We start from the raw sequence: 140,792 nt of genomic DNA on the forward strand, positions 1-140,792 counted from the left end.
AGCATTCAGTTCGACAGCTGAACTCTATCTTAAATGATCATCCCCAAGTTTTTGAGTCAATTTCTGGCAGTTTAGAGGGTATTTGATGCAGGAGATTTGATAAAGATTTTAAAAATCATGAGAGGTCTGAGCAGAGTAGATAGGGAGGAACTGCTCCCATTGGTGGAAGGATCGAAAACCAGAGGACACAAACTTAAGGTGATTTGTAAAAGATGTAATGGTGACATGAGGAAAAACTTTTGTATGCAACGAGCAGTTAGGATCTGGAGTGCACTGCCTGAGAATGTGCTGGAGGCAGATTCAATCATGGCTTTCAAAAGAGAATTGGATCATTAGCTGAAGACAAAACATTTGCACAGCTACAAGGAAAAGGCAGGGGAGTGGCACTAGTTGCATTGCTTTTGCAGAGAGCTAGTATAGATACAATGGGCTGAATGGCCTCCTTCTGTGAAGTAAACATTAACTGATATGATTTCCCACATTAACCTTGCAACAGCCCTCAAGTAATTTACTGAGCCCTATTCTCACATTGCCAATAAAAAATAAGTAATTAACATGGTGTCCAGGCTATGACTCAGTCTTTCAACCACATGTGCTCCACACTTATACACCTAGACTGGCCAGTATACCCTCTTTCACCCAGCCAGAGACAAGAAAACTTGAGTACATTCCCCAAGATCCACCACTTTTTCTATGAGTGATCTTGTTTAGTGTAGATGGTAATACTATCCAAATAAGGGCTTGTTGAACTTGCAGGGAATGCCAGGATCCATCATATCGAATGTCTGACCTAATTCCTTCGTCTTCAGCAATACTCTTGCTGGACCTAGGACAGGAAAGAAATGTGAATTTTCATAACCCAAAATTACATTAGTATAGTTAAGGCAACAAAGCCCCCATAATAGTTGTGCACAATCACTTTGATATTTATCCATTCTTATTAATGTGAACACTTGCAACTTCGATGTGGCTCATAAAGGCTCATAAAGTAATCAGTACCCCAGTACCTGCTGGCACACAGAGTGATCACAGAGAATGTTTGTAAATGGAGCTCATCATAAACCAAAGATTACAAAAGCTAGGATGATGATGCTCTGATGAAACATCACAGACCTGAAATGTTAACTCTGTTTCATCTCCACTAATGCTGCCAGGCCTGCTGTGTATTCCTAGCATTTTCTGTCTTTATTGCAAAAGTTGGGAATTTGGTGAGAGTGGGAATTCAGTGAAGAAGGGGAAGGGGCCTTTGTTTTTGCCTCCTTTACTTGCAATGGTTCGTGTAAGCTTCAGGCAGTAAGTATTTATCATTCCTGTCCAGAATTATAGTGCTTAGTGAAAGTTAGTGTGCAGAAAAGGAGCTTTCAACAAACCAAATAGTAGATATAAATAATCTAGATTGAGAAACAACAGAGCAATTTGTGCTTCTGGATTGCAGTATATAGGAGTTTGTGTTCAGTGAGACTGTCTGGAGCAAAGACCTCCACAGTAGCTGTGTCTCTGGCTCAGGGTCATTGAGTTGGAGTGCAAGTTGGAGACACTCAGAAACACAATGGAGGGGGAGCAACATCTAGAAAGTTGCATCCAGACATCAGTCATAACTCACGAGGATGTGCAGATTCAGAATGGAGTTGGGAGTGACTGATCGTGTGCAGAGTATGGCGAACCCAGATGAGTTAGATAGCAAGAATCAACAGAAACTGATCCTGTGGCACCTGTTAAAGTTGTTATAGGAAAAACCCCTCTTCACGTGCCTCCTCTTTTCAGCATCATAGAGGGTAATTTGTTTGCATAGCACTGCTTCTAGCTGCACTACACAGATTGCATTGATCCTCAATGGGCAGATGACATATTGGACTACGAGCTGCATAGCCCACATGGGTTACCTCATTGCACAGGCCGTACAGGTAGCAGCCCACGGTGATGACTCTCCCTAGGTAAAAAATATAATCTGCTTACTACTTGAAGTGGCAGTAGGGGAACAAATCTCTCCCCAGAGATTTTTAAGGCATAGAAGGAGGCCAGTGTACTTTAGTGACTGGATGCCAGTGTCCAGTGGCATACCACAGGGATTGGTGCTGGGTCCCCTATTATTCATCATTTATATGAATGACATAGATGACTATGTGGGGGGTAGGATTAGTAAGTTTGCAGATGACACAAAGATTGGCCGGGTGGTTAACAGTGAGGTTGATTGTCTTGGGCTACAGGAAGATATAAGACGGGATGGTCAAATAGGCAGATAAGTGGCAGATGGAATTTAACCCTGAAAAGTGTGAGGTGATACACTCTGGAAGGAGTAATTTGACAAGGAAGTATTCAATGAATGGCATGGCACTAGGAAGTTCTGAGGAACAAAGGGACCTTGGCGTGTGTGTCCATAGATCTCTGAAGGCGGAGGGGCATGTTAGTGGGGTGGTGAAAAAGTTATATGGGACACTTGCCTTTATCAATTGAGGCATAGATTACAAAAGTAGGGAGGTCATGTTGGAGTTGTATAGAACCTTGGTGAGGCCACAGCTGGAGCACTGTGTGCAGTTCTGGTCGCCACATTATAGGAAGGATGTGATTGCACTAGAGGGGGTGCAGAGGAAATTCACCAGGATGTTGCCTGGCATGGAACATTTAAGTTATGAAGAGAGGTTGGATAGACTTGGGTTGTTTTCGGTGGAGCAGAGAAAACTGAAGGGCGACTTGATCGAGGTGTACAAGATTATGAGGGGCATGGACAGGGTGGATAGGGAGCAGCTGTTCCCCTTAGTTGAAGGGTCAGTCACGGACATAAGTTCAAAGTGAGGGGCAGGAGGTTTAGGGGGGATGTGAGGAAAAAATTTTTTACCCAGAGGGTAGTGACGGTCTGGAATGCGCTGCCTGGGAGGATGGTGGAGGCAGGTTTCCTCACATCCTTTAAAAGTACCTGGATGAGCACTTGGTATGTCATAACATTCAAGGCTATGGGCCAAGTGCTGGTAAATGGGATTAGGTAGGTAAGTCAGGTGTTTCTCACATGTCAGTACAGACTCGATGGGCCGAAGGGCCTCTTCTGCACTGTGTGATTCTGTGATTCTGTGATTTGGCCCATTGTGCCTGGGACAGCAGTTTGAAAAGCTATCCAATTAGTCCCAATCCCCTGCCCTTTCTCCACAGCCTCCATTCTTTTTTCAAGTACATATCCAATTCCTTTTTGGGAGTTACTGTTGAATCTGCTTCCAGCACACTTTCAGGCAGTCTTTTCCAGACCATAACAAGCTGCTATGTCAAAAAAAACCCTCTCCATTCCTTTCTGGTCCTTTTGCCAATTATCTTAAATTTTTGTCTTGCAATCTTTTCATCTGTTCCTGCCCTTCTGAAGTCCTGTAAATAAATCACTTGCCATCCTGTTCCACTGAGTTAGCAAATAATAGTGACATTTGTTTTTTGGAACCAATTTGTTGAAAAATGTAGAGCACAATTAGTAAATAAAACTTATTCCCCACAAAATTATTCCAAAAAATATTTTTAAAAGGAAAGTACTGAAACATTGAAAGAAACTGCACTAAAAGCAATAGTGCTAAAAATGGAAGGGTAAATTCATTGCTCCCAGTGGGGATACGTACTTCATGAGAACCTGAGTCAGAGATACAGCTACAAAACTCAACACTTGGCAATCACTTTAAGCGTGGTTCCTTGCTACAAGTGTGGAATTGCTCTAGTTATGCTGTAATAATTGGAACATAAATATATCCAAAACCTATTCCCCTGTAAGAACTACATTACAAATGAGACTTCTCTTAACCTCTTTCATAATGAGCTTTGAAAACAAACAATACAATTTTGTAGAAAAGCTGAGATAACCAACTGGGATGATCAGCTTTTCCACTGGATTATATTATTTGTCTCCAGAAATGAAACCAGGTATTCCTTTAAACATGCTTGCATGAACATTGTAATATTAAAAAGGCTACAGCATGAAATATGCAAAAGCCTTCCAGCACACAAAACGCAACCAGTTGGAAAATTGTTCACAAAAGGAATTGGACGAGAAATACGCCTAAAGGCCTGTTGTCCCAATTTTCTGATTTTTCTCGATTTGATCTCAGCCTGTGCAGCTCAACTAAGTGTAAAATTTAGCCTATAAAGAATTTTTAAAATGGATTAGCTGGCAAAGTTACCATTAAGACTGACTGTCAGTGAAAGCAACATTTCTCAGCAATAGAAAGTTTTGGACAGTAGCAGCATGGATATGAAATTGACTGAATGTCAGGAAACAAGGAGTAGTGGCTAATGGTTGTTTTTTGGACTGGAGGAAGGTTTGTGGTGGAGTTCCCCAGGAATCGGTGTTCGGACCCCTGTTCTTCCTGATATATATTAATGACCTAGATCTTGGTGTATGGGGCACAATTTCAAAGCATACAGATGATACAAAACTGGGAAGTATTATGAACCATGAAGAGGATAGTGTAGAACTTCAAAAGGCCATAGGCAGGTTGGTGGAATGGACGGGCAAGTGGCAGGTGAAATTTAATGCAGAGAAGTATGAAGTGATTCATTTTGATAGGAAGAACACAGAGAAACAATAAAATGAAAGGTATAGTTCTAAAGGGAGTGCAGGAACAGAGAGATCTGGGTGTGTATTTGCATAAATCATTGAAGGTGACAGGACAGGTTGAGAGAGCAGTTAATAAAGCAAACAGCATCCTGGGCTTTATCAATGGTAGCATAGTGTACAAAAGCAAGGAAGTTATGTTAAATCTGTATAAACACTGGTTTGGCTTCAGCTGGAGTATTGCATTCATTTCTGGGCACCACACTTTAGGAAGGATATGAAGGCTTTAGAGAGGATGCAGAAAAGATTCACGAGAATGGTTCCAGGGATGAGGAATTTCAGTTATGAAGAAAGATTGGCGAAATTGGGACTATTTTCCTCGCAGGAGAGGGTGTTGAGTGGAGATTGGATAGAGGTTTTCAAAATCATGAGGGAGCTGGGCAGGGTAGATAGGGAGAAATTGCTCCCATTGATGGAAGGATCAAGAACTAAGGGACACACATTTAAGGTAATTGGCAAAAGAAGAAATGGCAACATGAGGAAAAATGTTTTATGCAATGAGTGGTTAGGATCTGGAATACGTTGCCTGAGACAATGATTGGAGGCTGGTTCAACAAAAGTTTTTGAAAGGGAATTGCATCAATATTTGAAAAGGGAAAAATTGCAGGGTTACGGGGAAAGGCAGGGGAGTAGGTGAATTATTCCTTCAGAGGGCCAGCACTGATACAATGGACTGAACAGCTTCTTCCTGCACTGTAACCATTCTATGATTCTATGAAATCAATTCCCAAAGAGACAAGCTTTGGAAAGAATACAGGTTGGATAACGATGCTAGGCTCCTGCTTAGCAAATACAACTGGTTAAAAGGTGAAGGAATTTGCGAGGAACCTTATGAGGCTCTTAGCACAAATTCCATCATTTATGACTGGGCCCCTTGCGTCAGTTCTTTGAGAAGTTCAGTTGAAGATTTGAAACGGTATTGGAAACTTATGTGCTGAATGCACTGAAGGCTTTTAAGAATGTGGATGCTACATGCTATAGAAACACAGAAATATAGGGGACCATTCAGCCCATCATGTCCATGCCAGATGAAAAAGAACTATCCTGCCTCACCCCTTCATCCAGCTCTTGATTCATATCCCTATAGGTAATAGCACTTCAAGTGTATGTTCAAGGTTTTCTTTAAATGCAATGAGAGTTTCAGCCTCCATCACTCTTTCAGACATTGAGTTCCAGAACCACGCGACACTCTGGTGAAAAAGTTATTCTCAACTCTTCTCTTGTTGTGATATGATGACATATACATTTAAAGGGGCATATTTTAAACTATGGTCAATCAATACCACATCAACAGGGTGTGAAATATTAGTCCCATGACTTGCAGTCAGTCTGCAAGCAACAGAGTAGAGATCAGATGCGCTATACTTAGCCTCCTAGTAAATCTATCTGTATATTGCCTTGTCTTCAAATAAAGAACTTACATTATTTTTTCACCAATCTTTGTGTGTGATTGGTATGTTTACTTCAAAGAAAATAAGAAAGTAACATGATGGCAAGGTGACAGCATGATTTTTGAAGATTTGACTGCAAAATATACAAGCTTCAACCCCTCCACATCCAGCAGAAAAAAAACAACTGGTGTGAAAGTGAAACAACTATGAAAGCTCTCCATGTGTAAGTGGTTCTATGGCTTTGAGGGGAATCTAAACACACTATACCTTTGTTCTGGGATTGCACCTTGATCCAGCCAGCAGGCATCAGGTCCCAGTAAGATTGTTCAAATCTGGAAGAGCTTAAATAGTAAAAGCCTATCTGCTGCAAAGATTAAGCAGGAACAGAAATTAAACAGGAGACTGCAGATGGTCTCACTTTAAGTAGAACTCTACAGACAGGAGAATTAATTACTGCTGAAACTAAACACTGCAGACTGGGCAGGGAAGACGGATCTATTCAGTAACAGCTCCTAGCAGCTAGACGAAGTCTGTAAAAAAAAGGTTTTTCCACTGTTTGCTTTCACTTTGTAAGTCCTGCAACTATTTTCCCACCTAAAATCACTGTTTTGTGGGTGGAGCTTAGATTTAAACTGAGAAAAATCAGTGAGGTCTACAGCGCCACCATTGCAGTCAAGTAGAACCTAAGACCACTGGACCACTAAAGGTACTGCAACTCAGAGCTACATTAGTTAGGGGAGTTGGGAGAAACTTAAATAGCTGTCAAAAGTTCAAGATAGCATTAAAAATCTTGAAAAAAGCTTTAAGATGTTCACAAAGTTTCCAACGCTCAATTGGAAGGCAATGGATCTCTTATCTAAATTTACCTTGTTCCAACAATTTTTTTTCTGGACCTCAATATTTCTGAACCAGATATATAAGACATATAAATTAAAATTGCTACAGGCAATTAAGGCCTCCACAAACGGAACACATCAGGTCTGTCTGACAATCATCTAAAAAACCCATAAAAAGTATGGTCAACACTGGAAGATCAATTATGAGTGAAGCTCAGTTTCAGAATAGACCATCTGGAATTCATGTCTTTTAGGCCACAATCGACAGAGGCCATTGAGCAATTCCTAAGTAGATGCATGACAAGGGGCATGATTGCGAATCTATAGCAGCAGAGCTAGCCAACAGAATAATCGAGCTTGCAATAGAATCTACCCCAATGGAAGCATTCCAAAAATACCTCTTGGACCAAGCCAAAGGTCACACTGGGAAGCACTACTACAAAGTGTGTGCAAGCACAAAGCCATACTAATGGGTACACAGAGTATACAGGCTAAGCGTAATTCATTCAACATTGTCATGATAGCCAATGCAGGCAAGCCTAGTAAGCAATGTAGGTTTTTTTTGTTTTCTTTTATTCATTCATGGGATCTGGGCTTTGCTGACTGGGCCAGCATTTATTGCCCACCCGTAGTTGCTGTTGAGAAGGTGGTGGTGAGTTGCCTTCTTGAACCGCAGTGCAGTCTCATACATGCACCAAGAAAATGGCTACCTTTTAATGCTGTATGGCCTGCATGTGACTCTAGACCCACAGCAATGTGGTTGACTCTTAAATGCCCTCTGAACAAGAACAATTAGGGATGGGCAATAAATGCTGGCCTACCAGTGATACCCACATCCCATGAATGAATTAAAAAAAAACTATACTGACATCTACGAACTTGAGGCTGTGGTTCTGCGTGATCACTTCTGTTCCATGAACCTGCGAGATACTCCACCCTGAAGTTGTACTGACAATCAGGCCATTTGTAGATGCGCAGTGGTCAAAGACCTGATCCTGACATAGTGATAGGGGGTAATATAGGGGTACAGTAAGGACTTATTGAAAGGGAATGAATTACTTAAAATCTCCAAGCACACTGGCAGTTAAAGGTTACCAGATGAACCTTGCACAGCCTTAAGGGCCTGCAAACAACAGAAAGACCTTGGAGCCAGAATGTAGTCAGAGGATGGCAATAACAACTAAGATTAAGTGTGCTCTTCAACAGGTAGGGGAAGAACAGATGGTCCTAGTTTAGGTAGGAGGGAAGGTCTCTGCCTGGGTGAAAACAAATAGGGACAAATGGTGCATGTACTTGTTACCAGAGATGTCTGTTTAATGTAAACCTATATGTTGACAGGTTGCAGGGAGCTTGTAGCAGGTTTTGTGGTGCAGTGGGTAGTGGTCCCTGCCTCTGAGCCAGAAGGTCTGGGTTTGAATCCCACCTCAAGACTTCATGACCAAGGAAGGTGTGTTCATAATGTGGCCAAAACAAGTTGAGTATCAACCTGAAAATCCATCCAGTACACGCCAAAGGCAGGTGGTAGGAGCAGGAGAGATTCCTAGTCAGCCATGTGATAGAAAGAAAGGTGGAGCTTCTATCATCACTATCCATTGCTCCAGACTACAACATGCATTTAGAGTGCATGTTGCCACAAGCAACTCAGATTCCCTGAGTAAACTATAACACACCACCTCCACCATAGGGATTATATTGGGGCATTACACCTATTGCTAAAAGGCCAAACAGATTGTCAGTGGCCTAGTCCTGTTGTAACAAGAAGATTCTGAGAGCTATCAGGGCGATTAGTTACAGTGCAATTTCAATGAGTTATAATTAGTTACTGGTGGAGTCAAATTTCCCCCTGCTTCTGGATTCCTGTGTCTCCCTCCCCCACTATTGGTTTCTCTCTCTGGCTAGGATTTTACTTATGGTGAGCAGACTGTTCAGGAGTGGGTGCGGGCGGGCGCGGAGCCGATCACTGCCCATGATCGGCTCTGCGCCGCCATTTGACGTGGGTGGGCCATGAATTGTGGCTCCCAAGAGCAGCGGGAAGGGGCTGGCAGCAGTGGGAGTCCAATGACCGCCGGGCCCAGTGGCGACCCGGCAGCCTATTCAAAAGTGGTGCAGGCAGCCTTCCAAAGGCTGCCACCGATGTCGCACAGGAAGATGTCCGAGAGCGCTCTCGGAGAGCAGCCAGGCAGGAGGGAAGGTCAGCAGGGCAGTATGCCCCGAGATTTTCAGATGAGTGCCTCACTGCCCTCCTTAAGGAGGTGGCAGCATGCTGCAAAATCCTTGTGCCAAGGGTCGGGAGGAGGAGGCATGATGAAACGTGCCTGGGAGGAGGTGGCAGAAGGAGTCAGCTCCCACGATGCGGTGAGATGCACTTGGGTTCAGTGCCGCAAACAATTCAATGACCTCCTACGATCGGGAAGGGTGAGTACCGGGTTGGCATGGGTCACTTAGCACAGCAGTTAGGTTGGCCCCCCGGCACACCCCCAAACTCAGAATTTTGTTATTGCATTCAATCATTCACGGCATGTGGCCTTCGCTGGGTGGGCCAGCATTTATTGTCCATCCCTAGTTGCCCCTGAGAGGGTGGTGCTGAGCTGCCGTCTGTATCCGCTGCATATGGTGCAGGTACACTCACAGTACTGTTTTGGGGGCGAGCTCCAGGATCTGTACTAGGCACAGTGCTGGAACGCTGAAACATTTCAAAGTCAGGATGCTGAGTGACTGGGAGGGAAACTTGTAGGTGGCAGGGCAGCCACCCATCTGCAGCCCTTGTCCTTCTAGGTGGTAGTGCTCATGGGTTTGGAAAGTCATGCAGTGTGAGTGGCAAATGTGGTGGAGGCAGCATCTGGGCAAAGGGGTCAGCCCTGGCTGCTTGGAGTGTGTGTATGGCGGCTCCAGGGTTACGAATCGGATGAGCTCTGCAATGTTTCACTCAGGTGGGGGTGGCAGGGCTGCAATGGCAGTGCAGGTACAGGGTGGACTAATCAATGCTCCTCTCTCCTTTCAGGAGAAGACCACACACAATAATGCTGAACGGATGCGGACTGGCGGAGGGCAGGCACAATTGCTCATTCTCCCCAGAAACGAGCAGGAGGCCCTCGAGCTGGAGAGGTGCCATGCGCCCAGGTCTACCGGCTGTGGTGAGGTTGAGGTGCCAGTGGGAGGTAAGAGTGCCGTGCACAGAGGTCAATGTCTGTCAGGGCAAACATTCCACTGTTGATTGTATATTGATTTCAGCATTCAACATGGGATCCCCATTGATAACGGAAGGAGGAGTGCATCCTGATCTGGGTGCCAGGCATGCACATTAACAGTGCAATGACTTCAGCTAATCAAATGTCCTTATTCTTCCTATCAGGCTCTCAGGAGTACGCCCACACTCAGGAGGCAGAGGGACTGCCACTGACCCCTGAGGGCCCTGAAGAGATACAAGCACTATTGTCACACCCTCTCAGCCAGGCAGGCACCAGCATCACGGTGGGGATAAGATTGTTGGCAAGTGTCTCGGTGCACAGTGGTGACGGCATTTCACCTCCGCTTGAGGTGCAGGCGGAGACAGAGAGTGCCCAGGGCGCCGGCAGTCGGAGGACTGCTGGGGACCAGGAACATGCTCAGTTGGTGGCTGATGATGTGCCTCTGGAGTCGTCCCTGAGGCAGCAGATGCTGGAAGTGCAGCAGGGTGTGCGGGAGGATCTGGCAGAGGTACATGAGGGAATGCGTGCCATGGTCTCCGTGATGGGGAAGTCCATGTGGATCACGAGCAATGCAATGGCCCTCATGGCTGTGCACAATGTCTCCTCCATGGGGAGAGTGGCGACTCTTATGGAGAGGCTCCTCCAGGAGAACAATCAGGGCTTCCTGGGGATGTGCTCAGACCTGCAACCCCTCACGCCGGCATTGACTTCAGCTGGTCAGTGTCAGAGTGGGCACCCAGTATCCCAGCTAGGTGCCCATCCATCAAAGATGAGCAGGGAGGTCTGAAGCGACCTCATGTTGGTGCATGAGCTGCCTGTCGTCTCTGTGGGCTCCTCTCAGGGCGCTCCGGATTATGGCAGCAGCTCCTCCGCCCCTCTGCCAGTGACTGTGGCACCTAATGAGGCTGCGGCAACTGGGGAGATGCCAGCTGTGCCACTGGCTGCTCCCTCCCAGGTGGGTCAGCACAGGCTCCATGGGCCAAAGGACGCCCACCGAGGTCATCAAGGCCAACAGGACAGCAGAGTGAGCAGGCTGTCCCCAATGCCGGTGCCAGCGAGGGGGGAGCATCTAGATGTAGCACCTACAAGCGTAAATTTAAAGCACCTTAGGCACAACATGGGCTTATCATGAGTGGTTTTCTTTTGCCCCCGTTTCAGTTGTTTTTCATTCGATGTGCAGCTCAACACCTTTTAATGCACTTTCATTTCTGTTTTGCAGTATGCAATCATTAAATGTTTTAGTTCTCAACAAGCCTCAGGGTGCTTCATGACTTCTGCAGGTGTACGGGAACCCATGATGTCATGAGTGATTTGTTTGTCATTGTGCTTTACTGACAAGGCACATAGTTAATGTTCCTAACCATGCAAATGTTGCTCTCAGGTATCGAGTATGGAGCTTGAGCCCTGGCATATGTTGGAGGTTCATCTTCAGTAGGCTAGCTGAAGGATCAGTGGATCAAAGCCTCCTGGCTGTCCCTGCCTCCCTGGTGGTTGCCCAGGTCAGCAGCTATCCCCTCAGCATTCTCCTGAGTGTGCTCGTCTTCAGACTCACCACTGAACTCATCGCCTGCAGCCAGAGCATTTGCGTTTACGTCTTCTTCCTCCACTGCTTCCCCCTTTCTAGCACCAGGTTGTGGAGAGCGCAGCATGCAACCACTATCAGTGACACACGATCTAGGGGGTATTGCAGTCCAATTCCTGAATGGTCCAGGCATCAGAAGCGCATCTTGAGAAGACTGATGGTTCTCTACACCACAGCCCTTGTGGTGTTGTGGCTCCTATTGTAGCACTGCTCAGCCTCTGTTATTGGGTGGCGGAGAGGCGTCATGAGCCACCTTTTGAGGGGATAGCCCTTGTCACCCAGCAGCCATCCATCCAGCTGGGCTGGAGCACCGAAGAGCCCTGGCACCTGGGAGTGTCTGAGGATGTAGGCATCGTGGGAGCTGCCTGGGTACCTTGCACAGACTTGTAGAATCAGCATCCTGTGGTCACACACTATCTGCACGTTCATGGAGTGGAAGCCCTTCCTGTTGACGAAGGCACTGGGCTCACCTGCTGGTGCCTTGATGGCCACATGTGTGCAGCCTATTGCACCCTGGACACGGGGGAAGCCAGCAATGGCTGCGAAGCCTCTGGCTCACTTCGCCTGGCGGCCTCCAAGTGGTAGTAAATAAAAGTCAATCCACACCGGAACAGAGCGTCTGTCACCAGCTTTATGCAACTGTGGACAGCTGATTGGGAGACTTCACAAAGATCACCCACCGACCCCTGGAAAGAGCAGGAGGTAAAGAAGCTAAGGGCAACCATGACCTTCAGTGCCACTGGCATGGGCTGTCCACCCACATGGTTGGAGCTGATCTCAGGGCCTATCATCTGGCAGGTGGTGGTCACAGTATTCCTTGAGCATCAACGCCTCCTTCAGCACTGCAGCTCAGACATTTTGAGGTAGCTGCATCGCCTGTATACCCTGGCAGCAGGATAGTGGCGCCTCCTGCGGCCCCTTCCGCCTTAGACTTCCTGTTGGCCCTCCGCCCCTTGTGCCTGCGCCTGTCCTCCCACAGGTGGCTCCCTTGGAGGCTGAATATGGACTCTTGGCCTCCTCCCACTTCTGCTCCTCTCTTCTTCCTCAGAGGAGGAGCCTCAATTGGAGAGCGCAATCCCCATTCCCAGGGTAAGGGAAGGCTGCCTGAAACCTGAAAGGCCCCAAGAATTATGTTTCCTCCAGAGTCCTGACCTGAAGCCTGTTTTTCCCGTCAAAGCAGCCTTGAATAGATTTGAAGTTGCCCTGTTCACACAAGCAAGTAAGCTTACAAAGTAAATTAGTAACAACTCGCATTTGAGAGCCCACTCACCCCTCTTATCCCGCCCGTGGATGATGTTTTTAAAAATGTGGCCTGCCAATAGCGCCTGTGCGATGCCTTGAAAATCACACAGGCTGCTAGAAATCGCTGCGTATTACTGCCTCAAGGGCCTTAAGAGGCCCATTAATTAATGGCGGGTGCGCCTCGGAAGTCATAGCACCCGCCCTCCGAAATATCGTGATTGCGCGCGGTAATGTCGGGACGCACACCCAACGTCATCACACGTCATTTTACGCGTCGGGCCTGCTCCTGCATGCCGATGGCAAAATTCTGCCCCCTCCGTCCAGCTGCAGCTACTAGCTAACCACATTTCGTAGCTGGAGCTGTGGGTGGATTCACTGTGGAGCATCCGCGATGCTGAGATTTTCGTGGACAGCACATTCAGTGAGGTGGTCACACCGCAGATAAAGATTGAACAGGCAGAAAGGGGATGGGTGACCGTCCCCTCTCTAACAGATATATCGTTTTGTATACTGTTGGGGGAGACGACTTCTCAGGGGAAAGCAGCAGGAGCCAAGTCCATGGCACCAGAGGTGTCTCTGCTGCACAAAAGGGGAGGAAGAAGAGTGGCAGGGCTATAGTGGTAGGGGATTCAATAGTAAGGGGAACAGACAGGCGTTTCTGTGGCTGCAAAAGAGACTCCAGGTTGGTATGTTGCCTCCCTGGTGTCAGGCTCAAGGATGTCTCGGAGAGGCTGCAGGGAATTCTGAAGGGGGATGGTGAACAGCCAGTGGTCTTAGTACATATTGGTACCAGCGACATAGATGAAAAAGGGATGAGGTCCTACAAGCTGAATATAAGGACTTAGGACATAAATTAAAAAGTAGGACCTCAAAGGTAGTAATCTCAGGATTACTACCAGTGTCACATGCTAGCAAGAGTAGAAATAACAGAATATATTGAATGAATACGTGGCTGAAGAAATGGTGTACAGGGGAGGTATTCAGATTCCTGGGAAACTGGGACCTGTTGTGGGGAAGATGGGACCAGTACAAACAGGGTGGGTTGCATCTGGGCGGGTATTTGCTACTGCGTGTATTTGTTACTGCGGTCAGGGAGGGGTTAAACTGGAATGGCAGGGGCGTAGGTACATGAGCAGGGAGACACAGAAGGGGGAAACAAGGATAGAAGCACAAGGCGGAAAAATAAGAAGCAAAAGTAGAAGGCAGAATAAACAAGGGCGACAAACAAATGGGGTCAGAGTGCAAAATAAAGCTAAGATGACTAACAAGGTTAAAAAGACAAGTCTAAAGACCTTGTATCTTAATGTACAGAGCATTTGCAGTAAAGTAGATGAATTAACAGCGCAAATGGATATAAACGGTTATGATATAGTTGCAATTATGGAGACATGGCTACAGGGTGACCAAGGATGGGAACTGAACATCCAGGGGTATTCAATATTTAGGAAGGACAGGCAAATAGGGAAAGGAGGTGGGGCAGCACTGTTAGTAAAGGAGGAAATCAATACAATAGTGAGGAAGGATATTGGCTCGGAAAATCATGATGTGGAATCTGTTTGGGTGGAGATAAGAAACACCAAGGTGGAGAAAACATTGGTGGGGGTTGTCTCTAGGCTGCCAAACAGTAATGGGGATGTAAGGGGAGATAGTAAACAGGAAATTAGAGATGCATGCAATAAGGGTACAATTGTAATCATGGGTGACTTTAATCTATATATAGATTGGACAAACCAAACTAGCAATAATACTGTGGAGGAGGATTTCCTGGAGTGTGTACGTGATGATTTTTTTAGAGCAATACATTGAGGAACCAACTAGAGAGCAGGCTATCCTAGACTGGGTATTGTGCAACGAGAAAGGATTAATTAACAATCTTGTTGTGTGGGGTCCCTTGGGATAGAGCAACCATAAAATGAAAGAATTGTCCATTAAGATGGAGAGTGAAGAAGTTGAATCTGAAACTAGGGCCCTGAATCTAAATAAAGAGAATTAGAGGGTATGAGGCGCGAGCTGGTAATGATGGACTGGGGAACCTTACTAAAATGGTTGAAGGTAGATTGGCAATGGCTAATAATGGAAAGCTAAGGAACATGTGCATGAATTACAACAATTATTTATTCCTGTCTGGTGCAAAAATAAAACAGGAAAGGTGGCTCGACTATGGCTTACAAAAAAAATTAGGGATAGTATTAGATCCAAAAAGGAGACATATAAAATTGCCAGAAAAAGCAGCAAGCCTGAGGATTGGGAGCAGTTTAGAATTCAGCAAAAGTGGACAAAAAGATTGATCAAGAGGAGGAAAATGGAGTATGAGAGTAAACTTGCAAGGAACATGAAAAGTGACTGTAAAAGCTTCTATAAATATGTGAAGCGAAAAAGATTAGCGAAAACAAACATGGGTCCCCTTACAGTCAGAAACAGGGGAAATTATAATGGGGAACAAAGAAATGGCAGAAGAATTGAACACATATTTTGGATCTATCTTCACGAAAGAGGATACAAATAATTTCCCAGAAATGTTAGGGAACCAAGGGTCTAGAGAGAGGGAGGAATTGAAGAAAATCAGCATCAGTAAAAAAATGGTGCTAAAGAAATTAATGGGGTTAAATGCTGAAAAAATCCCCATGGCCTGATAATCCCATAGTGCTAAAGCAAGTGGCCTTGGAAATATTGGGTGCATTGGTGGTTATCTTCCAAAATTCTACAGAGCCTGGAGCAGTTACCACAGATTGGAGGGCGGCAAATGTAACCCCACTATTTAAAAAAGGACGGAGTGAAAAAACAGGGAATTACAAATCAGTTAGCCTAACATCAGTAGTGGGGAAAATGCTAGAGTCTATTATAAAAGACATGGCAACAGAATACTTGGAAAACATTAACGGGATTAGGCAAAGTCAGCAGGGATTTATGAAAGGGAAATCATGCTTAACTAATCTACTGGAGTTTTTTTTGAGGATGTAACTAGTAGAATAGATAAGGGAGAACCAGTAGATGTGGTGTATTTGGATTTCAAGAAGGCTTTTGATAAGGTCCCACCTAAGAGGTTAGTGGGCAAAAGTAAAGCATATGGGATCGGGGGTAATATACTGGCATGGACTGAGAATTGGTTGACAGACCGGAAACAGAGAGTGGGAATAAATGGGTCTTTTTCTGAATGGCAGGCAGTGACTAGTGGTGTACTGCAGGGATCAATGTTTAGGCCCCAGCTACCCACGATATATATAAATGACTTGGATGAGGGAACCAAATGCAATATTTCCAAGTTTGCTGATGACACAAAACTGGGCAGGGTTGTGAGTTGTGAGGAGGATGTAAGGAGGCTTCAGGATGATTTAGACAAGTTATGTGTGTGGGCAAACACATGGCAGATGCAGTATAACGTGGATAAATGTGACATTATATGCTTTGGTGTGAAAAACAGAAAGGCAGAGTATTACTTAAATGGTGATATATTGGGGAATATGGATGTGCAAAGGGATTTGGGTGTCCTTGTACATCAGTCAATTAAAGTAAATAGGTAGGTGCAGCAAGCAATTAGGAAGGCAAATGGTATGTTGGCCTTCATTGCAAGAGGATTTGCATTCAGAAGTAGGGATGTCTTACTGCAGTTATACAAGGCCTTGGTGAGACCACACCTGGGGTATTGCATGCAGTTTTGGTCTCCCTACCAAAGAAAGGATATACTTGCCATAGAGGGAGTGCAGTGAAGGTTCACCAGGCTGAAACCAGGGATGGCAGGACTGTCGTATGACAGGAGATTGGTTCGACTGGGCCTGTATTCACTAGAGTTTAGAAGAATGAGAGGGGATCTCATTGAAATGTATAAAATTCTAACAGGGCTAGGCAGACTGGAGGCAGGGAGGATGTTTCCCCTGGTTGGGGAGTCTAGAACCAGGGGCTATAGACTCAGGATATGGGACAGGCCAATTAGGACTGAGATGTGGAAAAACTTCTTCATTCAGAGGGTGGTCAATCTGTGGAATTCTCTACCACAGAGGGCTGTGGAGGCTGGATCACTGACTATATTCAAGAAAGAAATTGATAAATCTTTGAATATTAGGGGCATCAAGGGGTATGGGGAGAAAGCGGGAATATGACATTGAGATAGAGGATCAGCCATGATCATATTGAATGGCGGAGCAGGCTCGAAGGGCCGAATGGCCTACTCTTGCTCATAGTTTTTATGTTTCTTTGCTCTGCCATTGGTTTCTTCTTCTTCTGTGATCCTGGTTTTCAAGGCATCTTGCCCAACAGCTGTTGGCATGTAATGACATGCCAAGATACTCAACTATAGCCAATCTGACCTTCATAAAGTGAAAAGAATAATATTTATGACCATCGAATTACACCCTGTCACCCAGGCTGTCTTGTTTAGTTTCAACATGATGGGAGGTCAGGTGAGTAGAGCAATGATAGAGGCCATCACTTTTCTCATAGCTGCTCCCACGCAGATTAGTGGATGTGTTGAGGGAGTGCCCAACTGCATAACTGGAGTAAGCAGAAATGAGGCTGGCTGTCACCCAACATTGCAAATTCACAACTGGGTTATCCAGGACCCCTTTCTGAAGTGGCAAAAAGTGTACAGGACCAGCCAGCTAACTTGACATTGGGTATGGAGGCACCAAATACAGCACCATTGATTCATTGACTCAGCACAAGAAGATACAGGGTCACTTCAATCCCACTGATCCCCAGCAACCAAACCCCATCATTCATTCTGGCCACTGGACAATTTCCTCGAAGGATCACAAGTTTAGGATATAAGGCACATGCTATCATCCAGGGGAGGCACCAAGGTAAAAAAATAATATACATATGTACTGATCAACTTATGGCAATTAAATTTGATGGAACTTTATTTCATTCGTGTCTTAGAGAGATTCCTTCTGACAATGTGGAATAAAATATTCACTGACTCTGTGGTTCACACCGATATTTTGAGACAATGTACATGTAGAGAGGACCACTAGTAAATTGGGTGGACAATTCATCAGTAAATATGAAGATCTTGTCAACATGTTTAATCATGTATTAAACAGAAGATAAAAGGCATTCAGCTGGATTGAATCTAGCACGTCATGGTGTGAAACATGGTGGCCAGGCTCACGTAATCATGGGACAGGTCAGATGTCAGTCTCCCAGCTGTTGGAAAACCTCCGCGATTAAGATGGAGGTGGGAATGGTCCAATGTGGGAATCTCGCCCAATCGCGGAGGGATTGACATGAATTATCCCAGAGTCCATCGGGGTTTAATGGGATCTGAGGGATTAAATGTGAGTGGCACTGCTTTCCTGTACCTGTCAGGTTTGCCTGTGGTCTTATAGAGGCGGTCCCTCTTCCATCAGCTCTTAAGTGCCTGACTGAGGGACCCGGCACTGGAATTAAGGGGGGGGTGGTCATTGAAAGTTACCGCCCTGCCTTTGCCTCTGACTCCCCCGCCCTCCTCAGGCAATTCCCTCCCTGCGAGCACATCCCGCCCTCAGTCACCTGAGTCCAGGATCCACTGATGGTCCCTGGTGAAGTCCCTGTAGCACTACTGGCAGCCACTGCTCCTCTGCTGCTGGCATTGGAGAACTGCTGGCCTCTGATTGGCTGGCAGCTCTCGGCAGCCGCTATTTATGCCCTGAAGTCCTAGATCCTGGGGAAGGCCCGATGCTGGCCTGTTACATGATATTTGGTTGGGCCTTCCCCACAGAAGCGATGTGGATATCCCAAGTTCTCCAGGTAGGGCTTATGTCAATGCCATTAAATTCTGCCTGTTGTCTATAAACTAAAACAAGATATCCGAAAGGGGTAAAATTCTGTGGATTAACACAGTCCTCTGGTGTAATTTTTGAGGACGAATTGTGGAAACCTGGGAAAATGTTGTCAGAACTGTGTAAATTTTCTGGATTTTCTAAGAATTTTCCACAAAAAAAAGCAGATAGGCAGGAGAGCTCCTTCAAAAATTCAACCACTGTCAAATGGGCAAAGTTATGGATTACTTTTAGTACTCTACCCAAAAGGATATTGATGATATTGGAAAGGGTTCAGAGGAGAACCATAAAGGTTCAGGGGCCTAAGTTTGTGGACAGTTTTGTAGTGGCATGTCTTTAATGAAATTATCCCTTCTGTTAAGGTATTCAAAATTCTTAAGTAGATCGATGAGTGGAACCCTGAGAAACTGTTTACTCTGACTCTGAGAATAACAACGGGACCCCTGGGAGGAAAGATGAATGGACAGATTGACTCAAGTTATTTCACACAGAGTGTAGTAATTATTTGCAATAGACTGACCAGGAGGTAACTGAGGTTGATAACATAAGTAATTTCATTTGGCTGTTGGACAGGCATTTCATGAGAAATTTAGTTGAGGGGTATGGGGAGGAAACTGTGCACTCTGTGTTTGAACACTGAGATAAAACAGATGCAGCAAAATGATCTTCTTTATGTACATTCTTGTGTTCCTAATACACGAACAGCAACTTCCAAACCCACAACCTCCACCACCTAGAAAGACAAGGGCAGCAGACGCATGGGAACAACAACATCTGTCAGTTCCCCTCCAAGTTACACACCATCCTGACTTGGAAATATATTATTGTTCCTTCACTGTCGCTGGGTCAAAATCCTGGAACTCCCTTCCTAGCAGCACTGTGGTTGAAAGGTGAATAAAGAATGACCAATTTTCAGGAAAACTGTGTATAATCTCAGCTTTCTGTAGACCACATAGATATGAAAACCAGTCAGGAAGGGGAATTAAGGGACACAGTTGATAAGCAGGTGTACTTTCATCTCTGCAATCTGTTTTGGAACCCAGCATAATCTTCTCAACATCCTTAGCTGTAATGATTCCATGTGAAACAAGCTTGGAATATGTAACCAATTTCTAGTAGTATTTGGCTGTAACATATAACTGCATGGCCGCATTATTCCTTCAGTTCCCTGCAACTGAACAGGCACTTGCTCAGAGAATCAGGCAGAAAGTCAGCCTTTCTAAAAGTACAGTCGCTGCTCAGGGCTCATAAGGGCAATTGTCAAAATCGAATTGCTTCAACCAGTTCTGATTCTCAAAAGGTGTTTCAATGCAACATCCAAATATTAATCTCAAAGTTCCCCACCATTGGTACCTAATTAGAAAATCTGTCAATTTGTTTCGGAAAGTCACCTCTAGTGCTGGAGGGGTCTAATTGTCATGCAGCCAGGAAGCACAAGACCAATGTGCTTATTTAATTTCTATTTGTGAATTTGTTGTTTTCTGTTGCATGAAAGCCTGGTTTCTTTTCTGTATTGAAAAATAGACATTAGCATAGGGATGAATAGGAGAGTGGGAAATGGTACAGATTCTGTAAGTACCTTGTCACTTAAAAACAAATACCTCCCTCTTCACAGCTTGTTTTACTCATCAACTGAATATGCATTTATTGGCTCTTTTTCCAGAAAATACCACAGTACTTGAGTAAAAAAAAATTTAAAAATTGCAGCTTACATGTAATAGCAAACTGCTACCGGTTTTTTAGGTCTAACAAGTATGCTGATTGTTCCTTTGTCTGTTTCACAACCACTTTGTGCTTGGTAAATTACATTTAATCCCTTAGCTTCGATAGGCAATTATTACATTCACTTATCTAATTAAAATACTATTGGGGACAACATTTGAAACTTGATTACAGTCTGTATGATGTTAGTTTCAAAGTCTGCAGGATGGGCCATTAACCCAGAGCTAATAGAACCTTATGATTTGTGCCAAGGGGGCCCCAGGCATTGTCTGTGCCCGAATGTATCATCAATACAATTGGGTAGGTTGGGGCAAGTATGAAGCAAAACATGATTGGATGAATCCTGTTGCATGGTCCTGTTTGTGGGGTATGACCACTGGACATGGATTCACTCTCAGTGTAGAAAATGCATTGGGGAGCATCAAGGGAGGACTGCACAGAAGGAATATGGAACAGGGTGTCACGGCTTCTACCCAAAGAACACCAGGGTAATATAATTTTACTCTGCCTTGAAAACAGCTGCTCAAATACTGTAATATATTGTGTCTTACTTAAAACAAATGAAAACCATCACTGTTATCAATATGGTGTCAGCCTCAAGCAAATTTGGAAATGTCTAAAAAGGGTTTTAAAAGGTGGTGAACCAAACAGGAGCTGACTAACAGATTTTTGGTATATATGGTGTAAATGAGGTCCTGTGGATGACATGGCTGATTGCCTAGTTTGTTCAGAATGGGAACCTTTCAGGGGAGAGGACAACGCAATCTGCTAGTAATATATTAGTGACAGTTCATTAATAACATGGGGGAGGTGGTCGCATAGTGGTATTGTTACTAGGCTAACATTCTAGAAACCCAGTGAATGAGCTGGCGAGCTGGGTTTAAATCCCACCATGGCAGTTGGTGAATGTGGCTAACTGTTAAATGTCCTCTGAATGAGGGCAATTAGTGATGAACAATATAAGCTGGCCTTGCCAGTGCTGCCCACATTGAATGTTTGTGTGTCATTCGAGAAGTGCAGTAAATTGTAAATATCTCTCCATCCTTGATGTTACTCTTGGCTTTTGGAGCATCCCAAGCTGTGGGAAGATCAATCTCAGTTTAATTTCGAGGCTACATATGGACCTCTTGCTTCCAGAATTTCACAACATTTCTATTTTTTCTACAAAAGAATGGTTGCAGTCACTAAAGATTTTTTCCAACCTGAATGATTGCTGCAATAAGCTTATGACTTACTACTGGCAATTCAGATGACACAGGAAATACCTTCAGTTACTTAATGAAAGGGATGGGACTGTAACTAAATCCTTGCAAGGCTCAGCCTTGCTAGAACTTGCTAGTTCTAAGAGCGGGTGACATTTTTTGGATGTTTGCATCTCTGCCCCAGGGCAAGAACTAGATAAAATTAAAGTACAGATCATTCTGAAACTATCTTTATCAGTTTTGAAAATGACTCCATGGTTGTTTCCGCAACTTGGATATCAAAGAGTGCTCATACCCATGTTAACCAAGTTTACAAACTCTTGGATAAATTATTTAAAGGGGAAAATGTTGAAGTCAAGGCCCAGTGGATGCCTATACAAACAGAAACAATGAGAATTTTAATCGAGCCACGATACAAGCAACATACATTTTGGACAGAATCATCCCGTCCCGTTGGTGATGGGCATCACGGTGGGCGTAAGCGGACAATGTGGTGAGAAGGCCAAAAAGCAGATTTACACCGTTGTGAAACCACTTTGCAATTGTCCCCTCCACCTCTCGATGGTGGACCATGTTTCCCGCTGCCACACGTTAGGAACCTAACTTCAATACTTCAGCATCTTATTATAAGCTCTGCTCACCGGAATCATCCCCCCACGCTGGATCATTCGGGCACATCAGCGTGGTTGCACACCAACATGTTTCACAACTGTACATAAGTGATGTGCACCTCGAGAGCTGCACTTCACTCAGGATTTTGAGGTTTGTTTGCCTACCTTGCTTCAGGCAGTACTTGCCATCATCAATGCCAGGCTTCACAAGCAGCACCACATCACTTTTAGGGGGCTCACGGACAGGTGTCTACCTTCCAGACCAGCTATAAGGCGGGGGTGGTTTTTTAACAGACACAGGGCTACGGATTGCTTGAGGAAGGGGGAGAAGTGGCCTAAGGCAAGGGAAGAGGCTGCAAAGCTAGGGCTATACTGGGGAAGGGGGTATCCCACGGTGTGTGTGGGGGTACGCAAGTGGCCTCAAGATGGTGAGGGCTGAGGAGGCAGTCTCCAAAGGAGATGAGGCCAGGTGAACATGTGAGGGCTTGTGAGAGAGTGAGAGGTGATGTCTCTTGAGCTGGCAGTGAGTGAGATGCTAATGAATGTGTGATGGGCTTGTGAGTATGTGAGCTGAGAATAATGGGATGGTTGACTTACCCTGGCGGCACAGATGAGATCATTCACACTTTTTCTGCACTGGATGGTTGACCTCTTGTGTGCAGCATTGGCATTGAGCACGCCTGCCATTGCCTACCAAGCTGGAGTGGTGAGGTTGCTCGACCTCCTGTGGCTAGAACAGGGGTACAGGACATCACGGTGGCCTCCACAGCGTCCAAAAGGTGTCCCAGGAATACGTTACTGACTCGGGGGCTGCACTGTCCCTGGCTTTTGGGGCCATGTTTTCAGTGGAGCAGTTCTGGGCTGCAAGCACTGAGAAGTGTGTACGTGGCTGCAGTTTAAATATGGCACCCAGTATGAGGAAGTGGCAAGGTAAATGTGTGGTGGGCAAATCGGCTACCTGTCAGTGAGATAGCATGTATCCTGTGGCTGCATAATTAGTAAGGCAGGAAGGGGACGATACAGCACGAAAAACCGCCATTGTGGCCGGGGGGGTAAAATGTCTTTTTTCACTCCCACTGCTGCACTTAGTGCAAATCTGGATAATTCATCTCTAGCTAATTCCCCCCCAGTAAAGCTCTCACCATTTCCTATCCTAGCTGTTAGGCTGGATCAACCTGAGCTTCTCGATTGTGTTGACTTTGATGCAGCAGTGGGCCTGGGCCCAGAAGAATATTTACCTCAAAGAAGTTAAATCATCAAAAGGACCAATCTATTATTCAATGGAAGTCTTTGGTATCAACTTGGATGATTTTTTACAGCTGGCCCATGAAGATCCAACAAGAAAAATGCATTTCCATCATCCAGTATGTTTTAACGTCTAGCAGAAAAGCAATGGAACATTGATTGAAGCTCTTTGGAGCATGCTCCAGAGGAAGTATGGTGCATTGCTCTGCTAAGTCTTGAATTTCCAAATTGGAAATTGGACAGTCATTTAGAAGGCCTGAACATCAGATCGTTAATCAAGTGAGATTGACTCCATCCTGCCCTCCATAACTGTCTGGGGCTGAACCATACTGTCCAAAACATTGGCATCATAATTGACTCTAATATGAACTTCCAACTACATATCTGCACCATCACTAAGACTATTTATTTCCACCTCTGTAACATTATCCAGCTCTGCCCTGCCTCAGCTCATCTGTTGTTCAAACCCTCATCCTCGAGTCTTGACTATTCCAATGCACTCTTGGTCGGCATACAGCCTTCCATTTTCTGTAAACTTCAAGTTATCTGAAACTCTGCAGCCGATTTCTTAACCCCCACCATGTGCTGTCAATCCATCATCCCTGCACTGGCTGACCTATGCTGGTTCCTGGTTAGGCAATGCTTTGGTTTTAAAATTCTCTTTGTTGTTTTCAAATCCATCCATGGCCTCATTCCTCTCTATCTCTGGAATCTCCTCCAACCCCATAACCCTCTGAAATATCCACACTCCTCCAATTCTGGCCTCTTGAGCATCCCCAATTTTAATCACTCCACCACTGGTGGCCCTATCTTCAGCAGCTGAAGCACAATGTTGGGATTTCTTCTTGGAACCCCTCAGCCCCTCTCTCTCACTTCCCTCCTTTAAGCCACCCCTTAAAACCTACCTCCTTTAAGTAAGCTTTTGGAAATCTGCCCTAATGTAGCCTGATGTGGCTTGGTGTCTAATTTTGCTTTATAATGCTCCTTTAAAGCACCTGAGGACATTGTATATGTTAAAGGGGCTAAACCTGTTGTTTCTGCTGTTCTGGGGATGTGAATCCCTGAATGTTAAATCAGGTTCAGCAATGTTGAATAAGATGGGCAGAGGCTGTGAACTCTGAGGAATTTTATTGGAGAGAGGAGGAAGGCTAACTAGTTTAACCTCACAGCAGGAATGATAATCAGTTGGGTTGATGCTTCTCGGCCTTTTGGCTAAGAACAAGTGTCGTGAAGCGATGGCTACAACCAGTCGAGCCCCAAACCATGGGGTATGTAATACCATTAGGGTGGCGGTGAAGGACAGCGAAGGACGAATACCCAGGGATCGTGCCTTCTTCATTAAACGAATCCTTTTGGAGTCATGTGGATTTGAAGCTGCGGAAATCTACTGCCTGCAGGACTTCCCCAGCGCTGGATACTTCGACGTGACCTTCGTCAAGTTCCTGAAGGTGTTCTAGGAGAAGAGAGACCAGCCGCAGATGAGGATCCTGATGGTGGAGTTTCTATTTGCTCTGCCGTTGCAATGGGACTGTGTGGTGACTGTGCATCTCTACAACCCCCACGTCCCTGTCGCCGATGTGCTCACCTTCCTCGCCAGGTACGTTGACAAGGTTGGGAGCTGCACTGAGGTTAAAGACGTCTTCGGGATTTGGACAAAAAAAACGCCGGGTCAAGGTCACGCTCAAGGCAGATGGTAAGGGAATCATCCTCCACCCTCCTTCCAGCTTCGCTATCGGGAGAAGCCGTGGCTACCTTGTCTATGCTGGACAATCCAAACTTTGTCGGCCATGCGTAAAGTCTGGTCATGTGGTGGCCAACTGCAGCTCCGTCCTCTGCAAGAATTGTAAGCAGGAAGGGCACCAAACAAAGGACTGCAAACAGACTAATTGCTGCAACCTGTGTGGTGAGGCAGGCCACCTCTACAGGCCCTGCCCAAAATGCTGCCTCACTTACGCACAGGCAGCCAAAGCCAATGAGGGGGAAGCAGATGAAATGTTTTGTGTCACTACTACTAAGGACTCTTGCAACCTTCCAATCACCAAGGCCTCCAACGAGAAAAATGGGACAAAGGAGTACATGGAGAGAGACAAGGTGGAGGAAAAGTTTGAGGCAGCAGACGGCCAAACAACTGCGCTGCCCCCTGAACCTCCCACTCCACAGGAGAGCGAATCAATGGAGGAGGAAGCAGCAGAAAATCATCAGGGGGAGTGGCAGCTGGTGAAGAGGACCAAAAAGAAGAAGGGGCTAAGAAGGGGCCAAGCCACTTCCCAGACGAGTGGCAAGAGGCGTTTCCCATCCGACACGGATGACAAGGGCAACTGCTCTTCAGATGAAGAAGGGCAAGGGCGGCACCTACAGAAGAAGCGGCAAAGCTCTAGGGAGTTGGAGGACAAGACACCTGAGCTCCAGAATATTGGAGACAATGAGGAGAGCAGTGCACCCCAACTTTGCCCACAACTTGAAAAGGCCAGCTCACCCCAGCCCCAGGAATCTGGGAGCAGTGAAGCGCTCAGCGCACCCCAGCTCCGGGAAGGCGGGAGCAGCAATGCCCCAGAGTGGGAGAGGGTCAGAGAGACTTCTCCAGCAGAGAACAATTCAAAGCTCGTTCCTGCTCGAACGCCCAGATGCCACCTGAGCGGAGCATCTCCAATGGGGTGGTTCAGGGGAGTTTCCTCAGCCCATCCAAAGTGAGACAATTTGTGAACACTATGGGTATGCAGGAGCAGACCAAAGGTCTGGAACTCTCAAAGACAGCAGGTTTGGTAAGCGACAAAATGCTTTAAAAATGGGGGTAAAGATTGTATCCAAAAATGTGCGTAGCATTAAATCTACTACGCGATGTGTTGCGACCTTGGACTACCTTGCAGACGTAATGTACAAGAATGCTCCACTCTGGTTAATTAACGGCACAAAAGAGCAAGCGGCTGGCGGTCTTTCAGCAGCTCCCACTGCTTTCTGGCGACCTCCAGGCCAGTCATTCTGGGCGGTGACTTCAACTGCATCATCGATGCGGCTGGACGATCTGGCAGGGCCGACAGCAGATTGGACGCTAAGTCCAGATCCCTGATGGAAACAGTAAAGGATGCTAAGCTGCATGATGTCTTCAGCAACCCTGCAGACGGAGCGCAGCGCAGATACACCTGGTCGCAGCCAGACGGGTCCATCCATTCCAGGATAGACTTCCTTTTTGTGTCCTGTGCGTTCACAGTCAGATCCACCGATATCAAGCTGGTGTCCTTCTCTGACCACTGCCTCCTACTGGCTTACTCACTTACAGGACGACCAGAGGGTTGGCAAGGGCACATGGAAGCTGAATGTGCAACTGCTGACCCCAGAGAACATTGAGGAGCTCAAGAGGGATTACAAAGGTTGGAGAACCATGAAACCCCTCTTTGAGTCCCTGACACATTGGTGGGAAGCGATCAAGGAAAACATCAAGAGGTTTTTCATTCTCAAATGTGTCCAGAAAGCTAGAAAGGAACAGAGGGAAATGTCCCGACTCCAGAAAAACATGCAGAATCTGCTCCGGCTGCAGTCAATGGGGGTCGATCTCAAGGAGGAACTCCAACAGGTGAAGAGCCAGCAAGCCTCGCTCTTTGCCTCGGAGGCCTCCAAGATCATCTTCCGGTCCAGAGTCCGCTCCGTGGAGCAGGATGAGACGTGCTCACGTTTCTTCTTCCAAAAGGTGCACAGAGAGAGCTCTGTGATCAGCAGCCTGAAGGAAGGAGGCGGCTCAGTAAAGTCATCGCAGTCCAACATTTTGAGCATCAACAAATCCTTTTATGCCGGATTGTATGACATGAAGCCCACAGACAGCACGGCCTCCCAGTCCTTCCTGTCCTCTATCACGGAGGTCTTAGACGACAGTACACAGGAGAGCCTGGACAAACCGCTAGATCCTGATGAACTGATTAAGGCCCTTGAGTCCTTCGAGAAGAGTAACAATTCCGGAAACGACAGCTTGCCGGCTGAGGTGTATTCAGCTCTGTGGGACTGGGTCGGCCCAGGCCTGCTGGAAGTGTACGAGAGTATGCTTCTGGCCGGCAGCATGTCAGAATCCATGAGGCAAGGCATCATCACCCTCATCTACAAGCACAAGGGGGAAAGGGAGGAAATTAGAAATTGGCGACCCATTTCACTGTTGAATGTGGACTATAAGATTCTGTCCAAAGTCATCGCCAATCGGGTCAAGTCCACTCTGGAATTGGTGATCCACCCGGACCAGACCTGCGCTGTGCCCGGCAGGAAGATCTCTGACAGCCTTGCCCTACTCAGGGATACGATTGCCTATGTACAGGACAGGAGTGTGGACACCTGCCTCATCAGCCTGGATCAGGAGAAGGCCTTTGACAGAATATCGCACACCTACATGGAGGGTGTGCTCTCCAAAATGGGGTTTGGGGAGAGAATTCGCAATTGGATCCAACTGCTCTACACTAACATCAGTAGCACAGTCTCAGTCAATGGGTGGGAATCAGATAGCTTTCCTATTAAAGCTGGAATCAGGCAGGGCTGCACTCTCTCCCCTGGCCTTTTTGTGTGTTGCATAGAACCCTTTGCTGAGTCCATCAGGAAGGATCCGGGCATAGGAGGAGTGACGATCCCAGGCAGTGAAGGCACTCAGGTCAAAGCCTCCCTGTACATGGACGATGTTGCCGTCTTCTGCTCGGATCTGCTGTCGGTGCGCAGACTGATCTACATCAATGACCAGTTCGAACTGGCCTCGGGAGCCAAGGTAAATTGTGGGAAGAGCAAGGCCATGTTCTTTGGGAACTGGGCTAACCGATCCTTTGTCCCCATCATTGTCAGGGCTGACGGCCTGAAGGTGCTGGGGATATGGTTTGGAGGGACCGGGGCATGTGTTAGAAACTGGAAGGAGCGGGTATCTATGGTGCAAAGAAAACTGGGCATGTGGGAGTGACACTCCCTCTCCATTGTGGGTAAGAACCTGGTCATCAGGTGTGAGGCACTCTCGCTGTTGCTGTACGTGGCGCAGGTCTGGCCCATTCCACACTCCTGCGTGGTGGTGATCACCCGAGCCATCTTTCGCTTTATCTGGAGGTCGAAAATGGATCGTGTCCGCAGGGACGCGATGTACAAGCCTCTAGATAAAGGGGAAAAAAACGTGCCCAACATCACCCTCATACTGATAGCCACCTTTATGTGCGGCTGCATCAAGCTGTGCGTAGACCCTCGGTACGCAAACACCAAGTGTCACTACGTGCTGAGGTTCTACCTGTCCCCAGTGTTGCGAAGGATGGGTCTGGCCACGCTGCCGTGGAACGGTCGAAGCAGTTGGACTGTGCCGTACTCCCTGTCCCTCGTGGAAACATTTACGCAGAGAAACACCTTTGACTACAAGTCCATCAGGCAGTGGTCGGCGTGTAACATCTTAGAGGCCCTGTGGGAAAAGATGGATCCTGTGGAATGGTTCCCGAGCAGACTGTCAAAGTCATTTGGCAGAATGATTCATCGCCAGAACTTTCCAACAAGCATCAAGATGTAGCTTGGCTGGTGGTGAGAAAGGCCCTGCCCGTCAGATCCTTCAAACATGCCAGGAGTCTCACCCACTCTGCACATTGCCCTCGAGGTGGCTGTGGTGGGGACGAGGCCGTTGTTCACCTCCTTGTGGAATGTGCCTTTGCAAAGAAGGTCTGGAGAGAGATGCAGTGGTTTCTGTCAAGGTTCATCTGGAGCAGTTCTGTGACACAGGACTCTGTGCTCTATAGGCTGTTCCCAGGGACTCACACCAAGACAAACATCAGCTGCAGCTGGAGGATCATCAACTCGGTCAAAGACGCTTTTTGGTCTGCCCGAAACTTGTAGGCCTTCCAGTGCAAAGTGTTGTCCCCGACCGAGTGTTGCAGACTGGCACATTCTAAGATGCAGGACTACGTGCTGAGGGAAGCACTAAAGCTTGGGGCAGCTGCTGCAAAGGTGCGATGGGGAAAGGTCGCTGTCTGAGACCTTTCTGCCATAGTGCGCCAAGGGGCTGGGAATTGTATCGACCCCTCGGGCTGTAGGGCTCACAATGAATGTATGCATTAAATACTAATTGTATTATAATTGTATTGAAGCATCTCAGAATGCAACATGATGTATGTCGATAACTCCAATCCAATGCACAGTCTGATTGTCTGTAATGACCATATTGAAATGATTGTAATATTCATTGATTGTATTGATGCACCTCGTGATCCATGTGTAAAAGTTGAATCTGATTGCACTTTTTGCGATGGAGATTCAGAAATGATTTTGTATATTTTTCAAAAACGTTAGTTACGGAAATGAGGAGGAAAGGAATGATAAACCGGTCACGTAGTTCGTGCAAAGTGCCTGGGATAACTTGCACTGAAAAGGCATTGTGTAAATGCAAACCATTGTTGTTTCCTACAAGTAACCTTAACACCTCCATCCAGAAATACTCGGAAATCCGCCGAGTATTATATCCATATATATATATCCAACTGGATCTTAAATAATTCTAGAATTTTGTCAATATTATTCTATCTGGGAACCCGTTCCACCTGACCATCCTCCGTATGAAGAACTTATGTTAAATAGTCAAGTTCAAAACAATTTTTAAGGGATTGTTAACGCTGCGAGGCGGTTATGCAAATACATCTACAGCAACAAAAACAATAGTGTCAGAGTCAACGAACGATGTGTTGCTCCAGTTAGAGTTAGGGAGAAAGGGGGAAGCGCGTCAGAGGCACCACAATGTAAAACTGGTGTGGGTAGACCCAGGCGGATCAGAAGGGTGCGCGGCTGGGATTTAGCGAGGTCGCCGAGCTCCGCGTTTAACTCCAGCAGGTGATTCAATTTTGTAAAAGTTTAACCTGGATTGTACCCTTGTAATGTTGTTTTTGAAATGGTTTTGAATGTGATTGAAGATATTTTATGAATAAAGTATATTTTTACAAAAAAAAAAGGTGATTCAATGGAATAGAGATTCATTCGGGCTCCGGCTAACATGGATCAAAACTGGGCTCCTGCTCTACTGCTCGTTCTGATTGTGCATCAAGGTAAAGAGGCGATTGTTTCTTACTTTCGGAATTATTGAGCAATTTAATTTTTTTTAGTGAAAAGTTTCCCTACCCTTTGATTGTTTGAGACGGACGTGTTTTAGTTGGAGAGCAATGAAAGTAGCGGAGGTCCAGATAAACGAACCCCCACATGGCGACCATAGAAGTTAACAGGGGTTCTTGCCTTTGACATTTGAACAAGTTTGTTGCAGTTACTTTTAGGTAACACACTTTGGGTTAGCTTTTAACAGTGATTTGAGAATCGTCTGCAGATTGTGCTCTTTGAATCTAATGTCCCCGACCATCCCTGTCCATCTCGCATTGACTACCCCTAACTCTGACCATTTCCAATCCTGCCTCTGTCTGCATCATGTCATCGCAAGAGCTTTCCGGAGTTTATTGCAGGCTGTGCCGAAAGCTGGACATAGTTTTCGCTGAGAAGTTACTGCGGATCTTTTTTTATCAAACAGACGCACTCAGGGACTGGGGAGAATTGTGCTTTTGATGCATCTCTGATCATTCTGATGTTGCAGGGATATTTCGAAATAAAGCACTTGAAGTTGCTGAAGTAAAGTGGATAGAATACCCGGTGCAAAAAGAGAAAAAGAAAGCGGGACATTAGATACAGAATGAATCATGCGGAAAACAGAGGTGACAAACACATAGAGGAAGCTGTCGGCAGTGATTGAAGTTTGTTGCCTTTTGATAATCAAGGAAACAGGGGAGCCTTGCGGCAGTTGGGTGATGTTTAGGAAAGGAGTGCGTTTGCAGCTTGTTTGGTCGGTAAATTCCGGTGGGTTTAAGCTTGCAGGTGCTGCGTTTTGACATCTGAGCTGAGATGAGGAGCCTTGCGAGGGGAGCTCCCGCCGGCAGGCTGCACTGGACCTGTTTCGCCGGCATCACGAACAACCGCTTACACCAGTTTGATATTACAAATAGCAGTTACAGCAGAGATTCCCCTGGCTCTAGGCGTGTTAGTGAAAGCTCTACATTGAATGTACAGTTCATGCTGGTGTCTATGCTTCACAGTAGCCACCTCCAACCGCTCTTCATCTTATCATATCAGCATATCCTTCTACTTATTCCTTTCTCCCTCGCGTTTCTAAACGCATCTATTCTATGCTTCATAGTGAACTATTGATATATAACGTTACGTTGTAAGTTGCTGTTGTTTGGTTGCGTATATATATTATCTTACAATCTTTTTGGTGCTTTCTGCTGACTTGGTTTTTAAGGAATAATAAGCCATCTGCAGGCAGCATCTGTGGACATGGAAACAGAGTTTAGGTTTTCTCTTCGCCTGACCTGTTGAGTTTTTATTCAGCATTTTCTATCTTTATTTCATATTTCCACCAACTTGATTTTGGGTTCTATGCAAGTTAGTTGAGCATTGGGCACAGTGAGTGATGACACTATCCCTCCTAGGCGTCAGTCCAGCTCGTGTAGGTGGTTTCAAAGTCTGGTCGCTTTTTTGCTGCCTGTCAGGGTCCCATTTAATAGATCATAAAACCATAAGACATAGGAGCAGAAATTAGGCCATTCGGCCCATCGAGTCTGCTCCGCCATTCAATCACGGCTGATAAGTTTTTCAACCCCATTCTCCTGCCTTCTCCCCGTAACCTTTGATCCCCTTACCAATCAAGAACCTATCTATCTCGGTCTTAAATACACTCAATGACCTGGCCCCCACAGCCTTCTGTGGCAATGAATTCCATAGATTCACCACTCTCTGGCTAAAGAAGTTTCTCCTCATCTCTTTCTAAAAGGTCTTCCCTCTACTCTGAGGCTGTGCCCCCGGGCCCTAGTCTCTCCTACTAATGGAAACATCTTCCCCACATCCACTCTATCCAGGCCTTTCAGTATTCTGTAAGTTTCAATCAGATCCCCCCTCATCCTTCTAAACTCCATCGAGTATAGACCCAGAGTCCTCAAACATTCCTCATATGTTAAGCCTTTCATTCCTGGGATCATTCTCGTGAACCTCCTCTGGACCCTCTCCAGGGCCAGCACATCCTTCCTGAGATACGGAGCCCAAAATTGCTCACAATATTCTAAATGTGGTCTGACCAGAGCCTTATAAAGCCTCAGCAGCACATCCCTGCTTTTATATTCTAGTCCTCTCGAAATAAATGCCAACATTGCATTTGCCTTCCTAACTACCGACTCAACCTGCAAGTTAACCTTAAGAGAATCCTAGACTAGGACTCCCAATTCCCTTTGCACTCCAGATTTCTGAAGTCTCTCCCCATTTAGACAATAGTCTATGCCTCTATTCTTCCTACCAAAGTGCATGACCTCACACTTCCCTACGTTGTATTCCATCTGCCACTTCTTTGCCCATTCTCCTAACCTGTCCAAATCTTTCTGCAGCCTCCCCGCCTCCTCAATATTTCCTGTCCCTCCACCTATCTTTGTATCATCTGCAAACTTAGCCAGGATGCCCTCAGTTCCTTCATCTAGATCATTAATGTATAAAGTGAAAAGTTGTGGTCCCAACACTGACCCCTGCGGAACTCCACTAGTCATCAGCCGCCATCCTGAGAAGGACCCCCTTATCCCCACTCTCTGCCTCCTGCCAGACAGCCAATCTTCTATCCATGCTAGTACCTTGCCTCTAACACCATGGGCTCTTATCTTACTGAGCAGCCTCCTGTGCGGCACCGTGTCAAAGGCCTTCTGGAAGTCCAAGTAGATAACATCCATTGGCTCTCCTTTTTCTAACCTACTCATTACCTCCTCAAAGAATTCTAACAGACTTGTCAGGCATGACCTCCCCTTGATGAAACCATGCTGACTTTGCCCTATTTCATCATGCACTTCCAAGTATTCTGAAATCTCATCCTTAATAATGGACTCTAAAATCTTACCAGTGACCGAGGTCAGGCTAATCGGCCTGTAATTTCCTGTCTTTTGCCTCACTCCCTTCTTAAACAGGAGGGTTACATTAGCAATTTTCCAGTCCTCTGGGACCCTCCCTGACTCCAGTGATTCCTGAAAGATCACCACTAATGCCTCTTCAGCTATCTCCTTCAGAACTCTGGGGTGTAATCCATCTGGCCCAGGTGATTTATCCACCTTCAGACCTTTCAGTTTTCCTAGCACCTTCTCCTTGGTAATGGCCACCATACTCACCTCTGCCCCCCGACTCTCTTGAACTTTGGTGATGTTAATGTTTGGCCAAGGTGAATCTGTGTCTGAGTGGGCAAGACAACCAAATGTTGGCACATTTCCTTAAAGAGGCCAAAAGATGGCCTGGGCTGGGAACATTGCAAAAGTGTCCTTCAGAGCTTGGAATGAATTTTCATGATCAGGAAAGAGGGTAAGGAGATTTATTCTGCATTGACAAATTCATACTGCACCTCACCTAGGAGCAATTGTAATTGATAGTATGAAAGATAGAAACATGTTCCATTCACTAGGGCAGAGAAGGTTAAAGGGAGAACTTATGGAGGTCTACAATTATAAAAGGGTAAATGGTGAAAAATTATTTCCGCAGGCTGATTAATTGGCATCAAATTGGCGTAAATTCAGCATTTAGTACTGGAGATAAAACAGAGAAGGCAGGAAGATTCTCTTCAGAGGAGAAGCTATTATGGGGTGAAATACATTATCACGAGTGACAGATGAAGATAAATCAGTAACAACATTTACAAAGAAATTAGGTGAACACTTGAAGAAGGAAACTACTAATGAATATGAGGAAAGGGAAGGAAAAATGCAATGCAAGTAGATAGATCCTGCAGGAAAGCTAGCTCTGGCATGGACATGATCTGGGTGACTGACCCTTTACTGTTCTGAAATTTCTACCATTCCACAACATTAACATCTATCACTTTAATGAGCACAGGTTTTCCCTGTCCCCACCATAAAGCCCAGTCATCTGGTTTTCAGTATCACACGTACCCATCAGGACAGACCTGTTCCTTTACTTGCAGGGAACATGGCAAAGGCATCAAAGATAAAGTATAACTTTCCAATGATGGACATCGAAAATAAATAATTTTCTTGATTAGGCTTCTCAGACTTCAATCTTCCCTAGCTCAGTTTTCATATCCAATTTTACCTGGGCCACATTTAGTCCTCCATAAGCAGTTTCATTAACAACAATAAACTGCATTGATAGAGCACAGTTAATGGAGAAAACATCCTTGGCCTCTTCACAAGCATTGAGGGAGGGAATTTTAACCAACAAAAGGATGGGTTTGTGTCAGGTTTTGGTCTTTTAGTCTCAAAAATCAGAATTCTGACTCTAATCCAACTCCAACATGTTCACTCCTAGTTTTAATGATGGTGGGAAGATGGGTGAGTGACCCGTCCGCTCCAAGGATGCAGGTTGGCAATTGTCAATTAGCTTCTCAATTTTATTTGTTGTTGGTCAGGTTTCCTGAGCCTCAGAACATCCAGCAGCCACATCTAGACAAGAACTTGCTGGCTCCAGGAGGTGAGCACCTTTACACCTACCTTCTGGATCCAGCATGTTTACCTAAACAACCCATACAACCGGGCAGCCCCTGACCTAATCCTCCCCCTAAGGCCTCCAATCCCACCAGAGATACCAAGCTCTCCAGACCTCCAACCTTGCCCTTAGGCCTCTGATTTACTCCCCCATGCCCCATCTAGCCTCTGATCTTCTTTGCTAATCTACCCCTCAGGTCTCTGACCACCCCCCTCCCCCCATACCCCATTAAGATCTCTAATCCTCTTCCTTTGCACCCTCACCCCAAACAATGCTGATCTCCCACACTGAGGTCTCTCACCATCCCACCCTGGACTCTGGGATGGTCACTGTGATCAAACCCCAGGGTTTCCAGGGAACATTTCTTCTATCCAATCCTCAGTGAAGATCAGTGTGTTTGTGCTGTATCCGTTTCAGTAAAGAGGTGGTTGCTGAAGCTGCTCTGTTGTAGACAGACCTGGAGTCTCAGAGCAGGGCAAGAACAACATTACTAGTGGCTGTTGACTGTAGAAGCGATCTTAGCCTTTAACTTCTTTGTGCCAAGCTCCTTCCATGTTGGAGCAAATTACATCCCTAACATCTTGCAGCTTGCCATTCACTGTAAGGGAGATCACTGTGGCCCTGTATGCAAAGGAGGCAGAATACATTGTATTCCCTCTTTCAAGAGGGAAGCTGGCAGAGTGAGCAGACAGCATTCCCAGGAGAACAGGCTGCTTCACATTGCAGGATGCCATTGACTGTGCAAACTTCACTTTGCAGCTGCCGCATATAAACTCAGGGATGAAACTGCGTGGGGATTCATTCCTTCAAAGTCCAACTGGTGTGCCACCAATTTCAGTGCATCATATAGATGAATTCTGTCTTCATTTTGAACCAGTCCGCTGTATCATTTGCATTTGAACCAGCACACAAAACCAGACGATGACTACTGGGTGATGAAGGCTATCTGCTGACCACTCAGCCCATGACTCTGTTGCACAACCTGGAGCCATGGTGTCACTCACAATTTGATCGAGCAGACCATTGGGGTTCTTAACAATGCTCCTGCTGCCTGTACCACACTGATGGAGTCCTACAGTACTCTTCGGCGTGCATGTCATGATTTGTCATGGTCTCCTGAATCTCACATGACCTCAATATAATGGGCCCTTCCCACCAGGTACACACCAGCTGAGGAGGAAGAGGAAGAAGAGGAGAAGGAAGGAATTTAGCAACCAATACAGTCGCTTTCTGGCCAGACTGACTGTGATCAGTTCATCTGGCTGTGGTTCCACTGAGCACAACCCCAACTCTGCATTCACCAACTGTCTCACACCTTACCTTCCCTCTGTTACCGACCATCGCAACATCCTCTTGGTCACAATGTTAAATTAAAAACCACCACACAATGAACACCCCATATCAATTTTATCAGTCAAGCCATCTAATATTCCATATAAAATTCAACTAATCATCCTTGTGTATTCCCTTACTACCTGCCTTTCTGTGCCTTTCCCTGGCCTGATGCTCCTACACAGTGCTACCCCAGTGGCCGCAGCATAGCTGGTGAAGGCTGCTGACTTTTAGGTGGTAGTTTGCAGATGGCTTTGGAGGATAACATGAAGCAACTCTGGCCCTAGGCTTGGCCGGCAGCAGTCTAAGAACCAGCAGCAAGGGCACTCGCAGAGTGGCAGTGGCGGGAGGACGAATGCTGTCATCTTGAGAGAGGTCAGCAGATTCATGTTCCATGGGTCCAATGCCATTTTCTTGCAATCCTCGTAATCTGTTGGATTACAGATTGCTGGACTGCTGTGAGACCCTGAAAACCCCACTGACCACATCCACAGCCATGATGGCAGCAGTCTGAGCAATTCATGGCAGCAATTGAATTTGTATGGGGGAGGATAAGGCAAAGTGTTTTGTCACTAGATTAGTATTCCAGAGACTCTGGGTAATTCTCTGGGGACCTGGGTTTGAATCCTGCCACAGCAGACAGTGAAATTTAGCTTAATAAAAACCTGGAATTAAAGGTCTGATGATGACCATGAAACGATTGTGGTAAAAACCCATTTGGTTCACTAATGCCCTTTAGATTAGGAAATCTGCTGTCCTGGCCTAGATGTGACCCCAGACCCACAGCAATGTAATTGACTCATTTAAAAAAAGGATGGGCAATAAATGCTGGCCTAGCCAGCAACGCACACATCCCATGAATGAAGTTTTAACAAATTTCTCCTGTTGGAGCTTCCACAGCTGCACTCAGACATTGAGTGGTTTCTGGTTGTGCTGCAAAGGAAAGTGAGACATCAGCCATCAGACGCAGCATCATGGTTGGGTCTACAAGTGTTGTGATGGAGTTAGCCACTACATATAGGCTCCAAGCTCAGTGCAAAGCCACATTCCTCCATGTTCCTGGACCATGACAGCAAGCATTCTAGCAGCCCTGCCAATGCATCAAGCATTCCTGTTTTCATAACTATTCTTCCATCCATGTCCTCAACCGAGTTCTCAGCAGCAAAACCTGTGTGTGTTGTATAATGGAGTATGTTAGACAAAGTCACACAAAGGGTGAACTGTAACAGTTTGTGATGTTATAGAAGGAAGTGACATATACTCATGTGATCTGAGAGAGTCTAGCAGAAAGCAGCATGGAAAGAAGCTGGTGGAAGGGTTCTCATAACTAAATATGTTACAATAAAGTTAGAATATTTGCATTTGGCAGTCTTTGGGAGTGATTGAAACTACTCCCAACCCAACAACACAATGATAAAGTGTGAACCTTGTGGTCCTGCAAATTAACACCTCTGCCACCCATACTCTCCACCCTGGCTGCATGCCACCTTTCCCAGTGTCTCATCACGTGGATTCCAATCTACTGTCTAAAGTACATGCAGTGTCAGAATATGAGCTGGTGGCTGGAAGACTGAGTGACGGTGTTTCGTCATCACCAGTTTTTCCTTTCTCTTCCACATTTTGCTTCTGCACCAGTCCCTGGTCTGGTGACAATTCTTGAGTGTCTGAAAGGAGAAATGTACAAGCATAGGTTTGTGGTGAAGGGAGAGGGGATGGGAACCAAGCAGTGTATACTTTAATGTTTTCAGTTCCATCACTGGCTACAGCCTCAGTTGTGGCTGCTGCAATACTGGTGAAAACCATATCCTTCATTTGGGTGAGGGCTTGGAGCCATGTCTACCCCCACCAGCTACCTCTGGTTGTGTGCCACCTAGTCCTGTAAGAGAGAGGGAAGTGTGTCAGTGAGTGTGGTGCAATCTGTTTGGGTGATGTGGCTGTCATGGTTAAATAGCCGACAGTGTGTGCAAGCTCTGTGATGTGGGTGTGAGACTTGCAGCAGTGCTAGATGGTGTGAGGGTGAGGTGAAGCTATGAGTATGGGGTATGAGCCATGATTGGTAGAGATCGTTGGTAGGTAAGTGAAGGGGAGTGTGAGACTAATGGTTCAGTTGTAAGGACATTGCATTTGAAGGTGCATTGACCACTTGTGTGAGGACATTGAGCATCTTGCACCACTCCACCCAGGCCCTTGGGATTGACTGTGATGGCTTTCTGCTCCTACTGTCTTCACAGTGTCTGTCTGGAGGGTGTCTTGGATCTCTGTGGTTTGAGAACCTCTCTTTTCCTGAACACCCCCTTCACTAAGGCTTTCAGTGCTGCCTCAGAGAAATTTGGAGCCATTGTCAGCTATGCTGTGGCATCTTGTCTCTTTTTCAGGGGAACTCACCGAAAGAATGACTTCAAACACATGTTTTAGTGTACCTCCCCTTTAAGACGTGTAGACTGGCATTAAATAGTGCAGCGAAGCTTGTACTTGTGCTAGCCTCCCATGATTTTTTGCATGCAGCCACTCAACAGCTTGCTTAGTGCTGACTATATGCTGCGATCATTTACTTAAACAGGCAGCATGAAGTTTGCATACTGCCTTCATTGAAAGTGATGGGCACTGGTTAATTGCACATTGTAATCCCTGCGCTTGTTTGTAAGACTTATCAAATTTCAAAGTAATCCAGTAAATTTTAGGAGGGTTGAAGTGCTGCATTTCATTTCTTAAGGCTGCAGTCTTATCGAAGTTGGCCTGGGACGGGTTTTTCAATCCAATGTGAATGAGAACCACCTGATTGATGACATCCAACATTTCAAGCGGTTCAGTGACTGGGACTGATGGAGAATAGATCCATGCACAGTACGGTGTGTATAACGGCTGTGTAGACATTCTAAATCCTTGCATGTGTTCAGATATTTTGTATTTTTTTATTTGTTCTTGCCATGTGAGCAGTCCTAGCTAGGCCAGCATTTATTGCCCAAACCTAATTACCCTTGAGAACGGTAAGTGGTTATGAGTTTCCTACTTGAGCCGCTGCAGTCCATTTAGTGTAGGTATGCCCACAGTGCTATTGGGACGGACTTTTATAAAGCAAGAAAAGACACTGCCTTAAGATGGCTGACACAAATCATCTGATGTCTGATGTTGCAGTTTGGCCAGTGTTCTGGAAAGTCCCAATTCAGACATGTCATGGCGCCCTCATGGAATTTCACACCTGCTGATGTCAAGAACTCCTTCAAAAGGATTTACTCAAAACTGTACTGGGCCTCACATTAGCATTTCTATAAGGCTACATCTCAAGTGGAGACAGAGGGTGGGATGTTCCACTCCGGAGACTAAGTGCGGTGGCGGGTGGGAAAGGCGGGATGGCTCCCGCCGATTTGGCGGGTTGTCATGCCGGATCGTTCACTTTTTAGCTCATTATATGTGCATAAATGTGCAGCATGCCATGTCTTGTGGCGGGGCAGGCTGGGATTCGTCTGCACAGCCATTACCTTATCGGCTCATATTTCCAGGTGTCATATTTAAATGGCGCCTGCACACACATTCTCTCTGCAGCACAGAAAATGTAGTGGTGAGTAATGGGCCTGAGAAGAGACAAACGCTGTGCACCGAAGCTCAGCGACAAGGCACTGGCTGCAATCCTCCACTCAGTCGAGGGCTGGTGCGAGGTCGTTTACCCCCGTGGTGAGAGCCGGATGTCCACCAACTTCACTACCAAGGCTTGGGAGGAGGTTGCCAGTGCGGTTTGTGCCAGCGCAGTCCAGAAAAGGGCCGCTATCTACTGCAGAAAAAGGAAAAATTATCTCATCTTCTTGGCCAGGGTAAGTCAAACTTCTCCTCCATCTCTACTCAGACTCTCATAAGGTCATCAGGCATTCACAGTGTTACAGTCCACGGGGATCTCATACACTACCAGCACAAGGGACATCATCACTGATTCTCTCACACACACATTTACCTCTTCATCTTTTGTCACATCTTGCAGAAGTCATGTCTTCAGTCTTTACATAGGTCCACTCAGCACCTATAGCAGACAGGCATGCTTATCATCTGATTTTGCATCCCTCCTGATCACAATCTGTCCATCTGTCATTATACAGGAAAAGATCACTCACAACATGAGAAAGAGATCCCTGACCGGACAGGAGTTGCCGGAGCTCAGGCCACTCAGCCCCTTTGAAGAGCAGGCAGCAGAGCTGTCTGGTGAGGACCAGGACTGTGCTTGTGCCGAAGGCAGAATCTTCACCCCCCCAACAAGCTAATGAGGCCCCATCCACTCGTCTTCGTAACGTTCCAAAACCGAGTGCTCTTTAATGTAGGTGACTATCCAGCCAATCATTAATTACCTCTCCTCTCTATTGCAGCCACCAGCAAGAAAAGGAGGAGACACACCCCTGGCCAACTCATCAGCCCCAGCCCCCGGACCACCTCGGATGAGAATTCCGAGGATCCACTAGGTATAGAGTCATTCACCTGCACCCTCCACCATCGCAGAGACACACACCTCGGGTGGGACCTAATTTTAGAACAGGCTTGGGGTCACCATCTGGTTAGCACAGCATAGATTCTGGTCCACAGCAGTTGGAGTTAGTGACAGCCAAGTTCACTGACACTCGGGCCAGAATTCTGCTGAATCCGAGTCTGATGACTAGCCTCTGGACTTGGCCCTTAGAGAGATGGTGGAGCTGCAAAGACAGGCAGGGGCACATCAGGCAGTATTGTTAGGGGCCGATTGGAAAAAGGGTTGAGGAGCCTGTCCATGTTCAGTCTGCTGTCTTGGCACCAACATGCCAGTGCATTGAGGTCAACGTCGGAAGGGTGGCAACTGCCATGGAGGCCTTGGTCCAGCAGCTTCAGCCGGAAATGGGCGAGGACGAGCACATCATCGCTTCATCCATGAGAACATTCTAGCAGTGGCTAGGCGAGAGGAGGACGGGGCAGCGCGATCTCGCTCCAGGAGCCCCTTCTCCTCAAGGAGTCAGGGAGGGGCCCTCGGGCACCTACAGGGAGGAGGAGCATCAGCTGGACACCCTGGGGCCATCCACCCAGGACACTCCAGGGCTCTCCAGCCGCTCCAATTCTAGTCTGCCTGTGACCTAATCAACTCCAGCTCCTCAGGCCGAGGAGGGTGTACCTGGCTGACAGCAGGAGACCCTTAGCCGGCTGGGGCCATCCAGGACTCGGCCCCACAGAGGACACCCGTCAAGGTCAGCACAGACAACAGAGCCTAGCAATCAGCAGGCTGTCTCCACCTCTGCTGTGGATGTCAGGGATGCACCTAGACATAGCAGTAGGTAAGAGAAAATAAGAAATTTTGAGAGCACAAAGGTGGCACGGTGTTCACAAACTGTATATCCTTTGCCCATATGTAAATATATTTTGGTTCTGTGAACTTCCCATCTGGTGAATGGCTTTTCTATCTGATGTTCTGAGGTCATACAAGTGTAGCAGACGCTGACCCTCCTCACATATCTCCCATCGTTTGCTTCAGGTATATGGTGTCTCACACCAGCTCATTACAGTGCATCGCCTTTCTGTGCACATCAGGGACATGAGCAAGACCCCTGGCTCCAGCAAAATGGTGGTTGGGCAATGCCTATCTGAGACTTGAGTCAGAGGATCATATTTTGTGGCCTCATGAGTATAGATGTCGCAGTCTGGTTTATTCACCTGATGCTTCTGCACTGAAGAATGGTCAATGTAGATCTTATAGGTTTTACTGGCAAGCTGCATTGCAGTCAACCTCACTTGCTGCATTTTTCAATGGCCTCCATGTAATGACTGTCAGGTTTGAGTGTGGGTTACATACCTACCAATATTGGAGGATCTTATGCACTCCTGTGGCCTGCAGAATTATGTCATGTCCATGTTTACACCTAGACATCAGCCCTATAGTAGTTCCTATTGGTCCACCTGCATATTGCAGAGCTATTGACCTAGCTAACACTTGATGACTCCTCAAATGTTTGCTAGACGGCAACAACTACGCGAGATCAGGGATGTGTGTTAAGACCCCAGATGCTGGACTGTTACCTGGGACGATGCTGCTCTGGGCCTGAATGTTTGGCTAGTGTGGTTTGCCCAAATCTCTGAGCCAGCTCCCCGACGGGCAGTTGACAAGGTTAGCTGATTGCGAGAATGCCAGCTGTGTGCCTGGTTTCCATGTGGACATCTGAGATTTCTGGAATGAAAACGTGGAGGGCTGAAATGGAATCAGAGCGAAACTCTATTAACATTTGATGTGTGCTCTTTATTTTCAATAAATTAGCTAATTAATGGTTAGATACAGTGTCTGCATTCTCAGGCCCACGGACGCAAAGCCTAGGCTGCACGGGAAGTTGGGATACTCTAGATGAAGGCAGGGTCATGAGTGATTGTCACTGATCAGACGATGCTACTGCTGAAGCTCTCTCTGTGCACACAAAATCTGACTCAGAAGCTGCATCCATGACTGAGAGTGACAGATCTTAAAGAACGACCTCATGCTGTAGACTCAGTATGATGACAAGGCCTAAACATTAATCTTGCATGAGGGATAGCCTGTGGAGAGATGCTGCAGTCCGGAGTCAGGTTAGATCTCAGGCATCAAAGCAAGAACCAACAAGTGATGATTGTCCTCCTTGAAGTGCCTAGCAACACTTCAGGCATACTGCTACAAGTGCAGTGAGGATTGAAGTGCTGCTCCTGCCTTTTGAAGGCTGCCATAGGCAGTGGAATGTTTGTGAGATGCTAGAAGACACTGCACCATGCTCTGTCTACAATGCACGCTGGTGGAGTTATTATCCCATACAGGGCAGTGCCATGCTCCAGAGGCAGCCTAGCATTCCAAGGATGAAGCCATTGTCACGCAAGATTTTTTTTTTAATTTGTTCATGGGATGTGGGCATCACTGGCTGGACCAGCATTTATTGGCCATCCCTAATTGCCCTTCAGAACTGAGTGGCTTGTTGGGTCATTTCAGAGGGTATTTAAGAGTCAACCATACCTCAGAGAAGGTACCCAGCTATTGAGTTTGGACAGAAAGCTGCTGCTCAGTTAAAAATATATACAGGGAAACAATACACGTTTTTTAAATTCATTGAATGTGGGCATTGTTGGCTAGGCCAGCATTTATTGCCCATCCCAAATTGCCCTTGTATTTAGGAGTTAACCACATTGCTGTGGGTCTGGAGTCACATGTGGGTCAAGCCAGGTAGGGATGGCAGATTTCCTTCCCTAAAGGGCATTAGTGAACCAGGTGGGATTTTACGACAATTGACAATGGTTTCATGGTCATCATCAGAATTTTAATTCCAGATTTTTTATTGAACTCAAATTTCATCATCTGCTGTGGTGGGTTTCAAACCTGGATCCCCAGTGCATTACCCTGGGTATCTGGAGTGCAAGTCCAGTGAAAATACCACCAGGTAGGCCACCAACTCCCCACTCGTTCTACTCATTCGGAAATTGATGTCCTTGATTGAGGTGCTGAGGATAGCAACGAAGGTGTTACTGTCATGGCAGCATGGAGGGCACAGGTGAAAGAGGCTTGCGTGAGCTAGTCGTCTTCATCGTCCTGGAACCTTGTGGCTATAAGCATCTCACGGGCATGGCTGCCACTCTGGCCTGCGCTATGGCCTCCTACTCTGGAGCCCCAGCTTCCTCACCCTCATTGAGCTCAGCCCTCTTGACGTCCTCCTCATCGGAGAAGCGCAGCTCCTCCATCTCTTGATCTGGCAAGTCACCCCCCTTTGTAATGCCAGGTTGTGGAGCTCGCAGCAAGCCGCGATGATGTGGGATACCCTCTGGGGGGAGTTCTGGAGATTGCTGCTTGACTGGTCCGGACATCTGAAACACATCTGCAACATGCCAATGGTCTGCTCAATCAAGGAGCATGTCGAGGAATGAGACACATTGTACCTATTCTCTGAAGCACTTTGTGGCCGCCTAACGGGCCTCATTAGCGACATCTTTTGCGGGTAGCCTTTATCACTGAAGAACCAACTCTGGATGTGCCGAGGGCCCTCAGTGGTCTCTGGCACCTGCGAGTGGCTCAAGATGACAGAGTCATGGGATCTCCCAGGGCACAGACCTGCATAATCTGCTTTTGGTGATTACAGACTAGGGTACGTTGAGAGAATGGAAGCATTTTCTATTGATGTAGTGGCTGATGCCAGGGAGCTCTTAAAACCCACATGTGTAGCCGATGGCACCCTGCACCTGTGGGAAGTCAGAGATCATTGTTAACCCCGCTGTTCTGGCAGCCTGGCTGGTTTCGACAAGGGAAAACTGGATGTAATTGTGTGTCTTACTGAATAGGGCAAGAGTAATGTCTCGCATTTATGAGCAGCAGCTTGGGATGTGCTGCAGAGGTCCCCAGTGGAACCCTGGAATGAGCCACTCACCAAAAAGGTTCAGTGCAGTGGTCACTTTTAGAGCCACTGGTAATGGCTGGCCTCCCAGTCCCTGCAGAGTCAGATCGTCCCAAAGAATGTTGCAGATGTGAGCCACCACATCCCTTGACAAGTGAAGGCATCTACGCCACCATCTCTCACTCATCTGTAGGTATGAGAAGTCTCTTCAGTACACCCCTGGTTGAGCCAAATGCCTCAGTTGAATGGGTCTTCAGCCTTAGCTTCTGGGTCTTCATGGGGCCCACACTGACCCATGTTCCTCAGGGTGAGTTGCTTCCTTTTGCCCTGCCTGACAGCGACAGGCCCTTTCTTCTCCTCCATTTCCTGACTGCCAGGAAAAAGGCAACGTTTTTTGCTGCATTATTCTCTTATCCTGCTCGGCTCTGCGGAAACATTGAACAGATACATGACTTAACATAACCCTGCAATGATCACCTTCCAGTCTCAAGCTAGTTAGTCACTGTGAAGCCCACGGATAGCCCTCATTCCAGGTATTCCATCCCCAGATCGTCCCTTGCATCTATAGCATAGCCTTGAGCATCAATGGAAGGGCCTCCCCACCCGGCCATACTCGTCCCCCCACTCCGCCCCACCCCGCCCCGCCACACTGCCCCCCCACCACACTCCGCCCCCCCACCACCCCTCCCCCCCACCCCCAAAGGCCCAAGGCATGATAGCACTTTCAGAAAGGGGGTTGGATCTGAATGAATGCAGCCAGGCGCTGACAGTCGAAGTCAGACTGACTCTTTTGGATTAGACTAAAGTTCATACTTGAGCTAAAGTAAAGACTTTGCACGGATGTAATGAGATAGCGTGCGAAGCCTGGACCTGTCAGCTCTGAGGTGTGGACGTCTTTGGGATTAGGCATATGCAGTTTGACTGTTGTCCCTTTACAGTTGGATCCTTCTGAGGGTTATGCTTTCCTGTTGGAGGGACAAATGGTCATTGGAACACAATCAAAACCTGACCTCAGGGTGGAATGGAGTCTCGCTGGAATACGCACCATGAATTCTTCAATTGGCATTTGAGTCTTCCCAACATGTCTCAGCTGTGCAGTGATCTCCATTTGGTAAAGTGCTAATTAGTAGGGTGCCCCTTCACTCGGCCCAAAAGTGCAGTATTTGACTCCTCTCACAAGCCCTTAGATCCCTCCCCTGGTGATTTATTTCATAGCTTACTTTTGCACTGTTTCATTGGATCAGCTTGCAAAATGGTGGCACTCAGGTTTTATGATGAGACCAGCTACCAACCACCACCCCCCTATCAGCATTGAAGTTCCTCCCATCGTGCTGGAAGAGCATAATGTGCAGGTTTCCCTCCCTCTGATCACTCTCCTTCCTCCCCTTCTAATCCTGGATCCCATCCTGATTGTTGTTGATACCCCTGTCCCCCCTGAACTGTTTGATGTTGATGTCCCAAAGCCCCATGTCGACCTGACCCCTCCCCATCTTGAGGCCCTATGCAAGTGACATGCCGAGATCTCCCTAAGAGGCCATTGAGTGCTTCCCCCCCACCACACTGTATTACCTGTTCCCCATCGAAAGGCTGTAGATGCCTTCCCTGACTGTGACTGTGCCATCTCCATCCCAATACCAATCCAACAACCCCAAGGAGCGACCTGTGTGAGGGACAGACCACGCCCTGAACACCATGCTGGGCACAACTAACACAGAATGGACAGGCCCTTTCCCTCCCCATACTGGGCCCGGGACAGATTTGGCAAGCACAGCTCTCTAAATTGGTGCACAATTGCCCAGAACCGTCTATACTTTCTGGCTCTGACTAGCTATTGCACTAAACAGCAGTCCAGAAAAATCTGCCAGTGGGCAGCAATATTCTTCTCCCTCAGGTCAAGGCCCTATCTCTAATAAAGTTAAAAACCTAGCACAGAGATGGAGAATTTTTCATCGAAAGGAACCTCAGCTGCAAAGATCATCGACTTTTTGGAAAAGACAGATTATGTTTTAAAAAGAAATTGTCTCCGGGTTTCAACTCCACTCCTGGAACTTCAAGATCACTGTGAAAAATTTCTGCTGCAGCCACAGATACCAGCAAAGGACTCATAAAACGTGAACTCTCAAGTTTTTTACCTTTCAGCATTGAAGTTTAATTTGGCTACGAAAGTAACTACCAATAATATAACTTGTAAATTTTGCACGCTTTTGTGTGTGTGAATGTAGGTTGCGAAGGTCAAGATGCGAGTTTACCTTTTTAAACATGTTTTATATCTTTATTTGGGTGAGTTTTTAACTCAATAAAAACTAACCCATCTGTTTTAATCTCAAGAAAGTCTGCCAGACTTGTTTCTTTGCAATCAACATGTAAATGGTTAAGCATAAATATTGACTGAATACCGTCACACTAAATTCACAAAAACACCTTTTACGGTTAGTGGTAAACTAGGGTAGTCATTTTGACGCCTCCTCACGTAGCCATAACATCTATCTAATCTAATCTTGAAAGTTGACATGGTTCCTGCCTGAACCACTAATCTTGGAAGTGAATTCCACAGTCTTACAACTGTGTGCAATTAAGTTTCTCCTGCCCTTTGTTCTAAATCTCTTACATTTAATCTTGTCATTCTTGACCCTTCAACAACATGAATCAACCTGCTTCTGTCCAACCTGTTCCATTATTTCCTAATTTAAGCACTTTTGCCATATTGCCCTGTAATCTGGATATTTCTAACTGAAGAAAGAACAATTTTCAGCCTTTCTTCATATAATATTCCCTCAAAGCAGACAGAATCTTAATGAATCTGTGTTGTACTTGAACATTTTTCGAGGGTAGATTATATTACTAATCACATGTTGCCACTTTTGACCAGGAACATTAAAAGTAGTGGACATTTCCAACTGGAAGAAACTACTTGGACTGGAACTTCTGATGTTGACGTTCATGGCTGGAATCATGCCTACAGGCAATAAGCAGATAGACTGTTGCTGAGACACAGCTTTTAGATAAGAAAATTAAATGACGTATTTAACGTTGATGAGGCAAGAACTGGAACAGTGTACCAGAATGTCTGGTTCCATTCAGGAGCTTATCTGAGTTTGTAATCCAGTGATGTGAGAGATTGAATCTGTGGCCTGCGATTGAAAAAAAGTAAGACTTGCATTTATAAAGTGCTTTTCACGATCATGGAGCTCTCAAAGTGTTCTACACCTATGTCTAGTCTAATTATTGTAATGTACAAATGCAAAGTTTACTGTGTCTGTTTTTAGAGCTGTCGGTCAACTAATATACTGTTTATGTTGTCAGATGGAGATAGGATTGGGCACAATATTGGTAATAGGAGTTGGTCGATTATACATTTGAGATGGTGCTCGTTCCAATTGAACCAATCTCAATATTTTATTCTGGAATGATTTGGGTGCATGCCAGTAGAATCTGGAAGCAAACCAAACCAAACCAAACCAAACCTTCCCTCGTCCTGTTAGAGCAACATACTAACATAACCAAAAACAAAAATACCTGGAAAAACTCAGCAGGTCTGACAGCATCTGTGGAGAGGAAAAAAGTTAACATTTCGAGTCTGTATGACTCTTCATCAGAACTAAGAAATATAGAAATGAGGTGGAATATAAACTGGTTGAGGGCGTGTGGGACAGGTAGAGCTGGATAGAGGGCCAGTGATAGGTGGAGGCAAAGAAAATTTTGCCAAAGATGTCAAAGACAAAAGGACAAAGGGGTTTTGACGGTGGTGATATTAGCTGAGGAATGTGCTAATGATGACATTAAGGGTAGAAAGCAGGATGAGCAAGTGACAGATAGCCCTAGTGGGGGTGGGGTGGGGGGAAGGGATCAAAATAGGCCAAAAGTTAGAGATAAAACAATGGATGGAAATACATTTAAAAATAATGGAAATAGTTGGGAAAAGGAAAAATATATATAGAAAAAAATATATAGAAAAAATTATAAATTATTGGAAAAAGGGGGATCGGAAAGGTGGTGGGGATGGAGGAGAGAGTTCATGATCTAAAGTTGCTGAACTCAATATTAAGTCCGGAAGGCTGTAAAGTGCCTAGTCGGAAGATGAGATAACCATGTCTTTCCTTGTCCAAATTAGTTATTCAGTTGGAACAATCTGACTTGTGTTAGTTTAAAGTGCCTTATGTGTGTATGTGCTATGCATCTAAAAAAAATTACCACCATTTCGCTAACTTGATGAAAACCAACAATATAGATAAGTCAGTACCGAAGGCACATGGTGGGTCAAGGACCACAGACTGATATCAGATTGGGATCTGTGAACACAGTAGTCCCCAAAACTTTACATAGCTGTGTTGCAATGCTTAACAGAAACAGGAAAACACAACCTTCACCTAGTGCTAATAAAAGTAAAATCATATCTAATAGGTTGCCTCATAGCCAGAAATATTATAAATTTATCTAAATTCATCCAACTCCATCACAGTGTTAGCTGTGGCTCAGTTGGAAGCACTTTTGCCACTGAAGCACAAGGTTCTGAATTCAAGTCCCACTCCAGGGCTTAAAACCAAAATATCAAGGATGTCACTCCCGTGCTGCACTGTCAGAGGTCGTGTCTTTTGGAAACACGCTAAACCGAGGCCCTGTCTGTTCTCTCAGATGGATGTAAAAGATCTCAAGACACTATTTCAAAGCAGCACAGGGGAGTTATCCTGGCTAATATTTATCCCTCGATCAAGACCACAAAAACAGATTATTTGGTGTAATGATTGTAAGTTACTGTTATGGGGGTCATGTGACTGTATAGACCGATTGGCCCTAAGCGTGGGGAATCTGAGGTGCAGAACGTTTTAGCATTGGACTTGGAACAATCATATAGCCTCCCCTGAAGTCTGTTAATAAAGTTCACTGCTTCTTAGAAGAAACCTGCCCTGTACTCTCCAAGTTTATTACAACTGGCGATAAGGATAAAAATCGCTGACGCATCTTGCCTCATGATTCCAATTTTAAGGAAAGAAGTATACTCACCGGCAATGCCTCATTTTGGCAGAATTGACCTGTATGACTCTTCTGTCAAGGATTGCAGTCAATACATTGAGAGATTAGGGTTCTACTTTGTAGCTAATGAAACAACAGCAGAGTAGAAACGGAAGGCAATTCTCCTAAGTGTCAGTGGGAGCAAAACCTATAACCTAATCCGTAGTTTGACAGCTCCGAACATGCCAAATTCCAGATCCTTCAGCCCTTGGCGATCATGCAAAGATTCAAGTTTAATTCTCAAGTAAGGGCCCCCGGTGAGTCGATCACAACTTACGTCGTGGAGTTAAAACAGTTAACGGAGCACTGTGACTTTAGTAATACTTTAAATGACATGTTGCGAGGTCATTTGGTTTTCAGCATAAATGACGATGCCATTCAGCGCCGTTTGCTTGCAGAAGTTGAAATAGACCTGAAGTCACATTGGAGATAGCATTAGCAATGGAGAGTGTTGAGTGGGACCCGCAGGCTCTGCAGAGTGTGCAACATGGCGCCGTTTTGCAGCTAGGGTTGGAATCTGCCACCGGGCGTGCTGCGAAGATCAGGGATGTTACAGTGAAATGGGACACAATCCCTACCACTAGAAAAGCAAAAAGGAATGCTGGAAGCAGCTCATAGTAACCCAGAAGTTAAAGCATTACCATTGTAGGGGAATCATGCACCCGAAGTCTGTAGAGTTAAAGAAGCAGAATGCCACTACTGCCACAAAAAAGGGCACGTTGTTAAACAGGGCAGGACTAGATCAAGACATCCATTCAGACAGCAGGTCAAGTTAAATTAAATGCACAATATAGATGAGTCAGAAGCTAATGAGGCTGATGTTTACTCCCTACACAATCTGACGGCCAGGAAAACTGAACCAATCACTGTTACACTTCAAGTAAATGGAAAACCTCTGCTCATGGAGGTTGACACAGGAGTATCAACCACAGTGGTCGAAGAACACATCTTTAAATACCTCAGAGAAGGTACCCAGCCCTTGAGTTTGGAGAAAACTACTGCTCAGTTAAAAACATATACAGTGGAAACAATACAGGCTTTCTTTTTAATTCATTGGATGTGGACATCACTGACTAGGACCAGCATTTATTGCCCATCCCAAGTTGTCCTTGCATTTAGGAGTCAACCACATTGCTGTGGGTCTGGAGTCACATGTAAGCCAGCAGATTTCCTTCCCTAAAGGGCATGAGTGAATGAAATGGGTATTTACAACAATTGCTTCATTGTCATTATTAGACAATTAACTCAAGATTTTATTGAATTCAAATCTGTTGTGAGAGGATTTGAACCTAGGATCCCCAGGCCAATACACTAGATCTCTCAGATTACTAGTCCAGCAACAATACCACTACACCACTGCCTCCCCCAGGTGAAAGACATCACCTCTCTACTTGTATCATACAGACATCAGCCAGCTCAGCTACCAATAATTGTTGTACCTGGAGAAGGACCTAGCCTTCTGGGCCGTGATTGTTTTTAAAAATTTATTCTTGGAATGTGAGCTTTGTTCGCTGGGCCAGTAGTTATTGCCCATCCCTATCAGCCCTTGAGAAGGTGGTGGTGAGCTGCCTTCTTGAACCACTGCAGCCCGTGTGGTGTAGGTACAGCCACAATGCTGTTAGGAAGGGAGTTCTAGGATTTTGACCCAGCGACAGTAATATATTTCCAAGTCAGGATGGTGAGTAACTTGGAGGGGAACTTCTATGTGGTGGTGTTCCCACTTATCTGCTGCCCTTGTCCTTCTAGATGGTGGTGGTCGTAGGTTTGGAAGGTTCTGTCGAAGGAGCCTTGGTGAATTCCTGCCGTGTATCTAGTAGATGGTACTGTGCGCCAGTGGTGGAGGGAGTGAATGTTTGTGGATGGGGTGCCAATGAAGCGTGTTGCTTCGTCTTGGATGGTGTCGAGCTTCTTGGGTGTTGTGGGAGCTGAACTCATCCAGGCAAGTGGGGAGTATTCCATCACACTCCTGACTTGTGCCTTGTAGATGGTGGATAGGCTTTGGGGAGTCAGGAGGTGAGTTACTCGTCACACTATTCCTAGCCTCTGACCTGCTCTTGTAGCCACAGTATTTATATGGCTAGTCCAGTTCATTTTCTGCACTAGATTGGTTGAAAGAAATCAAACTAAATTGGTCAGAAAATTTTCAGGTCAGGACTGCAGGAATTCCAGAGTTGCTGAAAAAGTATGACAGAGTATTCTGAGATGAGTTGGGGAAAATCAAAGGTCTAGAAGCTAAAATATCTGTGGACCCTGAAGCAACACCCTGGTTTTTTAAGGCAAGACCTGTGCCTCAAATTCTGAGAGAAAAGGTTGATATGCAATTATGCCATTTGGAGAAATTAGGAATAACACCGCCAGTCCGGTTTTCAGAATGGGCAGCACCCATCGTCCTTTTACTAAAGCCGGACCAAACCATTTGCCTCTGTGGGGATTATAAATTAATGGTAAACAAGGCTGTGAAATTAGATAAATACCCAATCCCAAAGATTGAAGATTGGAATGCTAAACCTGCAGGAGGAAGATCCTATACTAAACTGGATATGAGCAACGCGTATCAACAGCTCGAGTTGGACCACACATCAAGAAGTTCTGTCATCATAAACACGCACAAGTGCCCATACCAAAATACATGCCTACCCTTCGGTGTGTCCCCGGCCTGTGCAATTTTCCACAGAACTATGAAAAGCCTACTACAAGGACTCCCTGAGTTATAGTGTACCTGGACGACGTCTTAATCACAGAAGCAGAGCATGTGGCAAACCTGGAAGAGATTTTGAAGAGGTTATTAGAGGCTGGTCTTATGGTCTTATAGGTTACGGGGAGAAGGCAGGAGAATGAGGTTGAGAAACTTATCAGCCATGATTGAATGACGGAGCAGGCTCGATGGGCCGAATGGCCTAATTTCTGCTCCTATGTCTTATGGTCTTATGGTGTTCATTTAAAAAAAGAAAAGAGCACCTTCCAAGCAAAGGAAGTTGCATATCTGGGTCATCGAGTGGATTCTCAAGGGTTGCATCCATTAGAGGAGAAAGTCAGGGAAATCAAGGAAGCACCCTCTCCTACCAATGTCACAGAGCTCAAGTCTTTTCTCAGCGTGGTAAATTATTACGATCGGTTTTTGCCTAATCTATCCACAGTGTTAGCCCCTTTGCATTTATTATTGAAGAAGAACCACAGATGGTCCTGGAAAGAACAGCAAGAGGAAGCCTTCAGTAGAATTAAGAAGCTTTCAAACTCATTGTGCCTGCTAGTGCACTATGTTCTTCTAAGAAATTTATACTCACTTGTGATGCATCTTCCTACGGAGTGTTATTGTCACACAAGATGGAGGATGGATTTGAAAGACCAATAGGATATGTATCCAGAACCCTTTCTGCAGCCGAGAAAGCTGCAAACTGTAAAAGAGGGCTTATCTTTTGTATTTGGAGTAAAGAAGTTCCATCAATATTAGATGGTTGACACTTTATCATAGTGTCAGATCACAAACGACTGTTAAGGTTGTTTAGTGAAGATAAAGCAATCCCACCGATAGCCTCTGCTAGAATTCAAAGATGGGTTTTCATTTTGTTGGCATACGAGTACACTTTAATGCACTGTCCGGGTGTACATATAGCAAACATAGATGCCCTCAGTCGTCTTCCTTTGCTTGACAGTATTACATACGTACCAGTACCTCAAGAGGTAGTACTTGCATTAAGTTTCCTGGCTTCCTCACCAGTCTGCGCGAGACAGATAAAATGTTGGACGAGTCGGAATCCAGTTTTAGCAAGAGTTCACGGATAAGTGTTACAAGGATGGTCAAATGCCCATGTTCCCGAAGAATTGAAACCATGCCTTGTACGTAGATCCGAATGGAGTTGTTAAGATGGTATCTTGTTATGGGGAGCAAGAGTCACTATCCCTGTGCAGGGAAGAGAACCATTATTAGAAGAACCTCATAGTGCGCATCCTGGTATTTTGAAAATGAAGATGCTCACACAAAGTTATATCTGATGGCCAGGTACAGACAGTAATATAGAAAAAATGGTGAAACACTGTCTCCGATGTCAACAACAGCAGAAGTTGCCCGTTTCAGCTTCATTGCATCTGTGGGAGTGGCCTGTTCGGCCCTGGGTTAGACTACATATAGACAGTGTAGGTCCATTTCTATGTACCATGTTTGTCATGATTATCGATGCACATCCCAAATGGATGGACGTGAAGTGAGATCATCGACATCATCTGCCAACCTTTGAAAAACTGCGCGAGAGTTTCAGTGTTCATAGTTTACCTGAAGTTATTGTGTCAGACACTACTTTCACTAGCACTGAATTCCAAAGATTCGCGAACCTCAATGGGATTAAACACGTCAGAACAGCATTGTGCCATCCCTCTTCTAATGGCTTGGTGGAAAGAGCAATACAAACCTTTAAAACAGGCATGAAGAAACTATTAGAAACAATAATTTCAAGATCCCTGTTCAGCTATCGCATGATTCATGCAACCACTAGTTTAACACCTTCAGAATTGTGAAAGAAGCACTGACTTGGTACAAGATTGAGTCTAGTATTCCCTAATTTAGAGGGGAAGGCGGAGGGAAACCAGGGGAGTCCAGGTAATTCTGTTTTTGTTTTGTTTTGGATTTCCAGCATCCGCAGTAGCTTTTAGCTTTTTGTTTTTATATAAGTAAATCATGATGTTCACAGTAAAGGTAAAGAGTTCACTGTGAGAGAGACAGTTTTTGTACGAAATTTTGCAGCTGGACCAAGATGGGCTCCTGGTACAATTGTCTTTGAAACAGGAACTTTATCTTATCAGGTAGAAGTGGAAAACAGGATTGTTAGAAAACATGTGGATCATCTCAGAAGTCAAGAAACCCTCCAACAACTAGTTAATCCAGCTGAAATCAAAGTCGAAACTTTGAAGCCTGAGGTGCCAGATTGACAAAGAATAGACATACCCGATGTCTCTGTTGAAGTAAATAATTTCGAACTGCCATTGCCCAAGGATGTCCCTGATGCTGCAGTTCCTGGTCAAGTCAATCCAATGGAAGAATTTCCAGTTGAAGAGTTGCATCGCTTTACCCGAATCCGAAAACCTCCTCAAAGACTGAATTTAGAATGGCATGAACTGTAAATAATTGTATCTGATATGGATTAAGATGTTTTGTAAATAAGAGGGTATAAACAAAAGTAAAGGGGGAAGAATGTAATGATTGTAAGTTAAACCATTTCTTACTGTTATGGGGATCATGTGACTGTATAGACCTAATCGCCCTAAGCGCGGGGAATCTGAGGGGTGGAACTTTTTAGCCTTGGACTTGGAACAAGTATGTAGCCTCCTCTGAAGTCTGTTAATAAAGTTCACTGCTTCCTTACAAGAAATCTGTCATGCACTCTCCAAGTTTATTACAATTGGCTGTTGTCACATTACTGTTTTTGGGAGTTTGCTGCCCACTAATTGGCTGCTGCATTTCCTATAGTACAAAAAATGACTACACTTCATGAAGTACTTCATTGGCTGTAAAACATGTTGGGACATCTGGTGGTCTCAAAAGTCATTAAACAAATGCAAATCTTTTTTTATTTAGTTATTCTTTTTTTTAATTATTTAAAACAGCCAGTGAGTGGCATGTGAGTGTCACATTTGGAGAGTTGAAAATATGTGGGATTAATAGAAATTAGCCAGATATGTTGAAGGCTGGTTTGGCAATGGAAATTAGAAGGTGATGATAGATGTTGAAGCCTTTGCCAAGAAGGCAGAGTCAAGTAGAGTTCCACTTTGGTTCCTCTGATACCTCTACTGGTGAGAAACATTATGGAGGGAGAAGGAATCTTATTTTGAAATTTGTGGTTGGCACAAAGTTATGTAGCCAGTTGAGCAGTGTTACAGAGATCAATACCAGTCAAATGACTGTGAAAAAATTAAATTGTTATGGTACAGATTTGGAAGTTGGTTTCTAAAGTGGGCAAATGCAAGTTAATTAGGCAGCATAAAATCGTATATAATGAATAAGTGTTCATCGACCAATTCCAAAAAAGAAAAAAGGATTTGGGTGGAATGCAAGTTTCTAATCTGTGGGAAGCTGTTTTTAATCAGCGCCATTTGGGATACAACTCGGGATATTTGAAAACAAGTCAAACCAACATATTTGTTACTTTAATCCATAACTATACATTACAGTCATGATGACACAAACAATCTGGCAGCTTTGACTGAGAATGAGCATCTGAAGATTTTCCCTATGTACAGTTTCAGCATTCAAAAGGACATAGATGCATTTCAGAATTTAAGGAGAAGTTCAAGGAGGATAATTTCAACCCCTAAAATTCAAAACTGCCCATCTATAGATTAGCAGTAAGTGCATCATTCACTCAAACAGTGCCAATCAGTAAGCAGCCGCTGTTCTGTTTGCCAGGTTTCATTTTGACATCAGTTCAATAGTCCAAATCTTTGGATTAGTTTTGGAACAATTCCCACTGTGCTAATCACAGGGATAAAATACACACATTCCTGCAAACATTGTTTAAGGCCAGACTTCCAGTGCAGGCCACTCCCTGAAGCCGCCATTATAGAAAACCAGGTGGACCTCAGCGCAGCGCAAGGCCAAGCCATGCCCCCTTTTTACACCACTAATCGCCGTATTCTGGGAAGTGAGAGTTTAAATATCCCAAACCTGGTGTTAATTTTGTTTATTTCCAGCTCTGTTTCACAGTCAAAAAATGTGATTTTTAGTTTCTACAATTATTAAATATCCCATGAGCGGCATTTTGTAAATCAAGTACTTGCCAATTCTTTGAATGAACATGATGGGACTGAGGGAAAAACACGTGGGTTTAAGATTGCCTGGAGCTGACAACCTCCAAAACTGCATCACCCTCACCCCCTGACAGTACAAATCCCCCCTCACCTCCCGACAGTGTTCTACCTCCTCCCTCACTCCCAACAATGTCCACTCCATCCTCACCTCCCGACAGTGTTCTCCCTCCTCCCTCACTCCCAACAATGTCCACTCCATCCTCACCTCCCGCCAGTGTTCTCCCTCCTCCCTCACTCCCAACAATGTCCACTCCATCCTCACCTCCCGACAGTGTTCTCCCTCCTCCGTCACTCCCAACAATGTCCACCCCATCCTCACCTCCCGACAGTGTTCTCCCTCCTCCCTCACTCCCAACAATGTCCACCCCATCCTCACCTCCCGACAGTGTTCTCCCTCCTCCCTCACTCCCAACAATGTCCACCCCATCCTCACCTCCCGACAGTGTTCTCCCTCCTCCCTCACTCCCAACAATGTCCACCCCATCCTCACCTCCCGACAGTGTTCTCCCTCCTCTGTCACTCCCAACAATGTCCACCCCATCCTCACCTCCTGACAGTGTTCTCCCTCTTCCCTCACCCCCTGACAGTACAAATCCCCCCTCTCTCCCGACAGTGTTCTCCTACCACCTTAAGGGGCTGAAAATGCTCAGCTCCCTTACCCCTTCCCCTGACAATGCTGACTCCTCTGATATTGGCTGGACAGGGGCCAAGGATTCCGGAAGGTATGTTAGGTGAAAGGGTGCGGGAGGGTGTGAGCACTTCCCAGGGGTTGGAGCGAGCACTGACCGGGGGTGGGGGTGGGGGTGGGGGAATGAGCACACTGTCTAGTTTGGGGTGGTCGGGCGGTGGTTAACACTGATGTAGGTTCTGGAGTGCATTGATATTCCAGCCGATTTATTTGAGTTTCGCTGATTTTATTTCGACTATGAAAAGATCTAAGTAAATCCGTGTAAAAACCAGGATAAGTATAGGGCAAATAGCCCAAGTTTCCGTGGGTTTAGCCAGTCACAGAGCAATCAGGGCAGGGTAAAATCGGCAACCTTAAGTTTAAACTTCCATGTAAGTACTGGGAATGCTCTTACATCAGGACTTACGAGGGGTTATGCATGTATTCTTCTGTTACCACTGCTCTCTTACAATCGGGAGACCAGAAGATCTAGGCCAACATTACTATAGAGATTTAGTTACAGATCTGGGGCACAGATTTACCACTCAGTCCTGATTTCTGCATCATAAGGCCACTTCAGACCACAAAGCATTGACTGGAGTCACATGTAGGCCAGACAGAGTAGCCTTACTTTCTTTCGATTGGGAGAGACCTGGGCTAGGGTTTCTACAGTAATCATAATGCAATAACTCCTGTTTAAAAGTGTATGCACATGGCCTGTACATAGGACAGGGTTAGTTTCAGCTGTAATGTCCTTCGTGGCATACTGGCTCAGTATGGACAGAAGATGAATTATGAAAGGTGCCTAGCTGTCTATTGAACAATATCTCAGCATGAAACGGGACCTTCAGGGAAAGAAGGATTAAAATTTGGAAAATGATGAAAGGCTTGTTTAGTTGGTCATACAGAGCAGTTATTTAACATTAAATGTGATTACAGAATTAGAAGACACAAGTAAAATGAGAATGGCTCAATGTTAACCAGACATGACATGAAACTCCAATCTCCTGGAGTTCCACCTGCAGCATAGAGCCTAGCTGGCCGTGAATGTGGGTCCTGACATTGTGCATCCAATTTACCTTGCATCCGATTTCCCAGCCAATGTGAATGGGCCTTATGTAATTTGTATATTTTAAAAATTAGTTCCACAATAAATCTCTTGATTCTAGTTAAGACTCCACCCACAAAATCTCTGTAGAGGTGGTTAACATTTTAAAAATAATTTGAACTTCCAGTTAATAGCTGAAAGGTTGACATGACAAGATTTCCCATTTTAAGACATTTATTGTAAAAAAAGTCTAAAAAAAATATTGACTAAGCAGTATCTTTGTAGACAAGTTATACTTTAGTCTACAGAACATAACTTTTAACACAACCCAAAAAAGCACAATCAGGTATATGTTACTCTGTCCTTTAAGTAGACATTCAATGCTCCCACAATCACTCCAAATTGATTCTTAGTTCATGAGGGTTTATTTCCAATCTTTCCCTTTCCAAGCCTGGAAACTTTCAATTTCAGAATTGTCTTCCAGGGTGTGGGTTATCCTGGAGACTTTTCCCTCTAGCTAAAGCTAGACAAACCTTCCAGCCTTGTTTTAATTCACCATGAATTTCATCTTTCCAATCTGTACGTGAGCTTTCATCTGCATTCCAGCGATGAACCATTGAAGCTTTTGGCTTCTAACTTCTCTCCCTCTTGCACTCTCGCTCTCGTGCTCTCTCTCTCTCTCTCCCCCCCAGACCCTGGCAGACTATTCAGAGATATTTTAGGAAAGCCTATAACCTGATATCACAACGGGTTCCTCTGTATGCGTCCTGTCTCGAAAGGCTTTCTCAGTTTTGCTCAGCACACTGCCATCTGGAGTATTGTGTACAGTACTGGTCTCTATATTTAAAGAAAAATGCAAATGCATTAGAAGCAGTTCAGAGAAGGTTTACTAGACTAATATCAGGAATGGGCAGGTTGTCTTATGAGGAAAGGCTGGACAGGTTAGGCTTGTATCCCCCGGAATTCAGAAGAGTAAGAGACGGCTTAATTGAAATCTTTAAGATCCTGAGGGGCCTTGTCAGGGTGGATGTGGAGAGGATGTTTCCTCTTGTGAGAGAATTTAGAACTCGGGATCACTTTAAAAATAAGGGGTCACTCATTTAAGACAGAGATGAGGAGAATTTTTTTCTCTGAGGGTTTTGTAAGTCTTTGGAACTCTCTTCCTCCAAAAGGCGATGGAAGCAGAGTCTTTGAATATTTTTAAGGTAGAGCTAGATAGATTCTTGATTGACAAGGGCGTAAAAGGTATCGGGGGTAGGCAGAGATGTAGGGTTGAGGTTACATTAATATCAGCCATGATCTTACTGAATGGCGGAGCAGGCTTGAGGGGCCGAGTGACCTGCTCCTGCTCCTAATTCGTGTGTTCGTATTGTTCTTCCTGTCAATGCTTTCTTTAATCTGTGCTGCTGCTGCCAGTAGAGTCACCATATAAAGTGATAAGGATAGGTATTCCTTTGGGAGTTGACAGCATGATTTTGGAGCGGAAGAAAAATCCACAAGGGGCCAAACATGATTAAGTTTAATGACACAAGATATTTGGTCTGCCATTAATCCTGGGATCTGTATTTCTTGACCACTCCACACCATCAGAGATCTTTGTTGCTTCCACTTCACAACAATAACTGCTACAGAGTAGTACTGTCTGCTGCAGGACATGTTGCAGACAACATCTGGATAAAGGACAATTCTCCCAATAGAAGGAAAAGCTATCACAGTATGAAGATTTCATGTTGGTGTATTCTTCTAATCTGGATCAAGGGATATCTGCCACATCAGGCAGTGTGGAGCACACACCTGTGTGAAGCAACTCACAAACTCTTATGTTTGCAAGGGACAACTTCTTCATCACTTTTCCTGTGGATAGGGGGCACTGTTGGGCAGGACTCTCAATTTTCATTGGTGATGGAGATCCCTTGAGTGCAGGACATTATAGATGACACCAAGGTATACGTTAGGTCTCTTAATTCCAATTCCATGGCCCAGGCGCCAACTTTGGTTCAGCAGTAGCTGTTTTGTTACAATTAGTAGGTTGTGCTTTCAAGGCCAATTCTAGTAATTGAGTGTGCATTCTAAGCTGCTTCTTCATTGCTACCATATTGGAGGGCTGTCTTTTAGATGAGACATTAAATCAAGACCTGTCTTTTTTCTCAGATGAACATGAAATAATGCATGGGATTATATGAAGAAAAGCAAGAAAGTTCTCCCGTGCCAATATTTATGCCTCAACCTATAGAACAGATGATCTGGTCGTTTATCTCATTGCTGTATGTAAAACTTTGTGTGCAAATTGGCTGCCATGTTTCCCTAAATTGCAACAATGACCATATTTCAAAGGCTTTACATTATAAAGCATACTAGGATGCCCTAAGTTCATGAAAGGTAATTACATAAATGCAAGATCTTTCTTTACATGAACTGAAATTTCTATGATATTTCTCCTGAGTGCTGGCTCTAACCTTGACAAATGATTGCCCTAAAACGTCCAGGCTAGCCGTCAACAGTGGTTTATGCTGTTTCTACATCACTTCCCTGGGGTTTCCACTGATCTTCTGCCAAAGTTTTGAGGGAAATTGGGCAACATGCTGCATAAATTCTAATGCAAGAGATTTATAGTCAATTCCTCTTTGTCTGGTATCTAATCACAGAAACAGTATTCTGCATGTCAGTGGCCTTCTTCCAGAAGACAGTCACAATGCCTTTACTGTGCTCCAAACAACAGAGCCAAGAAATTGAAGAAACATTGGGTGATGATGCTTACATTGTGGACCAGAACTTCTCTCTGCATCCACAATTACTGATCCCACTGAGATATTCCTCGATTCCATAGGACTTGCTCAGCCTCGATATATCAGCATCTGTTTGTTGCTTATTTCTGCTACCTCCAACTTCAAGAAAAATGTGCTACGTAGCTTAGGTGCGATGATAGATTGTGTTCAAAAGTGCAATAGTCTCACAAAATGTTTCAAATGGTGCTTCACATAGAGGTGTGGCAGTTCAAAACTTAGGTCTGTACAATGGTTAATGGGCCCCTTAAGAACCGTGAGCAAAACTGAGTTATACGGTTCCTGCTGTCTTCCTCCTAACACCAGTAACCTATTCCATCATTTCCTCACTGCAACAACAATTGTTGAGTGTGTATTTGTTTATATTTTCAGCTATATTGCAACATGGGCTGCACTGAATGTAGTTCATAAGATTTAAAATAGTGTACACTATAATGGGACAGTTAGGACTCACAACATTAATGTAAACATATAATTTCTGTCCAAATATCCACTTACGAGCAGGGTTAAAGGGTATATGAATATGTACAGCAGCAATGTCATCAGACATATTTAGCATTTTGGTACTGATCCTCCAAAAGAAAAAACATGTTTAAGTCATTCTGCGTTAAGCTAAAAGCTAAAAGCCCACAGCTTCCAACTTGATATTCGCCCAACCTCGGACGGCCCGCTTCTACCTCCTACCCAAAATCCACAAACAGAACTGTCCTGGCAGACCGATCGTGTCAGCCTGTTCCTGCCCCACGGAACTCATTTCTCGTTATCTTGACTCCCTTCTCTCTCCCCTTGTCCAGTCCCTTCCCACCTACATCCGTGATTCCTCTGACACCTTACGTCACATCAACAATTTCCAGTTCCCTGGCCCCAACCGCTTCCTCTTCACCATGGATGTCCAATCCCTCTACACCTCCATCCCCCACCAGGATGGTCTGAGGGCCCTTAGCTTCTTCCTTGAACAGAGGCCCGAACAATCCCCATCCACCACTACTCTTCTCCGTCTGGCTGAACTTGTTCTCACACTGAACAATTTCTCCTTTAACTCCTCTCACTTCCTCCAAATAAAAGGTGTGGCTATGGGTACCCGCATGGGCCCCAGCTATGCCTGTCTCTTTATGGGGTATGTGGAACATTCCTTGTTCCAGTCCTACTCCGGCCCCCTCCCACAACTCTTTCTCCGGTACATCGATGATTACTTCGGTGCTGCTTCATGCTCTCGTTGGGACCTGGAAAAATTATTAATTTTGCTTCCAATCTCCACCCCTCCATCATTTTCACATGGTCCATCTCTGACACTTCTCTTCCCTTCCTTGACCTGTCTGTCTCAATTTCTGATGATAGACTGTCCACCAATATCTATTACAAGCCTACCGACTCCCACAGCTACCTCGCTCCTCACACCCCGCTTCCGGTAAGGACTCCATCCCATTCTCTCAGTTCCTTCGCCTCCGTCGCATCTGTTCTGATGACGCTACCTTCAAAAACAGCTTCTCTGACATGTCCTCCTTCTTCCTTAACCGAGGTTTTCCACCCACGGTCGTTGACAGGGCCCTCAACCGTGTCCGGCCCATATCCCGCGCATCCTCCCTCACGCCTTCTCCTCCTTCCCAGAAACATGATAGGGTCCCCCTTGTCCTCACTTAACACCCCACCAGCCTCCGCATTCAAAGGATCATCCTCCGCCATTTCCGCCAACTCCAGCATGATGCCACCACCAAACACATCTTCCCTTCACCCCCCCTGGCGGCATTCCGTAGGGATCGTTCCCTCCGGGACACCCTGGTCCACTCCTCCATCACCCCCTACTCCTCAACCCCCACCTATGGCACCTCCCCATGCCCACGCAGAAGATGCAACACCTGCCCCTTCACTTCCTCTCTCCTCACCGTCCAAGGGCCCAAACACTCCTTTCAAGTGAAGCAGCATTTCACTTGCATTTCCCCTAACTTAGTCTACTGCATTCGTTGCTCCCAATGCGGTCTCCTCTACATTGGAGAGACCAAATGCAAACTGGGCGACCGCTTTGCAGAACACCTGCGGTCTGTCCGCAAGAAACACCCAAACCTCCCTGTCGCTTGCCATTTTAACACTCCACGCTGTTCTCTTGCCCACATGTCTGTCCTTGGCTTGCTGCATTGTTTCAGTGAAGCCCAACGCAAACTGGAGGAACAGCACCTCATCTTCCGACTAGGCACTTTACAGCCTTCCGGGCTGAATATTGAATTCAACAACTTTAGATCTTAAACTCCCCCTCCCCCCATCCCCACCCCGTTTCTCCCCCCTCCCTTTTTCTTCAATAATTTATATAGATTCTTCTTTTTCCACCTATTTCCATTATTTTTAAATCTAAAACTAAAACTTTGTTAGTCTTTCCACCCCACCCCCACTAGAGCTGTACCTTGAGTATCCTGCCTTCCATTCTTAATTAGCACTTTTCTTAGATAATATCACCACCTTCAACACCTCTTTGATCCTTTTGTCTGTGACATCTTTTGATTATCTGCTCCTATCACTGCTTGCTTATCTCCACAATCATCCCACCCTCAACTTCTCTCTCCCCCCGCCCCCCCACCTTAGACCAGCTTATATTTCACCTTTCTCCTAACTATACTCAGTTCTGCCGAAGGGTCATGAAGACTCGAAACGTTAACTGATTTCTTCTCCACCGATGCTGACAGACCTGCTAAGTTTTTCCAGGTAATTCTGTTTTTATTCTGCGTTAATGTTGCATGATGCTCTTAATTTATTACCTCAAATTGCTCCCACCAACCACAACTCGTAATGGACTTGCAACCATCAGTACTTAAGTTACACAGCTCAAATTATTTTTGCTGGGCATGCTCCATATTTGGAAGGCCAAAATCTAGATTTGCTTTTCGTTGGCTGCTCTTCTCAGTTTAATTGGACGCAGTAAAAAAAAAAGTCATGTTTCGTAGCCTTTAGGAAATCCTAGTGACAACATTATGGACTGAAATGAAGTTGAAGACAGTGAAGATGTGGGATGAATAGTTATTATGGAGTTCACCTTTGGAGATCAGGAAGTGTTTATGCTGAACTTTCCCTCAGCAAATGAAATACTCAGGGTCAAGTTCATGTTAGGATAAATTGAACTTTATTTGTGAGTGAAGCAGGTTTGAGAGCCAAGTGACCTTTCCCATCTTATGCTTTCTAATTTTCAACAATTGAAGAACAGAAATAGTCATTTGTATTGTACATAATATCAACCCTAGCATGATGTGCCAGAATTGAATGTATAGCATGCTTGCTTAGCTACTTCGGGTTTAGGCATGAAGTTCTATGGATGTCCTACTCTGTACTAATGTGAACAGTGTTAATAAGCCACTTGTAGATACATTGTTTGCTCCCAGGGAATTGATCTAAGCCTGTGTGGCATCATGGCATTATGTGAACACATTTTTCCTTCTTAGAGATTAAATAGTGGGGAGCAATATATTGTTTTACATTCTTCCTTCTGTCAAAAAATGTCCTACAAATCTGCTGCTAAAATATTTGCAAATAATAGTGGTTAAACCCACGCAAAAGTTACCGCAGTATTCATTAGTCTTTATTTTAACAAGTAAATGCTCCTCTTGATTTATGAGGGTCGATTTAAAACCCTCCCTCCTTGCTTGGCGGGAACAATGTGTTCAGACTTGGGGAGATAAGATGGTAGGAAGTTCACGTGGCATTCCTGTGCCTCACCATTTGTACTTGTCTTCAGCCATGAGCTCACCCCAGAGGAGAATAGGTTTAATATAAATGACAATGGCACATCCCAATGTCATCAATGGTGTACATATGCCATTTTGACCAAGGGCCCAACTATGACCCCATGACATTTGACAAATGCCTGCGACAAAAACCTCTCAGGCCCAGGTAAGTACTTCGATCATAATTTTTAAAGTTTAATTTTTAAAGTAGTCCAGGAGTAGCAGGATACCTTCCCCCCACCCCCCAAACCCAGCTCCAGCCATCCTCATTCCACACTCCACCTCCCTCACTTGTGCAATTACCAAACTGCTCCCCTGCTTCCAAATGCTACTTACCTTGCTGGGGACCTTGTCCACCCTGGTGGCAGCCTGACCCTTCACTCATTTTGACTTGTGTCCGCTTAGAGTAACATCATTTCCTCCAGCTGTGGGCAGGAGTCAAGTGTGAGGGCATGAGACCTAGGATTTAACATCTGGCTGGACAGTTCTCCACCAACTTCAGCCCCCACAACCCTGATTCGGTCCTGATTTAAAAGCAACCCTATCTTTTCACAGCAATCAGACTCAAATGTTCGCTAGCCTTGAGCTGTAAGTACTATTGTTGCCAATTACAGGTTTCAAAATGTGCCAGCAGAAAGATTTGGGCCACTGTAAAGAGCTAAACTAGGTTAGGGTTGTTGTGCATAAGACATTTGTAATGGGTTGTACATTACGTTTATATAAACCAAAAGAAAAGGAAACTGTAATCCTCAACTGAGTATTATAATGTTTAAAAAAAAACATTGTGGCAAGACAGCCATAACAAAATGTTAATGACGTATATGCTTAAATATCATGTGGAAAGCAAAACCATTTATCAGCACTGATCACATAATGTTAGTCATGACTATACATTGCTCAGTATATTAAGAAACTGTTTGGAAATAGCACATGGGGCTGAACTTTCACCTCGGCGTGCGGGCATGTACCCGACCTTACGGTTGGCGGGCGGGCAAAAAGGCAAAGCAGCCTTTGGATTTTTGAGGAAACCTCATCCACAGGCGGGATGAGGTTTCCGATGTTAATTAAAAATAAATTAGAAATTTTAAAATCTAATTTCTAACACGTCCCTGCTCATGGGCAACGTTTTCCCCCCGTCGGGGGAGAAGTGCGGGAGCGGGCTTGAGCGGATGGCCTTCCGACCTGCGCACCAGATTGGGGGTGCGCCGCCATTTATCATGGGCGGGCCAATTAAGGCCCACACAGCGTGATGTCTGCATGGAAGCGCTGTGCGGTTCCTGTGTGGGCTGGGGGGGGGTGGGAATGCCAAATGCGGATGTGCATTCTTTCACGCATGTGCGCGAAGGAGTGCTCCGATTTCCCTGAGGCTAAGTGCTCAGTGCTAAGGCACTAGGTGCTGCCTTAGGGAGATCGGTTCCCAAAGTGAAAAAGTTATTCTTTCGAAAATTTCATTTACCATCCATGTCTCCTCATGTGACAATGTCACATGAGTTGAGACATGGACATAAAAGTGAATCCTGCCCGTGGATGAGGTTTCATGCTTTTTCAGGTGGCCGTCAGCGCTCCCGACCTGCCCACCAACCTTAAGGTTGGGCGGGCATGTCCACTAATTGGTTTAATTGTTTTTTGCATGGCCTCAATAGGCCGTTGACAGGTTGGCGGGCGCACAGCTGACCCGCCCGCCGACCTGAAAATGCAAATGACACGGGGTGACAACGGGAGTTCCGCCCGACGTCATTCTGCGTCATTTTACGTGTCGGGGGGCGGGCGGGAAAATTTTTCCCCCTGTGACAGAGTGGACATGTTTCCCTTTTTTTAAAAAAACTTTATTTTTAATGTGGAAAATTTTCAGCTCCCTGAGGCACCTCTGTGCCTTCAGGGAGCTTTCTGTGAGCGCACCTGCGCCCATGCGCTGACTTCCACGCTCGTTCTCCCGGCCAGGAGGGGTCTCCCCCAACCCGGCACCACTGAGTGTTGCAGCGCGTGATTCACGCTGTTAATTGGCCGGCCAGCATGAAATTGTGGTCAGGGCCCGATCGCGGGCGGCCTCTCATTGCACGGCCGCTCCCAGGCCTGTACGCTGTCCGTCAGAAAATACTCCCCATGAAATCAAAGCCAAGGAGAATTTTCTATGGGAAGAATATCTGCCTACATGTACCTCTCTAATAATCTGTGAAATAAAAAAATACTGATCAGAAATAAAACATCTGTAGAATATTAAGGAGCTGGTAGAAGTAACAACGTTCTTGTATTTCTTGTGCAGGTGCATCTGTACCTTTGATTGAACCAATGAATGGCACGTTGATTAAGAAAAAGGGTGATCGCATTAGTCTTCGATGTACAGACCTGCCTGGCGTCAGGTGGATAACTCCATCAAGTGCAAAAAAAGCCGTCGACCAAAACAGAGTCAATATCAAGTCAGCAGACCCAAAGCACACGGGCCGATACATATGCCAAAATCGCATTTCTTTTGAGAACAGCTCCCTTTACATATTTGTGGAAGGTAACTAGGTCCTATTAATAACAGTCTTTTATCAAGATGTAGTGAGTTGATTTTCGTCTGCCAGTGTTAGTTGAAAATGTTGAAGAAATCCTGCTAATCTTATCAGAATGGTAATGTGTTAATAGCACCCAAATTTCATGGGCAGACCATTGGTATAATTATCTACAAACCCAGGTGCTGAATTGGTCAGGTAAAGGGAGCATACCAATGATGAAAGCAGAATACTGCAGGGAAGTGAAATTAAGGAGATGGGGACCGTTCAAGGAAATTGTGACAATGGGCGGAATCGTCCCAGATTTACACAAAGTGCAGTAGCGGGCAGGAGAAAGGACGTTTTACCCGCCGGCTGCAATAGCGGGTTTTTGTGCCGTGTCGCCCCATTCCTGGCATGTCCCGCCTCATTAATCATGATTCCTTGGAAACATGCTAGATCACTGGCCGGGTGGCCTCTGAATCGCCCGCACCGCTGTCACCTCAGGCCTTCAGTAATCCGGGCGCCATATTTAAAGGGCACCCCTGCACAGAGCTAGCTCTCTATAAGGGATTGAAAGCTGCTGCAAAGTAATGGCTGTCAAAGGGAGGAAACATGCTGCCCCCAAATTTAGCAACACCTCCCTCAGGCATGAACTAGACACAGTGCACGCCTGCCGTGAAGTTCCCTGCTCCCGCTCTGGGTGAAGACCAGCAAATAAGATCACCAATCCAGCATGGAAGGTGGTGGCAGTGGTGGTCAGCGTCAATGCCTGCAAAAGAGGACAGCCACCCAGTGCCAAAAGAGGATGAATGATCTCTGTTCCGCCAGGGTAAGTGACTCTTCTCATCACTCTGAACTCACACATTCACAGGGACCTCACTTACTGCGAAGGGACATCACCAGTCACACTCTCATACACACCTTGATCTGCCCTGCAGATCAGCTCCTCGTCCTGTCCATGGCACCACTCAGCACCCACAAATGTCAGGCATCCTTATTATCTGGCCTAGCAGGTATCCCGCTTACACTCTCTCCATCTGTATTCATGCAGGACAAGCTGGCACACAACAAAAGGGGGAGGTCGCAGACTGGTGGAGGAATGCCTGACACCAAGGTCCTCACAGACTTTGAAAATAGTCATTTAGCTGGCCGGTGACTGTCTGGAATGTTCCTGTGCTGAAGGTGAGGTCGGCAGTACTCAACCAAGTGAGCATCCAGAGGTGCAACATCCATCAAACAACCATGCTGTGAGTGAGTTCCCCTGTTCTGCAGTCCCCTGCCATGCACTAATTATCTCTCCTTGTTTTCGCAGGCACATCTGGAAAGCAACCGAGTGGGTCCGAGAGCCAGGTCCTTGACTCAAGCCCCGAAGACACCTCAGAAAAAGAATCTGATGACACGTTAATTGAAGACCCGTCACAGCGCTCATCCATACCCTCCACCAGCACAGAGAGAAACACCACAGTGGGGCTTAGTTCTAGAGTAGCCCCGGGGTCACAATCCGGTGAGCCCATCGCTTGGTCAGTGATGTCGCTCCTGCACTGCTGCGCGGGCTCAACCCCATTGCAGATGCCAGTTGGCCTCCAACAGTGTCAACACGAGATGGGTGCGGGACAGTCAATCTCACTCCAGCTTCCCCTTTTCCTCAAGGAGTCAGCCTGGGGCCCTCGGGCACACATAGAGAGGAGGATCAGTAGGTGCACACCCCAGCACCATCCACCCAGATGACTATGGGAGTGTCCAGCCCATCCGAAACCCTCCTCTGACCCCAACATCTCCAGCTCTACAGGTCGAGGAGGTTCCACTGCCACATGACAGGACTCCGAAATCAGGTCGGGGCCCTCCAGAGGATGCCTGCCAAGGTCATCACAGACAGGGTGTAGCAGTCAGCAGGCTGCCTCCACCTCTGCTGTGGATGTTGGAGGAGCACCAAGAGGTAGTGGCAGGGTTAGGCCCCCCATGTCTTCAGCATCTGTGACCAATGACACTGTGCTCCTGAAGGGTCAGGTGCTGAAGGTGGACAAAGGATCAGGTGCATTTAAAGTTTCAGGCCTGCGTCTCCATTGATCTTGATCACAGAGCGCAAGTGAGCTGCCCTCAGCCAGACAAGAATCTGACATTCACAGAGGCAATACGAAGACCTATGGAGTGTCCTTACTGCACATCATTATCATCCTCCTGGAATCTAGCAACTATCAGGGCCTCCGCTGCATCTCCATGTCATGAGCCTGATCACTGAGTTGAGGGTATGTGCGCTGTGAAACATTCACAGCTGCAAAATGAGGATGTCAGGACTGTCCTCACTGCATCTCGTCATCCCCCTACACAAATCCTGCGGCAATGAGAGCCTCTCGAGCACACCTGCCTCGTCTGGCCAGTGCAATGGCCTCATTGCAGCATGCTTGCCTTCGAGGATCTCATCACCGTCATCCCCTTCGACGTGCTCCTCATCAGAGGATACATGCAGCCCCTCCATCTCCTCCACAGCCATGTCCTCCCCCCCACTGCAGCATCAGGTTGTGGAGAGCGCAGCAAGCAACAGTGATCTGTGACACTCTCTGGGGACTGTATTGCAGTGCTCCACCAGACCTGTCTAGGCACCGGAACCACATTTTCGAAATGTCTATTGTTTGCTCCACCAAAGTCTGGGTTGCTGCATGAGCCTCATTATACCATCGCTCTGCTACAGTCTGAGTCCACTGCACAGGCGTCATCAACCGCGCCCTCTGTGGGTAGCCCTTGTCCTCGGAGAGCCATCCCTGCAGCCTCTCTGCACACTCCCTGAGAATTGTGCACAGACTTGTGGATGTGTTTGTGGTGGTTGCACACCAGCTGAACATCCAGTGAGTGGAAGCCTTTGTGGATGACGTAGTTGACTACTTGTTGCCACGGAGATCAAAGCGCCATGTGAGTGCAGTCGATGGCACCCTGCACCTGTGGAAAACTTGGGATCTGCACAAATCCCAGTGCTCTTGCTTCCTGGCTTTCCTGATCCCAGGCGAAATGCACAAAGTTCTTAGCCTTCGCAAAGATGGCATCCATCACGGACATCCTGGATACACTTGTGCATGGAGGCTTGCGGGATCCCGCACAGGTTACCTGTGGAGTCCTGGAAGGATCTACCAGTGTAAAAATTGAGTGCTGCAGTCACTGTCACGACCACTGGCAGTGGATGCCCTCCATGTCCCCATGGCGCCAAATCCTGCAGCAGGTGGCACATATGACCGACCAGTTCCCTGGACACGCGCAGTCTTCAGCGACACTGGTTCTCGGTCATCTGCAGGAATGACAAGCGCTGTCTATAGACCCTGGGCCTAGCGAGGCGCCTATGAGCGATGACACGTTGTGGATCACCAGCTGTGTACACGGCAGGCCCTGCCGCCCCTTCATCCTGAGGGAGGTACTCCTCCCTTTACTGAGCCAGGCACCTCCACTACTCCCTTCTTCCACAAGTATCCCATTCAACTAAGGTACGAGCACACATGTAGGCCTGGAGAGTTATGCTCACACTCTGTTATCTTCTGATGGTGATTCTGATGATAATTGAATTAGGAATCAAATAAAACAAATATTTAGCTTTAAGTTTTTACAATATAGCTCTAGCAGTGTAAATCACATTTGGTTTACACTATACATAAGTGATTTGGGCTAAGACATTGGAGGTATGGTGTAAAATTTTCAGATAGTACCAGATTGGGTAATATAGCTAATAATGTGGAGGACTGAAGCAAATTGCATAAAAGACTTGCAGAATTGGATAAATGGCAAATATGATTCAATGTGGCAGATTGTGAGGTAGGAGGAATGTGAAGGTCATTGAACATAAGAAACTAAATAGTTGAGGAGCAAAAAGATCTGCAAATAGATACATAATTCAGCAAAACTATCAGTACAAATTGATAAAGCCGTAAAGAATACAAGCAAAGTACAAGTGCTCTTTTCTAGAGGAATAGAATACAAATGTAAGGAGGTAATGTTAAATTAATATTGTTTTGAATACACTCAGGGTACTGTCTCTAGTTCTGGTCCTCACATTACAGAAAGGACATTATTGAAGCAGAGAAGATTTACAAGGATGTTACCAGAATTGAGAGGATACGTATGTCAGGAAAGATTGAATAGGTTGAAATTCTTTTCTCTGGAACGGAGAGAAGATCTGTTAAGGATTGCCAAAATTATAAAGGGGTTTGATAAGGCAGACATGAGAAACTGTTGCCACTTGTGGTAAGACCAGAACAAGAGGCAATTAAGATAAGAAATCCACTAGCAAATCAAATGTAACATTTCAGAAGAATTATTTTATATGGAGAATGGTGACAATGAGGAACTTTCAAGGAGCAGATAGCATTGATGCATATCAGGGGAGGCTTGATGCACATATCAAACCATAGAATTGTATATCACAGAAGGAGGCTATTTGGCCCATTGACTCTGTTCTAGCTGTTCTGAAGAGTGATCCAGTTAGTCCCACTCTCTGCTCCTTCCCTATATCCCTGCAGTCTTTTCTTCAAGTATTTATCCAATTTTCTTATGAAGGCTGTTGTTGAATTTGTGTCCACCACTCTATCAGGCAGTGCATTTGAAATCCTAACCATTGGTTGCCAATCAACTTAGATATGTGCCCAGTGGTTATCAACCCTTCAGCTATAGGAAACAGTTTCTCATTATTTGCTCTAACTAAACCGTTCATGATTTTGACCACATATATGGTGGAGAAGGGAATAGAAGGACACGGGTGGACCGGGTGGAAAAAGGTAATTAGAGTGGAAAGAGGCTCCTGTGAAGTATAAACACCAGCATAGACCAGTTGCACCAAATGTCAAGTTTCTTTGTAATTCTAGGAATCACATTACATTCGGAAAAGCACAAAATGTATTAGAAAATCACATTTTCTGGGCAATAACCAAGAATTATTCAGGTAATAAAATGCCCCTATTCATAAATTTCTCGATTCAGCACAAGAAAAAATGCATATTTTACATTTTTGTCGTTGGCAACAATAAAAGCAATGGGATATTGGGCAACTTAAGCGATAAAAGACACATGTCCCTTTGCACTCGCTGCATGACCATCTCATTTAATGCCATAGACAATGCTTTTAAGTTCCATGTATTGCAGAAAAAGTATCTGAATTGTGAGAAATGATCCCAACTCTCCTATAAATCATGGAATCAAATGTAATAAATCATAATTTAATGTATTCAGTCACCTTAAAATAATGACTCTAATTAATGACCCATATTCAGGGCTGTTTTTAAGTCACTGATTGTTATTTGAGTTGTGGAGATAGTGTCAGTTTTTTTTTGGAGCTGGTCATCTTCTTTTGCAAACTATGAGGTTGACCTTCTATGCACCCTGAACATATCCCTCATTGACATTACAGACAAAACCTGCTGCATCAATAACATAAATGTTCTGTTCCTGCCTGATTTTTATACTGATGAAGAAAACCTACATTGCTGCCAACAGCATGTGAGAATAAAGTTCACTGGTTGGAGAAATCTTTCATTGGCAGAAAGGCTTGAATTTAAATCATAAAGGCATAAGAAATAGAAGCAGAGTAGGCCATACAGCCCCTTGAGCTTGCTGCACATTTAATAAAATCATGGCTGATTTTATACCTCAACTCCACTTTCTCATGCCCCTCAGTGAATAAAAATTTGCCCATCTTGGTCTTGAATTAATGACTAAACATGTGCAATCCACTGGGTTAGAGAATTCCAATGGTTCACAACCCTTTGAGTAAAAATTTTTTCCTTCATCTTATGGCTTAAAGCATTTTTGTTTTCCTATAAAAGAAAGATTTTATGCATAAACCACCTGAAAGTGCATTGATTTTTGTCAAGTAGTAGGGCCTCTGCCTTTCGCTACTGCTTCAGATGGGATAGCCCAACCCCAATAGCATTTCCTTGTTTCGTTCTTTCAAAAGCAGAGGGAAGAATGCTGCCCCAATCCTGCCACCAACCATCTGGGTTGAATTTAATACAGAGGCAAAGAAACAAAGAACGAAAATGGACAGAGGAAAAGAAAAGCGAGATACATAAAGAGAACTGATATGGAGGAAAGAGACAACAAACAGAGAGTAAATTGAGACACGCTCGATAGCATAATTCCTCTTCACAAATAATCCATTTTTCTAAAGGGTGATGACAATCTGTGAACTGAAGTGTTCTTTTTCTGATAGTGTGTGCCAGTTTATTTAAAAAAAACAGATTTTTGAAAAGTAAACTGTCTCAACTTTATCAGAATTTACTTATTAGGAAACTTGGGGAGGGAAAAGCATTGACAAATCACTATGTATTATCTTCTGCGCTCATGAGTCTTGCCTTGCTCACAGTCTGTCAACTGCCACTTCCAAACAGGGTGTTCGGATATTTAATAAGCCTTTGGCTCATGATCAACCTTCTTTAACCTCTCCCTCTACTCCTTAAAGCACCCTATTCCTTTCAATCGCTTGTTTCAATAGACCTATTACTGTTTTTCTTGTTTCATTGAACAAATAGCTTTTCAGTTTCCAAGTTACTAGAAACCTGACAACTGAACTATATTCTGTTAAACAATTGCCGGCTGACCAATATGTGATTCCTGTTTAACAGCAACATGGTTGATCCTTCCTTTCTCAATTAGGGAAGAGCAACAAATAACAGCCAGAGAGTAACACTCATACTCATATCCATTGCTGCAACTTTAACGCAACTCGGTATTTTGTGGCTGTAAAATGCAGCATAATTCCTCTTCACGAATAATCCATTTGTCTAAAGGGTGATGACAATCTGTGAACTGAAGTGTTCTTTTTCTGATAGTGTGTGCCAGTTTATTTAAAAAAACAGATTTTTCAAAAGTAAACTGTCTCAACTTTATCAGAATTTACTTATTAGGAAACTTGGGGAGGGAAAAGAATTGACAAATCACTATGTACTAAAATTCTCCACATGCCTGTGGCTGATTTGCCACTTGTGTTGAGCGGCATGTATAGCAGACAGGACTGCATCAGATCATCCTGAGATACAATAGGGCAGACTTAGGGAGATGGCATATAAAGCTAAAACTGCTGGCAACTAAAACTCTGTGATTAATATATCTTTCTGAACCATTTAATTTCTTTTCAATTTACCTATTCATAAAATAGTTCCGTAACTCGGAACACTGATAGCATTTCATATATTGCTGATGAATAATGTTTACTTTGACAGCTACAGTTTAATGATAACATTGTGAAAGACATGAAACCTGAGTGCTTATGCTTTGCCGCTTTACATACCTGAGCATTTTGAAACCATTTTCTATTTCAAATTTAACATTTTCTATGTTTTTTTTAAGACTCGAAGAATTTGTTTGTGACTCCATCACTGCGACAGATGTTCATTAGTGGAACAGAAGGGGCTGAAGCTGTCATTCCTTGCCGAGTTACAACCCCTAGGATTGAAAACCTCAGACTGGAGAAAGATAAAGGAACATCTATGCCCAAAGACCTCTCCTATACTGCTGACATCTACACTGGCATAAGCATCACTAATCTGAAGAGACATTTTGAAGGGTATTATGTGTGCACTGCTGTACGAAATGGAATAGTGAAAAAATCAGTAAGATTTAAACTGCAGATAATACCAGGTAATTAAGACTTTAGACTCATGCAAATAGCATTAATGCAACAAGAAACAATCTAGGATAAAATTTTTAATTGAAGAAAGGCCAATTTCAATGGGCTGAGAATGTATTTGTCTCAGGTAAATTGGAATCAAAGTCTGGCAGATAAAATGGTATAGGAACAATGTGTTGCCTTTAAAGAGGAGATGGCTCAGTTATGGTCCAGGTACATTCCCACGAGGGGGGAAGTAGCGCTCCCTGGATGATTAGAAAGATAGAGAGTACGATGAAGCATAAAAAAGGTGCGTATGAAAGACGTCACGTTGACAATACAAGTGGGAACCAGGTTGAATATGGAGAGTTCAGAAGGAAAGTGAAAAAGAAAATAAGAGAGACAAAGAGAGAGTATGAGAAGAGACTGGCTGCTAGCATAAAAAGGAAAACAAAAGTCATCCGTAGACATATGAACAGTAAAAAGGTAGCATAAGGAAGAGTGGGGCCAATAGAGACCAAAAATGTGATTTAAGCCTGGAGGCAAAGGGCACGACTGAGGAACTAGATATAAGTCCTTTGCATCTGTCTTTACCAATGAAGAAGATGCTGCCAAAGTCATAATGAAAGAGGAAGCAGCTAAAAATTGTTAAAGAGGAGGGAATTGAAAGGAGACTGCACTTAAAGTTGATAAGCCAGCAGGACCAGATGGGATGCATCTGAGAATGCTGATGAGAGTAAGGGTGGAAACTGTGGAAGCACTGGCCATAATCTTCAATCTTCTTTAGATACGGGGTGGGGGTAGATCGGTGGTGATGGCAAAGGACTGGACAATTCCAAATGTTGCACCTTTGTTCAAAAGAAAAGGTGTAAGGATAAATCCAGCAACTGCAGATCAGTCAGTTTAACCTCAATGGTGGGAAAGATTTAAGAAACAAAGTTAACAATCATTTGGGCAAGTATGGATTAATTAAGAAAATCAAGTATGGATTTGTTAAAAGTAAATGTGTTTAACCAAATTAATTGAGTTTCATGATGTGATAATGGAGAGGGTTAATGAGGGTAATGCGGTTGATGTTGTGTACACTGACTCCCAAAAGGCGTTTGATAAAGTCTCACATAATAGGCTTGTCAACAAAGGTGAAGCTCATGGAATAAAAGGGACAGTGGCTGCCATGAATGACATGAAATATTTTCCTTAAGACTGGAGAAAAGTATTCAGTGGTATTCCCCAGGGGTTGGTACTAGAACCACTGCTTCTCTTGATATATGCAAATGATCTGGACAAAATTTGTAGATGACATAAACTTGGAAGTATAGTGGATTTTAAGGAGGATAATGATAATTTCAGAGGACATAGGCTGGTGGAATGGGCGGGCAAGTGGCAAATGAAACTTAATGCAGAAAAATGTGAACTGATACATTTTGGTAGGAAGAACGAGGAGAGGCAATATGACCTAAAACGTGCAATTCTAGAAGGAACATAAATCATTGAAGGTGGCAGGGCAGGTTGAGAAAGTGGGTTTGAAGGCATATGGGATCCTGGCTTTATAACTAGAGGCATAGATTACACAAGTAAGGGAAGCTATGATTAGCATTTATAAAACGCTAATTTGGCCTCAACTGGAGGCCAGACAGGTCAGCGTGAGATTAAGGTGGAGAATTAAAATGAGGCGATTGGATGTCAGGGTCATATTTGCGGACTGAATAGAGGTGATCCACAAAGTTGTCACACAATCTATGTTTAGTTTTGGCAATGTAGAGCAGACTGCACTGTGAGCAGCGAACACCGTAAACTAAATTGAAAAAAGTACACCTAAATTGCTGTTTCACCTTGAAGGAGTGATTGAGGGCTTGGACGGTGAGGAGAGAGGAAGTAAAAGGGCAGGTCTTGCATTTCCTGTGCTTCATAGAAAGATGCAGTGGGAAGGGGAGGGGTTTTGGGGGTGTGATTGAGGAGTGGACGTTGTGGAGGCAACAATGCTTCAGAATTCTGAAAGAGGAGGGAAGTGAGGGGATGAGTTTGGTGGTGGTATCGCACTGGAGATGGCAGAGATCACAGAGAAGGATTCGTTGAATACAGATGGTGATGGGATGGAAGGTGAGGACAAGAGGCACCCTATCATGGTTCTGGGTGGAAGGGAAAGGGGTGAGAGTGAAGTATGTGAAGTAGAATAGGGATGACCGAGGGCCCTATCCATCATGGTGGCAGTGGGGTTGGGAGAAAATCACTGGATGAGGAAAAGGAAGACAGATCAGAAGTGCTGGTATAGAAGATGGTTTCATCAGAATAGATGTGATGTTGATGGAGAAACTGGGACAACGGAATGGAGTCCTTACAAGAAGTAGGGTGTGAGGAAGTATAGTCGAGATAGCTGTGGGAATCCATGGGCTTATAGTGAATATTCGTTGTTAGCCTATCCCCAGAAACCGAGATAGAGAAATTGAGGAAGGGAAGAGTTGGAGGTCCATCATATGAAGATGAGAGAAGGGTGGAAATTGGAAACAATTTGATGAAAATTTCCAGTTCAGAGCACAAACAGGAAATGGCACCGATACAGTCATCAACGTACTGGGGAAAAGAGTTGAGTGGGGGGGGACCTGAGTAGAACTGGAACAAGGAATGTTCCACATAGTACACAAAAAGACAGGCACAGCCCATATGGGCAGGCATAGAAACACTTTTTATTTGGAGGAAGTGAGTGGAGTTAACGAAGTTGTTCAATTTGAGGACATGTTGAACCAGGCAGAGGTGGTGAGTGGGGACAAGTTAGGCCCCTAGTCAAAGAAGTAGCAGAAAGCTCTCTTGGTCTTGGTGGGAGATGAAGATGTAGAGAGATTGGACATTTCTGTTGAAAAGGAGATGCTTAGGACAGGAAATTAGAAACTATTAAGGTGATGCAGGACATCAGAAGAGTCACAGATGTAAGTGAGAAGAGATGGGTCAAGGGCATAAATAAATAGTATTTTTATAGGAGATGATGGGTCTATCAGGGCAATCCAGTTTGTGGATCTTGGGACTAAAGTCAAAGAGGGCTATTTGGGATTGGGGGGGCTATGCGGTGGAAGGTCATGGAGAGAACATCTCCAGAGGAGATGACGAGATGATGGTTTAATGTTCCGTGGTGATGTCATGTTCCAGGGGAGGTAGGCAGAAATTTGGCAGTTGACATTTGGCTTCTGCAAGTAGCAATTGGTTTGCCTGACAGCAACAAAACCACCCTTGTCAACAGGTCTGATGATGTTAGTGTTGGACCTGAGAGAAAGGAATGCAGCAAGTTCAGAAGGAGACAGGTTAGAGTGAGTGATAGAAGCAGAGAAATTGAGACAGCTGATGTCACTCCCACAGTTTTAAATGAAAAGATCTAGAATGGGTAAGAGGCCAGGTGGGGCTTGGGGAAGGGGGAGGAGGGTTGCTGGTGGGGGGGTGTTGCAGGGAGGGGGAGTGGTGGGAGGGTTGTCCTTGTAGAGGGAGAATACTGGAGTTAAAGGTTAAAGATTCAGCTGAGGTGGGAATTAGGGGGAAGACTCCTGGCCAAAGATCTCATATCGTCGTTGTGGGTCTTAGCTTGGGCTGTCCTTGGTCAGGATCAATCGAGGCTGCTGGAGGCAAAGCTGTTGGTAAACTTTACCTCTTATTAAACATTCTAACTGTATACAGGATAAGGCTTAACACGAGGCTTCGTGTAGAACTATCTCTCAGCATGCCCTGTTGATTTGTGATCTTACATCACCAATGATGTAGGTTGTTCTAGTTACATATTTTACATTAACCCTTTATACCACTTCTCCCCCAGCTTTCGGACCCTATTAAATATGTTATTTACCTTATCCTACATTTACCCCCCCCCCGCAGTCTCTGCTTTCATCCCTGGTTCACAGAGATAACCATTGTAGTGGTTTCACCAATCTCCTCGACCTTGTTCTTGGCTCTCTCAGAGGATGGGGTAGTATATGAATTACCAGAGATACCGGTTCTCTATTCAGGCAGTCTTCTTTTATATATGAAGGCACTTCTGTTTCTTCTCACTATTCCATTTTCAGTCTCTACAAGATAAGATCGTGGATGTAGTGTTTTATTCAAAACCTGGCCTTTGCAAATCTGGTCATGAATCTATACTTTTTCCCTTAGCTGGACTTCTGATAAGTGATGTACTCTAGGAAGTTGATTACAGTTTCTGGTCTGATTTGCAGGATACTCATCCTCCTTTTCCCTTACTCTCTCTATACCTGCTGCTTTGAGGCATGGCAAAAGCATGTATGGAAGAACAGGAAGTTGGGTCCGAAGTCATCTTCCCATTAGAAGTTCAGGTGGAGCCAAACTATTCTGGTGTAATAGTCAACAACTATGAGGAATATCTACCCTTTGAACTCGAATAGATCCATTCCAAGTCATTCCCACAGCCTGGACGGAAATGAGGGTACCGTCAGTGGTTCTCTTTACTCCTGGCGATGGATTGTACAGGCGATGCAATTTGAAATAATTTCCTCTGATGATTTTGAGATTCCTGGCCACCAATCAGAATTTCACGCGCTAGCACGACACTTTGTAATGCCCTGGTGTCCCTGGTATATTCTCTGAAGGATCTCACATCTGAAGAATCTAAGTATGACCAATCTCTCATCATAAATCAGCGAGTCATCCATGACATTGAGATTTCTTTGTTGCTTGAAATATTGATTCAGGATAAGATTATCTGGAACGTATTCTGGCCATCCTTTGATGCAGTATTCCCAAATTTTAGCACAATCTTCATCTTTTTGTGCCTTTCGAATTTAATTCAACCTCTGTGTTGCTGGTAGAAAGTTGTGGTCAATGAAGTATCGGACTCGACACCTTCGACAAATCTATGTCCCCTTATTCAGGTTTTTCAACAGGAATATGTGACAATGCATCTGCTGTAGTTTGTTGTTTTCCTCAGACATCTTCGGTTGTAGCATTGAATCTCATCAATCTCAAATGAAACCTCTGGACTTTTGGTGACATCTTTGCTAAGTCTTTAGCATTTAATAATGTAACCAACAGTTTGTCGTCTGACTCAATGCTAATCTTTAGGCCTAAGATGTGATCAGCAAACTTCTAACAAGCCCATGTATCTCTTAATGCTTAGTTTTCAATCACACCATATCTATATTCCATTTCAGTCAGTAATCGAGATGTGTCGTACACTGGTCTGCATTTACCATCTCTCTGAATTTGAAAGAGTGCTGCTGCCAGTCCATTTGATAGATGCATCTGAGGCAACAATTTTAGGCAGTTCTGGATCATAGTGCCTGGTGAAATGAGCAGCTCTTTCATCCTTTCAAATGAAATTTGTTGAGTTTCTTCCCATTGCCCTGCTTGGTCTTGACTAGGCAGTTGTTGCAGTAGTTCATTTACATATGCCAGTTTAGGTAGGAACTTTCCTACTTGATTGACCATTCCCTTGAAGTGTTGAAACTCCGTAATGTTGCGAGGTTGTGGAAAACCTTTGATTGCCTTTTATTTTTGAAGATTAGCCCTGATGCCTGATGTGTGAACGATGCGCCCCAGAAAGTTGGTTTATTGCGAGAACTCATATTTATTATTAAGAATTAGCCCTGCTTCTTTCAACACTGCTCTCACTCTGTCATCATTGTCTGATGTAATGGACCTGTGGATCAGGATGCCATCCATGTGGCAGATGACTCCTTCTAATCCTTCTAGAGTGCTCGTCATCATCCTTTCAAAAATCTCTGGTGCTAATGTAATACCAAAGGATAGTTGATTGAAACAATATCTCCCAGGCGGTGTGATGAACGTTTGGATTCCTCATCTAAAGCTAGTTTCCAAAAGCCACTGTTTGCATCTAGTTTGGCGAAAAGTGCAGTTTGCTAGCTTTGCCAGACTCTCATCCACAGGTATGATTGGGTGGACCTCTGTTTCCACAGCTTTGTCTAACTGTGAAATCAGCACAGATTTGCAGTGAGCTGTTTGGTTTCAGTACTGGAACCATACCTGAATACCAACTTGTAGATTCTGTTACAGGTGAGATTACCCTCTGGTGCAGAATTAACTCAATTTCTTGCTTCATTACTGAAAAACTGGGTGTGGAACTTTCCTTGGGGTGAACAAGCACACTGGTTTGGCATCTGGTCTCAATGTGATGTGATCAGTTGTTTTCAGATTCCCAAGACCTCTGAACAAAATTAGAAATTCTGGCCTGAATTATTTTGATTTGTCTTGGTTTCCCAATTCGTCTACTTTATAGATGAGTTGTAGATCTGTGCAAGCTTTTTGGCTTAACAGTGAACACGGTTTGAGATCATATACAAAGGTTTGGTGATTTGTACTGAAGTGTAGCAGTTAACTATCCCTTGAACTTCAGTCAAATGCCTTCTGGACTGTGGAGTCATATGGTCGATGGTTGGAGGAAGCCTTGTTTTAGCCACTGTTCTGTGTCTAAAAGAACAGAAACCACTGCTCCAGTGTCTAATTTGAAATTTGTTTTATGTCTGTTGACCATAATGTCTGTGCTCCAATAGTTCCCATTAGATCCTGTAATTTCTCCCAAGAATAGTACTTTATTGTCTTTTGCACCTTCAATTCCTTGAATGCTACATGTTTTAATTGGTTTCTCCTTAAATTTCTGAGTTGGGATCTTTTTGCTGCAACATACAGATTCAAAATGGCCTTTCCTCTTACAGGAATGGCACACCACATTTTTGGTGAGTCACTCTTCATGCCGATGCAGCCTATTCACGCCAACACCGGGAATACTGATTAATGGCGGCTACTGCATCCCTCTTCGTTCTTTCCCTGTTTTTGAGTGGGTGCCCTGCTACTTCTGTGTGCTACAAACTTCACTGTGTCAGTCATTTTTTTTCCATGAAATCTCTTTACCACTTCCAATGAATACATGCTTTTGCTTTCTCACTTCTGCCTGCCTTGTTAACTGTACAGCCTTTGGTAGCATTAAACCATCCCTCAACTGTTGAAGATCTGATGAAGTCTCCTCTAAGACCCCTACAACAATGCGATCCTGAATTAATTTGCCTTTCAGGGTTTCAAAAATTTGCAATTCTCAGCTTGTCGATATAAATCATCAATGAAGGAATCTATGCTCTCTCCCGGTCTTTTCGGATGTCTATTGAACTTTGCCCTTTCTATGATTGTGTTCCTTCTAAGGCTGCAATGTGTATTAAAAACTTTTATAACATCTTTGTATGTCACCGTTGCTTCATTTATTCCCTGTTTGACAATTATGTTTGCACTATTGTCTATGGCATAGAGAAGGGTACTGACCTGTTCCTTGCTAGGCTTCTCTGCTAATCCCGAAGTGGCTCTGTACCTGCTAAACCTATGATGCCAGTTCTGCCACTTCTTGGCTTGAACTGGGCCTGTCACCTGTTTGAAGTACTCTGGTAAGGATACGGTTTTCTCCATGTTTTTCTTCATTCTATCCTTTCTTCAAGTTCTGTTGGCATTTTTCCCACACTGTCCTTTTCCTCAGTCATTTTTCTTGCTGCTTGTTCAGTCACTGGACTCTTTACTTGGTGCTTTTTCCATTGTATTTTCCACTGTCACCACCTGTTATCACCATTGTGGGTCTTAGCTTAGGTTGTCCTTGGTCAGGATCGATAGAGACTGCTAGAGGCAAGGCTGTTGGTAAATTTTACCTTTTATGAAACATTCTTCTAACTATATATATATGAACATAAGAACTAGGAGCAGGAGCATGCAATTCAGCCCTTCGAGCCTGCCCCGCCATTCATTACGATCACGGCTGATCTCATTTTGGCCTCAACTCCAATTTTCCGCCCTCTCCCCATAACCTTTCAACCCATTACTAATAAAAAATCTGTCTATCTCCTCCTTAAATTTATTCAGCGTCCTGGCATCCACTGCACTCTGAGGTAGTGAATTCCACAGATTTCCGATCCTTTGAAAAAAGTAATTCCTCTGTATCTCTGATTTAAATCTACCACCCCTTATCCTAAAACTATGGCCTCTCATTCTAGAATGCCCCAGAAAGGGAAGCATCCGCTCCACATCTACTTTGTCTATCCCCTTTAGCATCTTATATACCTCAATTAGATCTCCTCTCATCCTTCTAAACTCTAGTGAGCATAGGCCTAAACTGCTCAATCTCTCCTCATAAGACAAGCTCCGCATCTCTGGAATCAACCTAGTGAACCTCCTCTGAACCGCCCCCAGCGCAACTACATCCTTCCTCAAGTAAGGGGACAGGCTTAGCACGAGGTTTCACATAGAGCTGTCGTTCAGCATGCTTTGTTGTCATGTGATCTTACATCATTGATGATGTAGTCTGTTCTAACATTAGCCCTTTACACTTCAAAAGAAGTGACTGCAAAGGTGAAGGTGATTGAAGAAGAGTTCAGTGCTGTGTCGAACATGAAATTCATTAAGGTGGAGGTGTAAGGGGGTGAAACTGAGGTCTTTGCTAAGGACAGATAATTAGAGTGTAAAATTGGTAGGTATTGTGACTAGATGTCAGGGGATGATATTGGAAGAAGGGATGGTGTTAGAGGGAAGAAATATTCGGAGGTGTGTTAGTGCCCATGAGTTGTTGAAGTTTGCAATCCTTCCCACCTGAAAGGTAGAAAATAAATTTTTATAAAATTTTGGATGAGATGAAGGGTGAAATGAATCTGCGGACCAGGGCAGCTTTGAGATAGAGTGAGGTGCACTGTAGTCAACTGCATCCTGTAACCCTTCCAAATATCCAGGGAATAGAAGCCCATCACTCTCCTCCAGTCCCAGCTTAAATCACCTAAGCGAGCATTGACCAAGAATTAAACCAATGACTTTTCTGGTCTTTAGGATCTGCAATACTCAAATTCACACTGTGCATTGAGCGATCAGGGTGATGAGCGCATTAGATCTATGTGCAGCATTGATTGAAGCATGTGAAAATGCTAGACAAAGAATTTTATAGAAACGTGCACATTACTAAAATATCAAAATGTGAGCTTGTGTATGCAAAGTGTTAGCACCCTGGACAGATTATGTATGCCCAGGGTTCAGTGTTGGTACCCTGTGTGTGTGTGCTTGGCAAGTACAGCGTGGGTGGTGTTGGTGCCCTGTGCTGGCATGTGGTTAGGGAGTTAGAGTTTGTGTGCACTTTGCAGAGACTGGATGCCCTGTGTATGGGTACCCTGCGTGTGTATGTGTGCGTGTGTGCACCGTGCATTTGTGTGCATATGTGTGTGTGTGTCAGGGCAGGAGGGAGGGGGGTACTTTGGTACAGAGAATGTGTCCCTAATGTGTGAGTACCCTATGTGTGTGTGTGCCTTGTGTGAAGGAGTCCCGCACAGAGTGTGGGTGGAAAGAAAGAACAAAATTTCATTTATGTACCTCCTTTCTTGACCTCATGATGCCCCAAAATGCTGTACTTTCTCCCCCCACCCCATGTTCCACCAGCAATTTCTGTTACAAGTTATATGCCATATAGAACAATGGTTAGCCCAGTGTCGAATTATTGCTTGCTCTCTACTTCTGTTGATGTCTTTTGTTGATGAGAAGCTGATTTAGACTTGAACTTATGCAACTGAAGGCATGGAGAAAATGGGTTGTTCACTGACTTCTACAGCAGAACAGAAAACACAGGATCAAATTAGATTCCATCTGGAGTCTGGAACAAACGCTTGCAAGGGCTGCAGTTTGTCCATGGGCCATTTATTAAATGCCTGTTTTACCCTAATGGAATGTGTTGTTAATGGAGCTGGCATGAAAAAGGTCATAGGATCTGATCTACATCCCATGCAGGCTTCTGGTTGTAATTCACAACTCTGTTGCTCTTGCATTTTAAGACCATCCCACCTGTTGGTTACCTATTCCATTGCATGGCTCCTCATTGTTATTCTCTGTACAAATTAAACCATGGTGGACATTGTGTAAAACTGTATTCTTAGCAAAGGGTTGCCTGGGATGTTATTAGTGGAAGCAACGTTGCAGAGAAATAGCATATGAGATAGTTATGCCACGCAGTGCCAAGAGTAGGGTAGAGATGGCCAGAAGTAATTTTGTGAAGATAAAGGATGTGTTACTAACAAGAAAACACAAGCTTGTAGCAAGGAAAATATGCTAGATTCTATCCACTTTCCTGTATACCTCAGAACCTAGACAATAAAGATCTGTGGAAGAAAATAGAAGGTTTTGAAATGTGGATGTTAAGACATATGCTAAAAATTCCATATACAGAGCATAAGATCAATAAAGAGGTGCTTGAAATTCCATGAACAAAAAGAACTCTAAAAAGTGACATCCAGAGAAGAAAATGTCAGTATTTTGGCCATTTGATCTGAGCTGAAAAGTTACAGAGATCTCTTCTAGAGGGCAAAGTGGTGGGCAGCAGAAAGAGGGGTCTGCCTAGACGTAGTTGGATAATGAAAATCATAGAGTGGCTGCAGATGAGCTACATTGGATATGTGAGGAAGGCGCAAGATAGACAAGCATGACATACTATGACAGCAAAATAACAGCATAACCCCTGGCAGGAGTAGCTACAAGCAGCAGCAGCACAAGCAGTGTGTAATGATTTGACGGACCAGACAGTTTTCAACAAGAAACAGATAAACTTTATTACAGAGAGCTTTTCAAGTGCTACATGCATGATCAGGACCCTTATCAGGAAGCCCTGCACCACCCCCCCAGGTTACCCGCACTTTGGGCTTATTGGTCAGAGTGTCCAACAGCATCACGTGACCCCTAATAGACAGCAGTCGAGGCTTCAGTTACTACATTTCCTTCCTCTTTTGTTTTTTACAGCTTCTATTTACAAATAACATTTGACTTTCCAACAACGTATATGTATATACAACTTCAGGTGATTGAAGATGAAGTCTCTGAGGTGCTTTCCTTATTCGGTTAGAGCAGCGTAGCACAAACGCTTGAGATTCCTCCACAGAATTGACCAGATCAGGAACTGCAGCACAAGATACATCATTAGAAAGTGGCAGGTCAGGGTTTGGCAACTCTACAGAGACATCAGGCATGTCTATTCTACGTTGATCTGTCAACTCAGGAGTTGATGGCTTGACGTTAATCGTAGGTGGAATAGTTGGTTGCTATAATGTCTCTCAATTACGAATATGGTCCATGTGTTTTTGAAAAATTCTGTCTTCCACTTCCACCTGGAAGGATAAGGGACCAGTACCTGAGACAATGGTTCCAGGAATGCAACAAGGCCCACTTCGAAATTCCGCACGAATCCTGTGTCTCTTACAGTGAATCTGTGAGCTTTGCTATGAATATCGTGATTCTATTTTTGATTACCCTGATTCTTCTCCACCTTCCCCTCTAAGTTTGGAAGCACCAGACTTAACCTTGTGCATAGGTGGCGTTTCATCAATAATTCAGATGGTGTTGTACCCGTAGTCAAATGTGGTGTTGTACAATAACCGGGAAGAAAGTGGGAAAATCAAGTTTCTCGAGCACCTTCAGATAACCTCTTCATTCCAGATTTGAAAGCTTGCAGTCAAAGCATTTGATGACGAATGGCATGGGACTGTTTTAATTTACCTGGTTCCATTTAAATTCACGAATCTCTGAAACTCTATACTGGTAAAGACTGGACTGTTAACAGAAACGATGATTTCCGGAAGGCCATGTATGCTAAAATAATGATGCAGCTTCTCGATAGTTGGCTCAGTGTTGGTGATCTGACTTCGCATAACATCCATCCATTTAGTACGTGCATCTACGATCAACAAAAACATGGTACCTAAGAATGGTGCCACATAATCAATATGTAGTCTAACCCAGGAGCGACCTGACCGCTCCCATGGATACAGTGGAGCTGAAATAGGCAACTTCTGTTGTTGCTGACAATGGAGACAGTGCTTGACCATGCTTTCAATGTCACATCAATGCCTGGCCACCAGACATAGTTTCACGCATGCATTTTCATTTTCGATATGCCTGGATGCGCACTGTGAAGCTCTGTCAAGAGTGGTCCTCTTCCTTGCGAAGGGACAACAACTCTTAATCCACACAACAAGATTCCGTCTTGACAACTTAACTCTGTGTTTCAGGCATGGAATGGTCTCATCTCTTCAAATACAGATAAGTTTGACCACCCTTGCAAAACAAGGCCTCGGACTTTTGAGAAAATTGGACCTCTGTTCGTCCAATTTCTCATTTGCTTCGCACACACAGGTGAAGAATTCAATAAATTCAGTACTGTGGGAACTTCTTGTGGCACTGGAGCATGTTCAATGCTATCTAGTAACCGGAGATGACTAAATGCATTAGCATTTGTAATATGTAAGCCAAGATGGTGCATAAAGGTATACCCATATGCAGATAATATCCAAGCCCAATGTTGAATTCTTGCTGATGCTGGAATGGCCTTATCCTCACTGAATAAACCCATTAGTGGTTTATGGTCGGACACAATGGTGAAATGTCATCCATGCAGGGACTGGTGGAATTTCCTCACTCTGAATATCACCGATAAACCTTCATTTTCTAGCTGGGAATAACCCTTCTTGGCTGTGGAGACGGTTCTAGAGACATAGCCAATGGGCCTTTCTGTTCCATTTTCCATTCTATATGATAACACAGCTCCCACATCATAAGGAAAAGCGTCACATGTTAATGCCAATTCTTTCAATGGGTCGAGTGTACCAATAAACACGATGAATGCAACAGTTTCTTTACTTTCACAAAGGCTTCTTCCTGTTGTGAATTCCATGACCAATGGCGATTATTTTTTAACAACAAGTGTAATGGTGTCAACAAAGTTGATAAGTTAGGCAAGAAGAAGCTATAGTAGTTGATCATACCCAGGAAAGACTTAAGTTTAGTTATGGTGGACGGTGAGTGTGCATCTTTGATTGCTCTAACATTCTCTCCTACCAGATTCAAACCCACGGCATCCGCCCTCTGACCCAGGTAAGTAACTTCTGGCACTTGGAATATACATTTTTCTTTCTTTAATTGTACGCTGGCTTCCATGAGGCTTCTTGGCACCTCCTCCAGGTTTACTCCCACCCGGGGAAGTCCTTGCAAAAGACTCCCCATTGTCCTTTGGAAGATTGCACATGCAAATGACACTCCAAAGAGCAGATGAGTATATTGATAAAGACCCTTGTGTGTGTTGATGGTTACATATCCTCTAGACGCGCTGTCCAGCTCTAATTGTTGGTAAGCATGGCTCATATCCAGTTTTGAATAGGATTTGCCTCCAGCTAGCTTTGCATATAAGTCATCAACCCTTGAAATAGGGTACTTATCTAGTTTGGCTTCCTTGTTCATGGTCAATTGCATATGGTTTGGTCAGGCTTAACCACTGTAACTATGAGTGCTGCCCATTCTGAGAATTGGACAGATTGGATGATGCCTAGCTTTTCTAACTGGCACAGTTCTGCATCCATCATCTCCTTCAATGCATAAGGCACTGGTCTAGCCTTAAAGAAATATGGTGTCGCCTGACATACCACATATATTTTTGCTTGCAAGCCTTTTAACTTCCCTAATTCGTCCCTTAGCAGTTCAGGAGCCCCTCCTGTTCTCAGATGAAATATTTCAGACCAGTCAAGCTTGATTTTCTGTAACCAGTCTCAGCCCAGAAGACTAGGTCCTTTTCCTGTCACTATTATCACTGGAAGCCGGGCTGTCTGCTGCCTATAAGACATTGATACTGTGGAGATGCCCTTTACCTCTATAGATCCTCCAGTGTATGTCTTCAATTGAGTGGTTGTTCGCTCCAGATTCAGTGGCTGGGTACCTTTGTTTAAGTATTTAAATGTGTGCTCTCCCACCACTGTGGGTGGGGCTCCCATATCGACCTCCATTATTAGTGGCATCTCATTGGGGAGAATTTTCTCCCCATTGGGCAGGCCGCTCAGGAGCAGTTGTGGGTGGGTATCTGACCAAACCATATGCATGCGCGCAAAAGAGTGCAGAAATCTCCATGAGGCACGGAGCTGCCTCAGGTAAATTAACTTCAGTTTCAAAGTTGGAAAAAATAAAAACGTTAAATTATTCAGACATGTCCCTCATGTGACAGTGTCACATGAACTGGGACATGTTTATGAATTTTCATAAAAACTTTTGATTAAGAAAACCTTCATGAAATCTCTTCCCGCCCATGGTTGAGGTTTCATGAAAAATGCGAAGACTGCCTGGGCTTTTTGCCTGCCCGCCAACCTTAAGGTTGGGCGGCAGCTTTCTCAATTGCGTTAATTGTTTTATTAATGGCCTTAATAGGCCTTTGACAGTTCGGCGTGCTTGCAACCGACTCTGGTATGCGCCTGCCAAATGGAAGATCAGAATGATGCACAGTGACGTTGGGATGCACGCCCAATGTCACCACGCGTCATTTTATGTGTTGACGTGCGGGGTCCTCCCCTGCATGCCAAACAGAAGATTTTGGCCACTAACTTGGGTTGTGGCAGTGTTAGGTTCAGTTTTTATAGCGGTGACATTGTACAGGGAATAGATGTTGGCATCGGCAGCTTCAGGTTCTGCTGTATTTTTCAATTCAATCATGTTGGTTTGCTACTTTACGGGCTGTTTCAACTTTGCCCTGCATTGCCTTACTATGTGACCTTTCTTATGGCAGTAATGGCATTCTGCCTCCTTGAATCTGCAGGTGTCTGGTCCATGGCCACCCCCACATCTATAACAAATTAACCTTGGAGTCACTGCTGAAGTGTTTCTACCAGGCCTTTTCGTTTCTCTAACAGCGGACATTGCCTCTCACTTCGCTGCTGTGTCTCTGGTTTTCACTTCACACCTGGCGGTAGGCTCCCACCCCATATGAAGAACTGAGCCATGTTGTATGTGTTGCAAAGCCTGTGAGTGTCTCACAGCACCTTCCATGGCGAGGGATATTTCCAGGGTGTGCTTCAAATCAACGTCAACCTCTGCGAGTAAACAGTGCTGAATAGCGTCATCGTGAACTCCACAAACTAATCGGTCCCGCAGCATATCATTTAGTGTGTCTCCGAAGTCGCAGTGTTCTGTCAACTACTTCAGTTTCACTACATAGGTTGTGATGGACTCTCCCGGGGCCCTAACTCTGGAATTAAACTTAAACACTGCATTATTACAGATGGTTTTGGCTAGAAATGCGTTTTCATGAGGTCCACTAATTCATTAAAGGACTTAGAATTGGGCATGTTCGGGGCCGTCAGGCTGTGGATGAGTTTGTATGTCTTGCTACCACATACACTCAAAAAGGGTGGCTTTCTGCTTTTCCTCCGCAGTAATTTCATTCGCTATGAAATAAAAACCAAGGCGCTCTGCATACTGGCTCCAGTCTTCCATAATTGCGTCATAGGGTTTATCCTGTTGAAGAGTGGAATGACTGGTGAGCATTCTTTTTTTTTCTCTTAAGATTCAATGTATTCACAGTGACAAGGCGGGGTGCAGCGTCAGAGCAGTTTTAACCTCGTCACCAAACGTAATGACTTGACGTAGTGGACACGTTTCAACAAGAAGCAAATAAACTTTATTAAAGAGAGCGTTTCAGTTGCTACATGCTCGATCAGGACAGTCAACAGGAAACCCCCCCCCCCACCCCCACCGGATTGCCTGCACTTAGGGCTCATTGGTCGGAGCCTCCAAGAAATCACCTGATGTTCTTGGATAGACAGCAGAAGAAGCTATACCTTCAGTTACTACACAGTGCCAGGCAAAAGTGAGGGCCAGGACTGGGATATGTATTCTAGTGAATTTAAAAGATATTTTGAGTTTGTGGGATACATATTTACTCACAGAGTTATGGTGTAATATTACAGACTTCTGCTTCTCATTTGCCTATGAAATTTTCTTTGGCATCCAGTGTTGATAACGGAATCACATTGTATCTTTTGAGATATGCAAAATAATTAAGGCTTCCTGATTTGGCCTTGACATCTTTACAATGTTGCATAATTGACAGGTCTCTGTTAAAAATGGGTTTCACTTAGCTTTAAAACATCTACAGAATAGGTATTAATTTCCAACTGTCAATAACATTAGCCTGTTTTCTCCAAAAAATATCTTTCATTCATAAAATTTGTTAAAGTACATCACAGTTCAAATTTGACACTACACAAAGATTGGTTTATTTCAATACAGAACATGAGGTGCCTCACAACACTTTTATTATATACGTACAATGTACATTTTCATTTCATTTCAAACATTCTCTGGTGCATACAGCCTGAGAGGTTTCACACAGGCTCCAGCCCCTCAGTGTCCTATGGTGGGAGGGCCTTAGATAGTGACCTTTCCCCATTGAGCCTTTGCAATGGCTGCCCCAAGCTTTAGTGTGTCTGTCAGCAGGTGGTAATGGACCATGGAATGTGCCAGTCTGGAACACTAGGTCATCGCCACCTCTTTACACTGGAAGACAAGTTTGTTTAATGCTGTCCTGTACCATACTGAGGAACAGAAATAGGCAGGTGAAATGAAACATGAGCCCACAGGATATGTAATCTAGTTCACAGTTCCCTGTTACAGTGCAGCTAGTCTCTGTTGTTGCTATTCAGCCTTAACTTTGTACATTTTGGAGAAAACCCAATTTTATTTGTCTTTTTTTTCCTGCTATTTTTCTGTCATTAGCATTCTAAGCTGATACTCCCCAATCTCACTGGCACTGGAAGTGTTTCCTCAATCAGAGCCCTGAGGTTGGATGAGGACTTAGACATGAAATATTTGCCCACAAATTGGAAAAACATTGTAAATTTATAAAATTATTCTATCCAGGCTCAGTGCCTCACCGCGACAGCCAGTCTTGTCTACTCAGCATCATGACATTTTTTTTTTGCACAATTTCTTGCCAATATCTTAAACATTAAAGCCCTAAAGTATTATGGTTTCTGCTGTTTGGGACAATGCCGACAGAGTGGGTTCCAAAACAGCTGAAGCCAAAGACACAAATTCCGTATTTCTAGCATAGGTAATTTTCATAGGCAGGGTGAGCAGGCAGTTCATCCAAATGATAGAACCTCCAACAATACATCCCTCTTTCATTGCTAGCCTAGAATGTGCTCAACTCCACAATGAGGCTTCATGCCACAGCCTTCTGACTGTTGTAGGAGTTGTGGCAACTAACAAATAAGCCAAGCTAACTTTGTAATATCAAAGAGATATTCCAATTGCAATTTTTTTTTTCTGGAGCACATTATTGAGCAATATAACATTTTAGAAAAGGAACATTTGTGGGAGATTGCAGGTTTGATCTATTGGACATGATACTGGGAGGACCCCTCTGTGTGTAAAAAAGTTGTTGCTGCCTTGAGGTAAGGATAGAAAGAAAATTGTATTTTTTTGCAGAATGAGAGACATTTCTTTGTATTTCCTCACATATGAGAAGAATGTGTGAAACACAGTATTTCATTAAACCCTACAAAATCCCTATCAGAAGGAAACACAATTCCTGTCAGACATGTCTGCACAATGCTGAGTTAAGGAAGTTTGCTCTCTGGTGAATTTTTCAGTAAAATCAGCAAAATATATTGTGGAATATGCAGGCTTTCAATATTTTCAACCTTAAACTTTGATTTCCAAATTTGAGATACAAAGCGTATTTTTCAGCAAATATCAGCATATTTTCTGTTAATTAAAATAAATATTTAATTCCATTAGTTAAATAAATATTTAATTGCATGAACTAAAAGGTGAAGGCTCACAGTGCTTTGCAAATTCAAGTATAAAGTGCTTTCTGTTGGTTCCCAATGGGATGTATATTCACTGTTTTGGAACAGAAAGAGGCAGTTATTGGTGCACTATTCTATGTCAGCAATAATAACTCATAAATAAAGTGTTCATGTAATGTTTTAGTCCCCAATAGAGCCCCAGAGATCACTGTGAAGATAAATAAGGAGTTGCTGAAGGAAGGAGAGGAGTTTCAGATGACATGCACAATAAAAAATATAAACCATGCAGTAACCGTCAATTGGATTCATCCACAAAGTTCAGTAAGTAAATTTAACATTTGCCTGTAATAAAAACAGAGAGCACTGGAAAAACTCAGCAGGTCTGGCGACATCTGTGGAGTGAGAAACAAAACAAAATCAACCATTACCCAAGATAAAAACAAAAAGCTAAAAGCTACTGCGGATGCTGGAAATCCAAAACAAAAACAGAATTACCTGGAAAAACTCAGCAGGTCTGGCAGCATCGGTGGAGAAGAAATCAGTCAACGTTTCGAGTCTTCATGACCCTTCGGCAGAACTGAGTATAGTTAGGAGAAAGGTGAAATATAAGCTGGTCTAAGGTGGGGGGGCGGGGGGAGACCATTACCGTTACCCAAGTCTTGCTTATAAAACAACATTGTTACTGCTCGCGCTAATGACGACTCGTGCCATGCACTTGGGAACCAGTCTAGTTGTGTGAAATCACACAAGTGGTGGGGGTGAGGGTTCTGGCCTCTCATATGGCCTCAGCTGTGTTGTTCATCAGTGAGTTGCATTTTGGTTTAGTCCCCGGGTCAGTAGTGGTCGCAAACCAACACTGGGTCAGACCACATCTGGAGTACTGTGTACAGTTTTGGGCACTATACCTTTGAAAGGATGTATTGATCTTGGAAGGAGTACAGCTCAGATTCACCAGAATACTTCCAGGGCTCGAAAGGTTAGATTAGGAGGAGAGATTACATAAACTGAGTTTATTTTCTCTGGAATAAAAAAATGCGTTAATAGGTGTTAAGATTGAAGTTATTATGATTTTGAAAGAAATTGATAAGCTAGATAAAGAGAAACCTTTTACACTGGTTGGGGTATCTAGGACAAGGGTTCATGACCTTAAATTCAGAGCCAGATCATTGAGGAGAGAAGTTAGGAAAAACTTCTTCATACAAAAGAGTGGTAGAAGCATGGGGCTCTCGCCAACAAAAAAAAGCATTAGATGCGAGCTCAATTCTCAATTTTAAATTTGAATTTGAGAGATTTTTTCTAGCCAAGGATATTAAGGGATTTGGTGGCAGCCTAGGTAGATGGAGTTGGGGTACAAATCAGCCATGATCTCATTCAATGGTGGAACAGCCTCAAGAGGCTGAATAGCTGTCTCCTGTTCCTATGTATTATTAACACAAATAGATAAACTGCCTTTGTCACTCTGTATATAGATTGTTAAAAACACCAGCCCATCTTGAATCAATTACTTCATGTGTTGACCATGTATTAATATAAAAATGATGATATGAAGAAACGAGGTTTGCTGCAGCTGGGAAAAAAAAACAGGATGGTCTTTGCAAGTGTGGAAATGCAGATTATCACAGATTAATGATACAGGCTGTAAACATGAAAATGAAATAAAACTAGATTGGGGGAGGAGATGGAAAGCACTGGATGTTCATGTGAATAAACTCTCATGAATTTGACTAATTTGATGCCTTCGCTAGGTCTCTTTCATTTTGCTATTGTTGTTGGCTGTCTTGACCATAGTCACAGGGCTGCAAAGTAAACGAGGCAGCAATGGAGTTACTGAGCTGAACTTAGAGAGATGGGACACAATTTTAACCTACCTACCTGGTTTATGTGGGCTTGTGTTGGACAGCGTTTGACATTACTGAAATGGTGCAGCAAACCACTCAGTAATATCAAACCCATACAGAAAAGATTGTGAGTGCACCTAGACCACACGGACTTTGGAGGTTCAAGAAGGGCCTCACCACCACCTTTTCAAGGGCAATTGAGGATGGACAATAGACGCTGGCCTTGTCAGTGACTTTCACATCCCAAGAACAAAGGAAAACAGAATTGATCCTTGCACAGTTCCATTGGTTACAGCCTGCCAACTTTAAAATATGTTGTTCATCTCAACTCTCTTCTACCTGCCCATTAACCAATCATCCAGAAATGCTAAGATGTTACCCCAACCCCAAGAGCCCTCATGGACATAGACCTTTGTTTAACACCTTATCAAATGTCTTTTGGAGATCCAAAGTATACTACCTCTACTGGCTCCCCTTTATCCATGCTGCTAGTTACATCCTCTAATAACTGTAATAAATTTGTGAAACGCAATTTTCCTTTTGTAAAATCATGTTGACTCTGTCTGATCATACGATGGTTTTCTAAGTGCATTGCTAGGATTTCCTTAATAATAAACTCCAGCATTTTCCCAGAGTGATATCATGCTAACTGGCCTGTAGTTCTGTTTTCTCTCTCCCTCCTATCTTGAATAACGTTGTCACGTTTGCTAACTTCCAATCCAGCGGGACCATTCTAGAATCTGGGGAATTTTGGAAAATCATAATCAGTGTGTCCACTATCTCTGCAGCTACTTCTTTCAGGACCGTGGATGTAGGTCATCAGGTGCAGGGAATTGTTGATTTTCAGCCCTTTGTAACAATACATAATTTACTGTGACATCAGCACTCTGAACTTCAGAAACCAGCAGCTCTGTTCTTATATTGTGTTTTATAATTCTACAGAATCTTTTGTGTTGGTGCTAAGTAAATTCAGTTGTTCACTGGTGCAAACAGGACAATGTGATTAGGAATCAAATAGTTAAAAATTCTGCTCCAAGAAATGATGCAGTGGACTGTTTACTGCCAAGCTCCAACTTGGCTCCAAAATTCCCGATTGTACTGTCCTGAGACCTTTTTTAAAATTCATTTTATAGGATGTGGACATCGCTGGCTAGGCCAGCATTTATTGCCCATCCCTAATTGCCCTTAAGAAAGCGGTGGTGAGCTGCTTCTTGAACTGCTGCAGTCCATGTGGTGTAGGTACACCGCCAGTGCTGTTAGGAAGGGAATTCCAGGATTTTGGCCCAGCGACAGTGAAGGAGCGGCGATATATTTCCAAGTCAGGGTGGTGAGTGGCTTGGAGGGAAACTTGCAGCTGATGGTGTCCCATGTGTCTGGCACCCTTGTCTCTCTAGGGGTAGCGGCCGTGGCTTTGGAAGTTGTTGTCTAAGGAGCCTTGGTGAGCTGCTGCAGTGCATCTTGTAGATTGTACACACTGCTGCCATTGTGCATTGGTAGTAGAGAGGTTGAATGTTTGTAGATGGGGTGCCAATCAAGCCGGTTGCTTTGCCCTGAATGGTGTCAAGCTTCGAGTGTTTTTGGAGCTGCACTCATCCAGGCAAGTGAAGAGCATTCCGTCACACTCCTGGTTTGTGCCTTGTAGATGGTGGACAGGCTTTGGGGAGTCAGGAGGTGAGTTACTCACCACAGGATTGCTAGCCTCTGACCTGCTTTGGTAGCTACAGTATTTATATGGCTGGCCCAGTACAGTTTCTGGTCAATAGTAACCCTCAGGATGTTGATAGTGGGGGATTCAGTGATGGTAATGCCATTGAACATCAAGGGGCGATGGTAAGATTCTCTCTTGTTGGGAGATGGTCATTGCCTGGCACTTGTTTCGTGCGAATATTACTTGCCACTTGTCAGCCCAAGCCTGGATGTTGTCCAGGTCTTGCTGTATTTGAAAATGGACTGTTTCAGTATCTGAGGAGTCGCAATCATCAGCGAACATCCCCGCTTCTGACCTTATGATGGAAGAACAGTCATTGATGAAGCAGCCGAAGATGGTTGGGCCTAGGACGCTACCCTGAGGAACTCCTGCAGTGATGCCCTGGAATTGACATGATAGACTTCCAACAAGCACAACTATTTTTTGTGCCAGTATGACTCCAACCAGTGGGAGTTTTTCCCCTGATTCCCGTTGACTCCAGTTTTGCTAGGGCTCCTTGATGCCACACTCAGTCAAATGCTGCCTTCATGTCAAGAGGAGTCATTCTCACCTCACCTCTGGAGTTCAGCTCTTTTGTCCATGTTTGAACCAAGGCTGTAATGAGGTGAGGGGTTGAGTGACCCTGGCGGAACCCAAACTGAGCGCCTTGTTCTTGTTCTGGTTGGCACTGGGTGCAGTACAGTTAAATAGAGCTAGAAAGTGATCGTATGTCATTGCGCCATCATAAGCAAATATTATTAACACAATACCTGTGTGCTTTTTGTTAAATATTTGTCATTTAAAATAGCATTTATTTATCTATTATAATTAGTGCAGAAAGATTTTCAAAAGTTGCTTTTATAAATATTATTAAATGTTTTATGTGATCATTTCTCTTGTCTTTCCTTTGTATGGTTTCAACCAGCTGAAGGATATATAAAGTTGTTACCTCCAGAGAGCAGTGTGCTTCATGTAAACATTGGAGAAAACCTTGTGCTAAATGTGGAGTTTGATGCCTATCCAGCCCCTGATCAACAGTACTGGATTCACATGAATGAGACGTTACTTAACACGTCGGACCATTTTATTAAATCCGCAAAAGTGGGAAACAGGTACCTAATATCCAAATGTGATTGTACACAAGTCTGCAGTACTTAATAGTTGAAATGTTTTTATCATGAATCACAATAGTTCACCTTGGTTTTCCAGTTGTTTTATCTTTATGCTGTTAGATGATACTGACAATGAGCTGAATTTTCCCAGTTGGGTCGTGATCCTGACGTCGGTCTCAAATCTGGGTCGGGAACCTGTAAGTGACCATGGCAGGACGTCACTTACAGGAGGCGCCAGTCAAGGAGCCTCTTCTGGCAGCCGAGTCCAATTAATAATGGTGGGCAGCCCAGTGAAATGGGAAGCCCAATAGGAGTGCTCATTGTGATGCCCGGTCAGCAACCCTGATGCGAGAGGTGGATGCTCCTGAGACAGGCAGGAGACCTTAAGGATGCCTCACAATGGAGGGGCACTTTGCAGGTTTGCAAAAGTTTAATGGTCACAGCTGTGACCATCATTGAAGAGGCGGTACCCATTGACAGGATGGCTTGTGGTTAAAGCTTTGGCCATCGCATCCCAGAGGTACCATGCTGGGCTGATGGAGAGGGGGCATCTGTGGCCCTCTAATCTGCCATGGAGAGTCCACCTCAAGTTAAGTTGATGGGCTCCGGCATCAATGGGGCCCCGGGCACTATTGGGAAGATCCTGGTGTCAGTGACATCTCTCTTTCTATTAGCCCAATAATGGGACTGATTGACTACCTGCCAACTGACCCAATGTGTTTTTTTACAGATTTGCTCCTGGTCACATCTCATAACCCGCTTCCATAGGAGCGGGAAAGTTCTTGCCGATGAATGAGTGATCACCCCTCTCATTTTGCAGTGTGCTGTTAATCTGATCATTCAAACTGAGTGGGGTGGATTTTATAATCAGCAGCAAACAAATAGCACCAGCCATTTGTTACATTTGCACTGGTCCATTGACTTTCTACAGGCTTTTGCAGTCTAAGTTCCTCTTAGCTAAACATCCAAGAAATGCAGTATGCTTTATAGATGATGAGAGCCCTGTGTGAACAGGACAAACAACTGTTCACCTCCTTATCCAGTCAGATTGAAGAATCATTATCCAGCAGCACAATCTCAGATAAAGAGAGTAAAAAAAGATTGGAATAAGAGAGAGATAAAAGAGACAGAAAGAAAAAGTTTAAAAATTGATCTATATTACAAAAAATCATCAATAATTCAAATATGAAGGAATGAGACTCCACATTTAGCGTGTGCCAGCAAGGCTGTTTGGCAGTAACCTCATTGTTACTTCTGTTGCAATATCCGATCCATTAATTCACAATCATAATTTTGTGTGGACATTATTGAGAGAAATTTATGTGCCATGCTCGCTACAAATATAAAGTTGTTTCTACCCTTGTGTTTTGATCTAACAGTCACTGTTCTATTATTACCATATATGTCATTCATAGATACATTAGTGAACTGCATCTGGTTTGAGTAAAGGGAACAGAAGGTGGAATTTATACATTTTTTGCTTCAAATTCTGATTCCAATTCATCAGTTTCATTTGACGTGCACATAAACAGTAAGTTGAAGATTACCTGTAAATTGTCACGTGACAAACATTAGGAAGAGATGATTGGTTCATTTAGGCCTGAATTTTCGCTCCTGTGTCAGGAGCGCTGAGTTGGGACAAGTCGGCTTCGGTGTGGGCGGGGCAGGTTGAGGTTGCAGTGGGCACAGGATGGAGTTGGGCCATTCCGCTGGACGCAGATTGGAGGTGGCCACAGGGGCTGCCACGTGCTGAGGCAGGCTGTTTAAAAGGCCTGCTGTTGTTTTCTGAGACACCGTCCCACTTCTTTCCTTAAATTTTAGGCCCTCTAGCCCTCACCCCTCACACTCCATCACACCTTCGCCCACTCATCATGCCCCCATGCCACCCCCATGGCCCCTTATAGTCCCATGTCAACATAATGCCAGCCTATTCCCCCTCCCACCACCCTTTGCCCTTATGCCCTCCATGCCAACTCACCCAGTATCCATCACGGGCAGACCTCAGGAGCCATGTTTAAATAAAACAAAATGAAGGACTAAATATCTATTACAGAATTTACTAGGGTGAAAAAACACACCCATTCATGAAAGCCCATTCAAAACTCTGACATTTATAAAAGCAAATAAGACTTGTATTTATAACTGCTCTCAAAGACAGCTAATCTTCGAATAACCTCTTTGAGCTGTCAATACTTCTGTTAAGTTAGAACCTCTGCTTAGGTAATTATAGGTTGTGGAAAGCAGCCAAGCATTAATAATGACATAATGATAGCCCTTGGAGAAATTTCAACAAGCAGCTATTGTATCTAAAAGAACATATTTTTATTAAACACTCACTGACACAGGCAGGCTGATTTGTTTTAAGTTTTTAATGGGTTGGGGATTTAAATAAATTCACACCTTAGGGCAGAATTTTGCGTTCGGTGAGTGGGCGCGTGCCCGACCTGCTCGAGAGTGAAATGATGCACACAATCAAGGTTAAGGCTCAAAAGTCTGAAATTTGAGAGTCCATCTCTTGCTTCTTTTGTTAAGATAGGAGTCCCATTTGCTATTTACCAACCCATTGGAAAATTACCTCATTCCACTTGAGCTTTGAAAAATACAAAGGAGCAAGTTTGAAATTATTTTAGCTAATTCTGCCAGCGTCCTTCAGCTGAAAATTTCAAGGCCTGGAATCTTGTCTACCTTAACTTTTTAAACTTTTTCTATGATACATTCTCTGCTGACACAAAATATTTTGAGTCTATCTTCTTTATACTGTTTCCTCAACTCTGATATCCCCTTTCCCTTCCAGCGGTTAAAAAAGTTACAAAATAATAAATTAATAATCCTACAACTTTGCTGTCCTAAGGCCCCACTTCCCACTACCAGTGATAAATGATCCAACTAGCATATTCACTCTCCCTTCTGCCTGGTAGAGTTAAAAATGCGTCATTTTTATGTCTGAAGAAGAGACATATGGACTCAAACCATTAACTCTGTTTCACTCTCCACAGGTGCTGTCAGACCTGCTTGAGTTTTTCTGTTTTTATTTCAGATTTTCAGCATCTGCAGTATTTTGCTTTTATCAATTTTATGTCTCATGAGATTGCTCTCATGGCTAGGATTTTCAGCTCGGCAAGTGGGGCCGGGCCCTGCTCGCCAAGGTGTAAAATGACACGGGGTGACGTCGGGTGTGCATCACCGTGCATCATTCAGATTTTTAGTTCAGCGGGCGCGCAGCCAACACGGCTGCATGCCTGCCGAACTGTCACCTATTAAGGCCATTTAAAAACTAATTAAAGCAATAAACTGAGCTGCCTGCCCAACCTTAAGGTTGGTGGGCAGGCAAAGAGCCCAGGCGGCCTTCGCATTTTTCATGGAACCTCATCCACTGGCGGGATGAGGTTTCTTGAAGTGTTTATAAATTGAATAAAAATTTTTATAAGAATTCATTGACATGTCCCAGCTCATGTGACACTGTCATATGAGGGGACATGTCTTTAAATGTTTTTTTTCCTTTATTTACCTTTTTAAAACTTAAACTAATCTCCTTGAGGCACAGAGGTGCCTCAAGGAGATTTCTGGGCTCTTTTGCGCACATGCCCTGACTCAGGGAATTCCCCCCACCTGCACAGGGAGCGCTTAGTGCTTCCGGGCACGCATCACGTTGGGTGGGCCTTAATTGGCCGGCCCGCGTAAAATGGCAGCGCGGACACGATCGGTGTCACCGATCGGGTTTGCGCCCGCCCCCGCACAGTCCCCCAGACGGGGAAAATTCTCCCCCATGTTTCCTCTGCATCTCATCAGTTACTGGTGTTCATCCGTCTGATGTTATGGATCCCTATTCCACTCCTTCCTTGTACATTTCATCATTTTATGTACAGTTTCTTTCACCTTAATATCTTCCCTGACTTTCTCACATATGAATACAGTATATGGTGAATATGATAATAGATATTATTTTATATAATATAAATATATATATTTACTGCATCGTCCTAATCTTGCTTTGTAATTATCTAGATTGCAAAATGACTTAACTAGAAGCTGATTATGTACAACATATCTGTCTCAGGCAACAATATTGGTAACAGTTAAAAATACTGTTTAGATGCTGAACATCTAAATCTGATTCTTGCACATCGTCATCCACCTCGCAATTTAAAACTCTTGGAATTTTGCTTTTCGCAAATGTTTGGAAAGTAACCTTCTGTTGGACTGTTGCTTTTATGTTTAATTAGAGTTGAAGTACTTGCAATTTCTGGAATGCTTTTTTTGAATGATTTCTCACCATAAAATGTTACTGTTCATTAATATAATACGCAACATTGACTCTCAGATATCTTCAATGTGCTGTCAAGAACACCAATAATGTTGTTTATTCTACTATATTGCAGGCAGCCCAGAGATAATTACTATTGAAGAACCCAAGCCAGGTAACGTTCGATGTGTAGCAATAGGATTTCCAAAGCCAAAAATAAAGTGGCTTAATTGCTCTGGACCACAGAAACGGTAAGGAATATGACCTGTAGTTCGCCTTATTTAAATGATGGAAATGGAGGTTAAGGATTTCCTTGCATTTCTGTTCAGAACAATAAAATTTGTAATAAAGTTGTCGTTGTAGTGTCCAATGTTTTGGTGATGTTACTGTTAGAATGTTCTGGGAGGCTCGAGTTGCGTCTTGTTAGTGTATCTGTAATTGACTTATTGTATGAAGTACATTAGCAGAGAGAACAGAATAAAACAAGTAAATTGTAATATTAGTGCAAAAAAGCATGAAATAAAAGATTCAAGTGTGCAATTTTTATGGTAATATTTTTCTTGAAAATACACATACAGGCCGGGATTTTCTGGCCCTGCAGTGCAGGAACTGCTGTGTGCGGGATGTGGTGGACCAGCCAAAAGACTTCTGGCAGGACTGGAAAATCCAGGTGGCGGGGGAAGTTGGAAAATCCCGGCCACAGATATTAATACCATAATGGTGAACAGCAATCACCATGTTCTATCCCAACTGTCCCATTTAAGTATTTACAAACTCGCTGAAAGCTGCATTGTCCATTTTCCTGATAGTAACAAACTGACTTAGGTTTGTAAATGGATCAGGGAAAGAGTTATTACAGTCTGAATTAATGGATGTTTTCGTTACGCATTTTGTTATGACTTTTCTGCCTTTGTTAGCCGAGATCCTTAAGATTACCCTCATCGGTGTGTAGCCAGCTGCTTACAGCTTTGACAATATCTTCATTTGCCCTGATAGCTAGATAACCAAGATAACAAATAGAGAACTTTTTAATACTATTGCATCTATCCTGTGCCTCATCTACAATATTTTACTCGCACCTTCAAAAGAGAAAAGTGTCACAGCATCAAAGTTTCAAACTTCAGCTAAGTAAATTTATTGATCAGCAAGAAGCTAAGTAACAGTAATACAAGATTAATATATTTAGAGTAGATGTACTACATATCCATCTGAAAAACAAAACAATAAATGTCCCTGATTTCTATCCAAAGGTATTATTTTATAATTAACCTTTACATATGCAATTTTTATAGTTTTACTACCAGTGCAATCTAACCACCCTATCCCACCTCTTTGAACAGCCCAGACTGACTCAGTGATTTAACAATCCACAGTCACAAACACGCACCAAATAGTTGTGCATTTGAGTTGCCGTCACTTAATTTTGAAAGTAGCTGCCAGTCGTACATATAATTAAATATGTGATGCAATAGGTTTTTGTTTGAATTGCCCTGGTTTCCTTTTCCAGCTGGCAACCTCAAAGACAATTGAACAATTTTCACAACATTTGTATTGTATTAGGTTGTGGACTTGTTTTTGAATGCAGGCAGTTTTTAAATTGCCTTGCCTGGCATTTCTGTCGCAGTTCTTTGGTGAGAGCCCCTGCAGAGAAAAACACAAAAGGCCAATTTAGCTATTTTCCCAGGTTTTCTGCTGACCTTTCACCTAAATTAATGGGTGAGGCTAGGGTTAGGAGAGGGAGATCATAAGGACCTAATGAAAGTCCTCTCCTTTACATATTGTCACTCAATTAAAGGAAATGTTATCCAAGCTAAAATTAAACAACAATTCTTCATTTTAGCAGATTGTCATTGGCCATATTATTAGAAATCTTTGGAATACTCTACCCCAAAGGGCGGTGGATGCTAAGTCATTGAATATATTCGAGACAGAGATAGATAGATTTTTGGATACTGAGGAAATTGAGGGAAATGGCGATGGAGCAGGAAGGTGGAGTTGAGATCAACCATAATCTTGTTGAGCGGTGCAGCAGGCTTGAAGGGCCAAATGGATTTACTGCTGCTCCTATTTCTAATGTTCTTATGTTCTTTACAGGTGCTCAGACACACCCATGGCAACAGCAGAAGAATTACACTGGACAAACAGAATAATACGCCAGCCCCATTTTGGAAGGATTGAAGTAGAAAGCATTCTTAACACCAAGGAACTGAACAGTAACATTACGGTAGAGTGCCTGTCATCCAACAGTGTTGGTGAGAATCGTGCAATCTATCAGATGAAAGAAGGTAATAACATTCTAAATGAAAGTACAGATCAAACCCAAGTATATAGTGCTTTTGCATTAAAATACTGAGAATATGGCATGCCTTAATGATTTGTGGGTTGAAATTGCACTTTATGATATTAGCAACAAAGTGAAGGATGAAATTTCTGTGTTATTTTAGCACAATGCAATTTTGCGGTGTCTGGAAAATGCCTGAACAATTTAAGGCAGTACATTTCCCTGCCATTTAACTCTTCTGCTCTGTGGACCTCCTGATTTTTACAGTCCCCTCCTTTAGAGTGTTGTTGCAGACCCACATCAGCATTTGACCTATCGGATTTCTCACCTTCTGAAACAGTACATGTGAACATGATGATTAGTGCAAACTGCTTATCCCTTCTATTTAAATGAGGTTGTCTGCTGGCACCTTTGGGCGGATCAGTGCAGTGGTCACTCTGCCTGCCCATTGTATGCCAGAGATGAAAGTCAACCTGTTGCGTACTATAAACAGTGCAGAGTACAAGCATTGTCAGGCTTTATGTTTGTCATTGGGTTTTGGAGAAAAGTTCACCTGTGATTAACCTGAATTAAAAAATAAATGTCTTGCTAAACTCTTTGAGAATACATAAGTATTTGTAACTATTCATTAATATTTTGATGCTCATCTTCTGATGGACTGTTGTTCATTGATGAGGTTCAAAGCCTCAAAATTTGTTGAAGTATGAGTTACCTATCTTCTCTTTATTTTTCAGCTTATTTTAGGAAGGGGAGAGCTAAGAGTTTAGGGCTGTAGGGTTCTGGTATGAGTCATTGAGTAGTTTGGGAGAGATTTAGAACTGGATTTTTCCATGGATGTCAGAACCCAACATTGGGCCCATGTAAAAGTGATTGAACCCGCCCATGTTCTCAGCGGACCCAATGGCGCAACCTTCCAAGAACTCCTAACTGGCCACCTCCACACTCAATGCCCTATTAAGGATGATGAGCAGGCTCCCAATGCTGCAGGCCCAAACAGATGGCCTACGGTGATGTCAAGCTGGCAACCCCACTAGAAGTTATATATTAGAGATGCCTGAAGCCAGTAGGGCCAATAGGTTTGAGGAAAACCTCCTCAGCAGGCCCTTTCATTGATGTGGTTGTGACCTTTTATTCCCGTCTATTGGGACAGCTCCAATGGCCCCTGGCCTGCCGCCACGAGGCCATCTCCATTGAGCTGATGGCCTCCCGGCATGGTGTGGCGCTACTCCAACGTCAATAAAATACCGGTGCTAGTACATATTGGTCTCCAAATGAGGTCTTATTGAACTAATTGACTGCCTGCCTCCATGGAGCAGGCAGCTGAACTGGTTCCCCATAGTTGCTAATGAATTCAGGAGCTGCCCCAATGTGGCTTCCATCTATTTCCATCACCACCACTCCCCCCACCATCACAAACCCCAACTCCAGAGTGCTGGGAAAATCCAATCCATAAACACCAAGCCAGTGACACTTTTACAAGTCTAATGTAACTCACAAGCCAACCTACATGAATGTTACTACCGCTTTTGGCTCTTTAATAGCATTAAACAAGCTTGGTTCCATATTAGTAGTTTCTCTTCTAGTTTCTCAATACTGCCTCAAAGTAAATAACCTAAGTTGATTAAACCTGGACTTCTTGCTCAGTAGTTCACCAGTGGCTGAGGTAATTTTCATTCTTGCTCCTTGCTGACCTTTGTTTTAATGCACGCAGCCTTAAAGTGACAGCAGTCAAATAGATTTGATTGTGGACATTCTAGAATTAACTAATGAGGGTTATTTTCCCAGAATATCAAAAGTGGTAAAGCCATTTTTCTTTACTTCTTACAGGAATACCAAAGACACATCATCTCTTTACTCCAGTGTTGACCCTGTTCGCAGCAGCAGCAGGCTTACTCTGTGTTATTTTAGTAATTCTGTTTTACAAATATCAACAGGTAAAGTGCAGCAAAGTCTAAGATTCCTAATACTTCGTTCACTGAGTTACTGTGTACATTATAAAAATAAACATTAACATGATCACAATTGTTTTTAGAAACCCCGGTACCAAATTCAGTGGAAGGTAGTTGAAGGAATACACGGGAATAATTACACGTACATTGACCCAACACAGTTGCCGTATGATGATAAATGGGAATTCCCCAGGGATAAGCTGCGTTTTGGTTAGTTGATACTTTGCTTGGTTTACATGGATTATTCTCATATAAGGAGTTCAATTAACCTGTGTTTAATTAACAATAAACCCAATAAGACAATAAATCTTAAATAAAAAAGCTAAATTAATGTTTTGCTATTCAGCCAAAATATAGACCTTGTCTTAGAAATGGTAGTGTCTAGAATGTTCAGTCCATTTAACCAGGACTAGCACGTGAATAGATTCCCTGGATTGAACGTGGAGAACAGGAGTTTGGGGAAGATGTTATCAGGATAGTGTGCCTGCAGGGGTTTATCAGCAGACATTCCACAAGATCATTAAGGCAGAGTAACAGGAGAATGTGTTTGGTGCTATTAGGACAGAACACATAGAAAGGATTATCAGCATGAGATGAGTGAAGCGTACAGTTGAGTGAAGGAAGAAATGGAAAAGACTCAAGCAACAAAATAAAAACACCAAACAGGATGGAGGCAAAGATTATGATCTCAAGTTAACTCAACGTTGAGCCCAGAAGGCTATTAAGTGAGGAGATGGAAGATGAGGTGCTGTTCCTCAAGCTTGCATTGAGTTTCATTGGAGCACTGTAGCTGGCCACGGACAGAAAAGTCAGAATGGGAGCAAGGTGGACAATTAAAATGAGCAAATCAATGTTTCACTTGGAAGGGGTGTTTAGAATCTTGAATGGTGAGAAGAGAAGAAGTAAAAGGACAGGTTTTGCATCACCTGTGCTAACATGAAAAGGTGTCGTAGAAAGGGTGTTGGACGTGATTGAGGAATGGACCAGGGTGTCGTGGACAGAACAGTCCCTTTAGAATACTGTAAGGGTGGGGATGGGGAGATGTGTTTGGTGGTGGTATCACACTGGAGGTAGCAGAAATAGTAAAGGATGATCCATTGAATAAGGAGGCTGATGGGGTAGAAGGTGAGGACAAGGGGGTTCCGATTGTGGTTCTGTGAGGGAGGAATGGGGTGAGAGCAGAGGTGCAGGATATAAATTGTACATGGGAGGGTCTCGTCAACCATGGTGGAGGGATGATGCTCGGTTGAGGAAAAAGGACGACATCTCTGAAGAACTAGTATCGAAGGTTGCATTATCTGATTAGATATGACAGAGAGCAGATTATTAGAGCAAAGAAGATTATTGGAGCAGAGTGGGTGGAGAGGCTTCACAGGACAGAATATTATCAGCACAGACTTCACAAAGGAGTTATCAAGGAAGAACACATGGAGCACATCATAGGATATTGGCTCAGTATTCAGGATGAATGGGGTGCAGAGTGTTATTGGGATATCTCATAGATTGGCAGGAATAGGATTATCAGTCATTTTGCAGAATGATTGTCAGATCTGGCACACAGAGATCCAGTAGGTAATTTCTATTAATTTCAGTATATTTTCAAAGATTAACATTTGTTTAAAATGTTGTAATATCTCTGTTTATATTACATTAAATTCAGTTTACCTAATCAACAAAGATAAAGGGCAGAACTTTGCCCTCAGTTGGCGGGCGGGCTCCACCGGCTCGGTGGCAGGCGAGCAGCCGAACTCCGCCGCCGAAGTGGGCCCCACCGCCATTTTAACTGGGCGGGCCAATTAAGGTCCACCCAGCAGCCTGCCTGATGGGAAGCGCTATGCACTTCCTGTGCGGAGAGGGGAGGGATTCCCCATCTGTCAAAGTGCGTTCTTTCGCACATGTGCGCGAAAGAGCACACTGCTCCCTGAGACTAAGTGGTGTCTCAGGGAGATCAGTGAAAGTTTTGCAAACTTAAAAAATAGAAAAATAAAAAAATTATTAACATGTCCCCCTCATGTGACAATGTCACAAGAGATGGGACATGTTAATAAGTACCACATAAAATTTATTAAACATTTTTAAAAACAGACATGAAACTTCATCCCGCCAGTAGATGAGGTTTTATGTTTTTTCTATTGCCCACTGGGGCTCCTGGACTGCCCACCAGCCTTAAGGTTGGATGGGCAGAGCCTTTAAGTATCTTAATTATCCTGTCAATGGCCTTAATTGGCCATTGACAGGTCGGCGGGCGGACAGCTGATTTCATTTTCCGCCTGCCTTCCTGAATATTTAAGTGGGGCGGGATGAGGTCGGGGATTCCTCCCGACGTCATTCCGCGTCATTTTCGCGTCGGCGAGCGGGCCCCGCCCCCAAATCGCCAACGGGAAAATTCAGGCCAAAGTTACTGTCATGTGGATAAAACAATACATATTTAGGTTTTTATGACTTGATTATTCTGCATACTGATAATTCACATATGAAGAAAATGCTTCTTATTCCCAGGCAAGACTTTTTGTGCTGGAGCCTTTGGAAAAGTTGTGGAGGCTTCAGTTTATGGATTGACTAAGGCTGACTCCATTATGACTGTGGCAGTAAAGATGCTTAAGCGTAAGTATATGCGATATATGTTTTGTGTGATATGTAAATTGATGTGCCATCATCTGCAGAATGACAACTATAAATCTTCCTTTGCAGCAAGTGCCTACTCTACAGAGAAAGAAGCTCTGATGTCAGAGCTGAAAGTCTTGAGTCACCTTGGGCAGCACATCAACATTGTCAATCTGCTGGGAGCGTGCACCATAGGAGGTTAGTTCATATAACTCAACTGAACTATATTTACACTTTTTTTCTGAATGCAAAGTTACCTTTTAGGGTAGTGAAATTGTCAGCTGTGGTTCAGTGGTAGCATTGTCGTTTCTGAGTTAAATGGCTGTAGATTCAAGTCCCATGCTAGAGCACGTAATCCTGGCTGACATTCAAGAGCAGGACTGAGGAATGCTACACTGTTGGAGGTGCTGTCTTTGAGCTGAGATGTTAAACCGAGGCCCTTGTATGCTCTCCTGCCCCTACTCTCCCCACCCCCTCAGGTGAAGGTAAAAGGCCCCATTAACTTATTCAGATAATAGCAGAAGAGTTCCCATCATGGTGTATAGGCTAACGCTTTATCCCTTAATCAACATGACTACAGCAGATTATCTGGTCATGATCACATCATTGCTGCTTGTAGGGAGTTGCTGTGCCCAAATTAGCTGCCACATTCTCTGCATGACAACAGAAACTACACTTCAAAAGTACTTATTGGCTGCAAAGGACTTTGTGATGTTCGGAGGTTGTGAAAGCTGCTATGCCACTGCTCAAACCTGGCGCTGCTGGAACTACAGAGCTGCTAGCCATCCGATTGAATGGCAACTCTCTAAGGCTTCTTTCCCAGGACGCATGCCCGATGTCATCACGCATCATTTTACGTGTCGACGTGTCGGGCCCTCCCATGCATGCCAACCGGAAGGTTCAGCCCCAGATGTGGGGGAGGAGGTAATCCTCACCCTAAGCCAGTTAATGCTCCAGCGTATGGTAAATGGCTGCAGAGCGGGGATGCATGACTGCATTGGGCATTGACTGTGGATTTGTACAATCAGAATACTGTTAGTTATGAAGCAAGAAATCATATTGCATGACTGTTATAAGTAAATGAACCCACAGCCTTAACTGCTAAAGCATAACCCTAGCTTATTTGCACCATCTAAAACATTTTAACTTGAAGATTTAATAAGAAAATCTATAAAGAGACAACTGTGCACAATTATTCCAAAAAGGCCTTGGGTGGGTAAACTTGTTTGCAGCGCTATGCAGACTACATCAATTCATCGGGGGCAGGTGGCAGCATGGGCTGTTATCTGCATGGCCGGCATGTTTTCTCCAATGTTATCAGCAAAGGAATGTGCATGTAAACGGAACACTGCTCTTTAGTTGTTAGCACAGTAATAACACAGAACATGATGTTCCTAATGATGGCAATGGGTATGAATAGCTATTGCAGTCCCTGGAAAACAGCACCCACTGATGTCTCAAAGGTATTGTTACTGCAACCACTGCTTCTCCTTTTTAACTTGAACAAGTCTCTAATGAGCAAACTGTGCTGCCCAAATTTTGGTTTGGCTGGGATCCTAGATTATTTGGTTAACACTTGGTGGTTTGCTGGATGTCAAATTCAAAACCTTGCAACGGATGTCTTCAGTACATAAGCATTAAATCAGTTTGGCGTTTTAGATACGTTTATTCTAGTTTTATCTAGTTTTGTGTTTACACTTGTGCAACAAATTTTCCAAATGTGACATTGAAATTTTGGGCCGTGACTTCCGAGCTTCGGGGCAGTGTACCTGGGGGGGTACCCCAAAGGTGCGCTGGGGAATCACCCTCCACAACCCCACTGGAAGTTCCCAGGTAAAGATTGCACAGCAATTGCATGGGAAGTTCAAACTTCTGATGGCTTCTCAAAGGCTGGACCTTTAAACTTACCTGCTTTACAGCAGCTAGTGCTGTAAAAAGGGACGCTGCATGCCTGGACAAAAGGCCGTGGGAACCCGCTGCACCGCACAGATCTTGTTCGGCCTGAGTTGGAAGGTTGGGTGAGAGAGGAGCAGCTGCATTTCCTGGTAACTAACTATGAGCGGAGTGGCAATCCGATTCAATTGTCACTCCACCAGAAGTTACGGTCCATTCCCGATTTCCTAGAAGATGCAGCCTAACACATGATTGTCCAGATAGCCTCTCCTGCTTGTCTTTTTATTACTGTCAGAGCATGGTGCCTATTGTATGTGCCCAAGAAAAAATGTTTAGATTTGAAGTAGGAGAGTGGCTTTTCTATGGTGGAACATCTAAAGGAATTCACACATTCTCCCGCCATAACTTCAAAAGAAGATTATCACAAATGCCTGGAGAAATAGTATAAATGACTAAAAATCACCATTTACTTTGTTTCTCCAGAATTTTCACCTAGCTTATCATGGGAGATTGGGAGAATGTTGTGGAAATTGTCCTTCATTGTGTTAATACTATATCATCTCCACAATCCGTTGGCTTTCTGTATGCATTTTGATTAATTGTTATTAAAGCTTTAAAATCTAACTAAAAGAGAACTATAGTGGTTGGCCAGTGCACGCACTGCACAGTTAGCCTGACTTTCATGAGACTTACAAAATTTATGACTTGCCAAGTGAGCTGAAGGGTACTTTGATATCCGACCCCAGCACACAGCACACAGGCAATAGAGATCCACATGCCACAAGACCAGAAAACGTAGGAGCAGAAGTAGGCCATTCAGCCCATCGAGTCTGCTCCGCCATTCAATGAGATCATGGCTTTTCTGATAATCCTCAACTCCAATTTCCTGCCTTTTTCCCATAACCCTTGATTCCCTTACTGATTAAAATCTGTCTATCTCAGCCTTGAATATACCTAACAGCCCAGCCTCTACAGCCCTCTGCGGTAAAGAATTCCACAGATTCATTACCCTCTGAGAGAAGAAATTCCTCCTCCCTGTCTTAAATGGGTGACCCCTTACTCTGAGATTATGCCCTCTGGTCCTAGATTCTCCCACAAGGGGAAACAACCTCTCAGCATCTACCCTGTCAAGCCCCCTAAGAATCTTATGGCAGAATATTGCCATTGGCGGGCGGTGGCGGGACTGACAAACCGACACGTAAAATGATGCGCGATGTCGTCAGGCATGCGTCCCGGCGCCATCCCGTGTCATTTCGGTATTTTGTTTGGCAGGCGCGCGCCGGAGGGGGCGTGAGCCCGCCAAACTGTCAGCGACCTACTAAGGCCATTAAAAAAGTAATTAAAGTTGTTGACAACACTGCCTGTTCAACCTTAAGGTTGGCGGACAGGCGAAGAGCCCAGGCGGCCTTCATGTTTTTCAGAAAACCTCATCCACGGGTGGGATGAGGTATCCTGAAGCTTGTATAAATTAAATAAATAATTTTCCGTGACTTCACAAATATGTCCCAGCTCATGTGAAGTCACATGAGGGGACATGTTTAAATAATTGTTTACTTTATTATTTAAAATTTTTTATGATCTACTTAATCTCCCTGAGGCAGCTCCATGCCTCAGGGGGGATTGCTGCACTCTTTCGCATGCATGCGCAAAAGAGCGCAGGCCCCGATTCTCCCTCCTCCCCCCACCTGCACAGGTAGTGTTGAGTGCTATGAAACACTTATTTACGCTGGGCGGGCCTTAATTGGCCCGCCCACATAAAATAGCGGCGATCGGCTCCGCGCTCGCCCCTGCCCGCTCCCGCATAGCCTGCCCGACATAGGTGACATTCAGCCCTATATGTTTCAATAAGGTTGCCCCTCATGCTTCTAAACTCCAGGCCCAACCTACTCCGCCTCTCCTCATAAGAAAATCCCTCCATACTCAGGATCAACCTAGTTAACCTTCTCTGGACTGCCTCCAATGCCAGTATAGTTTTCCTTAGATAAGTGGACCAAGGTTGTTCACAGTATGTTAGGTGTGGTCTAATTAGTGCCTTGTATAGTTTTAGCAAGACTTCCCTTTTTCTATGCTCCACTCCCTGTGAAATAAAGGTCAACATTCCATTTGTCTGACCTATTACCTGCTGAACTTGTATGTTAGCTTTTTGTGATTCATGCATGAGGACCACTAAATCCCTCTGTGCTGTAGCTTTCTGCAGTCTTTCTCCATTTAAATAATGTTCAGCTCCTCTATTCCTTCTGCCAAAATGCATAACCTCACACTTTCTTACATTATGTTCCATCTGCCAAGTTTTTTCCCACTCATCGTAGCCTGTCTATATCCCTCTGTAGACTCTTTGTGTCATCCTCACCACTTGCCTTCCCACCTATTTTTGTGTCATCCGCAACTCGGCGATAGTACATTCACTTCCCTCATCTAAGTCATTAATATACTGTGAGGATAAGACCAAAGCAAATTATTTGGTCACATAAAATTCAACGTGCCATTTTCTGCTTTGGGTTGTGGTGCCTAAGACAAACAAAAATTTTCTAACTGGTTGTTACATATCTGAAAACAGACCTGTAAGGCAGTAAATAGTCATTAAAATGTCATGGTCCAGCTTCCTGGAGGCTTTCCTTAACAGAAATAAACCATGGCCAGAACCTTTCACTCTGTGTGCGGGCGCACACCCGACATGCTCGAGCATAAAATACCAGGTGTTGGGTAAGCGTCCCGACGTCATCGCACACTCACACAATATTTCGCTCGGTGGGCATGAGCAGGAGTTGGAGCCGTGCCTGCCATCAATTACAAGGCCAGTTAAGGCCATTAAAAAGGCAATTAAGCTGTATTTTACGTTGCCCGTGCGATTTTGCACTCGTTGCACGGGCAAAACGGGCAGGCGGACAGCTGACAGTTTATAAAACCTCATCCAAGGTCAGGATAAAAAGGGTCAGCAGCATCGCCAGTGTGAGGAGTGAGGAGTTTTGGAGATAGTTTGCTGCTGGTTGCTTATTGATCCTTGGTAGCTTCTTCTCTCTTCAGGACTTCATTCTTAACATTACCAGGCTTCATTTCAGGACTCATTGCTGTCTGCCAGACCCCCTTAGGATTCAGATCATGTGTACCCTTCAGAAAACCTCCCATCACCCTGGTAATGGGGATTGTGGTCTTCGCTGGTGGCACCTCCTCTGAGGAGGAAGGGAGGGGCAGAAGGGAGAGGAAGCCAGGTGTCCCAATGCAGCTTCCAGGAGAGGGACCTGTGCGAGGAGAAGCGCAGGCACAATGGGTGCAGGACCAGCAGGAAGTCCAAGGAGGAAGGTGCTGCAGAAGACATCACTATCCTGCTGCCAGGGTTTACAGGCAGCGATGCAGCTACCTCAATATGTCTGAAGTGCAATGCTGAAGAAGGTTCCGCCTCTCAAGGGAGACCGTGACCTCCATTTGTCAGATGATTGGGCCTGAGATCAGCTCCAACTGTGTGGGTGGACACCCCATGACAGCGGCTCTGATTGTCACAGAGGCCCTCAACTTCTATGGCTCCTGCTCTTCCAGGGATCAGTGGGGGATCTGTGTGGATGGTCCCAATCAGCTGTCCACAGTTGCGTCAAGCTGGTGACAAAAGCTCTGTTCAGGCGAGTACTGATCTTTATTCTTTACCGTACGTAGGAGGCCAGCCAGGCTGAGCGAGCCAGAGGCTTTGCCGCGATTGCTGGGTTCCCCCGTGTCCAAGGTGCAATAGGCTGCACGTATGTGGCCATCAAGGCGCCAGTGGGTTAGCCGGGTGCCTTCGTCAACAGGAAGGGATTTCACTCCATGAAAGTGCAGATAGTGTGTGACCACAGAATGCAGATTCTGCAAGTCTGTGTAAGGTACCCTGGCAGTTCCCATGACGCATATATCCTGAGTCACACCCAGGTGCCGAGGCTCTTCAGAGCTCCAACCCTACTGAATGGATGGCTGCTGGGTGACAAGGGCTATTCCTTGAAGAGGTGACTCATCACACCTCTCTGCCACCCAAGAACAGAGGCAGAGCAACGTTACATGAGGAGTCATGTCTCCACAAGGGTGGTGGTAGAGAGGACCATGGGTCTTCTCAAGATACACTTCCGATGCCAAGACCATTCAGGGGTGCACTACAATACCTCCAGAGCGGGTGTCACTGATAGTGGTTGCATGCTGCGCTCTCCACAATCTGGCACTGGCAAGTGTGGACCCACTGGAGGAAGAGGATCTTGACGCAGGTCCACAGACCACAGAGGATGGATCCAGTGGTGAGTCCGAAGACGGGCACGATGAGGAGAACACTGAGGGCGTGAAGGCAGACCTCGGTAAGCTCCAGGGAGGTAGGGACACCAGAGACGCCTTGATCCAACGTTCCTTCAGCTAGGCTACCAAAGATCTGCTTCCACCTCATGCCAGGGCTGCTGCCTTCACCCTGGATGTCTGAAATGACACTTTCATTTGCACCCAAATTCCACTCAATGCCTGTATGTCCAGCATTACATACTGGTGTACGCTGCACCAGAAAGAAAAATGGTGAAGCATACTCAGGCCATCAGAACCAAAGCAAATTTAATGTTATTATCACACTGAAAGCATAATGCCTTTACCATTATTGGTCCACATCAGCAGACATATAAACATACAAACATAAATGAACAGAAAATCACTTGTGAACTATCCCTTTTGTGCTCATGGTGCCTTTAACTTACATTTCTGAGTGCTACGTCTTGGTGCATCCCCTCCCCACCCCACCTTCCCCAAACCTCCCCCAATGCTGGCAGCGGCATTGGGTGTAGCCTGCCGACTCTGGTGTCTTGTTGACCTTGATGACCTTGGCTGTCATCCTCTGGTCATTGAGCTTGTGCTGGCCCTGCCTTTGACGGAGTGGCCAGTGCCAGGGCTGGCATCTCCCCAGTCATTGCAACCTCATCAGATGCCATGGTCATTGGCGGCGGGGGTGGAGGAGCTGCTGCCGTCATCCAGAGCGCCCTGAGAGGAGCCCACAGAGACAACAAGTAGTTGGTGCACCAACATGAGGTCGCCCTGGACCTCCCTGCTCACCATTGATGGACGGGCACCTAGTTGGGATACTGGTGCCTCATCCATCTCCCACACTGGCACTGACCACCTGAGGTCATTGCCTGTGTGAGGGCTTGCAGTTCCATGCACAACCCCAGGAAACCCTCATTCTATTTCTGGAGCTGCCTCTCCATGGGAGTCGCCACTCTCTCAATGGAGGAGGCAGTGCGCTTGGTCATGAAGGTCAACACAGTGCTCACGCTCCACATGGACCCCTCCAAAACGGAGACCCTGGCACACAGGCCCTCATGGATCTCTGCCAGATCGTCCCACACATCCCGCCGGACATCCAGCATCTGCCACCTAATGGACAACTCCAGAGGCTCATCACCTACCTTCGACTGAGCATTGTCTTGGTCTCCAGCTGTCCTCTGACTGCCAGCGCCATGGGCACCCTCTGCCTCCGCCAGCACCTCAATCGAGTGTGAAGTGCCCTCACTGAAGTGCCCGCATTGGCGCACCAACATTCTAGCCGCCGATCTAATGCCCATCCAGGTGCTGGTATTTGCATTGGCGCCTGCTTCAGAGAGCGGGTGTGACGCAGGTGAAAATGATGCCAAGTGGTCCTCCGACGTCAGGGATGGCCCTTCAGGGTCCAGAGAGTGAGTGCATGCTGGCGAATCTAAAAGGGAGAACAAGGTCATGTCACTAGTTAAAGCCTTCACACTGTCACTGTGCATGCCAGGCACCCTGGTGAGACAATGGAGATCTGCATCATGGTGCCATCGTCTTCCAATGATCAATGGGGGCTCCAGGTTTGAGACTCCAATCAATGAAGAGACTACACTAGAATGGTTGCACAATCTGAAACCCTCACCTCTGTGCACTGCACTCTTGCCTTTGTCTGGCACCTCCGCCTCTCCACGCCTGGTTGCATGGGAAGCATGCTGGCTCTCTAGCTCTAGGGTGTCCTGCTCGAATCTGATGAGCAGCAGCAGGTTGGGCTGCGCTCTGCCTGTCCGTGACCTCTCCAATTGGTTATGGCTTGTCTTCTCCTGAATGGACAGAGGAGCATTGATTAGTCCACTCTCTACCTGCAGCGCCATTGCATCCTGGCCAACCCCAGCTGAGGAACACCTTGCAGGGCACATCTGAATCGGGGCCCTCAAGCCGCAAGGCACTCAGTCCAAGCAGCCAGCCTGAAATCACGTCAGGGGTCGATAGCAGGCGGCGAGCCGTTTCCTGTCCGCTCCCGGGCCTGCCAACCATACCTGCCCGCCGACCTCAAAATTCTGACTTATGTTTCTTATTGCCCTCTTCTTCACTTTCTTTACCTTATTCTGGCTTTTTCTCAATTTGACTTTACAATATTTCTCTTTCTATTTCACAGGCCATTTGACCAGGGATACCACGAGTGTTTTTCATTCTCCAGCTGGAAAGCGAGAAAAGAACAAGAGAAAATTAAGAGCACAAGGCCCATCTCAAGATTCATTAATGATCCTTTGTTTCCTCTCGCTCTCTATGGAAAAAAAGAACAACAGAAGTGCTGGGAAACAGGCAAACTCTAAATGTAGGAATTTGGGATCCTAGGGCACAAGGGTGGCCAGATGTGATCTCCTTTATGAGGTTGCTGCCAAAATAACGGTAAAGCTTGTGGCACTTGGCATCATTTTTGTGTAAAAATGATATAGCAATTTCAAGTGAGGAGCACGTGCAGTTAAATGCCAATATCCAAAAGTTGCTGTCTAAATTGTGCCTTTCCACCAATAGCTTTGGAAAAACAGAATTCTTCTGTCTGGCTCACCATTGACGTGCATTGAAAGGTATGGGGTGCTGTAATTGCATGATGAATATGAACTAAACTCACCACAGTTTAAGATTTGTCATTACAAACATAAGTTCCCTTTTAACAATTTGATAATAGTTACTGTCTGCCAATCTGCCTCTCTGGCTCTGAAAATGAATTATTTCAAGTGTGAAGCCTCATTCCTTCTGGTATTAAATGTTGTTGGAGATACTAAAAATGTTATTTCTTTTACCTTTCTTTTCTTTCTCTTTTCTGAATCTCTCTCAATCTAATCTTTTCATTTCTTTTTCTGTACCTATAATTTGATATTGAATTTATCCCTGTAATTTACACATCCTTCTCAGTTCTTCTGCTGTTAATTTCATGGTCCTTCAATCTGATTGGGTAAGGAAATACACAGTTTCATGCTCTTTTCACTCAGGTCTCTGGTACCGGGTATCCCTCACTTCAACATTATCAGCTTACGCTTTCAGTAACTTGCCACACTAAAATACTAAAAACCTAAAATATGCACAAAGAAGTCTAACTAATGACAGATGCCTTGCTACAGAAAAGCCATTATATATAGAATTGATATTTTATGTTGAGCACAAAAAGAAGGAAGTCTGGAGCTTGATTTTCAATCCGAGGTTGGGAGTCCAACACCTGAATCATTTCCAGGCCCTGACCCTGCTCCCTGTCTGCGTCCCTAATGTGACACTATTTTAAAATATGGATCCCCTAATTAGGCTGGAGGCAAATTCGGCATCCAATTAATGGTGTCGGGCACTGCCAAGAGGCAGAAACTGACTCAAAAGTGCAATGCTCAAAGGCAGATGGGAGCTGTGTCTCGGCTTGCTGTTGACTTACAGAATGGAGGAGACAGGAGATCAGAGGGCCAGCAGCCTCATGACACAGACAAGTGGCCAAACAGTCAATGAACAGGTACTTGACCTGCTCTGTGTAAATATTTCCAACAATTTTACTTCAGCAGAAACATCACCTAATGGTTCCCCTCATTGCAAGCAACAGCTATGCACTAATGAGCACCAGACTGCTTGCTTTTTCTGATCTGTGATTTGAAAATCACCTTCTGGCCCTCCCCAGCCAGCTAACAAGGAGCTTAATTGGCAATTACTTGGAGGTGAGTGGGTTGCCGGCTCCCCCTCCCACCAGGCCCTTGCTTTGAAAATTGCAGCGCCTTGCAGAGGCGTCAGAGACTGACCAGGTTCGCTATTTTCAAACCACTCCCACTATAGACCTTGCCCCCTTAGGCAATTGAAAATCAAACCACTGCATTTATATAACACCTTTCACAACTTCAGGACTTCCCAAAGCACTTTACAATCAATGAAGTTTAGTGGTTGTTCTAACATAGTTGTAAAGTGTATCAAGTTCCGGTTTGCTCCATAGGATGGATTTACTTCTTATTGCACTTGGCCATGAAAGATCAGCTGAGTCCTGCACACAGAGAACAGTCGACCTGGAAGGGCCACATGACGGAGTTTACTTGATTTATTTTCATTACGTTTATTGAGAAGAGAATGAAACAGTGCCCATTATTCTATGTGCAATCTTCCCTGCCCTATTTTCTTTTCATATGCAGGTTTTGGGCAATTTGTTATGCCCAAGTACTATGAAAGGAAATCCTACCATATAAATGTAGAGTGCTGAGGAGAAGCCATGCCTTGGCCTTGGATTTAAGGGTAGATGGTGGTGTAGTGATAATGTGATTGAACGAGTAATTCAGTGGCCCAGCTAATGCTCTGAGGACACAGGCTCAAATCTCACCATAGCAACAGGTAGAACTTAAATTCACTTAAAATCTGGCATATAAAGCTCGTGACCATGAAACTGTAATTGATTGTCTTAAAAACCCATCTGGTTCACTAATGTCCTTTAGGGTAGGAAATCTGCCATCCTTACCTGGTCTGGCCTACATGTGACTCCAGATCCACAACAGTGTGGTTGACTCTTAAGTGCCCTCTGAAATGGCTCAGTAAGACACTCAGTTAAAGCCCAATTAGGGATGAGCAACAAATGCTAGCTTTGCCAGTGATGCCCACGTCCCATGAAATAATAAAAAAACAATTAATGCATTCCAAAACTACTAAGATCTCCTCAAAATCAGAATCAAAGGGCTGGTTTTTACAGCAACCTGCTAGGTGTGTTTTTGGTGGCAGGTGGGGGACAAATAATGTGATGGATGACTAGCCCATAAAATGGTAGGCAGGCAGGCATTGAAACCGGCAGCCCACCTGCCACGTAAAAAATAAATAAACAGACACTTGAGGTTGTTCACAATCCAGTTGACATGAATATGGCACTGCCCACACCGTAATGCAGTTGGTTGGGGCAGGCCGGCGGGAGTGGCCAGTCTGTTTTCATAATCCAACTGGTTAAAAGACGGAAGAACAGGTTGTTGGGGGGGATACATCCTTCATGGGGTGACCTGTGCACATCTGCCTTAAGTGCCTGGGACTTACCTTAGTCCAGGATCTATTGCTCTTTTCATTGAGGACCTGCTTGCAGTCCCAGCAGCGCCCACTACTGAGTTCTGGCACGGCTGGGACTGCTAGAGCTGCCGGCCAGTCAGACTGGCCAACAGCACTTGAGGGCGAGACTTCCTCCCACTCTCAGTTTGTTTACACTGCCCCAGTGTGTCATTGCTGCTGAGGCGGCCTTTTCTAAGTCAATTGTTTTGAAAGTGATTTTTGTAACGGGGTCGGGGGGGGATGCAAGCAATGCACCAGCCATGTTCCCCCCTACCCCGTAGAATTCAGCGCAAAGTCTCTTCTGCAGGATCATGAACAGAGCAGAAACCATTCATACACAAAAGGACATCCTCCTCGTGAAAAATTAATTTTGCAAATCATCTTTTAGTTGCTTACAGACATGTCAGATAACGAGGTGAATCAGGTCGAAATGCATCATAGCCTTGCTTGCTTTTAACATTTTGACAAAAATAATGCCCGACTTAGTTGGCACATCTCTTCCCTCCCCTCTCCTCCAAGTTTGTCAGACACTGCTTCATTAATACAGAGTTCTTTTGAACTAGATTTCCAAAGTTATGCCAGGGACAGAGCTGAAGTAATTTACCCTCAGCAGCTCTTATAAATCTAAAGCATTGACGCTTTACATATTACTTCTTCGTGCCTGTGGAATTCTCTTCCATATGGCACTGACGCTGAGAACTCTGCGAGAAGCTCAAATGCACAGGGCTGTTCAGGAAAATCTCTGGCAACCGGAGTGCAATTTCTCCAGGACCCCCTTTCTGCTCAAAGAGCACTGGAGCTAAATTCAAGAGACAGCTGTCCTTGTTAGCTACCTCCACCTGCACTCGGCTGTTATGCCACCTAATAACCAATAAAACATTACTTTTACAGAAATATGTTCCCCTGCTATCAACTGCCAGCTTTTCAACTTTTATGCCATTTTGCAATACTCAGCAGGAAAGCAAAGTCTTTCTTCCCAGATGTCCCTCTAAACAGTTCAACTCTGAAATCACATATGAAACAACTCAAACCTTCTTATATTGCCTTTTTGTTGTTTCCACATGGCCAATTGTAGCTTGAAAAGTGTATTTTCACTTCCATTTGCTTTTATATTTTTCTCTCACTTTGTTTCATCTTCCGGCATCAGGAAAGTGGTTCTGATGATAGAAAAACTGCTTGATCTGTTGTTGTGTTGCCATTTTAAGGGTGATGAATTGCCACTTGACAATCACACTGGATACCCCAGCATTTATGGATAACTGATTCTTTATAGGAGGAATATGATAGATCAAATTGTAATGATGTGGCTGTGGTATGGTTCAAGGTTATTACTAAAAGCAGATTTCAATAGAAGGAAACTAATGGGACCTCTGTTGATTCCAAAGTACAGCAGTTGCTTTTGCATATGGTGTTTAATTTGCTAACACAGGTTTGACAGTACCATGTTGTACAATTAATATTTTGATGTTGTAATGGTATATTTTAATTTAAGCAAATGCCTGGATTTTTGATCTCAAGGTGGGTGCACAGAGGCTGAAAATTTTCCAATGCACTGAACCCGCCTCAGAAAAATCTGCCCCACATAGCGGGATCTTTGTTCCTGTTGGGGGGGAGGGTGCATGCTATGGTGGGTTGGACACTGATTGGGAAGTGGCCACAGGGGCTGATCAGTTTCAAGGCAGGCTGGTTAAAAGTCCCACCTCGGTTTCTGGGACTTCATCCCAACCGTGTTGTTAAACATTAGCCCTCACCCCTCACACTCCCTCAACTCCCCACCCACTCGCCATGCCCCATCCATGCCAACCCATGGCCACCACCCACCCCCAATGGCCCCATACCCTCCATACTAGCCATGCCAAACCATGCCCCTTTATAATCTTTCTATCAACTTAATGCCAACTCATGAACCCCTTGATCATCCCCATGGTACCTTACAGCTCCTATGCCTGCTTAATGTCAACCCATGCCCCCACTATCGCCCTTTACCCTGACACCCTCCATGCCAACTCACCCAGTATCCATGATGGACAGACCTCAGGAGACATGCTGAGATAAAAGAAAATAAAGTTCTAAGTATCTATTACAGCCTTCATTGTATTAAAAAAAATTCTCATTGATAATAGCCCATTCAATACATTTAAATTCCCTCAAGTACTTAATCCTATATAGAAACAAACATTTGTATTCATAACCTTACATCAAAAGCAGCTAATCCGTTAATCCTCTTGGACCTGTCAATCCAACTGTGAATTTACAGCCCCTGACTGTGATAATGACAGGTTGTGTAAGCACTCAGGCAGTAATAATGCAATGATGATAGCACTTAAGGTTACGTCAACAAATAGCTTTTGATACTGCAAGCACAGATTTTTTTCAACTCACAGAAACAGGCAGACTTTTTTTCAAAATTTAAATAACTTGATATCTTGAGAGTTCTATATACCTTAACTGCCCTTTACAAGCATTTACATCTACTCTAAAAAAACCTAAGTCACACACTGCGGGATAAGGTCCTTACTGCAGTGAAAATAGGGTCTGTTTAAAGTCAGCAATGGGCTGAATTTTGCCGTCGGCAAGCAGGCAGTGGGGCCCACTCACCGACGTGCAAAGTGACATGGGGTGATGTCGGGGGGATCCCCTGATGTCATCCAGCCCCATTTAAATCTTCAGGAAGGCGGGGGTGCAGCAAAATCAGCTGCGGGCCTGCTGACCTGTCAATGGCCAATTGAGGCCATTGACAGGATCATTAAAACAATTAAAGGACCTGCCCGTCCAACCTTAAGGTTGGGGGGCAGGCCAGGAGCCCCAGCGGGCTTCTGATAATACAAGAAACCCCATCCACCGGCGGGATGAGGTTTCATGTAGGGATTTAAAAAGTTTAATAAAGTTTTAGTGTAAATTATGAACATGTCCCATCTCATGTGACAATGTCACATGAGGGGGACATGTTAAGGATTTTTTTTTTCTTCTATTTTCAATGTTTTTAGAACTGTCAGCGATCTCCCTGAGGAGCCAGCCGCAGGCCTGTTAAGTCCCTGAGTGACAGATAATGCAGCCGGCCTTTCTGGAAAGAGGTGACACGGGGCTCTTATCGGTTCTGCAGATGGCAGCCAAGACCCCTGTCACCTCAGTAAGATTCCAGCCTATGTAACCCTATAAAGATGCAATCAAAGAGCAAAACAAAAACAACACATCAGAATGACACTTCTCCCAGGTGTGCACATTGTTTAAAATGTCTAAAATTGTCATTTTAATGACATATAATTATAATGATATGTATAAATATACCTGATCCTTTATTTCAGTTTGTTTGTCAAAACTGAACTAAAAATAGACGACATAAAATCCTTATTACTAGAAAGAACAAAAAAGCCAAAAGACCACAGTCTCTATGAAGCCTGTAATAACTTTCAGAATAACTGTTGGAACATTTCCAGGTAAATCCCCATAAACATTATTATATTGTTACATTGGAAACATTCACCTATATTTTTATTAATAGACTGTCATGTACAGGGTAACTACCGAGGACCAGGTGATTTTAGCATTATAGTAATGGTTCTCCTGTTGCGTTGAAGATTGGAAGAACGTTTTATAAAGGACTGGATATGGGTGGGGATAGTAACGGGAAATGACTGAATTAATTCATTAACTAACAAATCACTAACCATACTGTTATCCTTGGATCCTGTTTGTATCCATTCCTTTGCGATTTATTTAATTCTTTACTTTGCAGTTGGCATACTCACTCTGAAGCCCGGCTGCGTGCATTCAGAGCGCACTTATTTAATTAAATCAGTTGGTGTGGTCCTGCTATTGCATGTATTGAAGCAGATTTATTGAATGGAAAGCTGGATGGATGATGCTGAAACCTGAGTGCATGTGTGCAGAGCAGAAATTTATTTATTTAATGAATTACTGCCAGCCTTCCTCCTCCTCTATCCACATTGCAGTTATTGAGGCCATTTTTTAACTTAATCACTTGCTCCCAAAGAGCAGTAAAAATGTATTTTAACCATGCACAAAAGAAGATGGTTGTGGTTGTTGGAGGTCAATCATCTCAGCCCCAGGACATCAGCGCAGGAGTTCCTCAGGGTAGTGTCCTTGGCCCAACCATCTTCAGCTGCTTCATCAATGACCTTCCCTCCATCATAAAGTCAGGAATGGCATTGTTTGCTGATGATTACACAACGTTCAGTATCATTTGCAACTCCTCAGAAATTGAAGTAGACTGTGTTCATATGCAGCAAGACCTGGACAACATTTAGGTTTGGGTTGATAAGTGGCAAGTAATACTTGTGCTATACAAATGTCAAACAATGACCATCTCCAACAAAAGGGAATTTAACCATCTCCCCTTGATATCCAATAGAGTTACTATCGTTGAAGATCCAACCATCAACCTAGGAGTTACCATTGACCAGAAACTGAACTGAACCAGCCATATATATACTGTGTCTACAAGAGCATGTCAGGGGCTGGGAATTCTATGGTAAGCAACTCACCAAAAGCCTGTCCACCATCTACAAAGTATGAGTCAGGAGTGTGATAGAATACTCTCCACTTGCCTGGATGAGTGCAGCCCTAACAGCTCTCAAGATGCTTGACACCATCTGAAACAAAACAGCCTACTTCGTCAGCACCCCACTTCACTTTGCTCACAATAGCAGCAATGTGTATCATCTACAAGGTGCACTATAACAACTCACCAAGGCTCCTTCGACAGCTCCTTCCAAACCCACTCACTCTACCGCCTAGAAGGACAAGGGCAGCAGACAAGTGGGAACCCCTCCACCTGCAAGTTCCCCTCCAAGCCACACACCATCCTGACCTGGAACTATATCACTATTGCTTCACTACAGCTTGATCAACAGCCTGGAACCTCCTTTTCCAACAGCACTGAGGGTGTACCTATACCACTTTCGCAACAGTTCAAGAAGGCACAGAAGGCACTTGCCACCACATTAATTCTCAAGGGTAACTAGGAATAGGCAATAAATGCTGGTCTTGCCAGCGACACTCACATCCCAAGAACAAATATCCTGTCACGCTCAGCTCAATATAAAGATGAATGAAAATCTCATTAGGGCTGCTTTTATTAATATAGGCAGGACTAGTAGGTCCAGGACAAAATACAAAGGAAGCCATGACAAAGAAATGGAAATGGACAGGGGAGCAGCTGAGCCAGCAGATGACACGAAGCAAGCACAGGCTTGTGGGTCAGTCAAAGAAGCAGCGTTAGGGGTAGGGTCGGCAGTGATTGCAGGGCAGGCTACAATGAGGCAAGAAAGCAGCTTTGGGTAAAGGAGGCAAAATTGGCAGGAATTCTGCTGGGTGTTGTCAGCCCACCTGTCTTACCTCCTTTTTCATGAGAGCATCGACAACAAGAGAGTGGCAGATCTGAGGAGCAACTACCACTCTCCACCTTTAGAATTTCACAAACAACTTAAAGGAGCAGAGAGCCAAAAGAACAGGGTTCTCCCATCTCTGCCCCACATTCTCCTCTGCTGGCCTGGACCACAGCAACCTTATACCAGCAGCGGGCAGGAATGCCCTTTAAAATCTCACCAAGATTCCTGGCACATAAAGGTTCTGGGGTATATGACACCTGGGGGAGAGTGTTTGAGGCAGGTTTGCTTCTAATTATACAACTCCAGCTAAACTAAAATCATTGAATATCCATAAGTGAAGTCTATTTGTCTGATGATGGCCAATTCTGGTTGAGATTTCATCCATTCCAAGTGGATCAATACTTACAGAATATCACCCTCTAGGTTTTAACGAAAAGAATAACTGCTGTCATCCTGCACATAATTCCAGCTGAAGACTTAGGCCGGAATTTTCCAGCCCATTGGCGTCGGGTGTCATGGCGGGCAAGTGGAGGGACAAAATGGCGAGAAGGCCAAAAATTGGTTTCACACCGTCGTGAAACCAGTTTGTGATCGTCTGCTCCACCCGTCAATGTCACTGCACATTGGGAACCTAATTACAAAACTTTAGTATCTCATTATAATCACCAGAATCAGCCCCCGCCAACTCCCCCCGCCCCACCCTACACCAACACTGGATCACCAGGGCACATCACATCGGCGTGATTGCACATCGATGTGTTTCACAACTGTGCATAAGTGACGTGGTGAGCTGCACTTCGCTCGGGATTTCGAGGTTTGTTTGTCTACCTTGCTTCAGGCAGCACTTGCAGTCATCAGCGCCAGGCTTCACAGGCAGCACCACATCACTTTTAGGGGCTCACGGGCAGTTCTCTACTCACCAGACCAGCCGTAAGGTGGGGGCAGCTTTTCAATGGCTGCAGGGATAGGGCTTGCTTGGGGAGAAGTAGCCTCAGGAAAGGGAAGAGGCTGCAGGACGAGAGCTGTACTTGGGAAGGGGGGTATCCCAGGGTGTGTGAGGGGGCACATGTTGATTTGTGCAATTGGCCTCAAGATGGCGAGGGCTGAGGAGGCATTTTTCCAGAGGAGATGAGGCCAGATGGAGATGTGAGGGTGTGGGTGAGAGAGTGAGTGGTGATGTCGCTTGAGTTGGCAGTGAGTGAGATGCCAATGAATATGTGATGGCCTTGTGAGTGTGTGAGTAATTTAGAGTGATGAGATTGTTGTCTTACCCTGGCGACACAGATGAGATCATTCATCCATTTTCTGCACTGGATGGCCAACGTCTTGTATGCAGCATTGGCACTGATCACCACTGCCATCGCTTACCAAGCCGGAGTGGTGAGACTGATGGGCCTCCTTGCAGCCAGAGCAGGGGTAGAGGACATCACGATGGCTTCCACGGCATCCAGAAGGCATCCCAGGGATGCATCACTGAATCGGGGTGCTGCACTCTTCTTGGCTTTTGTGGCCATGTCTGCACCGGTGCCCTCCTGGGCTGCTTGCACTGAGAAGTGTGCGTGCAGCTACAGTTTAAATATGGCGCCCTGTGTGAGGAAGCGGCAAGGTAATGGCGTGGCGGGAAAATCGGAGGCTGCCCGCAAGTGAGATGGCATGTTTCCTGCAGCTGCATAATTAATGAGGCAGGAATGGGATGACACAGCACGAAAACCCGCCATTGCGGCCAATGGGTAAAATAACTTTTTGCTGTCTGCTACTGCACTTAGAGCAAATTTGGGACAATCTAGCCCATAGTTTGACACAATTTCACCTTTCACCTGCATAACCTTCCAGTACCATTGGACTTTCTTGTCATTGACTGATACAGCCAATAAAAATACTACCGTTGGCTGGAAAAGCTGATGAGCCAATGACTCTCTACATATGGGTCGAATATATTTAATCATTCCCAGCCACTTCTGATTTTATCTTTCAAAAGCAGACATAAGCCCCAAAAACTAACAGCACTCATCACCACTTTTAGATATAAGTCCTCAGTGAGCTGAAATTCAGGATTGTGTTACCATCATCCAAAGCCAAAGAGAAGGTGGGATTGGACTCTGGACTGAGGGTGGGGTAAAGAGGAAAATAAAGCTTTTGAAGAAGTTGTTTCAATTAATGCATGGCCCAATATTCAACGAATGGGAGATAGCTGCGTTTCAATGCAACCTCTCTGACTATCACGGAAATCCCTGACTCCTGCCTGCAAAGCTGCACTGCCAATATCTCCCTATTATTACTCAGTATGTTATATCATAGGCATTTATTTAAGTATTTGGAAGAATTTCCCTTTGTCATTCGAAATGTTGATTTAGGCTCATTCTTTGTTCACAGGCAGAATTTTGCACTTGGCGTGCGGGATCGCAGCTGTCTCTGGGAGATGAAGAGATTTTTTTTTATAAATAGTAAAGAGCAGAAAAACGTAATAAAACATGTCTCCTCATGTGACTCTGTCACATGAACAGGGACATGTTTTTAATTTAAAAGTTAAAGTTTTTATTTCATTTGTATATGCTTTTGGAAACCTCATCTCACCTGTGGATGAGGTTTCCAAAAAATGCTAGGGCCGCTTGGCCTTTTTGCCTGCCCGCCAACCATTGGGTTGAATGGGCAGTAAAAAAGTAAGGTCAGTTGATAACTTAATGGCCTTAATAGGTCTTTTAATTGATGGCGGGCACGCTGCTGACTCCGGCGTGTTCGGCCAACATCATCGCGCGTTATTTCACGTTCGGTCAGGTTGGGCGTCCACCCACCCGCCAAGCTAAAAATTCTGGCCCATGTTTTTCACATTTATTTTGCTGAAGTAACTAACCATTGATCTTGATTTGGAGACAGTGCCTGTTCTGTTTTACTCCCCTGGGGCTCAGCCACGTTCCAACTTTGATCTTCATTGGGAGTTGCATGAATGAATCCCCCTGTTGGTAGCAGCCGAGCTAGTTTGTTTCAGTGAACAATTTGCTGGTAGTGATTGAAGTTCCATATGTTGATTGTGCCTCTTCCTGAAGCTGCACTGCATCTGCTTAAGCATCTCTCCCAAGTCCCACTCCAGTTGCTCAGTGTAGCCCTTCATTAAGAGATGCCCGTGCTGCAGCTCTCGAATTTTTGCAGTTAATTCCTGGGACTGTCTGCTGTAACTTCTATTTTTGCTGATGGCACTTAGCATTATTTTTCAGGGTCAATTGTTTTTCTCAAATATGAGAATGGTTCAAATCAGTCTCCTTTTGATATTTACAGTAAACCTCTCAGTACTGAAAACTGCACCAAAACGATTCTGAAATACTGAAAATTGGATCATTTTTGTCTGGATTACATTAACCAATAAAAGTCAAATAGAGGGCATGCTGAAACAAAATTATAATATCTGGATAAAAATAGTCAGATGTCAGATGTATTTTTCTTTCATAGCTGTTCTTGAGATGTGGGCAGCTTGGCAAAACTGAATTTATTGCCAAGAATTTATTGCAAAGAAGTTAAAGACAGTATCAAACTTAAAGAAAAAGCATATAACTACACAAAGACGGGTGGCAGGTCAGAAGATTGGGAAAAATAGAAAGAACAGCAAAGAATGACAAAAAGATTATTGAGGGAAAAATTAGAGAATGAGAGAAAGCTAGCTAGAAATATAAAGGCGGATAGTAAGAGTTTCTATAGATATTTAAATAAGAAAAGAGTTAACGAAGTGAACGTTGGTCCTATAGAGAGGGAGCCTGGGGAATTGATAATGGAAAGTAGGGAGATGGCGGATGAATTAAACAGGTATTTTGCTTTGTTCTTCACTATATAGGACACGAGTAACATCCCAGAAATAGCTGTAAATCAGGCAATGGAAGGGAGGGAGGAACTCGGGGAAATTACAATCACCAGGGAAGTGGTATTGAGCAAATTGTTGGGGCTGTGGGCTGACAAATCCCCAGGTCCGGATGGACTTCACCCTAAGGTCTTGAAAGAAATGGCTAGTGAGATAGTTGATGCATTGGTTTTAATTTTACAAAATTCCCTAGATTCGGGGAAGGTTCCATTAGATTGGAAAATAGTGAATATAACTCCTTTATTCAAAAAGAGAGGGAGACAGAAAGCAGGAAACTATAGGCCAGTTAGGGAAGATGCTAGACGCTATTATTAAAGATGTTATAGCAGCAGAGCGCTTAGAAAAATTCAAGGCAATCAGGCAGAGTAAACATGAGCCAGAAACTTCGGGTTGGCGTAAAATATTGCACGGTAATGTCGGGCGTGTGTCCCGACGTCACTGCGCGTCATTTCGATCTTTAGTTCGGCGGGCGCGCACCAAAGTCAGCTGCGCGCCTGCTGAACTGTCAAAGGCCTATTAAGGCCATTTAAAAACTAATTAAAAGGATTAACAAAGCTGCCCATCCCACCTTAAGGTTGGCGGGCAGGCGAAGAGCCCAGGTGGCCTTCGCATTTATCATGAAAAATTCAAGTTAATTGATTACTTAATGGGCTCAACAGGCCTTTTAATTGTCAGCAGGCGCTGTCGGCTCCGGGGCGTGCCCGCCGACCGAACTATCAGTTGACTGCACGTTGATGTAATTTCACACTCGAGCAGGTAGGGCATGCGCCTGCTCGCCAAGCGAAAATTTCTGCCCCATGTTTAACCAATTTATTGGAGTTCTTTAAAGGAGTCACATGTGCTGCGGATAAAGGGAAACCAGTGAAGTACTGTACTTAGATTTCCAGAAGGCATTTGAAAAAGTGCCACATCAAAGGGTATTGCAGAAAATAAAAGCTCATGGTCTAGGGGGTAACATATTGGCATGGATAGAAGATTGGCTAGCTAACAGGAAGCAGAGATTTGGCATAAATGGGTCTTTTTCTGGTTGGCAGGATGTGATGAGTGGTGTGCCACAGGGATCAGTGCTGGGGCCTCAACTTTTTACAATTCATATAAATGACTTGGATGAAGGGATGGTTGCTAAATTTACTGGCAACACAAAGATAAGTAGGAAAGTAACTTGTGAAGAGGACTTAAGGAGGCTACAAAGAGATATAGGTAGGTTAAGTGAGTGGGCAAATATCTGTCAAATGGAGTGTAATGTGGGAAAATGTGAAATTGTTCATTTTGGCAGGAAGAATAAAAAAGAAGCTTATTATCTAAATAGTGAGAGATTGTGGAGCTCTGAGATTCAGAGGGATCTGGGTGTCCTAGTGCATGAATCACAAAAGGTTAGAATGCAGGTACAGCAAGTAATTAGGAAAACTAATAGAATGTTATCATTTATTGTGAGAGGAATTGATTACAAAAGTAGGAAGGTTATACTTCAGTTGTACAGGGCATTGATGAGACCACATCTGGAGTATTGTGTACAGTACTGGTCTCCTTATTTAAAGAAAGATGTAAATGCATTAGAAGCAGTTTCGAGAAGGTTTACTAGACTAATATCAGGAATGGGTGGGTTGTCTTATGAGGAAAGGCTGGACAGGTTAGGCTTGAATCCACTGGAATTTAGAAGAGCAAAAGGTGACTTAATTGAAATCTTTAACATCCTGATGGGTCTTGACAGGGTGGATGTGGAGAGGATGTTCCCTCTTGTGGGAGAATCTAGAACTAGGGGTCACTGTTTAAAAATAGGGGGTCGCTCATTTAAGACAGATATGAGGAGAATTTTTTTTCTCTCAGAGGGTCGTGAGTCTTTGGAACTCTCTTCCTCAAAAGGCAGTGGAAGCAGAATCTTTGAATATTTTTAAGAAAGACCTAGATAGGTTCTTGATTAACAAGGGGGTGAAAGGTTATCGGTGGTACACAGGAATGTGGGGTTGAGGTTACATACAGATCAGTCATGATCTTATTGAACGGCGGAGCAGGCTCAAGGGGCCGAGTGGTCTGCTCCTAATTCCTTTGTTTGTATGTTGCCCTGGGAAGGTACTGATGGGCCTTCTCCTTACACTGCCAGGGGGAGATGGTGGCATAGTGGTAATGTTGCTGGGCTAGTAATCTAGAGGCTAAACTCTAGGGGTATGGGTTCAAATCCCATCACTACTACTGAAATTTAAATTCAGTTAATGAACCTAGAATTGAAAACTTGCTTCAGTCATTATGATCAATTGTTATACAAATCCATCTGGTTCATTAATGCTGCTATCCTTGCCTGATTGGACTATGTGTGACTCCAGACCCACTGCAATGAGGTTGACTTTTAACTGCTCTCTGAATTTGCCTAGCAAGCCACTCAGTTCAACGGCAACTAGGGACAGGCAAGAAATGCTGGCCTTGTCAGTGACACCTACATGCCATGAAAGAATAAATTTTAAAAACTGCTGCAGTCCTTGTGCTGATGGTACTCCCACATGGTGTGAAAAATCCAGGGTGTTGACTGAATGAGATATTTTCATTCAAAAACAACATACTGGAGATGCTGGAAATCTGAAATAAAAACAGAAAATGCTGGAAATACTCAGTAAATCAGGCAGCATCTGTGGAGAGAGAAACAGAGATAATGAGGCAGAATTTTCAGGCCCCACTGAGGTCAGGAACAGAGGTGGACAGGGCCCGAAAATACCGATTTCAGCTGGTGGGCTGGTTTCCCACCCCCTGCCCATGCTGGCCATTTTAGCTAGGGTCCTAACAGGGCTATCCACCCTCGTGAGGCAGGTAGCTAATTAGGCTCATTAAGAGTTCGGAAGTTCTGAAGAATCATATTCAACTCGAAAAGTTTCTCTCTCCACAGATGTTGCCAGAGCTGCTGTGTACTCTCAGGACTTTCTGACTTTATTTTCGGGTCTCTAAGAACCTTGTCAAGGATACTGAAAAGATGCCGACTGGGATTTTCCAGTCAGCCTCCAGTTCCTGACATGAAGTGGGACAGTTAAGCACCTGGAGTCCTGCACCAAGTGGCAGGCAGGGGTGGGATGGGGATGGTGCAGCACTCCAGGCAGGCCTGCAGCCTCTCCCTGCCTGCCTGGGTGTGGGTGCAGCCAAAGATTGTCCTTTGGAGGTAAGGACCAGGATTTTAGTGCACACTGTACTGGTGATATTGTGCATGTTGCTCCTGGTGTTGTAGGAGGAGCTGTGCTTGATGTCGTAATGTTGTGTCACTTGCTGGTGACATTGTTGATGTTGCACTGCTTGTTGGTGATGCTAGTGATGTTGTCTCGCTGTTTAATGATGCTGCTGGTGTTGTTGGTGATCTTCCCTGCTTTTCCAGCTCAGGTGTAAGTCATATATGGGCTCTGCTCCTTATCATTTAGTTACCGGTTTCGGTTTCAATGATGTATGGCCTCAAAGTCTCAGCTTCACAAACAACTTTTGCTGGGTTCCAGGGTCTTATGATTGGATCCTGTACGTGTACAGTTGGTGCTTTCAACAACTCAGGCATGCTTGTTGAAATGTTGACCTCCTTCTAATGTGCATCAGTGAGTTGTTGTTTTACTTCCTCCTGATCACTTGGACGGAGTATCTTGCTTGGCAGAATTGTCTTATACTTTGTTCCATGAACCAGCTCTGCAGATGATTTCATGTCCTTCAGAGGTGTAGCTCAGAGTGACAATAAGGCAAGGTTTGGGTCTTCCTTTGTCCTCAGCATTTCATGAGGGTTCTCTTGACCATCAGGATGTGTACTTCAGTAAAACTGTGTCCCCCTGAGTTAGGTGGTGATGAGGTGATGATATTGAACCCACAATGTTCAGCAAATTCCTCAAGTTCTGGAGGTGAATTGGATTTCATTATCACTTTTACACTTTCTGAAATCCTATGCTCAGCAAACAGAGCTCATACTGCTAAAGTGACTGTTATAACTCTCAAATCTTTCTCTTTCCTGATAAAGGGAACTGAGGCCTGGATTTCCATCCCAAGGCGAGTGCACAGGGTTGAGAAAATTCCCATCTCAGTGAACCCACCTTGGGATAAATAGCCACAAATGGCCGGATCTTCATTCCGGGTGGAGGGTGTGGGCGGGTGCGTCCTGGAGAAGATGCCCACAGCCCCCAGAAACAGTTTGGAGGCAGCCATGGGGGCTTCTGTGTGTCAAGGTGGGCTGGTTAAAAGGCCCACCTCAGTGCTCTGGACCTTAGTCCCATTTATAATAAGAGGAGTTAAGCCCTGTAGCCCTCACACCTCATACCCCATCACCCCCCATCCACTACCCATATCCTTTCCATGCCAAGTCATGCCCCCACCCACCCCTCATGGCCCCTCATACCCTCCATGCCAACCTATGCCCCTCTACCCAGCCCTATGGCCTCTTATAGATCCTATACTAACTTAGTGCCAACTGATGCCAACCCATCCCTACCCATCACCCTTTGCCCTTACACCCTCCATGCCATCTCACCTAATATCCAGGCAGACCTCAGGGACCATGCTGAGATAAAATAAAATAGAGTTCTAAGTATCAATTGCAGATTTCACTATATATATAAAAACGCTCTCATTAATAAAAGCCCATTCAAATCACGTATGCCCTTCGAGTACTTAATCCCTTATAAAAACAACCATTTGTATTCACAACCCCACATCAGAGACAGTGATTCCCTCAATAACCTCTTTGATCCATCAAAGTGTGAACTTCCAGCTCCCACCGCCCCCACGCCCCCTCCACTGTGATAGTGACAGGTTGTGGGAGCAGCCAAGCAGTAATATTACTATAATGGTAATCCTCAGGCTTATGGAAACAAACAGCTATTGAAATTGCAAGCAACCGATTTTTTTTCAACTCAGAGACACAGCAGACTGTTTTTTTCAAAACTTAAACAGTTCCACACATCTTATCCATTTTTAAGCACATTCACGTCTACTCTTAAAAATCATAAGTCACGCATTGCAAGAAACAGATCTCGCTCCAGCGAAACTGGGATCTGTTTGAACTCAACACTGAGTTTAAATGGCCCTGCTGGGTTCGGATTTCCTCCACATATTAATCACATGTGAGTACCTTTCCCCTCCCAGCAAATATTGGATTTGTTTGAAATGGGGGCTAAACTTCTGGATCCAGGGTCCTGATGCCATTTTGGATAAGGCACAAAATCTCCATGGGTAGAATTTAGCCCTTGGTGGGTGGGCTCAGTGGGGGCGGTCAGGAAGCTGACCACCGCCCGCAATCAAGACCAGAAGGTGATTTCGCGCTGGCGAGCCTGCCCAGCGTGTAATGCGAGCGGCAGCACTGTGCGGGGGTGGGGAGGAGGGCAAGCGGGGCGAACGCAAACTTCACGCATGCGTGCAAGTGCACATTTGAGAATCTCCCTGAGGCACAGAACTGTCTCAGGGAGATGAAGAGTTTTCAAAAAATATAATAAAGAATTGAAAAATGTTATAAAACATGTTCCCTCATGTGACTCTGTTATTAATTAAGATTTAAAATGTTTATTTTATTTTTATTTGCTTTTGGAAACCTCATCCTGCCTGTGGATGAGGTTTCCTAAAAAGTGCAAAGGCCACTTGGCCTTTTCACCTGCCTGTCACTCGTAAGGTGGGATGGGCAGCGAAAAATGTAAGTTAATTGAGACTTTAACAGTCTTAACAGGCCTTTTAATTGTTGGTGGGCACGCTGCCAATTCCAGCGCATGCCCGGCAACTGAAATATCGCATGGTTGCGCCTTGACGTCAGGAAGCTCGCCCAATGTCAACACATATCATTTTATGCTCAAGCAGGTCGGGTGCATGCCCACCCACCGAGGTAAATATTTTGCCCCACGGCTCTGAAAACCTGGGCCTTAATGTCTGGCACTATGAGGTGCCAGTCTTCATTGCGTGTGAATAAATTGACTACCATACTATGCCATGGTCTGGCTACATTTCAGTACTTCTGGCATATATTGTATGTAGACACAATTCTTTCCATGTCTTTGCAGGTGCCTATCCAATACACAGCTGTTCTGGCTCTGAGCTTACACTTCTCCATTCCTATGTGGCCTTCATGTACCTCCTGAAGAAGTTCTGTCTGCATCATTTTGGGTATGATTATTCTGGATCTGGCCAGCAGTATAGCATCTTCTAGTGAGGTATCATGTCTGATTGGCCAGTACTAGTGTATTGCTGTATCATATCAGGCCATTCCTGGATCACTTGTTGAGTGAACATCTGTAACTCTTCCTCTTTACTGGTCTCATCTCTAATTTGACTCAGTTTCAGCAGTATCATGTTCACTAGGTGATGGATCTTTACACCTACATTTTTTATCTCATCTTTCTCATGCAGATGAGATAGGGCATTTCTCTTTCTGGCATGTATTTCAAAAGGGAATTGTAACTGCGAAGCCTCAAGAGTAACCTCTGTGATCTTGCTGGTATTTTACATCATTTTTCTTGTGGATCTGCTCTAGTGGTTGATGATCACCCTCCACTATGAGCTTTCTCCCACAGAGATTTGTATGGCATTTCTCACATCCATACATGACTGCCAAACATTCTCTTTCTACTTTGGTATATCTGGTCTCAGCTGATGTTAGAGCATTTGCTGAAATGCTATTGGTTTTCCCTCTTGTACCAGGGCTGCTTCCAGTCCTTTTGTATAAGCATCTGCTTGTAGATTGACAGGTTTCTCTCTGTTGCATTATGACAAACTTGTCTCCTTGCATACTACTTCTTTGATGCTGAAACTCCCCTCGTGTGACTCTGACCACTGTACTCAACATCCCTCTCTTGTAGGTTTGAGCTGTGTTCTGGCATGTGAAGTATGAAAGAACTCATGTGCTGGATCAAATAAAGGTAACTTCTCTATTCTTTCTTGTCTCTTGGAACTTCCATCCTAGAGATGGCTGTGATGTTTTCAGGCCTTGCTTGGCTGCATCAGGTGTGTACATCATATCGAAGAGTCAGCATTCCGCCACCTTCAAAATGCATTTGTCTCCATTTAGCTTGATTCCAGCTTTCCTGGTTCTCTCTATGGCTTAGTGTAGATGGTGGTCATAATCCTATTCATCCACACCACTGATCTGGATATCATCGGCGATGCCACTGCTCCTTTGCATCCTTTATATGTTTCCTCTACTTTCTGCTGGAACTTATCATGGCTCACTTTAGGCCAAAAGGTAGACACAGGCAATTGTTATATCCAAAGGGTGTATTGAATGTTGTCAACAACGAGCATCTGGTGGTCGTTGACTGCGTGCGCCAAAACCTGCACCAATATGGCACCCGTGCAAATTGTTCCACATATGTGTGCATATGCCAAAGAGGCCATTTTGACCACTAAAAGTATTTGTAGCAGCCAAAAAACTGCCACAAATGATCCCAATTTCTCACCCTAGGTTTTTCTACACTTGGCTGGGATTTTGAAGAGGACATTTATTATCTTTTTCAGCACTTTAGACCTAAAAAAGATAATAAACTAAATTGCTTTCATGTATCAGATTTCTGAAGAAAGGAAGAGACATTTCACTGCAATTAATGAGGATATTCTCTTGTGCATTATCTTGCAAATTACAACCCACATCATATTCTACAGTCTGCTGGTTTCTTTAATACTGAGTTTGAATTTTAACAAAGAGGCAAAGAGGAAAAGACTTCTATTGCTTGCCAGGCGTCCATGTGTTTCCCAGATGCTATATGATCTGCGTGTATAAAGACATGAAGCAGGAAATGGGAGGATGGGATGGGGAAGGTTTAGCCATTTCGGGAGAGCTGAAGGGAACTGAAAGTTTAAGTGAATGAAAGCACATGAGCAGAAGTGACATTTTATATTAATGGTCACATTTGAAGGGGAAATAAGCGGCGGGCGGAATCTTCCACTCTGAAGCCTAAGTTCAGTGGCAGGTGCAAAAGTAGGAGGGACCTCCACTCGGGAGCAGGACAATTTTGCGCTGGTCAGCTTATTAAATATGCATTCGCAAGGAGCTCGCAGGTTCTTGCAGTGGGGGCAGTCAGGAAGTCGCCATCCTTACCATTACATCATGGGTTCGAAGGTCCGGACGCCATATTTAAAGGGCACACCGACAACTTGCACTATCCATTCGCCTTTGCCCAGCCACTGCTCCATTCTTCTCCCCTAACCCTTCCTTCCTTGGTCATCCTCCATGCAATTTGCACTGTCACCACCCAGTCTCAAGCATGGGCTGCCATTTACATATGCTCCCCAAAGTGGTCAATGCAGCGGCAACTCACCGTTAACCATGGTAAAAGTCTACCTTGCCTGATGCACGCCATTTATGTACAGCTGTAAAAATTAACATTCTAAGCTCCCCGGTAGTCAGAAATTAATTTGGTGGGGGGAATCTTTATTCAGGCGAGGTAGCATTTTAATGAGCATGCTTGACATGCTAATGAATGCTAAAGGGTTTCCCGACATTGTTCGTTAGGAAGCTTGACCTGCTTATAATGTCCCGAGAACAGAATTCCAAAAGTTCATCCTGATGTTGGGAAACTGATTTTTGGTCTTATGTCAAATTTTTGGCTTCCTGTGGCTAACGGGACCGGAAGATTCCACCCAGCGATTCAATAAACAAGGCTGACTCCCAGTCTACTGCACCTTAGTACAAATCTGCTACTAAATTGGAGATACTTGTCAAGTATAAAAAACAAACACTTTGAAACATGGGGCAGAGTTTTCAGATCGGCGGGCGGGCGCGATTGGCACGCCCGGGATCAGCCGAATTAAGGCCCGCCCAGTGTGAAACGCAGTTCCCCAATGGTCGGGAAGGGGCGGGTGGGGTTGTGGGGGGAGCCTGTCAGCCGTCGGCTCCAATGGCAACCCGGTGGCCAGTTTAAAAAGGGCACAGGCAGCCCCTTGAAGGCTCTTCTGCATTTTCAGTAATCAAGTTATGGAGTCAAGTGCGGCTGGACATGACAGGTGGGAGGGCAAGTCAGGCGGGCACTCGGCCTCCCGCTTCACTGATGAGCGCCTCGCCGTACTCCTGGAGGAGGTAACTGCCAGGAGAGACACCCTTGACTCCAGAGATGGGGGGAGGAGGCCACCGCACCTCACAAGGAGGGCATGGGAGGAGGTTGCAGCACTGGTTAGCAGCCATGACGTGGTGCAGCGCACATGGTTGCAGTGCCGGGAGAGGTTCAATGACCTGCTGCGCTCAGGAAGGGTGAGTACCGTATTGGCATGGGTCAGTGTGCAGAAATTTTAAGGTCTGGCTGTCCCCACTGTGGACCTCAGGGGCACTAGAGTCTGAGTGTCAACTGTCAGTGACGCTGGAGCTGGCCAAGGGGGTGAGCCCTGGCTGCTTGGACTGAGTGCCCTCCAGCTCGAAAGCTACAACTCAGATGTGCCCTGCGAGGTGTTCCTCAGCTGGGATTGGCCAGGCTGCAATGGGGCTGCAGGTAGAGAGTGGACTAATCAATGCTCCTCTGTTGTTTCAGGAGAAGACGAGCCATAACCATTCAGAGGGGGCGCAGACAGGCGGAGGGCAGCCCAACCTGCTGCTGCTCACCAGATTCGAGCAGACACCCTAGAGCTAGAGAGCCACACTCCACATGCAACGTGGCGTGGAGAGGTGGGGGTGCCAGACGGAGGTAAGAGTGCAGTGCACAGAAGTGAGGCTTTCGGATTGTGCAACCATTCTAGTGCAGTCTCTTCATTGATGGGAGCCTCGAACCTGGATCCCCCATTGATCATTGAAAGACGGTGGCACCGTGATACAGATCTCCATTGTCTCACCAAGGTGCCTGGCACGGACAGTGACAGTGTGATGACTTTAACTAATGACATGTTGTTGTTCCCCCTTAGGTTCGCCAGCACACATTCCCTCTCTGGAACCTGAAGAGCCACCCCTGACACTGGAGGACCAATGGGCTTCATTTGCACCTGCGTCACACTCATTCTCTGAACCAGGCACCAGCGCAGATACCAGCACCTTGGTGGGCATTAGATCGGCGGCTAGAATGTCGGTGCACATTGGCGAGGGCACTTCACACTTGCTTGAGGTGCAGGTGGAGGCAGAGAGTGCCCAGGGTGCCAGCAGTCAGAGGACTGCTGGGGACCAGGAAGATGCTCATTCGAAGGTTGATGATGAGCTTCTGGAGTCGTCCATTAGGCGGCAGATGCTGGATGTCCAGCGAGATGTGCAGGAGGATCTGGCGAAAATCCATGAGAGCATGTGCGCCATGGTGTCCATTGTGGAGGAGTCCATGTGGAGCATCAGCACTGCGTTGACCTTCATGGCCGAGCGCACTGCCTCCTCCATTGAGAAGGTGGCGACTCCCATGGAGATGCAGCTCCAGGGACAGAATCAGGGGTTCCTGGGGTTGCGCTCAGACCTGCAAGACCTCACACAGGTGCTGAGCTCAGGTGGTCAGTGCCAGTGTGGGAAATGGATGAGGCACCCAGTATCCCAGCAAGGTGCCCATCCATCAATGGTGAGCAGGGAGGTCTGAAGCGACCACACGTTGGCGCACGAGCTGCCTGTCATCTCTGTGAGTTCCTCTCAGGGTGCTCTAGATGACGGCAGCAGCTCCTCCGCCAGTGACTGTCGCATCTGATGAGGCTGTGATGAAAGCGGAGATGCCAGCCCTGGCACTGGCCGCTCCATCCCAGGCAGGGCCAGCACAGGCTCCATTGGCTAGAGGATGACTGCCAAAGTCATCTAGGCCAACAGGACAGCAGAGTCGGCAGGCTGTTTCCGATGTCTGTGGCAGTGATGGAGTGGGGGGGAGGGGCACCAAGGCGTAGCACTCGGAAACGTAAGTTAAAGGCACCATGAGCACCAGAGGGACAGTTCATGGGTGATTTTCTGTTCATTTATGTTTGGTTTATATGTCTGCTGGTGTGGACATCAAAACTAGTAATGGTCATGCATTCAATGTGACAATAACATTAAATTTGCTTTGGTTCTGATGGGCTGAGTATGCTTCCCCTTTACTTTAGGTGCAGGGTACACCAGTACGTATTGCTGGACGTGAGTGGCTCGGTACTTTATTGCACAAATACCGAGTGGACTTTGGGTGCAAATGAAAGGGTCATTTCAGACATCCGGGATGGAGGCGGCAGACCTGGCATGCGGTGGAAGCAGATTTTTGGCAGCCTAGCTGAAGGAGCATTGGATCAAGGTGTGCCTGGTGTCCCTGTCTCCCTGAAGGATACACAGGTCTGCCTCCATGCCCGCAGCGTTCTCCTCACCGTGCTCCTCTTCTGACTCACTACTGGATTCATCCTCTGTGGCCTGTGGAGCAGCGTCAAGATCCTCTTCCTCCAGTGGGTCCAATTGTGGAGAGCGCAGAGTGCAACCACTATCAGTGACACCCGCTCTGGGGGGTATTGTAGTGCATCCCCTGAACAGTCCAGGCATCGGAAGCGCATCTTGAGAAAACCTATGGTTTTCTCTATCACCGCCCTTGTGGAGCCATGGCTGGCCTCCTCCATACGGTAAAGAATAAAGGTCAGTATACACCTGAACAGAGCTTCTGTCACCAGCTTGACGCAACTGTAGACAGCTGATTGGGAGACTCCACACAGATCCCCCACTGACCCCTGGAAAGAGCAGAAGGCATAGAAAGTGAGGGTCACTGTGACCTTCAGCGCCACTGGCATGAGGTGTCCACCCACACATTTGGAGCTGATCGTAGGCCCAATCATCTGACAAATAGAGGTCACTGTCTCCCTTGAGAGGCGGAGCCTCCTTCGGCACTGCACCTCAGACATATTGAGGTAGCTGCATCGCTGTCTGTAAACCCTGGCAGCAGGATAGTGACATCTTCTGTGGCCCCTTCTACCTTGGACTTCCTGCTGGCCCTGCACCCCTTGTGCCCGCGCCTCTTCTCCCTCTGGTCGCTCCTCTGGAAGCTGCATTGGGACACCTGGCCTCCTCTCCCTTCTGCCCCTCTCTTTCTCCTCAGAGGAGGTGCCACCAGTGGAGACCACAATCCCCATTACCAGGGCAACGGAAGTGTGTCTGATCCCTGAAAGGATCCACATGGTCTGAATCCTCTGGAGGCCTTGGAGACACCAATGAATCCTGAAGTGAAGCCTGGAAAAGCGAAGAATGAAGCCCCAAACAGAGATGAGGCTGCTGAGTACCAATAAGCAACTGGCAGCAAACTATCTCCAAAACTCCTCACACTGGCAATGCTGCTGACCCTTTTGATCCTGACCTCGGATGAGGTTTGTGAAATTGTCGGCTGTCTGCCTGCCCGTTTTGCCCGTGCGACGAGTGCAAAATCGCACGGGCAACGTAAAATCTAATTGCCTCTTTAATGGCCTTAATTGGCCTCATAATTGATGATGGGTGCGGCTGTGAATCCCGCATGCACCCAGCGACCGAAATATCGCAGAGGCGCGCAATGACGTCGGGACGCTTGCCCGACATCAACACGCGCTATTTTACTCTCGAGCGGGTCAGGCACGCACCTGCCCATTCAGCGAAAAATTCTGTCCACGGCCCTCCCCTCCACCAGGTCTCCTTCCTGCTCAATTGATAATCTACATGCATGATGACTGCATAAGTACAATTTAATATAAACCAATGGTTC

The 140,792-nt window shown here is 44.8% G+C and overlaps 1 protein-coding gene across 1 annotated transcript; it reads left to right on the forward strand.

Annotated features, from left to right (window-relative positions):
- The first annotated feature begins 30,062 nt into the window (after window positions 1-30,062).
- LOC144684317 (mast/stem cell growth factor receptor kita-like) lies at window positions 30,063-116,780 on the forward strand. The gene is made up of 11 exons (XM_078547951.1): window positions 30,063-30,170; window positions 30,290-30,382; window positions 66,786-67,025; window positions 74,320-74,610; window positions 101,168-101,282; window positions 103,126-103,316; window positions 105,140-105,246; window positions 105,345-105,471; window positions 107,761-107,865; window positions 107,953-108,063; window positions 116,153-116,780. The coding sequence occupies exons 2-11, from the start codon at window positions 30,331-30,333 to the stop codon at window positions 116,350-116,352; spliced, it is 1,539 nt and encodes a 512-aa protein (XP_078404077.1). The 5' UTR covers window positions 30,063-30,170; window positions 30,290-30,330; the 3' UTR covers window positions 116,353-116,780.
- The last annotated feature ends 24,012 nt before the right edge of the window (window positions 116,781-140,792 follow it).

Source organism: Cetorhinus maximus, chromosome 1, assembly GCF_964194155.1.
Source record: "Cetorhinus maximus chromosome 1, sCetMax3.hap1.1, whole genome shotgun sequence".
NCBI classification, from domain to species: domain Eukaryota; kingdom Metazoa; phylum Chordata; class Chondrichthyes; order Lamniformes; family Cetorhinidae; genus Cetorhinus; species Cetorhinus maximus.

Bases quoted from the DNA above. Each gene is read 5' to 3' on its own strand.
- LOC144684317 (XM_078547951.1), top strand. From the start codon at position 30,331: ATGGATCAAAACTGGGCTCCTGCTCTACTGCTCGTTCTGATTGTGCAT. The intron at 107,866-107,952 runs GTAAGTATATGC...CTTCCTTTGCAG, and splicing joins GGCAGTAAAGATGCTTAAGC to CAAGTGCCTACTCTACAGAG. The intron at 108,064-116,152 runs GTTAGTTCATAT...TCTATTTCACAG, and splicing joins GGGAGCGTGCACCATAGGAG to GCCATTTGACCAGGGATACC.